This window comes from Dreissena polymorpha, chromosome 1 (genome assembly GCF_020536995.1).
Source record: "Dreissena polymorpha isolate Duluth1 chromosome 1, UMN_Dpol_1.0, whole genome shotgun sequence".
NCBI lineage: Eukaryota > Metazoa > Mollusca > Bivalvia > Myida > Dreissenidae > Dreissena > Dreissena polymorpha.
The window spans coordinates 60,453,043-60,581,808 of NC_068355.1; the positions used below are offsets into that span (position 1 = coordinate 60,453,043).

Below are 128,766 nucleotides of genomic sequence, written 5' to 3' on the forward strand. Positions count from 1 at the left end.
ATCTATAAAAATATTGGTATTTATATTGTCGGCTAAAATTTCTTTTAATGATTTAAACGCTATACATGATTAAGCTTTTTCTCGGAACTCAAAATTCGGAACTCGATTTATCCCTGGGTACACGCGTCTTTGTTCGGCTATGTTCTTGAGTAAGATGACTGTCCATATGTTTCACAAAATATTTTAAATCACTTCCGTTTCAATTAAAACATTTAATCTGTTCTTCATAAAACTTATTTGGAAACAATTGTCCATCGAATGTCGAATATCTTCTTTAAGGGAAGATTATGGTACAATTTCCGTCACGTTGTAACCCGATACGAATTTACAGGGATGAAACTCAATTACACATCAATGAAACATGTCCCTCGGGAAATAACCTGCATTGATGCATGGCAAAACACATAAACCAAAGACTTAATTAAATTTGAACTATGTTCTTAGTAATTATTTTATACTGCCTGACATATTTATTACCACTATAATTAAGCGTGGAAAAAGATGATAGATCGTAATGATATTTGTTTCTATAAGCTGTGATTTCAATTTTCCTAATTACTCAATAGATGGTGAGTTTGGTGTACATAATGAAGAAGAACTTCACATTAATATTGTTTGGAAGAAGTAACTATATTCATCCATTAGGTACAGCTTAAGTTTCAATTTATTTATACAAGTATCTTACAATTCTATAATAACAACACGAATACATATCAGTAAAAAATCTCAAAAATCAAAACCATCATTACATGAGAATACTATGCTTTCTTTGTCGACCGATTTCACAACGTTTTTAGGGCAAGTATTACAGGAAAAAAATATCATAAGTTTGTGAATATGTTCCTTATCTGTATGCACAAACATACATTTTTTAATAGACATAAACACATTATTATTCATCATACCCTGTTTTAAAAGTGATTGTGTCATATGAACTGATGTACTGACAACGTTTACATTTAAACTTTGCAACATAAAGCATATTTAAAAATTAAAAGTTATATAATATTTCAGCAAAACAAACACTTGCCACTTAAAAACGTTCGTTGTTGTTTTTTCATCATCTTTGTTTTAAATTGAGGGTAACCAGCCCGTGCAAGTGTTTAATTGTAGACTCAAATCTTAAGTTAATGCATCCGCAATGGAATTCCTTCTATTTCTTTTTATTTCACTGTTTATTGTTCGATAAAGTGGTACGCTGCAACAACTCAATCTAAGGAACAGTTAAGAAAAACGAAGATTTTTTATATAAAAAACTAAGCATTCAGACTTCTTAGTAAGTTGCGTTGATCCCAATGCACACGTTTAAGCAATATATGAGATTTTCCGTGAATTATTAAAGGTTTATTTACGTTATATCAATCTAGATTTACATAAGCGTTGTATGAATGAAAATGTTTTCGTAAATTGTATACGCAGAATATTGAGAAACAATTGATTTATATTTGGCAAAATGTTACGGAAGCAGGTGTTTAGTGCATAATTTAAGCGGCAAAAGACAAACGTCACATAAATAATCGAATTGCTCGCAAGGTTTCGAGGCATTGTAATACCAATGTGCCAACTATTGGCACGATTTGTAGATTTATTTTAATTTTCACTAGTTTGTCAACTGACACAAAAACTAAGAACTGCCTTTACTATAGTATTTTTTATTTTCATCGTTGTCCAAACGATTTCGATAAAATATTGGCATTATATTAAATTGGCTTATGAATTAATATATACGCGTTGTCTTTAGGCAATTGTTGCATAACGTTACAAGACCTAATAAGAATCGTCGCTTTGCACCGACTATCATTATCTCGGAGTTCCGTTAATACATCAGTGTTCGATAGTATATTAATTGATGAGAATCATTTAAGCATCTTACCAAACTCCAGTATGTACTGAACATTTGAGCAAAATGACTGGATGCACATCTGTATGGTGATTGATTACTGTCTAGTAAGAATATACGTGACTAAAATAGGTTCTGTATTTCAAAATTTCAAAATCAAATCCATTATAAGGTTTACATAATTCGGATATCGGATAGCTGATGTCATTTTAATGATCATGTTCGTCCCACGAGGTTTCGTCTGGTTTATGAAATAATTTGGCACAGATTTTTGGTTTTAAGGTTATATATTTTCAAAATGTGCGAATTTACCTTAGAAATACGAATTAACAGATCCACGTATCTCGAACGAGCTCAAGTAAATGCGAACAAACGCTTATATTTAAAAAATATATTTAACAGTGTACATTCTCGTGTTTGTTTTTTGTTTGTTTCACTTACAACAAATTGGAAGTTATTATTTCAAATCATGTGAATGATTTTATTGTAGAAACCAATCTATGCGGGTTGTGGGAACATATTTAATAACTAACTATGTAATTTGATAACTGATTTCATTGTCTTCGCATGCACGTTTACCGGTCATTACAGAACTGACACTTATGTGATTATTATGCATTATTGCATCGCCTTGCATCAACTGTATGCCAATAGCGTGTCTACTTAAATATGAACCTAAGCGAAAAATTGCAGCCAAATATAGTTCGAGTTAAACAGAGCTTCGCATAGATAATGAGTCGAAGCAGTTCAGCTGTTAAAGTAAAAAATACACTGTACTTCATATTGTTTATATATGTGAAAAGCATACATGATTGATAGCTAAAAATACAGATAATATATCCACTTACTAAAACTTCAATTTATTATTTAAATTATCACATTTATATGATTTAGCATATGATCGTACAATACATATCAATTTTTGATTGACTTTTACAGGGTGAAGAGTTATTTTTTTCCGACAATATAAATATCACATAAAGAAATGTTTTCCAAAGTATATGGTAAAATGGCAGTTGTAACGTTATTACGACTACTATACTGTTATCAAAATCAGTCAGCCAGATTCAGTATAATTGTGTCAATTAAGCAATACTTTTCCGTTTTGTACTACGAGCTAAAAACGCAAAAAAATACTTGCAGATTCTTAGTTCAGATGCAAGATACAAGACAAGATGCTAATATTGTCTAGTTACACATACTTCTCAAAAGAATTAATTTCCCAAAAGGTCGATCTAAACTTCTCCGATTTAATTAATCAAACTGTTATACTGCGCATCCATTAAGCGGTGTGGGAGAAGAGGTCTGGTAAAAGTGGTCAGGATGATCCATTATGGCCCAATACATATAAACAGCTCTCTGGGTAGTTGACGATGATTTATGCGGGCACTCCTAACAGGCTTATCAGGCACGACATGATCCGTCTACACTGGATTTTCTTCTAAAATAGGCTTTCTTTAAACGAAAAAGTTTGATAAAAGCGGAAAGTTTCCTCCCTTAACAGCTTGTGCATACTGCACAAGCATTGTTGGACGACACGTAAAACCCATGTATCAAGACCGTTTTTTTTTCACAGCGAGGCGCATTGGACATAAGCAGTTCATGTTTATGAGGCCAGTAATCCAGTACGTCATATGCAATTCGTGTAAATTTAACGCTTAAATAGTTTTATGTAAAGATTGTTACGGGAAGGAGGTTTTATAAATGTTCTTTAAAGTATCTGTTTTATTACATGCAAATAACTTGCATTGCCCAAACGTATGCACACGTGGAATTTTTATCCGTAATTCAGGGACTTGCATCGCACGCTAGGAAGGAGTTTTTTCGTCTTGTTATCTTTGAATTATTAAAATTCTTGAGTACTTAAGATCCAAAGCTCTTATTGCAATATTATATGTGAAAAACTGGCACTACACGACATAGACATGCATAGTTTTCTATTTTGAAGTTCAATAACAAAATATAGAATCAGGTCTAGAAATATGTTTCTAATTGCGAAATATTTTTCGAAAATTTGGTATAATGAAACGGCGAACATTCAGAGTTTGCTTTCCAATCACTTTTGTATACATTTGTTATACAACTTTTGACAATATTTGAAAAATTTAAGTCAAGGAATTCAATGAATAATAATGAATTTTTCATGTATCTGTTGATGCATGATTTCAGAAACACAATGAGAATCAGCGCACTCATCCAAGCCCTGTTGATATTCACGGCTTCCTACATATGTCTGTCGCAACCGGCCATACTTACAGACGGCGAGGATGTCGACGATTACGATGATCTAGACAGAGGTGTGGACCTCGATAAACGAATAAGCAAATTCGTCCGCATAGGAAAGGCCTTGAATTCATTCGTTCGCATCGGTAGGGATAATCCGCAGAGCGATTTGTTCAATTACTATTCCAGAAATGGTGCCTATAATGACATTTATCCAATCATCAATCCAGACGATTTTCGTGATAATCAGAAACGTATGAGCTCCTTTGTACGAATTGGCAAAAGCAAAATTCCGGAATTCGAAGACGAAGATTCTTATGGCGCCGATATTGAAAAGCGCGCAGGTGCGTTTATTCGAATGGGCAAGTTTCCCTCGTCGGCGTTCATTGAACGTCTAGAGGATCGCATGAACAGTTTCGGGCATCAGCCGTACTACACACGAACAGGACGTATTGGGCACTCGTCCTTTATCAGGATAGGAAAGCGGGATACTTCAGACGCCCTGAGGAAGGCACACACTGAACAAGATGTAGAGAAGGCAAATGAAGGACCGCATAGACTTGGCGATGGTGTTGAAGGAAAGGATATCATTCCGAGGTACCTGCGCATAGGTAAAGATCTGGACGATGTTGATGGTGACATGCAAACACAGAAGCGACTTAGTAACTTCGTTCGTATAGGGCGTGACTATGGAGGACGAAATTCTAACACGGGTATGTATTCAAGTGCATTGTATCTTATGATAAAATGTATAGTCAAGTGTTTATTAGAACGTCTGTTGAATTCGTATACACAAATCAACAATATATTACTACTATCGTTCTTTATAAGAATTCAGTATACATTTTTTCAACGGCAATTTTCAGTATGTTTCTTTATTCAAACTTCAAATAATTTAACATTTATTTATTAAATTCAAATTGTTCATAGTTTTTGTTTTGTTTCATAAACTTAAATTTGCTATCAATTGTAAAGTACGGCGCTTAGGAAAATGGTTCTTAGTGTTTGTGCCTTAAATACCGTCCCAGTTTATCCAGTGCAGTTTACTCAAGCTAATCAGGACCGACATTTTCCGCCTTTGTGAGTCTATTAAGTTAAAAAGTTAGGAATGCTGGGGAACAATACGGGTCCACACTTATTGTAGCCCTTTGATCGAATAGGACCTCAATAACTTCGAAATACACGCTTTCAAAGGAACTCTAATCTCAAAGAAAACCCAGTCTATGCGGAAAGTGTCGTCCCCGATTTTCCTACGTGAACTTCACTAAGCCCAATTTTCAAGAGCGATGCTTAAATACATGTTTTAATATTTTAGGAATCTTCAACTCCAAAAGGCCAAGCTCGTTCGTTAGAATAGGTCGACAGCCAGAGGAATTTGATAAACGCTACAGCTCCTTCGTCCGCATTGGTAGAAACTTCCCATTTATCCAGTCAGACGATGGGGCAAACCAGTTTGAAAACGTGGATAATCTTTTCAAACGAGCGAGTTCGTTTGTTCGAATCGGCAGAAACAATCTACTTGAAAATCCAGAAAAGCGATACAGCTCTTTTGTACGAATCGGTAAAAGCGATCGTGTGGAGGACCAGGAAAAAAGGGCTAGTTCCTTTGTGCGAATAGGAAAGAGTGGACAAGTTGCCCTCGATGATGACACCACCAACGACCTTGTGAAACGTGCAAGTTCGTTTGTTCGAATTGGCAGGGATGTAGATGACGGCACCGATTCTGAAGAGCAAGCTCAACCGTCCAAACGTGCGAGTTCTTTCGTCCGTATCGGGAAATCCACTGTCGATACTAAGGGAATAAACAGTGAAAGCGACCGTGCATTTAAGATGTAATTCGATTTTACTTTTAGCTTACCGTATATATTTATTGCTTTACTCCCACCGTGAGCAAATTCGCACAATACTCACAAACATAGTTTATGCAATATTAATTTTAATAAAAAGCAATTTTACTGTGAAATTTGAAATAATATATTTTCTATAAAGATCGGTTGATTAATATTGAAACACACATATGATTGTTAACTTGAATATGTTTTGTCAATAAAAGAATATCTGGAAGTGGTTGTATCTTTGAGGAAATATATAAAGTCCTAAAAGTTTTCTTGAATAGCATTTCGTGCATACTACGTTTTAAACTCAGATTTGGAGATGAATTGAACGCAACTTTTAAATGCGAAGAAAATTAAACACAGGTTAAATTGAATTATGTACTTTGATATCGCCGTGACTTTCATATCACTATTAACGGTTGCATCATTCATATTGTAACATTGTGATAAAGGTGGGGTGTCATATTTATGCTACGTATTCAGTAATGTTTGTACTTACTTTATAACAACTGAATACATAAGCAGCTCTTTAAGAACAAATAAGACAAAACAAATATGTGATAACCACCATAAAACAGATCTTTGCTCGTTTTCTTTCATACGGAGGGACTGGTTTGATACTAAGCTGTGTAAACACGCATACTTAGCGTAGTTTCGTTGGTTCTAAAACACTCTTGGTCTTCAAAACGTGCTTGAATATGAGCCGTGCTCTGTGAAAATGGGGTTTAAAATGTCTTCCCAGATTAGCCTGTGAAATCCGAACAGGCTTCTCAGGGACGACACTTTTCTTCGCTTTAATGATATTTTTCCTGTCAAGAAAGTCTCTTCTTAGCAAAAATCCAGCACAGGCTGGTCTGAAGACACCCTTTCCGCTTATGAAATTACGAAATATTGCCTGACTTATAGCGGACGGAGTATCTCTTGACCAGACATCTTGGATACACAGGCTGGCCTGGAACAACGCTGGCCGCATATTGCTTAAAAGCCATTTTCGCATGACGTGACTCACATTGTCACATATTTTTTCGGTAGTGGGTTGCTGAGGAAGACTACGAAATAAGGATATGAGCAGGTCTATATTCTGTCGTGCCTTTATTGAATTGTCGCGTACCATAAAATATACGACGCCTATGTGCAACAATATCAAGGGAAACTAACGAAATATGATTATGACGAAAGACACCATTAAAGAGCGTATACGATTATATCAAAGTAATGATTATTGGTCAAATGCCTAACTGATCAGTAATAGTCGGAAAATAATGGTCTCAAAATAAGAACATTTTAGCCTATATCAAATAAATTTGTTAATCATGTCTGGTAAAACAGTATTAAATATAGGTCTGGGTCGAAGCAATTTAAGCGTTATAAGACCACGGGGCAACTTATATGAAAAGGGAACACATACAATTGTCGCATATGAGACTTCATAATTGCATTCATATCTAGGATAGAGCAATAACCATGCACAGTTTTAAAGTTGAGGTCAATACTTACTGAAATATAACTGGCTGTTTCTGGATGCATTTCTTAACTAAATAAAATAAAGCAAGTAAACGCAGTTTATCAACCATCAAGTTGATGCCGTTAAATAAAACTTAAATTTGAATAAAAGGGGAACGTTGTTTTGATAGCATTGAAATATCATAAAAATGTCGGTATTTAGTAAAGGAACTAAACATTACCGAAGCGGAGGGTGAATAAAAATAAAGTAATGTTTTTTAATGATATCTTTAATATGTCATGCTAAACATGTGTTGCAATTATTATTAATAATTCAGTTATCGATCAATTCCCCATCTGAGAAAGATAACCTCGTAGTGAAACAAGTCTTCAACGCAAAAAATGAAAGGCGCAGTGGTTCGATCCGCACTGAGGGAGCGTTCTTTAGATTTCCCCCCCCCCCCCCCCCATAGGCACCAAATAGTGAATTGGACTCGAGAGAGTAGAAAAGTATAACTTGATTCGTCCAACAGATTGTGTGATTAAGTTTTTTATTTGGGCATTACAATTTACTGCTTTTAGACCATGAAACAGACGCTATCGAAACGTTCGTTTTCATACCAGTATTAAGCTCCAAATCACACACCTTAATGAGTATCATTAACAAATAATTTACTTGGAAAATATTAATAAAAAAAGAGTAAAAATACTTAGGAAAATATAAAAGCGAGTACACTGTTCACATTCGAAACACTGCCTGAATGTATGCTTGTGGTCTAAGGACTAAGTACGTGTATATTAATTATTCTCCTTCAATACGGTATAGCCGATTCGAAGCTCAGACCAACACCCGTTGCTGTGTCGTGACCGCAGAAACCCTCAGCGTGTATTAGAAACATTCACAACGCCTATAGACCCGTAATTAATTATCCGATTTCACGCCGTAATTACCTCGTCTAGGAACATCCTCTCTCATGCCATTTATATCCACAATAAAGTTATTAGGATTGTCAGGGAATTCACGGCAGTTATTATTCGTCCCATGTGTAAACAAAACCCGTAGTTAAGACCGTAAAGATTCGCCTCATACATGGATCATTCTGCGTTAATGTTCGCCTGCTAGCTGTTAACCTTCAGTGTCCGTTGAGTGATTAATTAAGCAAGCTCGCTTGTGTCCGGCTAGCTTCGCGAAGAATTGTTACTGGTTCCCATTATACCTCAGGATCACATCCATGACGTCGCAACAAAACACTTCATAATGTTCGATTCAAACAGTGTTTTATATATAGTTGCAATACGTACAATTCTTATTTACTTTTCATGGGTGACTACAATCGATGTATAAGATGATCAGTTTAATAAGAAATAGTATACAGCATTTATAGAAGACTGAGCTTGTATGTTTTGAATAGAATGTGAACTTTGCGTTGTGATATGTGTTGTCTTGTTTTAAGAGAAACAATTTGTATATTAAAAAGCTAAGTTTTCCCATATTTTGTTTGTGTACAATTCTAAAATTACATACATGGTTGTTTTAACTACTATAAAAGCATAAATAAAATTAGCATCGCAAGGAACTAGTTATTTTTTAATAAATCCTGAATAAAAACAATCAACCGGTAGTCAAACTAGCGTACTTGGGAACATTAAGTACGAACCTTTTCCCTGAATCTTGTTCACCGGAAGCAAGATGATGATATTGTGATTCCATGACAACAAATCATAATGGGCGTATTCACCTTTCTTAGGTTACACGATAGTGTTAAAGGAATTTTGTGACATCTTCCCTATTTAAGGAATGTTGTGACATCTGCCCTATTGATTTCGTTGCGGTATGTCGGCGCTTCTTTACCTAAAAGTGTTGGCAATGAGGAAATGTTTACGTCATATGTGCATTATAATCGTGTTTTTAAACACCACAGTAAAAACTTTCCAGCACTTAAACAAAATCGTATTGTCCATCATATTTCTTTAACATGTATATTTAGTTAAAAGGGGCCTTTTCACAGATTTTGGCATGTATTGAAGTTTTTCATTTAATGCTTTATATTGATAAATCAAAATATTGGATCTAAAAAGCTCTAGTAAAAAAACAAGAATAAAATTAAAGAAAGAAAAAAGAAACCCTCGACTGGGCTCGAACCACTGACCCATGGAGTAAATGTCTATCGCCTTAGACCAATCGGCTATCCGCGCTCAAACAACGGAGTGGTGAATTTTATACTACAAGTATATATAAGCAATTTTTGTAGTATCACAAAATATAACGACAGCAACAAAACTCCAAATTATTCAATCGTTTCGCGTTGCAACGTTTTATAATTTTCAGATTTTTAAATCGTCAAAATATGCATGTAAAGGATATTTTAGAATACGGTATATCTTCAGTATAACTGTTTCCTCACAATTATTGGCGTCGCTCTGGACATGCTGGAGAGCGGCGACTATTATGTAATGCATTTTTTTCGCTTATAGGAGGAGAAGTTATTTTACGGATCAATGCATATATTTTTGTTTTAAGAATATCTTGCATAGTGGTGATTTTTTGTGTAAATTAGTGTAAATAAGTACTGCATTTGTGCCTATTACATTATTGCCAATAATGCAAAGCTAATTGTTTTAATTAATAACTGATCCACAACTGATCACAGGGAAGATCACAGGGACTGTGAAACTTTCTGGTTTTGTATAAAAACAAAACATAATCAAAATATATTTATTTTGTGGTTTTTTCTAAATTGCTTATTTAGTGGAGAATCAATGTAGTACGATATTTGACGACCTATCGCGCAGGAAAGTTTATTGGAAGGCGTTGTGTTACGAAAACGTACAATGTATTAGTTTATTAATAGACATATAATAACGATCGCTATACACAACTTTACCAAATAGCAGTACATCAATGATGTCAGCCGGAATAGCTCAGTTAGGAGCGTTAGACTGAAGTTGTTTACGCAACAATCAACTAAAGGCCCCCGGTTCAATCCCGGGTTCCGGCACGAACGGAACAGTTCGGCGGCTGACAATTTTTTTCATTCAGCTTAATTAATATAATAAAGCTTTATTTTATGTAGACATTTTAAAATCCATTTTACTACAATTGGACATTTTTATTAAAATTAATGGATGCCGCGTGGTAACAACGTTAATTAAAATTTCTAACATCACTTAAATATCTTATAAAAAAACGTGTTTTTATATTAACAAATAAATGCAAACAACACATCTATTATCCATGTATTTTTAAGGTTGTCTATCATAGGCCCTAAGAACTATCCCTACCACATATAGAGCGCGAAGCGCGACACGTTTTATTGATTGTAACAATGAGTTGCGATAAAGGAAGCAGCCGCTTATCAAAGAGGAGCTGTGTCCCAGCAACCCGTTTGCCTAGAGTCAAGCACTCCTCGGAGTTGTTTTTTTAAGAACCACATATAGAGCGCGAAGCGCGATACGTATTACTTACTATACAGGTGGTATGGGCCCTTTAGAATTATCCGACCATTACGTCCATAGTTATCTTTCTTAGAAGTTGAGAAATTTTGAAATCGTTGTTCGAAGTCCACAATTTCATCCGATTGTTCCCAAATTTGCACAGGTTTTTGTCTCTTTGAATTTAAAAATAAAAGTGAAAAACTGCTTGGTTAGGTGATTATGTCAAAATTTTTCATCAGATTCTTTCTGAACTCAGTGTCTTCATATCAATGAGCATTTTACCTCATTTAAAATGAGAAACATCGGGACAATAAGTCCAGATTTTTTTCTATTAAATTTGACAAAATTAACAATTTCCACTTGTTTAAAAGATTTCACAACTTTCGTCTGAATCTGTCCAAACTTGTTAAGTGTTTTTATATCAGTATTACTCGAACCATATTGAAAATGATGAATATCGGAGCAATAAATCTATCATGATCTTTTACTGAATTTCAAAGTATTGTGAAATGCAGCTTCTTTATGCAATTTACAGTTTTCAATCATTTTTTTCCAAACTTTTACAGTGTTTTCATATCAATGAGTACTCAACCCCTATCGTAAATGAGCAACGTAAGAAGTTCAGAATCATCTCCCCTTGAAGTTGAGAAAAATATGAAATTACGCTTACAAGATGAATCAGGTTTTTTTAAAACCTACACAGTTCTGTTCCATTAATGAAAACTGCACACGGATGCCAGTAAAAAAAAGAAACGAATGTAAATAAAATGAACTATGAAATATTTGGGGGTTACAACACAAAATCATAGATACTGGTTATTTGGGGGTTATAACACAACGTCATAATAATGGTTATTTGGGGGTTATAACACAAAATTATAGATAATGGTTATGCCAGTATCTTTTTCTATTTTGTTTAAAATAATCGGCAAATAAATAAATATTTACAGTAGAAAAAAACCGTTCCATGTAACTTCATTGAGTGCCTTTTACACTGAAATTTCCGACGCCCTTTGATTATTTGCATTAATACTTATCTTGTCATATTTACAACGAAAATTTGCGAATCTGGAACATTTCTTTTTGTCAATTAACCAAAACGTGTAAAGACCCCTTTAATACGCTGAATATTATTATTTTAAGTTACCAGGTGTATTCGTATCATAAACTTTTTTTACCGCAGCTGTTAAAATGTCCGGCATAAGCTCCCTGAAAGACGACATATTCGCCTTCAAGAGCCGTTGATCAAGAGTATTGGATGCAATTCATTTATCAAAAGTCGTGATGTACGTTAAAACGGAAAATTCAATTGCATTCTTAATTAAACATACACGTTCGAACATTTGTTTTAACATTTAGAAAATTAAAATAATCAAAATTAATAAAAAATGATCATCAGAGAAATTCTTCGTACCAGTCTGTACTATTTTATTTTATTTTGAGTAAAATTGACATAATAGAACAAAGCAATAAATACATGACATGTCTTGGATTGAGATTGAATTATTTGAAAATTTATTGCAGTTTAAAATTTTTTTGCCCGTTTATGTCTGTGAGATTTTATTCCTGCGTTATATAATTGTTTTCTCTATAAAGGCCTCACAAATGCTATTGTCTCATTTGTTAACATAGTAAATATATTATTGAGTACAATAGCTCCCACTGATAATTGGAAAATTTTAGATTGGCAAACATCAGTTTTAATTTTGCTACACAACAACATATTGTGATACATTACAACCAAACCAAATCATGTTTACTTCATGAATAAGTAAATAGCAATAAATGTAAGATACGTCTGACAATACGATGAAGATTCTGGTGATAAGAACGGGTTTTAAAAATAACTTTTTATACAAATAATTTAGTGACAACACTACGACGATAATACTAACATTTTGGATTTTATGAACACTTTGCAATTATGTTTGTAATTTTTATGTGTTTGCAATTCCGAGCTAGTACACCCTACTGGTCGATGTTCATTTATATTGATGTTTTATATTTGCTCGTTGCATTAATCAATTTTAAAAATTTATATAATGCATCCCAAGGCAATAGCAATAATCCATACATTGTTATAGTGCGTTTAACAATCGATTATTTATGTACATTTAATCTCTTCACACAGTAAAAAGGTCAAATAAATAAGCGTATAAAATATGCGTATTAATTTACAGTGCATGTGTGTCCTAAATGTACCGAAAGCTAGCATGCAATTACAATACATTGATTTCTTTCAAAATTGGCAGTTCAAAATGTATTGCCACTTGAAGAATCCAGTTGAACGCTTTCCTCATAGTATACGACGTATTGGTTGTTTGCATCAAATGGTGTGAGCGGATAATTGATGGTTATTTCTTATGGTCTCACAGTTTGCAAAGAAATTCATGTCAATCCAATTGGAAACAGCACTTTATCATGGTTTAGTCAATTACTGACGCAAATTAAACACGTATCGCAACTGTCTCTTTACACTTTACCTGACAAATAGTTCGTCATATTTCATATTCAGGCGATAAAGGAATTTATTATCATTTATCGCGATAACCTATGAAAACAGTGACTTGTTTTTGTTTATCTTATCAGACTCTCATTTTAGCAGTGCTCTGTGAAAAGGACTCTTCGCAATCCGCACAAGCTAATCCGGGACTACACTTTCCGCCAAAACTTGATTTTTGCTAAGAAGAGACTCTTGAAACGAAACATAATCACAAAAAGCGGAAAGTGACGACCCTGCTTATCCTGTGCGGACTGCACAGGCCAATCTGGTACGACACTTTACGCACATTCATTAAACCCCCTTTCCAAAGAGCATGACTCATTTACAATTCCTACCTTCAGATCCCCTCAAGACTCGTGTACGCGTGGTTCATTGAGAGCCCCTTTAATAATATTTGAGGGTTGCTGCTATTTCTTATACAACAATAAAGTAAGGCGTGTCAAAGAAAATTCGCTTTATAAACACACCCGCACATAATAAATAAATATAGGATCTGGCAAGAGTTAAATTTCCTGGACGAGTTTGATAAAATATGGTATGATATGACAACGAGCGTCAGATCTTTTTTATCACATGCTTTTAAATGAGCAAATTAAATAAATATTTACGCAAACATAATGATAAATCCCGAATGTTTTTAACATTTCGTGACGTCATTTGACGTTGCAACGTCATTTCAGCACAATAACAAAATGCAATTGGTCAATAAACGAAAAAAAAGCAAATGAAAACGCTTAAAAATGTTGTCACTTAACCTTATGCCTAGAAAAAAAGGCATTGGCAAACAGCGGAGACCCAGATGAGACGCCGCATCACGCGACGTCTCATCAGAGTCTGCGCTGCTTGCTTAAAGGCATTTCTGTAAGAAATATTCTTAATATAGAAATAAATATACTAGATATCCATAATTTTGGAAATAAATTGATCCAATTTAGAAGGATGGGAGAGTCCACTAGGCATAAATGGGTTAACTATTTGATAATACTTTCAGGCATTCGTGCTTTCATTTTCTCATTGCTGGTATCTGTGGGCATGTGTAGAACAACATCCTTAAAAAAACACCTGTCTTTACTGACCAAGAAGGAAAACATAACGTTATACATTAATTGACACATTAATTGTCAATTAATTGAATTAAAAAAAATTGTTACAAAAACGATATTAACCTATAGATGCTATTTTATGACTTATAGTAAATTCGTGAAGTTCAGATTTCTTAATCGTAATACATTCACACTAGTCCTTCAGATATAATTTATTTATTGTCTATAATGCTGGAAACACCATCATAACAGGCTGCGAAAAGGCGTCTGAGCCCGACAAAACTACCTCGTTAATTACGCCAATATTGCATTACGGAAATCTCTCTCTTGTTTCCGATCATAGATATGCGCATAAGTGCGGTGTGTAATTTGATAACCGGACCGAAGACAATGTCCAGAGTTTTGTTAATAGAAGAGCATGGTCTTGTGACGACCTGAGACGGCTTATAATGAATTTCTGAGTGAACATGTAGCCATTATATGCATCTTTTGACGATTAAAAAACCAGAAAATTATAAAGCGTTGCAACGCGAAACGATTGAATAATTTGGAGAGTTCTGTTGTTGTCGTTATATTTTGTGAAACTACGAAGATTGCTTATAAGAAGTGTAAAATACGTCAATCATACATACTTGGCAGGACTTGGCATACTCTAGGACTCCAGGGGTCAGTGGTTCGAGCCCTGCGGAGGTTTTTTTTTTCTTCTGTTAATTTTATTATTGATTTTTTACTGGAGCTTTTCAGATCCAATGTTTACATTTATCAATATAAAGCATTTAATGACAAACTTCATAACATGCCAAAATCTGTGAAAAGGCCCCTTTAAAAGTACGTACCGTTTAAGGCAAATTGAAGCATTTAAAATGATTTTGAATATGAATTGGACGACAATTTAGTTTGCACAAACACTGTTTTATGTGAAAACTTGTTCAAAAAGATGTATTTTACATGAACGATTATAAACTGCGTCAGTTAAAATAATATATTTGTTTACATTTACAGTTTAACAGAACGTTGTCAACGGCGTATGTCTAATTATGTTTACATACATTTTTTTTAAATGTATACTTGCACGTATTTATTTCACTGTCATAAAAGCTTTAGTGCGCGGATATTAAAAAATACTTTCTTGGGTATTTACAAAGTCTTAATAATTGATTCGAACATGGCAATATGCCAAGATGAAAATATCAAATGCGATTGCCACAAGAAAACTTATCCTTTTATTTTGTGTCACAGTTTTTGTTTGGTTCCGAAATTATGTAGTTGCAAAGAACGTTCTTTTTTGTATAAGTGTGTTCAAGATTTTAACCTCTTTGTGCGCAAAGAATCATGAACGACTTTATGAATATTGAAACATAGAATATTGTATTTAAAGGGTTTTTAATTTTCCTGCATTAAAAATCTTCTGAAATAAGTGTTAAGTTTAGTATACTTCATAAGATTGTTTTCACATGCATTTCCTTAATAGTTGTTTAACTGATCCATTGTGTGCAATAACAAAATCACATAAAATACGATTTGATAGTTGGCAATCAAATGCTTGATTAATCTTTGCAGTATGTCTTTTTTGTTTATCGTCTCATATTAAATTAGATTAGACACATGGTGGGATATTCCTTGTAGTAGACAAGATATGACGTGCATTTACATTTCCTGTTGCTTTGTTGTGTACTATAGAATTAACAACTCACTCTTGATTAATTGAAGTTGAATCCGAATTCGGCATAATGCATGTTTTAACGTAACCACCAAAACTACAAATGCATCTATAATTACGATATATCGAAAACGAATTGATGCGCAACTCTGACAATTCCGTGCTATAATAAGCTAGTGTTTTGGACATCTGACATTTCATTAGCTTCCCATAATTCAAGCGAAAGGCATCAACGTTTTTTTTCTTTACAAAACGAACGATCTAAGCAGGATTAATCGAATCCCATAGCATTGAAATACTTTATAACAGAGAAGACACGTTTAGATCAAGAAACTTTAAAGGGGCCTTTTCACAGATTTTGGCATGTTTTGAAGTTTGTCATTAAATGCTTTATATCGATAAATGTAAACATTGGATATAAAAAGCTCGAGTTAAAAATCAAGAATAAAATTTAAAAATGAAAAAAAGGTAACCCTCTGCAGGGCTCGAACCACTGACCCCTGGAGTCCTAGAGTAAAATGTCTACCACTTAGACTACTCAGCCATCCTTCCGGAATCAAATGCCAGATGTATGTTATACTTTATATAACAATCCTCGTAGTTTAACAAAATATAACGACAAAAACAGAACTAATTAATTATTAATTCGTTTCGCGTTGCAACGCTTTATAATATTCGGGTTTTTTAAAACATCAAAAGATGCACATAATGGCTATTTTAGAGCAAGGTAAATGTTCAGTATTACTGTTTTCTTACAAATATCATAACTTAAACGAAAATTTGCTAATCTGAAACAACTTTTTTCAATTTTGTCAATTTACCCAAACGTGAAAAGGCCCCTTTAAGGGACAAGTTATGATAGAACCGTTAACAAGTCACGTTAAGCAGTAAACATGCATGTAGTATAAAGTTTCTAAACATTTTTAGAAAACAGCTTTCAATCATCTTCCTTATCACCATGCGCACCTGGTAAAACGATGAAGCACATATAAAATAAATACATATATGGTAGATACATTTTAGCTGCAACGTTTTATTTTCTTAAAAACTCTCGCGTATATAATTTTTAAGAACTGACACCTGTTGGGTCATCTTGATTGAGTTCAATGACTACCACTAGACCACTGTCCCCACACATTACAAATGCATTTTATCATGGCATAGTTGAAATGATTCAATACGAAAAGGAATTGATGTGAATTTTATAGCGTATCCTTGCTACTGAAAGCTGCTGTATCTAGTCTGTAATGCATATAAGCTCCTGACTGAGTCCTCTCTACAAAAGTAATGGTTTAGTCAGTGTTAATAGTGTCGTTTTTGTTTAGTTTAATTAATCGTAAAGCGATTGCATGTAACCTGATTTTTATAAACATGTTAAAAGTACATGTTCGTTTCCTAAATGCACGTATTTCTGTTTAGTAACATACCCATACTTACATACAGAGACTCACGTACATTAAGATGATAATTTTATATTTGCGTCCACAGTTCATACAACGAAATGGATTTTATCAAGAAAGATCATGTACAAAAAATCTGAATATATGTACTTTCCATGAAATACGAACTTTATTTCACTGATATTACCGTATTGTCACGAAAAAGCAAATCAATTAAAAAGAAGAAAACAAGTACCGAACAAAATGAAATTTACAACATGCGGTTGTATCCAATTGGTAATGCAACATGCATATTGTATTAAATAATGAGCATTGCGTACTCAATTGGTGTCATTATTAGTTACACTGTTAGTAGCTTCGCTCTCGTATGGTATGGAATTACTGAGGGTGTATATCCCTTACATCAGTTACTGTGTGACGATTATATCTCAACCGACTTCTCGATTATTCGGGGTGTATGGAAATAACTCGGGGTATTTGGAAAATAAAACATGGGCACGTGGCAGCTCTAAGCCAATCGGATTAGGTCATTTTTGTAGGAGGTGAGATATTGAGTATTACTCGTGCGTTATAGTCAGAAAAATACTAAAATACAGTTCTGCCCCAGTGTGTTTCAAAATATACACCTAATAGGCTACGATGGTGCGTAAACATCATAAAACAAAACAATCTAACCAATGTACCTGCTCAGAATAATAACTCATTTCATGACTCATTACAATGACCTATACAATACATAATATGTATGTTATAGATATGTGCTCATTATCAGATCCCTGTGACATGTGTAACTCTCACAAGATATGATATAGCCACTATAATTCATGCCGCATAGACGCTGCTTAAACTGACAATGCAAAGATAAAATACTCGATGTATCATTATAAATTAGTTCTACATGATTCAGATATTTTCACAATATGCTATCATAAACATACAAAATAAATTAACTTAAAAGTAGATTGGTATTAAACTCGAATTTCGAAAAAAAACGATGGTTTTGACTAGCACAGTATTGATTTCGCTGTGTTTGTAGTTCACAAAAATCAGATCTATGCAATGTGTATACATTCGTTTATTGAGGCAGTCATTTGGGCATTTTAGGTTGAGGTTGAGCGCTCTAAAACCGGTTTAAACCACTAATGCTTTGCATTGACCGTTCCATTGACCCCAGCTTAATTCTTATCTGTGTTTATGTTGTTTTGTATTGTGCTGTTTTGTACTGTTTAGGCAATTGGCCCCTTGCCTTAAATAAAGGACCAACTAATTGTATATAATGAGAATGCAATACTGCTCCAGCAACTGGAGTTTCACTTCTTTGTATTGAATTTTTTCTACACACAAACATAACAGAAATTTATATACATGTACCGGACAGGTAAATCTCGATTTCCCATGGCTATGCATTTTTTCTTCAAAGTTAAGTCGAATCCAGAAAATACAATAAGTGGGCATTTTGAAACTAAATTTGCTTTCTTTACTTTGTATATGCGTCCTTTTTAATGATTAGAATCAGATCCAAGAAACTCCATCAACATTGTTAACATATTTCGGCATGTATTCCACTCGTGATATTCGTATCCATAAAAATCCATACCTTACCTCAAGGCTATTATTTAAATTAATGAGCCGCGCTTTGTGAAAGGGGGGTTTAATGCATGTGCGTAAAGTATCGTCCCAGATTAGAGTGTGTAGTCTGCACTAAGGGTATCACGTTTACAGATTTTTCTAAACGTTTAAACGAAATGAAATAAACGAAACGTTACCGTTTAAACGGTATCTCTATGTCCGTTTAAAAAGCACCTGTAACATCGCATTTCCAAACTGAAAATAGTAATTATTCCCGGAAGTAATATTCGGTGCATATCCCATTCGCGCAATGACGTCATATTAAAACCATACAATATTATTAAACAGACCATCAGCATCACCACATGTGTATTCGTCATTCTATAAAAACAATTTAAGGAACGTCAAACAGAATGTAAAATCGATGAAAAATACTGTTTCCGAAAACGACACTTCGAAAAAATGCACGTACTTTGCACATGAAATACAATGTGCATATCGTTTGACCGCAGAAAATGAAAAACCAGTTAACTAGCAAAAACGTTGTCAATATATAATTTGGTTAAACTATTTATTTTCAACATGCTACCGCAGTGTTTTACTTTGCTAATCAATCACTTAAAATATTTCATGATGGCGGCATATGCACTAATTCGTTGCCAAGTTGTAAGATTTTCGGAAAGTAGCGGAGATTTCCCGTTAGTTTCCGTTCATGTCTGTGCCATCCGCTAACCAATAAGAAATAAATTACTGCCGAATTTGGCAATCTGAACGCATCGGACAGTGGGCTACACCACACCGTCTCTCTGATGTACGAAGGCGGCCGTCATACAATCTGAACGCATCGGACAGTGGGCTACACCACACCGTCTCTCTGATGTACGTAGGCGGCCGTCATATTGGATTTGGAACTACTTTTGAAAACAAGATGGCGGCCCGACGGTTTCAAACCTGGCGTAAAGAAGAAACATTAAAATGTGTTGTTTGTAGCTCGTCTGTTTCAAGATAACATTCCTTTAATAATATTAAGTGTAAATCTGTGAATTCCCACAACATAATTACACTTGTTTAAATGGAAAGTTTCCAGTATTGACATTGAGTACTCCTATAGTATTAATTATCAATGATGACTTCATGTAGTCAATATAAATTGCAGCAAGTCTTTTGATAATTTCTATTTTGGCAGACTCTTGGCTCAGATTTATTCTGAACGCGAATAATTTCAGCTATCCTTGATTTTCAACTGGCACCTTTAAATTGACTGTTTTCGTTATAATTTGTGACACTACAAGGATTGCTTACATAAAGTTTAAAATACATCACTCATTGTATACGCATGGAAGGCCAAGTGGTTTAAGCGGTAGACTTTTACTCCAGGGGTCAATGGTTCTAGCCAAAATGAGGGTTACTTTTTTATTTTATTAAATTTTATTCTTGTGTTTTATTGGAGCTTTTTAGATCGAATGTTTACATTTATCAATATTGCATTTAATGACACAGATAATTTGGGAGAGTTCTTTTTTTATTGTTAAGTTTGATTGTGTGATATTTCAAGGAATGCTTATACATGTATAAAGTATAAAATAAACCACTGACTATGGAAGCACTGATGGCCCATTGGTTTAAGCGCTTGACTTTTACTCCAAGGGTCAGTGGATTGAGCCCAGTTAAGGAAGACTTCCTTTCTTTTTTCAGCATAGCTGTTTAACGTCACTTTTGACCTTAGTTTACCTTTAATCATGACCAGTCAAATTCATATAAAAATTCCCGCCAGTAGGTCCCAAATGATTACATCCGAATTGTACATTAGCTAATAATACAAAAATCACTGTAAACAATGGATGCATATCATTTAAACAGAAATATGAATATATTTTAAAGAACATGTACATGTTAATTACAATAAATTAAAAACATGATTAAAAACATTCTCTAAACATTACACCGAAACGTTTTTCCTTAGTTTAAGAAGCATTATAGCATTAATCACATGTCTCTAAAATTAAAAGAAGCTATTGTTTACATGCCGTAACGCTCACACTAAACACTACAAAAACACACACACTAAGTGTAGCAAAGGTACACAAAGTCAAACACATGCTGCAAGGTCCAATAAACCCACTGTAACTCTTGGATTGCCTTCGTTATACCTTGCCTGGAATTATATTCCCCTAATAGTCTTAAATTTATTAAATAAAGGATACACTGGTTAACTTATTTGTGTTTTGATCTGACTTTACTTGTCTTTGTAGCCTTTGCTAGACTGTGTGTGTCTTTGCAGTGTTTAGTAAGACCCACTCTTACTGGTATCTAAATTTGTAAACAGCATAGTTAAACATGTCAATGTATCAAGTCAAAAAATGTAATAATTTACACTAGTGTTAGTCTATTGCAAGATTTAGTTCACTGATATATTAATTTAATGTGTTATTACTATTAATCACTTCAAGTGGCATAATAATCAATCAGTTGTGTATTGCGCATCAGACCCAAGAAAGAATCAACGCTTGCTGAAGAACTTTTTATTTCAAGATGGTGAGCATAATTAATTGTAAATTTCACCAAGCGCTTATTATATCTAGTTCTGCGGGTTTTTAAATGTACATTACATCAATAGCTTTTGCTGCCATTTTGTTTATCGGATGCAATTTAGTTCAAACACCCATATGCCAAACGATTGACTGCCCACAATGTTTACCTTATTCTTGATTATGGACATTTTATGAGCAAATTATCGCGTTATATAATTGTGTTGATACCAGTGCAGCAAGGGCCCATTTTTTTCAACAACGATATGTTAAGTCATTGAAACTTTTAAAGTGTTTTCTGTTGAGTTCAGTAACAATGTTTATATGTGAATATCTGTAATATTATATATATATTGTGAAGTGTTTTTTTTTATTAAGCTAAACTTTTCAGTACATTATACTTTCTTGAAGAAATTTTGATGAATGAATCCCAGAACTTTCCAAGCATATGTTCGGTGTACATCTTTTTTTCTTTATCTGTTTCTTTTACATTTAAAATACTAGTTGGAAACTGTGTAGAGCTATGATTGTCCCAATTTTGTACATGATCTGATGAACATGACCATTCCAAAACTCTATTTTACTGTTTGTTCATGTCTATCTACTATCTAGTCAATTAATATTTCTGTGTTTTTTGTTTAAACTATTTGGGATTATTTTGATGCATGTTACATCAATTAAAAAGTGTTATTTCTTACCGTACAAGTAATCAAACGTTTTATCTTTTTTTTTTTTTTTTTTTTGTTCAATATCATACATACAATGTAAACATGTATATGATCATACAACATAGTGATTGTACAAAGCAATAAAGTTCAGACATGTTATACAAGATATGCTAATATATATATATTTTTTAAAGAGAATAGAAAAGAACAACAGAGGAATAGTTATGAAAAATGATGAGTTGTATAAAGTCGGAAGAAAGCATACTGGACTTGTGTGTTTTGTTTTATATTCACAATGATCTTGTCAGATTGAAAAAAAATAAACAAAACTATTTTAGAAAGATAAACTAACATTAGAGTGAAATGTATAAAAGTGGACAAAACATTATGAGAATTTAATCCGATTCCATTTTTGTTCAAAGATTTGTAATGTGTCATTACTGAGGGCTATTTCTTTCTCAATCTGGATTTTAAGTTTAAGACTATGGACAAAACAATAAAAATTTGGTACTTGTTTTTTGTGCTTCATGTTTAAAAAAAATAAACAAAACTATTTTAGAAAGATAAACTAACATTAGAGTGAAATGTATAAAAGTGGACAAAACATTATGAGAATTTAATCCGATTCCATTTTTGTTCAAAGATTTGTAATGTGTCATTACTGAGGGCTATTTCTTTCTCAATCTGGATTTTTAGTTTAAGACTATGGACAAAACAATTAAAATTTGGTACTTGTTTTTTGTACTTCATGTTTAAGATAAAATATTTCATCAATATAACCATAAAATTCACAATATTATTACCGTCTAGTGATTTCAATGAGTTAATTCCGAAACTTACATTTAAGAAAGATAGTTTAACGTTTAGTTGCTGTTGTTCAAGAAATGATATTAATTGATTCCAAATAGGCTGGATGTGTTTGCACTCCCAAAAAAGATGTTCTATAGTTTCAATGTTTTCACTGCAGAAGTCACACAGATTTGAGTTAGCTAATTTGCATTTAAAGAGATATTTATTTGTAGCTATAATTCTATGGATGTATTTATATTGAAAATTTCTCAGTGTGCTTTCAATGGTTGCTTTATATGGCATGGTAAATATGTGTTTCCAATTAAGTTCATTTTCTACAAAAAGGTCTTGCCATTTATTTTGGATTTTGGAGTTTTCTGTAGGGTTTTTAATTTGTAGTGTGTAAAATATTTTATTTGTTTTGTTTTTTCTTCCAAGTATGTTTTCTACAAATGTTGTTTGAGTACATGGTGTATTATTTGTATTGATTTCAGATTTAATATGTATGGGTATGCTTTTGATTAGTGTGTAGTACTTCAGAAAATTATTTGAAGGTATTCCGTATATGTAGCATATATTATCAAAAGAGTAGAAATCCTTAATTCTGTAGTCATATAATTGGTCGACATATTTAATGCTTCGTTCAAACCAATCTTTATAGAAAAACGTCTTATTGTTTGAAGTTATGTCTTTATTGTTCCATAAAATTGTTTTACTGCTGGTTTGGGTTTCTAAGTTATGAGTGACATCACTCCACGCTGATAGAACATCAGACAGAAATATGTTTTCGTTTGCAATTTCATGTAAGATAGTATTGCTGATGTTACATTCAAAGAGTAAGGAGTCACCATATTTTTTAAGGATTTTTTGGTAGAATAATTTCCATTTACTCGTATTGGTATTATCTAGGTATCTTTTAACCCAGCTGCATTTGATTGCATTCAAGAATGAGTCAATGTTCGTTAATTGGATACCTCCATTTTCTACAGATTGAATTAACCGAGTTCTTTTTATTTTATCAGGCTTACCGTCCCATATGAAATTAAATATTGCTGATTTTATATCGTTAATTACATCGTTTGGTGGATTTGGGAGAACTGTTAATACATATATTAATTTAGGAAGTGCAAACGTTTTCAATACTGTGTTTTTTCCGATTAGTGTAAGTTTACGATGATGCCATGATTTTAAGCAGTTTTTAAAATTCTGTAATTTAGGAAGTATGTTTTTAAGAACTGTATCCTTTTCATTATTTGTGAAAGTAATGCCTAACGTTGTGGCTTCATCGGATGTCCAATAAAATTTCATTTCTTTTTTATATTGAACAGTACTTTGTTTTAATTTACCTACTCGTAGCACAGTACATTTACTTTTGTTTAGTTTAAGACCCGATGTCATTCCGTAAAGGGTTAGCGACTCTATTAGGTTATGGAAAGAATCGTAATTGTCGTTTAAAAAATAAGTTGCATCGTCAGCAAATAGGGATTGTTTGATTTCTTCGTCAGGTTCTAGTGATATGCCTTTTATGTGTTTATTTGATTGGATTTGATGTGATAGATACTCGATGCAAATAATAAATAGCGATGATGAGAGTGGACATCCTTGTCGAACCCCTCGTTCGATGTTAAAACTGTTTGAAAAGAAGCCATTGTTAATGATTATACTGTTAATATCGGTATAGAATAGTTTGACCCATTGAATGAGACTTTCACCAAAGTTCATATTTTCTAAGCAAGAGAACATAAATGAATGATCAAGCGAATCGAATGCCTTTTTAAAGTCTGCAAAGAATATTAGACCAGGATTATTTGAATTGTTGAAATAGTTTATGCATTCTTGGATAAGACGAACGTTTTCACCAATGTAACGTCCTTTTATAAAACCAGATTGAGATTTTGAAATGATTGATGGTAATATTTTTTTAATTCTGTTTGCTATACTTTTAGTTGCAATTTTATAATCATTGTTTAGTAAACTAATCGGGCGCCAGTTTGATAAGGATTCTAAGTTTTTTCCAGGTTTTGGAATAAGCGATATAATACCTTGTTTTTGTAGCGTAGTTAAGTTTTCGTTGTTAAATGAATAGTTAAGTGAATTAATTAGATGTGTTTTTATCTCATTCCAGAATATTTTATAAAACTCGATTGTGATGCCATCAGATCCTGGGCTTTTGTTATTTTGCATTTCTTTTAGGGCTAATCCACATTCATATTCATTAAGCAATCCGTCGCACAGTTGTTTTTCCTCTTGGTTTAAAGCGTGATGTGTATTTTTAAAAAGGGTGTTATTTTCAACATTTTTTCGTTTATAGAGGGTTTCGAAAAATAAACGTTGTTCTTCTAGTATTTCAGTTCTGTTTGTTATATCTTTGCCATTGACTACTAATTTGTGTACAGTTTTTTGTTCACTTCTACGTTTTTCAATGTTTGCGAAATATTTTGTATTTTTTTCATTGTGTTCAACATGCTGTGCACGCGCTCTTAGTATTATTCCATTGAGATGTGTATGATAGATTCCATCTAATATTTGTTTTTTTAATGTTATTTCATTTTCAATGTCGGTGGTATCATTTGTGTTTGTTTGATGCAATTGTTTTTCAAGTGTTTCAATGGTTTTGATGGTTTCAGTTTCAAGTTTGTGTGTTTCTTTTTGTTTAAATGATGTGTATCTAATTGTTGTGTTACGTATATTTCCTTTAATTACTTCCCATAAGGTGTTTGGGTTTGCATCTTTATTATTTTGAACTGTATTTAATATTTCCTGTTTTATTTGTGTTTGATATTGTGTATCTAATAAGATGCTATTGTTAATTTTAAAGTATCCTGGGCCTCTTTCAGGAAGTATATTGTGCAGTTTAAGTTCAACTAGAGAGTGGTCAGTCATAAATCCTGGTTTTATGTTACATGTGTCAATAATGTTGCAAAGAGATTCAGATATTAAAAAATAGTCTAATCTACAAAATATTGTTGGTTTTGTGTTTGAGTGCCAGGTGAATTTGCTTTCGTTTGGATTTATAGTACGCCAGATGTCTATCATATTGTAGTTTTCAATTATGTTATTTAAAATGTTTCTATTTTTAGGATGAGTATAAAGGTTTCCACTCTTTTTGTCTAATAATGGGTTAAGAACAGTATTAAAATCACCACCGACTATGATGTTTTTATCTTGGTTATTAATTATAAAGGATTGTAATGTTTCGTAGAATGTGGAATCATCTATGTTAGGGCCGTAAACATTAATTAATGTTAATTCTGTTTCGTGTATTTTGATATCTATACTTGCTTGTCTGCCAATTATTATTTCGTTAAAGTTATTGACTGTGATCCCTATATTATTTTTTATAAGAAAGGCAATGCCTTGTTTATTAGTATGTTTTCCACTGAGATAGATTTCTCCGTCCCATTCATCTTTTAAGGTTTGTGCTAAAGTAGGTGTCAAATGACATTCTTGTAAAAGGCATATACTATATTTTTTTTTGTCTAACCATTTGAAGATTTTTATGCGTTTGTCTTTATTGTTTAGCCCTTTTACATTCAATGTACATAATTTAATCATTTAATGGAGGGTGATGTAAATGATGATTTGTGTGTGCTTGTCCAGTTAGTTTCAAATTTAAAACATCTCCAGTTAGTTTCTATTGTAAGATAAGATATGTCTCTACATACAAACAAAATATGGAAACAAAAATGAGCAGAAAAAAAGTTATGTTTACACCCCGAAAAGCAACGGGTACCCATGATAAAAAAAACTGTTTACAATGACAAATAGGAAGAAAGGGTTCCGCCCAAAAAAAATATATATATATATTGTGTAACAAACACTATCATTACACAAGTAAAAAAATGCTTAAGAGAAAGAAAAACAGCACACAGAACAACGCAAACACAAAAAACACTGGCATGCAAAAACAACAACAATGTTTGCGTGGCGTTTGCGTATTTAAACAGTACGTGTTTTTGTTTCCTATGCCGTAATCTCAAGTAATAAATATGTTTAGTTTGTACGCCTGCTCGTTGATATAATGTGATTGTTAATAAGTATATGCGCAGGTTCGTGCATGTGTGTGTGTGTGTGTGTATGTACATTCATGCGCGCGTGTGTGTGTGTGTGTGTGTACGTTCATGCGTGTGTGTATGTGTGTGTGCGGGTGTGCGTGTGTGCGTGTGTGTGTGCGTGTGGGTGTTTGTGTGCGCGGGCGTGTGTGTGTGCGTGAGTGTGCGTGTGTTTGATTTTTGTGCGTGTGTAGGCGCGCGTATATGTCCCGGTGTTTTGTGAAAATATATAAAACATCTAAAGGGACAGAGAAAAAACAACAGAACTACATTAAACATACATTAGATACAACAACCAAACATGTTGAAAATTCTTTTGAACAAAAAGAATAAAATTGGTAATTCGTTTGTATTCGAGAGAGCGTGGTTGCTTGCATGTAGCCATGCATTGGTGTGTTTTACTGTGTGTGTGTGTGTGTAACACTGATTTTTCACCAAAAAAATAAAAAAGTGTAGTTTGTACGCCTTCTTGTTGATGAAATGAGATTGTTAACAAGTATATGCTCACTTTCGCGCATGAGTGTGTGTGCGTGCGTGCGTGCGTGCGTGCGTGCGTGTGTGTGTGTGTGTGTATGCGTGTGTGTGTGCGCGTGTGTTTTTTGTGTGCGCGTGTAAGCGTGCGTGTATGTCCCGGTATCTTGTGAAATATATAATACACAAAAAGAAACAAAGAAATAAAATATTAACAAACAGAACAACATTTAACATAGTAGAAAAAAACATAAGGTACAACAACCAAACATGTTGAAAGCTATTTAAAAAAAAGGTAATTCGTTTGTGTTCGAGATAGCGTGATTGCTTGCATGTATGCATGCATTTGTGTGTTTTACTGTGTGTGTAAAAGTGATTCATTTTACACCAAAAAGGAAATACAGCAACAAAACAGCAATGTACAAGAAAACAAAACCGAGCGTGACATATTGTTTTGAATGATATACAACATATTTTTTAAGAATAAGTTATTCCGATCAAGTGAAAATTTTAAGTTTAAGTGAAATTAACGTGTTACGTTCGTTGTTGGCATTTTCACAATTGTAACACAGAATAAGTTTGAGCAATAAATAATTAAAAGAACCATTTGGTTTTACTATCAACTATCACTAATTGTTGGACAAAAAGGAAATACAGCAACAAAACAGCAATGTACAAGAAAACAAAACCGAGCGTGACATATAGTTTTGAATGATATACAACACATTTTTTTAAGAATAAGTTTTTCCGATCAAGTGGAAAATTTTAAGTTTAAGTGAATTTAACGTGTTAAGTTCGTTGTTGGCATTTTCACAATTGTAACACAGAATAAGTTTGAGCAATAAATAAATAAAAGAACCATTTGGTTTTACTATCAACTATCACTAGTTGTTGGACAAAAGTTATTTTATCTACCAGCCATAGACGCATTATTAACGCAAATCATTTCAGAGGGTAATACAATCAAACGACTTATATAAATTTTTCAAAAAGAGTTCATTCGTCTGTCTTTTGTGTGTGTACGTGCGTAATGCATCCATCACTATACAACTGATTAATATTGTAAAAGCCGTAGTTGCCTCTACCAGCTATAGCAAGAATAAACAAGAGACACAATCACGGTACAGGCGTGCATTAGAAACGCACAATCCGTTTTTGTTGTTTTAACATAAAAGATATAACTAATTTACAACCAACAATTATTGAATCTATTTATGTAAAGAATAGATTCATCTATTTGGTTTTGTAATGTCATAGATATCGTGGGGACTTTTATTATATAAGACGATCTTTGTTAGAAAAATCTACTGTACTGTTTTATCTTGTAAAATGTTGCAACTCGGCCCTGTTTGTAAATAAAGTTCATTGAACATTATATGGATCTTAATAGTTAGTGCAGCCCAAAATGTCATATTTTGTTATTCTCATTATTTGCTACTTAATTGCTAGCATAAGAAACATACCATTGTAGTTATTTGAATATTTGTTTCGATTTAGTTGTTGCAGTTTCTTACCGCCTCACTGTCACATGTACCAACACATGTACTCACAGATGTAAATAAGCAAACACATTTTCAACAAGTTGTTGGGTTATGTGTCCAGATTTTTATGGGGATCAATAATCTATTGAAATAAAAAAGGCATTTAATTGTTTCTATAACAAAAAAGTGGTTTTAAATAATCTTTTTCTAATTTCAGGTTCAGTGCTTGTGGAAAAACATGAGTTCCTGATCCAGAGTAGCTTTAAAGGCGTGCCCTTATGATACATGTCATTATCAATGTGACAGTTGCCTTAAAAAATTGATGGAGAATAAATTGTTTTTAAAAAGCTTAAAACGTTTATTTACACATTTTGTGTCAAGACTTAATTAAACAATTAATATAGTTGACAGAAATAATTGTAACCAATATTATTGCTGTTAATTGGAACATCCTTATAGTGTAAGCAAACACACCTTTCTATATGGAGAGGAAATCCAGGTTCAAATCCTGGTGGGGATCCCATATTAGCAGCAACTTAGATTATGTTCATATTGATTATACAAACAATACTTTTTGTTGTCAAAGTGTGTTGTATTTAATATGCAAATAAAATTTTCATTGTTTTTTGATAATTTTCTCTATCTCACACACACTTACGCAGTAATTTTGTTTTGTTTTACTTCATGTTATGTATCATTCGTATTAGAGCACCATTCTTTGGTTCACAAGATATCAGATGTCAAAAACAAAGGCCCATAATTATGTCCTGGCAATTTATCATAATTATAAAACTTTTGCTTTGAAAAGAAAAGGGTTCTTCTTTGTTTCTACTACAGAATCAAATAAAAACGTTATTTTTTTGTACTATATTACAAATCAGGATATACGCCGAATATCTTTTTAGCTCCACTGGCCAAAGACCAGCAGGGCTTATGTAATGGTCCTGTGTTCGCTGTGTGTGCGTGCGTCCGTCTGTGTGTTAACTTTTCCTTTAAACATCTTTTATCTTTAACATGAAGTACAAAAAACAAGTACCAAATTTTAATTGTTTTTGTCCATAGTCTTAAACTAAAAATCCAGATTGAGAAAGAAATAGCCCTCAGTAATGACACATTACAAATCTTTGAACAAAAATGGAATCTGATAAAATTCTCATAATGTTTGTCCACTTATATACATTTTACTCTAATGTTAGTTTATCTTTCTAAAATATTTGTGTATATTTTTTTTCAATCTTATAAGATCATTGTGAACATACAACAAAACACACAAGTCCATTATGCTTTCTTCCCACTTTATACAACTCATCATTTTTCATAACTGTTCTTCTGTTGTTCTTTTCTTTTCTCTTTAAAAAAAAACAACACCTATCACAAACAACCAAAGAAAAAACATATTAACCCAGATTTTTGTTTTTGTTTTTTTCTAAATCTTAAGGAAACCCAAAAAAGTATATATATTAGCATATCTTGTATAACATGTCTGAACTTTATTGCTTTGTACAATCACTTTGTTGTATGATCATATACATGTATACATTGTATGTTCTATATTGAATAAAAAAAAATGTAAAAAAAAAATAAAATAAAAATTATTGTAAAACTTTTACTTTGAAAAGAAAAGGGGTCTTCTTTGTTTCTACTACAGAATCAAATAAAATTGTTATTTTTCGTACTATATTACAAAATCAGGATAAACGCCGAATATCTTTTAGGCTCCACTGGTCAAAGACAAGCGGGGCTTATGTCATGGTCCTGTGTTCGTCGCGCGTGCGTCCGTCCGCGCGTTAACTTTTCCTTTAAACATCTTCTCCTAAACTACTGGTCCAATTCTGATGAAATTTTTCAGGAATGTTCCTGGGGTGAACCTCTTTCAAATTTGTTCAAATTATGCCCCTGTGATCAAATTTGACCCTGCCCCAGGGGTCACAAAATTGAAAATTTGCTTATATAAGGCATATTTTGTGAAAACTTTCAAAATCTTATTGTCCATAACAATTGAGCCTAGGGCTATCAAATTTTGTATGTAGGGACATCTAATAGTCCTCTACCAAATTTGTTCAAATTATGCCCCTGGGGTCAAATTTGACTCTGCCCCGGGGGTCACAAAATTGAACAAATGCTTATATAAGGCCTATTTTGTGAAAACTTAAAAAAAATTCTTGTCCATAACCATTGGGCTTAGGGCTACCATATTTGGTATGTAGTGACATCTAAAATAAACCTCTACCAAATTTGTTCAAATAATGCCTCTGGGGTCAACTTGGACCCTGCCCCGAGGGGTCACACAATTGAATTAACGCTTTTAAAGCACCTACTTTGTGATATCTTTAAAAATCTTCTTGTCGAAAACCATTCGGACTATGGCTACCAAATTTGGTATGCAGTAGCATCTTTTAGTCCTCTACCAAGTTTGTTCAAATAATGCCCTTTGGGTCAAATTTGACCGGGTCACAAAATTGAACATTATATACGCTTATATCTTGCTTATTTTGTGAAAACTTTAAAAATATTCTCGTCCTTAGCTCTAGGACCTAGGGCTACCACATTTTGTATGTAGTGAGATATAGTAGTCCTCTACAAAGTTTGCTCAAATTATGCCCCTGGGGTTAAATGTGACCCAGCCCAGGGGGTCACAAAAGTGTACATGTGCTTAAATAATGCCTATATTTAAGTATTTGCACATGCCGAGAATATTTGTTTCAGTCTTTTTTTCAGCAGTGAAGCGATACAGGGCCATCATGGCCCTCTTGTTTAATAATTAAGACTATAAATGGTTTAAAGTTTGTGTTTGACGTCCTTGCTTCTGGAAAGCAGAACAGTTTAGGCATAAATGACTACCCTTTTTTTGTTAGAATCAACATTGATGCATTATTACTTAAGCAAAGTTGAACTCTTTAAAAACTTGATGACTGGGGGACTGAATTTTCATGTTTGTTGCTTACAATTTACTGAATATATCAATGTTTATGGCGAACAAATGCCATCTCTCTTTACAGGGAGAAGGTGTTTTTTCATAAATATCCAGGTTATTTTCTATAAATAAGACCACATAACATATTTATATAGTATAAAATGAATTCTGAGCTATACATCTATGATGATGCCATTATGTGTTTCGCTGTAAAAAAAATACAGAGAAAATAGACTACAGCTGCATGTCACAAGAGTTGTTAAAGGGCATTTTGACATTATTGCCCCGGACTTTTGCCCATTTTGAAGGATAATCTTATAAAAAAATGATTCTTGGTTTAGCGTGCATAGGGGATGGAGGAGCTTTTATTGGTGCCTTTTAAAAAAGTTGTTTCATATTGTGGAAAATTGAGTTTTAAAATGTATACAGGATGCCTTAAATTAGTCAAATTCCAACAATGTCTTTGGTTTTTCAATTAAAAACAACAGATGTGTTTGTCAGAAACACAATACCCCCTATTGCGCCGCTTTAAAGCCATATATTTGACCTTTAAGGATGACCTTGACGTTTCATCACTCAAAATGTGCAGCTACTTGAGATGCACATGCATGCCAAATATCAAGTTGCTATTTTCAATATTGCAAAAGTTAGGGCAATGTTAAAGTTTTCAGACGGAAGGACAGACAGACAGGCTGACGGACAGTTCAAAAACTATATGCCACCCTACCGGGGGCATAAAAAACTGTATTCTTAATTTTTTTATAGGTGTTATTGGTGTCTCCACAGTATTGGAATAACCAATTTACACTTAAGGCTAAAACAGGGCTGATCCATTTTATTCACCACGAGGTTCATTAAAATGCTTACTGGGTCAAACATGCGGCATGGGGATACGCGTCGGCCTCTGCCGCGCCACTTCTAGTTACAATTGTTGCCTGCACAGTTGACCATATTTAGTGTTTTGGTTGCCCAGCTAAAGAGTATCGGCCTGGCCAGAATAACAGCATTTGGAATTAAGTTGCTTAGGCTAAAATATAAAAAAATATCTGCCATACTGTATGGTTGCCATCATCAAATGCACAGAAAGAATTGTTTTTCAAATTCAATCAAGCTCTCCACTTATTCCATCCTGCGAAACCCTTTAGGTGTCTCAATACTGGTAATAGTAAACCCCACTGAGAGCCATATGGCTTTTGTCTGTATACAGTTTGTGACTGCCTTACTTGTCACTATAATGTTGTTTTTTTTTTGGGGGGGGGGATCTAAGTGGATTTTACTATTTCTTATATTACACCGAAGAGTTTTCCCTGTGCCACTGTACAGTGTTGTACGATTGTTTATGGTATAGAACCTTAACATATGGATTAAATCTCAAAGTTTGTCGCCCTTCAGAACATCTGCAATGTTGTACCGATAATTAATGCAATTTAAGAAATACTGGTTCTTTAAGTTTGAATAATGGTGTTGTTTACACTTCAAGAAACAACTAATAAGCTTTCTAAACATTTAATTAACATTTGAATATTTTGTGTGTAATGACAACTAATGTTTAACAATAACAGAAACAAATATTCTATTATATTACTCCTCAGAGATATTGGTCCTTCTATATCTATATTATCAGTTAATTTAGTGCAAATTTAATGGTTTGTAACCCGAACTATATTTTCGGTGTAATATCTTCCGCCTAGAGGCGTTAGACATATCCTTCCACCAAATACACCCGAGAGACGATCGCCGATATGGCGGAATTGTCCGAGGAATCCCGATTGGGCCGTCATATTGGATTTGGAACTACTTTTGAAAACAAGATGGTGGCCCGAAGGTTTCAAACCTGACGTAAAGAAGAAACATTAAAATGTGTTGTTTGTAGCTCGTCTGTTTCAAGATTACATTCTTTAAATAATATAAAGTGTAAATCTGTAAATTCCCACAGCATAATTACACTTGTTTAAATGGAAAGTTTCCAGTATTGACATTGAGTACTCCTATAGTATTAATTATCAATGATGACTTCATGTAGTCAATATAAATTGCCGCAATAGTCTTTTGATGATTTCTGTTTTGGCAGACTCTTGGCTCAGATTTATTCTGAACGCGAATAATTTCAGCTATCCTATAAATATGAGGTCGATACATGTATACATCGGTAGATTACGTCTAATTATTTGGACTATGACATTAAGTTAATTTTAAATTTTCACGTTTTGGTAAATTGAGAAAATTTTAAAACAATGTTTCAGATTCGCATATTTTGGTTGTAGTTATGATATTTGCAAGGAAACAGTAATACAGTAATACTGACCATTAACCATGCTCTAAAATAGCCATTACATGCATCTTTTGACGATTTAAAAGCCTGAAAATTATACAGCGTTGCAATGCGAAACGATTGAATACTTTGGAGAAATCTGTTGTTGTCCTTATATTTTCTGAAGCTATAAAGAATGCTTATATATAGTATAAAATACATCCTTTATTCAATAAGCACGGATGTTTGAGTAGTCTAAATGGTAGACTTTAAATCCAGGACTTTAGGGGTCAGTGGTTTTAGCCCTGATGAGGGCTACTTTTTTTCATTATTTTAATTCTATTCTTGATTTTTAACTGGCACCTTTAAATTGACTGTTTTCGTTATAATTTGTGACACTACAAGGATTGCTTACATAACGTATAAAGTACATCACTTATTGTATACGCATGGAAGGCCGAGTGGTCTAAGCGGTAGACTTTTACTCCAGGGGTCAATGGTTCTAGCCAAGTTGAGGGTTACTTTTTTATTTTATTTACTTTTATTCTTGTGTTTTATTGGAGCTTTTTAGATCGAATGTTTACATTTATCAATATTGCATTTAATGACACAAATAATTTGGGAGAGTTCTTTTTTTATTGTTTGATTGTGTGATATTTCAAGGAATGCTCATACATGTATAAAGTATAAAATAAACCACTGACTATGGAAGCACTGATGGCCCATTGGTTTAACCGCTTGACTTTTACTCCAAGGGTCAGTGGATTGAGCCCAGTTAAGGAAGACTTCCTTTCATTTTTTCAGCATAGCTGTTTAACGTCACTTTTGACCTTAGTTTACCTTTAATCATGACCAGTCAAATTCATATAAAAATTCCCGCCAGTAGGTCCCAAATGATTACATCAGAATTGTACATTAGCTAATATACAAAAATCACTGTAAACAATGGATGCATATCATTTGAACAGAAATATGAATATATTTTAAAGAACATGTACATGTTAATTACAATAAATTAAAAACATGATTAAAAACATTCTCTAAACATTACACCGAAACGTTTTTCCTTAGTTTAAGAAGCATTATAGCATTAATCACATGTCTCTAAAATTAAAAGAAGTTATTGTTAACATGCCGTAACGCTCACACTAAACACTACAAAAACACACACACAAAGTGTAGCAAAGGTACATAAAGTCAAACACATGCTGCAAGGTCCAATAAACCCACTGTAACTCTTGGATTGCCTTTGTTATACCTTGCCTGGAATTATATCAAAACTACTGTAGACCAAATAAAAACAGTTATTTAAGTTAAAATCTTTGTTTCTCCTAAATATATTCCCCTAATAGTCTTAAATTTATTAAATAAAGGATACACTGGTTAACTTATTTGTGTTTTGATCTGACTTTACTTGTCTTTGTAGCCTTTGCTAGACTGTGTGTGTCTTTGCAGTGTTTAGTGAGACCCACTCTTATATAAATTTGTAAACAGCATAGTTAAACATGTCAATGTATCAAGTCAAAAAATGTAATAATTTACACAAGTGTTAGTTTATTGCAAGATTTAGTTCACTGATATATTAATTAAATGTGTTATTACTATTAATCACTTCAAGTGGCATAATAATCAGTTGTGTATTGCGCATCAGACCCAAGAAAGAATCGACGCTTGCTGAAGAACTTTTTATTTCAAGATGGTGAGCATAATTAATTGTAGATTTCACCAAGCGCTTGTTATATCTAGTTCTGCGGGTTTTTAAATGTACATAACATCAATAGCTTTTGCTGCCATTTTGTTTATTGGATGCAATTTAGTTCAAACACCCATATGCCAAACGATTGACTGCCCACAATGTTTACCTAATTCTTGATTATGGACATTTTATGAGCAAATTATCGCGTTATATAATTGTGTTGTTACCGGTGCAGCAAGCGCCCCTTTTTTTCAACAACGATATGTTAAGTCATTGAAACTTTTAAAGTGTTTTCTGTTGAGTTCAGTAACAATGTTTATATGTGAATATCTGTAATATTATATATATATTGTTAAGTGTTTTCTTTTATTAAGCTAAACTTTTCAGTACATTATACTTTCTTGAAGAAATTTTGATGAAATAATCCCAGAACTTCCCAAGCATATGTTCTGTGTTCATCTTTTTTTCTTTATCTGTTTCTTTTACATTTAAAATACTAGTTGGAAACTGTGTAGAGCTATGATTGTCCCAATTTTGTACATGATCTGATGAACATGACCATTCCAAAACTCTATTTTACTGTCTGTTCATGTCAATCTACTATCTAGTCAATTAATAATTCTGTGTTTTTTGTTTAAACTATTTGGGATTTTTTTTATGCATGTTACATCAATTAAAAAGTGTTATTTCTTTTTTTCTTTTTTTTTTATTCAATATCATACATACAATGTAAACATGTATATGATCATACAACATGTGTTATTTCTTACAGTACAAGTAATCAAACGTTTTATCTTGTTAAATGTTGCAACTCTGCCCTGTTTGTATATTAAGTTCATTGAACATTATATAGATCTTAATAGTTAGACTAACTTAGTGCAGCCCAAAATGTCATATTTAGTTATTCTCATTATTTGCTACTTAATTGCTAGCATAAGAAACAAACCATTGTAGTTATTTGAATATTTGTTTCGATTTAGTTGTTGCAGTTTCTTACCGCCTCACTGTCACATGTACCAACACATGTACTCACAGATGTAAATAAGCAAACACATTTTCAACAAGTTGTTGGGTTATGTGTCCAGATTTTTATGGTGATCAATAATCTATTGAAATAAAAAAGGCATTTAATTGTTTCTATAACAAAAAAAGTGGTTTTAAATAATCTTTTTCTGATTTCAGGTTCAGTGCTTGTGGAAAAACATGAGTTCCTGATCCAGAGTAGCTTTAAAGGCGAGCCCTTATGATACATGCCATTATCAATGTGACAGTTGCCTTAAAAAAATTGATGGAGAATAAATTGTTTTTAAAAACCTTTAAACGTTTATTTACACATTTTGTGTCAAGACTTAATTAAACAATTAATATAGTTGACAGAAATAATTGTAACCAATATTATTGCTGTTAATTGGAACATCCTTATAGTGTAAGCAAACACACCTTTCTATATGGAGAGGAAATCCAGGTTCAAATCCTGGTGGGGATCCCATATTAGCAGCAACTTAGATTATGTTCATATTGATTATACAAACAATACTTTTTGTTGTCAAAGTGTGTTGTATTTAATATGCAAATAAAATTTTCATTGTTTTTTGATAATTTCTCTATCTCACACACACGCAGTAATTTTGTTTTGTTTTACTTCATGTTATGTATCATTCGTATTAGGGCACCAGCATTATTAGGTTCACAAGATATCAGATGTTAAAAACAAAGGCCCATAATTATGTTCTTGCAATTTATAATAATTATAAAACTTTTACTTTGAAAAGAAAAGGGTTCTTCTTTGTTTCTACTACAGAATCAAATAAAAACGTTATTTTTCGTACTATATTACAAAATCAGGATATACGCCGAATATCTTTTTAGCTCCACTGGCCAGAGACCAGCAGGGCTTATGTCATGATCCTGTGTTCGCTGTGTGTGCGTGCGTCCGTCTGCGCGTTAACTTTTCCTTTAAACATCTTTTATCTTTAACATGAAGTACAAAAAACAAGTACCAAATTTTAATTGTGTTTGTCCAAAGTCTTAAACTAAAAATCCAGATTGAGAAAGAAATAGCCCTCAGTAATGACACATTACAAATCTTTGAATGGAAATGGAATCGGATAAAATTCTCATAATGTTTGTCCACTTATATACATTTTACTCTAATGATAGTTTATCTTTCTTAAATATTTGTGTATATTTTTTTCAATCTTATAAGATCATTGTGAATAAACAACAAAACACACAAGTCCATTCTGCTTTCTTCCCACTTTTAACAACTCATCATTTTTCATAACTGTTTTTCTGTTGTTCTTTTCTTTTCTCTTTTAAAAAAAACAACACCTATCACAAACAACCAATGAAAAAACATATTAACCCATTTTTTTTTTGTTTCTTAATCTTAAGGAAACCAAAAAAAGTATATATATTAGCATATCTTGTATAACATGTCTGAGCTTTATTGCGTTGTACAATCACTTTGTTGTATGATCATATACATGTATACATTGTATTTACTATATTGAATAAAAGAAAAAATGTAAAAAATAAAATAAAATAAAAATAATTATAAAACTTTTACTTTGAAAAGAAAAGGGGTCTTCTTTGTTTCTACTACAGAATCAAATAAAATTGTTATTTTTCATACTATATTACAAAATCAGGATATACGCCGTATATCTTTTAGGCTCCACTGGTCAAAGACAAGCAGGGCTTATGTCATGATCCTGTGTTCGTCGCGCGTGCGTCTGTCCGCGTGTTTACTTTTCCTTTAAACATCTTCTCCTAAACTTCTGGTACAATTCTGATGAAATTTGTCAGGAATGTTCCTTGGGTGAACCTCTTTCAAATTTGTTCAAATTATGCCCCTGGGGTCAAATCTGACCCTGCCCCAGGGATCACAAAATTGAAAATTTGCTTATATAAGGCCTATTTTGTGAAAACTTTCAAAATCTTATTGTCCATAACCATTGAGCCTACGGCTATCAAATTTTGTATGTAGAGACATCTAATAGTCCTCTACCAAATTTGTTCTAATTATGCCCCTGGGGTCAAATTTGACTCTGCCCCGGGGGTCACAAAATTGAACATATGCTTATATAAGGCCTATTTTGTGAAAACTTCAAAAATTCTTGTCCATAACCATTGGGCTTAGGGCTACCAAATTTGGTATGTAGTGACATCTAAAATAAACCTCTACCAAATTTGTTCAAATAATGCCTCTGGGGTCAACTTGGACCCTGCCCAGAGGGGTCACAAAATTGAATTAACGCTTATAAAGCACCTATTTTGTGATATCTTTAAAAATCTTCTTGTCGAAAACCATTCGGACTATGGCTACCAAATTTGGTATGCAGTAGCATCTTATAGTCCTCTACTAAGTTTGTTCAAATATTGCCCTTTGGGTCAAATTTGACCCTGACCACCGGGTCACAAAATTGAACATTATATACGCTTATATATTGCTTATTTTGTGAAAACTTTTAAAATATTCTTGTCCTTAACTCTAGGACCTAGGACTACCACATTTTGTATGTAGTGAGATATAGTAGTCCTCTACAAAGTTTGCTCAAATTATGCCCCTGGGGTTAAATGTGACCCAGCACAGGGGGTCACAAAAGTGTACATGTGCCTAAATAGGACCTATATTTAAGTTTTTGCACATGCCGAGAATATTTGTTTCAGCTTTTTTTCAGCAGTGGAGCGATACAGGGCCATCATGGCCCTATTGTTTAATAATTAAGACTATAAATGGTTTAAAGTTTGTGTTTGACGTCCTTGCTTCTGGAAAGCAAAACTGTTTAGGCATAAATGACTACCCTTTTTTTGTTAGAATCAACATTGATGCATTATTACTTTAGCAAAGTTGAACTCTTTAAAAACTCAATGACTGGGGGACTGAATTTTTTATGTTTGTTGCTTACAATTTACTGAATATATAAATGTTTATGGCGAACAAATGCCATCTCTCTTTACAGGGAGATGGTGTTTTTTCATAAATATCCAGGTTATTTTGTATAAATAAGACCACATAACATATTTATATAGTATAAAATGAATTCTGAGCTATACATATATGATGATGCCATTATGTGTTTCGCTGTAAAAAAAATACAGAGAAAATAGACTACAGCTGCATGTCACAAGAGTTGTTAAAGGGAATTTTGACAGTATTGCCCCTGACTTTTGCCCATTTTGAAGGATAATCTTATAAAAAACTGATTCTTGGTTTAGCGTGCATAGGGATTGGAGGAGCTTTTATTGGTGCCTTTTAAAAAAGTTGTTTCATATTGTGGAAAATTGAGTTTTAAAATGTTTACACGATGCCTTAAATAAGTCAAATTAAACAATGTCTTTGTTTTTTCAATTAAAAACAAGAGATAAGTTTGTCAGAAACACAAAGCCCCCTATTGCGCCGCTTTAAAGCCATATATTTGACCTTTAAGGATGACCTTGACCTTTCACCACTCAAAATGTGCAGCTACTTGAGATGCACATGCATGCCAAATATCAAGTTGCTATCTTCAATATTGCAAAAGTTAGGGCAATGTTAAAGTTTTCAGACGGAAGGACAGACAGACTGACGGACAGTTCAAAAACTATATGCCACCCTACCAGGGGCATAAAAAACTGTATTCTTAATTTGTTTATAGGTGTTATTGGTGTCTCCACAGTATTGGAATAACCAATTGACACTTAAGGCTAAAACAGGGCTGATCCATTATATTCACCACGAGGTTCATTAAAATGCTTACTGGGTCAAACATGCGGCATGGGGATACGCGTGGGCCTCTGCCGCGCCACTTCTAGTTACAACTGTTGCCTGCACAGTTGACCATATTTAGTGTTTTGGTTGCCCAGCTAAAGAGTATTGGCCTGGCCAGAATAACAGCATCTGGAATTAAGTTGCCTAGGCTTAAATATAAAAAATATCTGCCAGAAGTACTGTATGGTTGCCATCATCAAATGCACAGAAAGAATTGTTTTTCAAATTCAATCAAGCTCTCCACTTATTCCATCCTGCGAAACCCTTTAGGTGTCTCAATACTGGTAATAGTTAACCCCACTGAGAGCCATATGGCTTTTGTCTGTATACAGTTTGTGACTGCCTGGCTGGTCACTATAATGTTGCTTTTTTTTTGGGGGGGGGGGGATCTAAGTGGATTTTACTATTTCTTATATTACACCGAAGAGTTTTCCCTGCACCACTGTACAGTGTTGAACGATTGTTAATGGTATAGAACCTAAACATATGGATTAAATCTTAAAGTTTGTCGCCCTGCAGAACATCCGCAATGTTGTACCGATAATTAATGCAGTTTAAGAAATACTGGCTCTTTAAGTTTGAATAATGGTGTTGTTTACACTTCAAGAAACAACTAATTGGCTTTCTAAACATTTAATTAACATTTGAATAGTTTGTATGTAATGACAACTAATGTTTAACAATAACAGAAACAAATATTCTATTATATTACTCCTCAGAGATATTGGTCCTTCTATTATCAGTTAATTTAGTGCAAATTTAATGGTGTGTAACCCGAACTATATTTTCGGTGTAATATCTTCCGCCTAGAGGCGTTAGACATATCCTTCCACCAAATACACCCGAGAGACGATCGCCGTTATGGCGGAATTGTCCGAGGAGTCCCGATTGCCGAATTTGGTAGCCCGGATTTACCGCAAGTACCCGGATTTCGCAGTTCGTCATCGATCTACTTCGTACGGCTAGTCCAATATTTAATATAGTGATATTGACTGTCGTTTAAACGTTTACTGTTTTGGTAAACGTTTTTGAGCAAAACACGAAACGCGACCGTTTAAACGTTTAAACGTGATACCTTAGTCTGCACAGGCTAATCAGGGACGACACTTTCTGCTTTTATGATTATTTCGTTTGAAGCAAGTCTCTTCTAAGAAAATATCCAGTTTAGGCGGAAAATGTCGTCTCATTTTTAACAGAGCAAAGTCCAAATGTTTTATTGTCTCCTACGATTTACCTAAAGTAAACTCAGATGTTTACGGTCTTCGAATAAAATGTTATGTGCCTAATTATTTGAACTACAGACACAATGTATATGTGTGCTACAATAAAAAAAAATGTTGTAAAAAAGGAAGTTGTTCTTGACTCCTCATGATCAACGTATTTTTATAATTTATTGGAATTAATGAAGTATATGTAAATAAAAAAGTACTTTTAATTCCCGTTTGCAATGCGCTATGTTAGTTCTCGTTAAATCAAATATTCGATGCAGAGAAATAAGTATCAGATAAGTTACTGAAATTAAAAATAGGTCATTGTGTTGTGTTAAGATTGACGAGGTTCTTGTGATGAGACATTCTCTGGAAAATACCTTAAACAGTAACTTTTTTAGAATATTGTTCAACATTCAATTTTGGCGCACATACTGGCACAAAGCGACAAAAACACGTGTCGTGGTTATATTGCGTTTTGCAAGAACAAAAGCATTTATGTCTTTCTATCTGTGAAAGGAAATTACAACATATCGTGGGCACAGTGCATGTGGTTGTTTATACTTGTTTATTATTTGCTCGACGTCATTACATTTGATCAAATGTATTTTTGTAAATGAGTATTCATAACAGGTAATACAAAAAAAAACTATCGAAGAATACACGTAAAGACATGACAATTCTTAACAGAATTGAACAGTGTTTATTCATTAGTTACTACAAAAGACTATAGCTATGTCAACCTACACACAAATAAACACATAAAGATACGACGACCTTCAATTATAATATACATACATACGTACGTACGTACGAACGTACGTACATACATGCATACATACATACATACATACATACATACATACATACATACATACATACATACATACATACATACATACATACATACATACATACATACGTACGTACGTACGTACGTACGTACGTACGTACGTACGTACGTACGTACGTACGTACATACGTACATACGTACATACGTACATACGTGCGTACGTGCGTACGTGCATACGTGCGTACGTGCATACGTGCCTGCCTGCCTACCTGCCTGCCTGCCTACCTGCCTGCCTGCCTACCTGCTGCCCGCCCGCCCGCCCGAGCGAACGCCCGAACGCCCCGCCCACCCACCGACCCACCTACCTACCTACCTACATTCAGCATTCATACTAACTTTAGCTCGATATATAAGTGATTCATAAGTTTCAATACCCAACTGAATATATAGGAACTTACACAACACATTTTGTTTCCGTCTTGAAACATTTTATGCTTATAAGTAAAACAGTCACAATTAAAGTATGTGGTTTATTTCGTTAAGACGACGTGTTTATTATAAATATTGAAAAAAAAAACAGAAATAGCGTCCTCAGTGTTATAAGGTCGTCGATACGTTTACAATGTATGTGCTCAATAGTTTGACAGTTGCAATTGCTTTGCAGTATTTAATAAATTGTGGTAGCAATAATACGTTTATCTTGACTATGTATTTATAAGTGGTGCGCATTTACATGGAAACAGACGAAGAATATACGTCTTATAACAACACTTGATTTGATTTGTTTCCTTTGATGTTTCACTGCTTTGAACAGCATTTCGGATATAAATTAAAATCTGTATAATAACATACAAAGTACGAGAGTAAATGTAATCAGTGAGCAAGGGTACGTGATATAAGCCGGTGTTTCAGTTTGTGTTCCTGTACGCAAAATCAGCTTTGTAAATGGCTTTACGCAGTGTGCAAATGATACCTTATGTTATTATGTTCTGTAGTGTAAATATTTATGCATAACATTACAAATATAGAAGCGTGTTTTCTTCAAGAATAGAAATTAAATAAATCCCAGACAAATACAACATTAATAACGAACCTAATAATTACAAAGTTGACTCATAAAATAACAGTAAGTAATATTTATTATATACGTTTAGTATTTGAAGATGGTATTTTATGCGGCCTCATTAAGATATATTGGCAATTGCCCGACGAGCTAACATCGGACAAATCAACCATTAATGTAACAAATAAAATGTATTTACATAAGAAGCAATCTTCAATAGCAACACTATGCTAATTCTTCACTATGCATGCTCGTCTTATAACAAAAATCTTTTGATAAAATAAAATTATATAGAGAATAACAAGAACTGCCTGATCTTTTTGTAATATATCTGGCAAGGCTTAGAATAATATAACGATGAGGCATGCCGAGCCGATATTGTATTCGTGCCGAGCCTGATATATTAGTTGATCTAACCTGTTTTTCTGTTTATCATACCTCTACCTCCCCGATTTTAATGAACTAATGAAAACATCGCTAAAACGTTGCAATTTTAGCGGGAAAGAATAAGATTTTTTGTCGTTTGACGTGTTAATAATGACGTCACGAGCACTTACGCTTAATATTAGTAAAACATGTCTTTGCTGTTCGTGTTGACGTAACGTCAAAAGGTGATGTACATTCGAAAAAATGCATACTTGTTTCTGGCATTTTACCCGTCACATTTTTATTATTTGTGTCAGAAAAAATATGATTATATCTATGAAATCATCGTTAAATTCCGCATTTAACACTAGTCTATATTTTCATTAAATCCTACTTTTTTCACCAAAAAAATGAAAATGAGATGTAGGTCTAACACAAAATGTTCACGGTTAAACAAAATACAGCTACCGCGGTAAAACTGATTTGGCGCGAAATTACGTCTGTCAAGAGAACAGACGTCATCAACAAACTGACGTTATTTTAGTGCATTTTCCGATTGAATTCAAACGGGATGGAGCGAAAGAAAAACAAAGGTAAGATTCTTGAGATTTATATAATTTAACTTTATTTTTTTAAATATTTTTTTGCGTTTAGGTGTAAATTATATTGGCATTTTCATATGCGTGTTAAATCAAATTGCATACAAAAACTACGTTTTTGTCATATATTTTCATAAACAAAATCATTTGAATTGAGCGATATTGTACGACTTTTTTTTAAAATCAAAACAATGTCTTTAAAATGTCCAGTTTAACGTTTACATTTTTATATTTGAAAGAGATCAATATTGAAGTTATTATTGCTATAGCTATTATTTAATTTGCGACAACATAAAAATATATCTGAAAAACGGGTTTTTCATAGAGAATGTAATGCATCTTTTATTGCGTTCGACCCAAAAATAAGAAAATTGTGCATTTTTATTATGTCTTAAAAATGTCCAGCAGCGTCAAATTTAAACGTCATATGTTTTTGACGTCAAACGTTTCTGATGTTATTTTACATGTTACGTGATAATTTTAATAATGGAAATAAAAATATTTATCATTTTAAATATATGTTTTAGGATCGCAGTCTCACAAAGAATAAAAAATGACACATCCGTTCGGCCGTTATAAACAACTGAAGAGGGAAAAACAACCGCAAAGAAAAAGGGAAATAAACAAAAATATTATGAAAAAGCCAAAGGAAATGAAATAATTTCGAATAGCTCTATTGCAGTCTTGAAACGCAATCAAAGGCAGCGAAATAAGTTAAAACAGAACAAATTGAATGAACAGAAAGCTAGACACAGGGAATACCAACGATGTTATGAAACAAAGAAAAAGGAGAAACAACAACATGATTTAATTACAATACCTGATTACAGCAATAGAATGACACGGTCGCGCGCAATTTAGCGTTTTAGGAAATTATTACCGTCAGAGAACACAGTTTATGGCTTCGTTTTTGAAAACAAAATCGCCCACAGTAAAATAATCTTAAAGATGTTTTTCAGGTCAACAGCGACGAATCTATATCAATCAGTGGGCTTGCTGATATAAAATCAGCATTAAACAAAACAAAAACAAAACGCAGATCCGATGATAACATTCAAAGTAAATGTTATTTTTTTCTGCAATGAGTCTTCAGCAATTTAGCTTAGATTTTTGATTCAGGACCGCAGAATGCGGCGGGCGGTTTCATCACGAGGTAACTTGACAAGACAATTCTACGCGGCAGAGCTAACATTCAGACGGCAAAGGATGTGTACGAATTGCCTAGGAAAACCTGTCTGAAACCGGACCATCTTCGAACTATTCCAGACGGCTTTTCGTGTATGCAGACGATATTGACAGGTCTAGAGACAGATACTTCAAACTAGTCAAGGAGAAGTTGAGAACAGAAGTTTACACCTAATCCTTCTTCTCTATCTTGTTACAGTTGTGAACATTGCATCAACTCAAACTTTGACAGTTATTTTAATGCACAAAAGAAGACATGCAGGGATGTTGTTTTGAAAAATTGTGGTAGTCGTACTGATGATAGTGACACGAATGAAGATATTGTTTCTGAACCTTTTTCAGTAAGACTCTGTGAGAAATGGAAGCCTCGTTGTGGTTTTCATAAACGAAGTAAATGAAGACTATTACCAGAGACGTAAATAACAGTAGTAGTTATCTAAGTCTCTGCTATTATCTTTTCAGAGCTAACCAAGCCGCAGTTACGTTGGAGAAAAATGAGCAGGACGATTGGGGAAGTGTATTCCCAAGATCTGCCGAAGTTATCACGGGCCATGACTATAAAAAATGCGGGCCCTTAAAGTTCAGTCTGCTATTGTTATTGTCAACTCAATTGTTTGTTTGCTAGAAACTGTAAAAGCAAATGTTAATGACGCTATTTCTGAAAATGATCACGAACGTGGTTTGTCATGGATAGAAGAGTACCATAAGAATTATGTTACACAGTAATTCCTCTTGGCTATGCTTAATAGCATATAATTATACTCATGACTGAATTTAGTGTACAGTTAATGATAACTAAACAAAATGTAAAAATAAAGTATTTTCTTAATACACTTTAGAAGACTTTTCAGTGTAAATGTTTATACTAGTTGCGTAAATTAAACATATATATAATATATTATATATGTTTTAATCAAAATTAATTGTACGCCCCGTTTGTATGTATATTTTAATTGAAATGTATGAAATATTGTTCTTATTTTTGTTCAAACAAAAAAAACATGAATACCAGTATATAGAGGATTTTTGTTGGATTCGATGGAATATCGATTTTATTTCACGAGTGATCATATAAAATAATATTTTCACCGTTTATTTACATTGTAAACGAGGTTAACTGGATAATTTCGCTGGATTTATTACGTCATTTCATCGAAAAAAATGACGTCATTTCACAGTAAAACAGTGAAAAAAATCTATATTTTTTCATTGTTATTTTTCACTGTTTAAAACAGTGAAATACCAGTTTTATTTCACTGATATGTTTCTATAATCCACCAAAGCATAAAATAAAATTGTTTTATCATCCTTTTTTAAATATAGAATATCAATTGTTTATTAACTTAACTTACTTTTCAAATGATGGTTTGTTTCTAGATGGGTAATTTAATAATCTTATTAAACGAGTGAATGCTTGAAGTTGTTATTCGTCATAATCGTATTGTGAACATGCTGTTTGTTCACCTTAAATGTTAAATACAATTTAATAATTCTATTATATCAAAGAGAATATAATTATGGTAATATGTAATAAAGATTCACATAGTTCGTCATTCTTGCTGCATTCTTTATATATACAAAGAACGAAATGAAGACGTAATATTCTTACGTATTCGTAAAAAAATATTTAAAAAACGACGTCGTTTAAGCGTTACGTTTGTGTACCTCACCTTTTGACGTTACGTCGTTGCATTTTGTGTTTAAAATGTATTACATCTTGGTATCAACTTGTTCATTTTGTTGAATCTGACTCGATTTTACTAAAAATGATTACTTTAGAGTTGATTCTGCGTAATTTGACCTACCTCCTATCATCGACTCATATAAAAACTTCCTGTTGAGCTGATATAAAAATATATCATGCAACGTTATATCAGGCAGATATCAATGCAGCGGTATGATAAATGCTACACTTATGTATGCTACAATGTTAAAATATTTAGCTAAGAGCATTTGGTTCTATATAGGAATCGAATAACGCACTATAAGAAGACTACCAGTTGACGGAGCCCAATACTATGCAAGCTTTTGGTACTGTAAAACAGGTAGCGTGTAAGGTTTAAAAATTCTTGCCGTAACAACCTTTTGTTGCATTTAATACAACTACGTACGGATTCTTTGTGAAATGAGAGTTGTGTTATATATTGGTCTCGCGATCTTGTCGAATACGCAGGCATTTGTCTGGTCTGGAAATTAATGAATCGAGTACAGCGAGTAATTAAGTTGTTATTCAGATAAATTACAATACCCTGTATAGCTTGAGCTTGCAAATTTCATCAGCAATACTATAAGCATAATATATATTTACATGTACATGTTGTGTGATATGCGATCGTCTTTGTGTTGAACTATTTAAATACTAAAGTGTTGACTGGTCTAGGGCACCAAATACTGTTCATTCTCTGTTATACGGCGATGACCGAGATTGACTCATGTTATATGCTTAGTTTGTTGTTGTACGGTACTGCCATTTATTGTACAGACCATTAGTCACTTGCATTAAATATGAATGAATAATGAATCATGAATAATGAACATGTACTAAATAATAATATAGTCCGTGTTTATTGAAAAATATTTTTTTGCATGCGGATTTTCTTTTATTTTTGGTTTCTCTTGTATGGTGCAAATGTCTCATCGTCTTATCATACGTACGTCATTGAGAAAAATGATAATAAAAATACAGGTAAGGCATGATTGAACCTTGCAAAAGGACTTACTGTCAGGCTTGATAGTTTACATACATCATACACCGATATGGTGTGTGAAACTTTTATTTGATATTCAAAATTCTGAAGATAGGTTTAAGCATTTCACTAATAATTGAAACACCATACTGATTATGGGACCACATATTTTAATAACGCTGTAACAATTTGCATTAAAATGGCATTCCTCGCGCTATGACACCAACTGTCGGTCCTGATGTTAAATGCCATTGCAATTAGTGCAACTAACCAATCATATTATACCCAAAGGACATTAACAATCTGTTGGATTTAATAAATGCCAATAACGTACCCATACACAATACTTGCCATATTATGGCAGATCTATACGTTTTCTTGTTGATGTATTATCGTTCTAGACAATACGTGCAATATGACGTACACTGATTTTCTCGTTTTTAAATTATTTAAATCTACTTTTCACAGATTGTCATAATAATGATTAAAAAATGGTATAAATTTAACAAATGAATGCATTGCAATTATTAAAGTGAACTTACACTCAAAAGAGCCAATTAAAAATATAGATAACACTGTTCATGGATGATAATCGAATGAAATAGATAAAGTATTGAAGCGTGCGTTTTACCTCTTTTCGTCGAGATTTTGTAAAATACGCGTTTTTCAAACACGGCTTTATAATATATAATGAATTTTAAGCTTTGTAAGACACGATTTAAGAGTGAAAGCTTCGCTTTTAAGATTAGCGAAAACGCCGCTGGTTATATCATATTATCCCATTGTATAAACAAAAGGAACATTTTTACATAATATGCTCAAGTTAAGTCAAGACAATTTATTGGGAAATACATTAAAACAAAGCCAAACAACATAATGTAACGGCGATGTAAATTAATGCGTATTCAAAATGTTAATGAAAAGTATGGTATATATAATGCACATGAAATAATTATTACTGGTTGTGTGAATGTTCAACACAATAACATGTGCAAACTAAAAACAACTCGTTAACAACACGAACTAAATCAATGTTGGTGACATTAATTTCTGAAATACTACAAAAACAACACAGCAACAAACAACATACATATGTATTTAATTGATAATTATTGTGACTAGATCTTAGATCGAAGGCCATTCTAGTAAATGTAGCCAGTTTAATTAATGTCTTTCTATTCGAAGTAGACATCAGTTGCTTAAATTTTGTAAAAGAAGGCCAACGTGGATAATATTAAGGAAACACCAGTTTTTGTATCTCTTTATAATGGGCAACTGGTATGGTATTCATTCTCTAAACACCCTATTACACCTTGTACATACTCGTCCGCTCCTTTGAATATTTCTATATATTCATCATTCAATGAATAGTGAGTGTGCAGAACAGCGAATTATATCCCTGGCATTTACAAAAATATCCAAATAGCTCTCAAAATCCAACTATCAATATTGGGCAAGTTATCAATATGATACAATGTTCTAAACGCATTTTCCTTATACATTGACAGATACAATTAACACCACTATTGGTGGTCTCAGATGTATAATACACAAAGACGGTCCTAATTCCTGGAGCAATATCTTGGGCTTAGGACTCGATCAAGTAATATGCCAATTAACGTCATCTGAATCTAGCAACAATTTATTAAGTAAGGAATCTGGATTCTGCTTTATTTGGAACCAAAAATGAATGATACGCCTTTTTCTAACTTACTCTAAAGAAAAATGACCCAGCTCGCCCTATACTGCCGCGGACGTAGTTTGTGATCGAAAAGACAGTGTCTGTTTTAGAAATGTTAAATTGACTTTCTCAAGGCTTGAATGGAATCCCAAATCTCAGTACCGTAGGCCAAAATTGGCAAAATTAAATCAAAAAGACGTATATTAAGTTCATTTAGAGAAAACATTGTTCTAGACGTTTGTTTCGATAAAGAACTTGAATAAATTGCCGTTCGAGAACAATGTCACACCGAGATATGTAAACTTATTTACTACCTCGAGCTCAATACCATTATATTTAACATAGATACTGGTCACATGTTCACACACATCTCATGACGTTCGGTGTTTCTTAATTGACGTCGATTAAATACACGCTTTAATGCCAACATCCATTTGTTTGAAATGTGTGTTTGTGACAAGAAACACACAACCCCGTTTTCAATTCTATAATTGTATTGTATCTGTATAAAATATTCATACGCACATTGAGATTATGCTTATAATATGCTTATAATAAACGTATCATAGACCGCGAATGTTTACCGAGGGTCAACACTGGTGTTTGCCAATCTCAGATGTTCGAAGTATCAGTAGGCGGGTCACATGAGAACAAACAAATCTAACTAGTTATTAATTCATTATCTAAACAAATAATGTCAGCATAATGAACTATTATTCCCATTTTTAATCTATGACATAAAACCCCGTGGAATATTTGAGCAGACAAACTAATTATTCGGATTGTATCATACAAATACATATCAATAGATATTTGTTTTGATAATACCTTTCTTATATAACAAATGTAACTATATCATCGGCTATACACACCTTATTGTGTCAATGTATGGGTTAATAAATCAGTTTAATAATCAGGCAGAAATATCAATCATTTATTTAAAGACAATAAGTCAAAAAAAGAAATTATTATAGTAAAGAACTCAACATAAAGGAAGAGATAATAAACTTAATTAAGACCGTCAGTAGATTCACAACGCGTCACATAAACCAGTTTGATTACTATGATTATTGCAAGTTTTAAACAAAGTTGAAGTCGCTGCGCATCCACACGCTTCACTTTTTTACCTTAATTTATGTTGTTAACGGTATCCAGAGAACATTTTAAAACTAACCATTTTTATCACAACATTTATAGTCTGTAAAACAAGCTTTCAACTAGGCTAAGAAGGGTTCCCAATGGAGAGAAAGTGCAAGTTTCAACTGTCACCGCGATGGTCTAGGACCACTTCATGCCCGGTAATAACTTTCTGGAGAATGAAATCTGAATCGGGATCAGAAAAACTTCTGCCTCAAATATTTAAGATTTATATTTTACAAATTAACTGATTGCTTCTGAGACGATACGGAATGTTAGATGGATAATCTCAAGTATTTCGCCATGATCTGGACGCCATCACAACTCATTCCTTAAATTTCGTAGCGTGTATACATACACTAGTGCACTTGCAAGTTGTTATTCGCGTTGTTTTGTATGTAGCCCATGATGGGTTTAGAACATTCACTTCACCGATCAATGTTGATTTGTGAACATAGATTCGTGACAAATTAAACAAGAAACCGTCTGAGACGGGTGATGCTCCCCAAAGTTTTCTTGTCACAATATTGCACTATATATTCAGATAAAAGGAAACGTCTTGAGGGGCATAACTTTGGACAAAATAATACGATGGATGGTTTAACAACTTAAAAATTTCAAAGGGCCATAACTCTCTAAATAAATCATCTAACCAGAACCCACAAATAACATGCGCATCTCCTCAATGTCGTTAAGCTTCCCATAAAGCTTCATTGAATTCCAGTCATTAGTTGCTGAGAAATAGCCCGGACAAGAATTGCACTATATGTACAGTTAAAGGGATCTTTTCACGCTTTGGTAAATTGACAAAATTGAAAAAAGTTGTCTCAGATTCGCAAATTTTCGTTTTAGTTATGATATTTGTGAGGAAACAGTAATACTGAACATTTACCATGGTCTAATATAGCCATTATATGCATCTTTTGACGATTTTAAAACCTAAAAATTATAAAGCGTTGCAACGCGAAACGATTGAATAATTTGGAGAGTTCTGTTTTTGTCGTTAAATTTTGTGAAACTACGAAGATTGCTTATATAAGGTATAAAATACGTCAACTATGTGTACTCGGCGTAATAGCTCAGTAGGCTAAAGCGTTTTTACTTCAGGACTCTGGCAGGACTCCAGGGGTCACTGGTTCGAAACCTGCTCCGGGCGATGTTCTTTTCCTTTTTTTAATTTTATTCTTGATTTTTTACTGAAGCTTTTACGATCCAATGTTTACATTTATCAATATAAAGCATTTAATGAATAAGTTAAAAAAATGCCAAAATCTGTGAAAAGGCCCCTTTAATAGAAAAGTTCAAAGGATCATAACTCTGTGAAAAATCATCTGACTAGAACCCACTGATAATATGCACATGTCCTCTTGGTAGTGAAGTTTCCCATACAGTTTCATTGAATTCCGGACGGACACACGCACGGACAGACGAAGCGGCGACTATATGCCCCCCCCCCAAAAAAAAAAATATTTTGGGGGGGGGGGGAACATAAATACAACAACACGTAAACATAAATGCCTATGAAAACCCATGTTATTTTAATTCAATACCACTTCAATACCAGCCTTCTGGCAAGGTTCAATGTGGTGCTATCGGCCAACAATCATCATGATCAACAATAACTATCAATTCAATTAGCAGAGATATTAGTGGTTTATTTGAACAGGCCACAATGATGAATCTTTGTGTTGCTAAAATAGCTATGAATGAATGCATCAGTATATAGCTTTAGGTTACTGATCCATACTTTTTGTTGACATTGCATGGAATAATTTACTAATCTTTGCAAATTGTAAGTACGGATTCAGATAATCAGTCAAAAGCAGCTACGCTGCATACAATATGTAGTAAACATATAATTTATTATATTTGCTCATTTAAGTATTTGTTCGCATAGCATATGACTTGATTTAGATGATACTATACTAATTGCACATGGTCGACTAGGGAACGCATGTCATTTCAATAAAAAATGAAGTGCTCATTTGCTTTATAGGCGTGTGAATGTAAAACCATGATTTGACTTATACATTACAAGTCACCCCACCATCAAAAAAGAAAAACACTCGATAAGGAGCTTAGTAAAAAAAGTTGGTTTATTGTAAGCAATTGGACTATATAATACTGACTTCTTTTTAATACATAAACTACAATGAGGAACATTACAAAGAACGCAATCAAAACATGCTTATTTATCAGTCCTGAATAATGACCATATTCAAATCATTGGCGCTGAATAAATGAGTAAATTTAACCAATACAACATTTATTGTTCTAGCAAATGCAGATCCTTTGTTCCCGAGATTTGACAGGAACAGCCTACCGGACGTACGGAAGAACGGACATAACCGGTGCATCGAGTAAGACGGTTAAAATTATGGAAGACAAACATGTTACATGTCTGCACAATTATTGTAATAACAATGGGAATTCTGACAAAGCGGCGTTTATATACTGTCCCCTTTCGTGCAGCTTAATAGAAACCTCTAATAATCGATATTATTTATATTGAATAAAACTGTCAACGGGGCGCGTAGTTTTAAAATGTTCTTTAAATATTCGCAAAGCTCTTAAAATATGTATGCTATTACTGTTGATTTTATTATACTCGAACCTTATGAAATCTCTATGAAGTCAAAAAGATTATACATATTTACTTATTAATTGCAATAAATTAATCTGAATTCACGATTTTTTTTAGTACGGCAAATATATTGTCCAATGTCTGCTTTCATAGAAGAACAAGAGTACCCCGATGATCATTGGACGTTCACCTGAGAAACTGTAGCCCAGATGTACCCTGGTTTGTGCTGCGCACTCGGGAAGGAACGGATTTTTCGAGCGCCCGCAGATGATCATGCCCTCGAAAACGTGTATTATCCCTATATTATTGCATAAACTCTATCTATAATGCCCTGTGGCGGGGTGCAGAAACTTGAACGGGAGAAATCGTGTATTAACAATGCGATTCACGTGCCGTTCAAGCCCTGTTATGTGTTTTTCATATCCATAACCTGGTCCACTCGCAGTTACTTCCCTTCTCAGGCCTTCGACGACTTTCCAAGCATAAATGGGGAACTGAATAAGCACCAGTTTTTTTCATGCATGCAGGAATATTGACTATTTCAATCCACTTTTCAAGTTATACCATCTGCGTTCTCTTGACAACAGCTTTATTTATTGACAACGTCATTGAAGTTAAGGTTATTTACTCAACACTTTCCAGTGTTTTTATGGCAATTTCGGGGTCGATATTCGGCCCCATTCCCATCCAAAAATAGTATATATTTTCCCCAATTTTTTTGAAAAAATCCCATCCAAAAGTAAAAAAAAAATTTTTTTTTTTTTTTTAGAAACAACTGCCTCATGCCTGATGTATCTATATTGTGTCAATATTTTTTGATAAAAACATTCCAATTAGGCCAATTTCATTGATAAAAAATGCTATAATTTGCCATTTTATTGATTAAACAAATTCCCAATTAGACTCTAATTAGCTTGGAAAACTGATACTGTGCATGACGGCTGAACTGACTGAAACTAATGTTGAACAAATCATTGATATATATATAAGAAAAAGAACAGAGACATTCAGCTGTGAATATAACATTCATACATACATGTGTATTTATATAATAAATATCATTACATATAAAAGAATGACTTCTTAATTTTTCCCTTTTCCTAAAAAACGACGCGTTTTTCCCCTTTGGACGGGCCCCGCCACCATTCCCCTAAAACTGAAAAAAACACTGCTTTCAAAAGACTATGCTGTAAATGTAAGTGTTTATGTACCTTCAACGTTCCTGCTGTAAATACCAAAATAATTCCTCATTTCTTACTTTGCGCGGCTGCATTTCAACTTTGCATTAATCCACATTTAAAATCAAATACTGCCTATCCGAAAGTAAAGCCTCGTCATTTCGGATGATGACCGAGTGAGGCATATGTAAAACACAATCTTGAACTGTATTGAAATAATCGAATTATTTTGTCGATGTCGAATGAACAAAACATATTGTTTCCAATGTTATTTAAAATTATGTTGGTATGTGTGATTTGTTTATGCAATAATAGCGAAAAAACGCATTTTCTCGGACATGATCATCTGCGGGCGCTCTCAAAATCCGTTCCTGGATTTTTCGAGCGCCGCAGATGATCATGCCCTCGAAAAAGTGTATAATCCCTATAATGAAAAACAGGGGCATAATGTTAACAACCTCTTGCTGTGGAAGTCTAATTATAACAAATCAAACCACCATATGACCCTGATTGAGGCGCGATTTGAATACACTAAGTAGATGACGATATAACAATTACAGTGTTTCACCTTTAGGTTTTTCAGCATAAACTTTTTAATTGCGTTGCTTATAAAGTTTACATAACAAATGTAAAATCTATGGCGTGGTCAACTTTGACACAAGGTGCAAAATTTGATCATATTCGATCTAAATTCTTAGAAAAAATGCTATATGATGCTACATACCAAATATGAAAGCAATTTACTTTGCGGTTTCAGGGGATTTTTTAAGCCTTTTCCAACAAAGTCAATATAAATCATGCTGACCCCCAGAGATAGGTCCATTTTGACCTCATGTATGAGTGAGAAGTGTTGGTTTTATCAACTCGTTCAGATATGTTGCGCACCTGGGACGATTATTTACTCCGCGTGGCCTTTACACGTTGCTATGAGAAACCAGTTTGTAGGTACTTAATTGAACGTTAAACTGTATGTTAAACAGTTTTAAATGTACTGTTTGAGGATGGTTGAACAGTTAAGGAGAAAGGCAACTTGAGCACTTTATCTACAATCAAACGTCTATTACTTCAGTGTTGGTGACCGTACCTGGCTCACACTTTTATACTGCTGTAATTGTGAATGTATAGCAACACACACACGGTGAATACAAGCAAGGAGTTTGGACATTTTGCACATGGGACTTACGCAATAGTAATATAGCAATACTACCCAGGAGGAAGTCATAAATTTATTAAATAAGAAATAAATAAACGTAAAAAAATATTTTACATAGTCTATTAAAAATGGATTCATAATATCGAACAATTGAAATAAAACATAACACTGTTCAATAACACAAAAATCTACATGAATACAATGCAAGGTGCTTGTATACATCAACCATAATTTTTATGTCAGCTTTTAAAACACTACAACATATAACTTACAGTTGCTAGAGTATTTTCTTCAACTTAACTAACAAAACGAGCAAAACATTGGTTATAGACATTTGCACACTATTACATCGACTGCAAAAATAAAATGTATACAATGTCCATGTACAAAAATGTGCCACACATTTGTGCATGAAATAAGTTTAACAATTTAACTTTGACAATAGTTTAATAAGAAATTATTAAATAAAAGCGCTGAATAAAATTATGCGCATACAGATAGATACATCACATATGCCATAAAGATGAACGTAACATACAACTAGTGCAACAACTTGATTAATTATTAACAAGTTTCATTTTCAACATGCATTATGCAAAAAAAAACAGCAGACAAGAAATTTCTTGCAAACATAACAATATATATGTGCCGATTTCAACACAGTTGCTGCGTTGCTTATAGTGACAGAAACTTAACAATCATATTTCTATTGTATACTACTTAGTAATTGCAAATCAATATCAACACATTTTATCATCAGGGACTACTCTTTTAGCCTAAAGTTGACTTTTCAGAAGAGACTCATTTAAACAAAAAAAGTCCATTAAAGCGGACAACATAGTCCAATCTGGGATTACACTTTGCGAAAATGCATTAAGAACTGTTTTCCCAAAATTGGGCTGAATTTTTAAGACATATGTTAAGTTCTATAATCAGAACATTTCATAATTTTCAGTTTTGAGTAGTTTCCTGAATTTTAAGCAATCGTCCAACCAATCTGTGGATACAACAACAGCTTTCAGATCTTCGTCCATATCGAGTGATGTCTGCAATAAAACAAACCACATAAAACACATCAATACATAGCATTTATGATGATATTATCACTTTACAATATTTGAGTTAGTGGAAGTTTGTCTATTTCCGGAGTTTATTTCATTGCAACTTTGCATTTCTAACTGGCATCGCAAGACAAGCAAAACTTATGCAACCACAAAACCTGCAAATATTGTCAGCCCACAGGTAAATTATGTGTTTTCTTGTTTTCGTGAATTTCTACCTATCATTTCGTGAATTTCTACCAATCATGAAATTCTTATGTAACGCATACATTGAAATCGAAGAGAAAAAATGGTAGCACTAATTTAAACTACTGATGTGATATACATGAACATGTGCATTTGACTAGCACGATAAAAAAAATAACGTTCATACAAGAGAAGTCTTTAGTAAGGTATCCGTTTTAAATCAAAGAATTGATTTTATGCAAATCTTATTATCCCCACGCTTTTTTAAAAGCATGGGGATACGGTGGTTATTTCCGCCGTCTGTCCGGTTGTTCGTCCGTCCTGGCCACTATCTCCTCCTACACTATTAGCACTAGAACCTTGAAACTTACCCACATTGTAGCTATGCGCATATGTGCGACCCTGCACTATTTGGAATTTTGATCTGACCTCTGTGTCAAAAGTTATGGGGTTGGGGCCAGAGATTTTCACTCATTTTTTAGGTTATTTTATATTAACTTCTTCATTTCTACACCGATTTACTTCAAATTGATACTGAACCTCTCTTATGACAATAAGGTCAATCACAACTATGCATGGCCCCATTACCAACCCTGGGGCGCCCTGCCCACATAGACCACACCCACCCAAAATTGCCTTTTACTATAATTTCTTCCTTTCTACACCGATTCACTTCTATTTGATACTAAACTTCTATAATGACAATACGGTCAATCTCAATTATGCATGGCCCCATTACCAACCCTGGGGCGCCCCTGGGTCATTCATGCGGCGTGGGGATACGCGTCGGCCTCTGCCGCGCCATTTCTAGTTTGAGAATTATTCCGACAAATGAATTAGACACAAAAAACACTTATAATAGCAATAATATTTAATATTAATAATTTCAGAACATTCGCCAAATAATGATAATTTAAACTTCCACTTCTATGTTTAAACCGTACCAAATCAATGAAACGAGCTTATTTGAATGTATATAGCGAAAATGTGTCTTATGCCATATGCGGCTCCTGACCAGACTTTGGCAACGTACAGGCTTGTCACAAGCATTTCTGGCAGCATATGGAATAGGGCCCATTTGCGCATGACCCGGCTTATACGCTGTCTGCATCAGGCGTATCCCTATCCTATTAACTGTAGAATCAAAATATATGAAGCCAAGTTAGTGATATATAGTGTCTTAGAGTATGTATACACATTTTTATATTCAATGTGTTGGGAAATTTCTCTCTTAAAACAAATGTATCAAAAATGGATTTTAAACGGAAAACACCAGAAACAGAAAACGACATATTTTGCTCCAGTCTAACTTATTTGTGTGATTGCGTGTCCCACCCACCGGCTGGAAGTGCATCAACCTCACCTTCATAACGCTAGTTTGCGAGACAACCACGTGCGTTGTCTCCTTGGTGACACTAGCCGTAATATCGCCGTCAAATGTGGGTAGCGTTAAGGAATCATCAAGTACAAAGAATAAAACAGCTAGACAAAAAACAACAGACTAAACACAATATTGGAATTCAGACGTGATGCAGGTAATTTAAGTGTATACATACGCTCTTACATCTGTAAATAACTTAAAAATTTCATTGTGAAAAATAGCAAAATAATAATTATTCAAAAATAAGACTTGTATCGCATACCTTATCTCTAATAAGCAAATCTTCAAGAAAAAACGTACTTAATTTTGTGAAATTTCTGTTTCACCAAGTTTTTCCGGTGGCCGTTTACTAAAAAACAGCTAGAAAAAAACAACAGACTAAACAAAATACTAGAAATCGGGAGTGACCCGGGATATTAAAGTGTGTAAATACAATCTTACATTTTCAAACAGATAAAACGCTGATAAATAACGAGAATAAAATATCAGAAAATGTAAAAAGAGAGGCACAGTGATACGAAATATTCAGTGAAAATTTGTTCATACTATACATACACTCACAATGTACTTTTTGGTTCCACAAAATATGGGCTTATGACTACTCGTTATGAATTTGACAGAAGTTAACACTATTTGATGTGTGGTACCAATAACTGTATACCAATATACAAACAAAATAACACTCCTGACCCATTAAACTATTAAAAATATGTTTGCATAAAGATTATGATTTATTAAAATCGTGGATCTTATCAAGCCTCTGTTGTGCTTTTAGGAAAAAACATGTATCATCGACTTAGGGTTGTAACTAAATTACATATTCAAAAGTTTGCATCATGCAGCAGTATTAAATATGCATTTGATTTTAAATGTGCGGGGTTGTTCTTTTAATCCTTGTTACTTGTATCATAAAAAATAATTTCTAATATTACAGCTTTGTTAGTAAACTGATTTAATAATGTAAAATCGTATAAGCACACTTGAATAAACTTCAGAAATCTAAAGCATTCAACAGTATATTGTACTATGGCATATACTTTAAGAATATAAATTATTACATTTCATGATCTGTATTGTCAGAGTGCGTTCAAACACCATGGTGTTTCAGAAACAATTGGTCAATTATGGCATTTAAGCACTCTACTTAACAGACCGACATTAATTGAGTCGCCTTCTGAGAAAACTGGGCTTAATGCATGTGCGTAAAGTGTCATCCCAGATTAGCCTGTGCAGTCCACACAGGCTAATCAGGGACTACACTTTCCGCTTTTATGGTATTTTTCGTTTAAAGTCTCTTCTTCACGAAAATCCAGTTAAGGTGGAAAGAGTCGTCCCTGATTAGCCTCTGTCTGTCGGTGCGGACTGTACGGGCTAATCTGGGACGACACTTAACGCACATGCATTATGCCTAGTTTTCTCAGAACACAACTCAATTGTTGAAAAAATTGACCAGGGTATCTAGGTTACAAACCCACTTGACTAAGATTCATACATGGCGTTCATACTGTCAAGATGGACATTCTCCTAAAGTATAAAACAAAAAAAACGTCAGAGACGGGTGATGCTCCCAAAAGTTTTTTTTGTCACAATATTGCACTATATATTCAGATAAATGGAAACATCTTGAGGGCACAGTAGTTGGGGGGGACAAGAATTTTTTATATAAAATTTCAAAGGGCCATAACTCTGTGAAAAATCATCCGACCATAATTGGCTGATAATATGCACATCTCCTCTTGGTAGTGAAGCTTCCCATAAAGTTTCATTGAATTCAGGTCATTAGTTGCTGAGAAATAGCCTGGACAAAAGTTGTGCACGGACGGACAGACAGACAGACGCACACACGGACAGATTCAACTGGGCATAAATATTGCCAAGACAAACAGATCTATTATGACTTAGTTTCATACACATTAAGTCTAAAATGTGGCCTCTAGAATGGTTAAAAGATTCTTTTAAGATATGACATTGCTACCTAGTTTTCAAACACATATGACTTAGATTCAAATTCAAGTCAATACCTGTATACATGTATGTTTTTACTTCTTTTCCACACAGTGTCCTCCCAAGTTAACAAGCAATATTCATGACTATTTACTTTCATCTCATCATTTGTCAATATCAGTACATCAATTAATTAATTCTCTATTCAAATGAGGAGAGAAAGTATATTGCGATGGCTTATACACACAATCTGATTAAAGTTACTGCCACAGCATGCTATATTTGCATTGTAATTAGCAAAGCTGACTTTATCTGTTAGGTGATAAGACGAGTTCAAAACCATGAAATGTATTTGCCATACGGGGAAAAAGTCCTAGTGACTTAATTAGTACTTGATTGGCATGCTATTTCATTTATAGCACTTCATGACCATCTATTAAATTGTCAATTTTTTGCAACAAATTGCATTCAGTTTTATAGCCTCCTGCACCTGGATACCACGTAACATACAATATATGTTTTATATAATGCTGTTCTAATCATATATACTCATAATTAGCTTTCAGGTTCAGATTATACATAATGAAGAAATCCAAATGATAATACATATAGATGTTCATCATAAAATTAACTATGACCTTGTGTGTGTACATGCATTTTGGAATTTGCGAGGTTCTTTCGCGCATGAGTCATTTTATGTTTTCTTCTTATACTATACTACATACAAGTATACAAATACTAGTAAGGAATGGATTGTTGAACAAAGAACACACATAAACAAAGGCTTACCTATCAGATATTTTCAAAATAGTGACGAATACCTCCTTCCAAAGAATCATTTAGTAATAGTGACGAATACCTTCTCCCAAAGAAGCATTCAGTAATTAATACCTCCTCCCAAAGAAGCATTCAGTAATTAATACCTCCTCCCAAAGGAGCATTCAGTAAGAATACCTCCTCCCAAAGGAGCATTCAGTAAGAATACCTCCTCCCAAAGGAGCATTCAGTAATTAATACCTCCTCCCAAAGGAGCATTCAGTAAGAATACCTCCTCCCAAAGAAGCATTCAGTAAGAATACCTCCTCCCAAAGGAGCATTCAGTAAGAATACCTCCTCCCAAAGGAGCATTCAGTAATTAATACCTCCTCCCAAAGGAGCATTCAGTAAGAATACCTCCTCCCAAAGGAGCATTCAGTAAGAATACCTCCTCAAAAGAAGCATTCAGTAAGAATACCTCCTCCCAAAGGAGCATTCAGTAATTAATACCTCCTCCCAAAGGAGCATTCAGTAAGAATACCTCCTCCCAAAGGAGCATTCAGTAATTTGAAGCAAGTTGTAATTATCATGTTGTTACATGCAAATCTAAAGGCTGTATATTGAAAAGTGATTTTTTTTTTGTCAGACTGACAGACAGACAACTCTGGTGAATCAAGAGTTATCGTTCTTATTTATTTGAGGAGTACAAATACTAAATCACAACTCAGATAAAAGGATATGCAACAACATAGCGTCTGTAATGTTTGTACTGGTCCTCTAAGAGTGAATCCTTATGAATATAAACCACACATCCCGTGAAGATATTCAGTAGCCCAGAATCGTCCTTACTGGGTTTGCTAGAACAACCACTCGAAGAAGGTCTGATATCATCGCTGTTATTTGACAGGCGGCTTACTGTGAGACACAACAAAGATAAACTATTCCAAGTTTACAGAAACTTTACATGTACCTGTAAAAAAATACTAGCTAGCTGTATTATTCTGATAAAGAAATCCATTTTCATATTAAACGCTTTCTACTGTCAAATATTAATCAAATCATTTGTAAGGACATAGATTCAAATTACAAACAAGTGATTAGTCCATGAGGGATACCCCTATATAGCACATATCAGATTAAACACAAGATCATATAATGAATGTCATTTTTGCCAAAGATTGTATATAGAAATCCTTGTAAAATAGTTAGTCACTTTTACAATAATATTACAATAACGTTAACTCTTTCAGTGCTGGAACCAAATTTTGAAGGCCTTTGCAAACAGTTTGGATCCAGATGAGACGCCACGTAAATTTCCCAGCATGCAAAGGGTTAAAGAATCTTTGAAACACAAAAAAATGCCTGATTTGCCTCATTTTTCCATGTAACAAAAATAGGCAAGCTGTACCGCTTACCTTTTACTTTTGAAGCATTTCCATCACCGTTTTCTTTGCGCTTAAGGTGTTTCCGTGGGTAGTAGTATCAATCATAAGTGAAGAAAGCAATCATAATATAAAACTTGAAAATCGCTTTTGTACATAATACATGTTATTTAACTTTTGGTATTTCAAGTAAATGTGCCAGACAACACGCCATGAAGCATTTGACAAAAAAAATATTCATATTCAACATTAAAAGTAAAGTGAAAGATAGTCATGTAAAAAGACATGTAAAACACAGGGGTGAACTTAATGAGGAGCACTTAGATATAAGCGAGAATTAAATGTTTTTGGGGCAAATATAATCACATTTTTGAAAAAACAAACAGATGAGACAAAGAAATTACAAATTTTCAATACAATGAGTCAAAACAAGGCGTTCAGTCATTACTATTCTATTAAATACATGTAATTCTGTTGCACGAGTATCATTTTTCATACACCCCTTGAAAACAAAGGCAGGGTATAATGTACAAAGGATACATATAGGTCGGTATTCCCTTTGATGCAAGGTGTTTCTTGATCAGCTTCTCCGTCCCGTACCAGTTGAAGGCGGGAGTATCGTGGCCAATTCGAGGCAGATGGACAGACGCTGGAAACATTGATCAACAATTTGCTCCTAGTGAACATACAACTATCAAATAAAAATAAAAAATAGTTGTGGTATGTCAGGACTATACCATAATTCCTTTTTGAAAACATTTAATCAATTCTAAAATCATGTTTTTAATGTAATTTGCATTTGCAATAACAATATTATATTGTATATATGTATAAGCATTTCTGTAGAAAATGCCCTGTTGTTGAATAATGCTCTGCCATTTTACAAACAGTTATATTATGGCCTAGATCATAAATAATATTGAATGAAACTCCATTTGCTGGTCACTGGCAATTTACAAATTATGCTTTTATTGCTTTAATCGTACAAATCTTAAAACTGCTGCATGCTTATCAAAGAATTGGATTTGGCAGCGACATAATTATGAACATAAAGCATTCATTTAAAAAACAAGAGCTGTCTCCATAGGATGACAAATTCTCCCAATAAACGCTTTGATAGAAGTTATTAGCATTTTCCGAAACCTAAACGCATATTTCAAAACCTAAACGCGGACCCTTAGTTCAAGGTCAAGGCCAAAGGGGTAAAAATTTGTGTTCGTATTGAAAGGCCTTGTCCATATACACATGCATACCAAATATGAAGGTTACATCTGAAGCCACATAGAAGTTATGAGCATTTTTTGAAACCTAAACGCAAAGTGTGACAGACAGACAGTGCGATCAATATATGCCCTCCTTTCGGGGGCATAAAAAACAAGCATCCGTAAGCAAACATATTGTCTATGATCAATGTTCTTGAAACTAAACCAGAGAGGAAACTGAAGCCATTCCATCAATTAATGAAACATAATTCAAGAACAAACAGAAACATAAACACTCAATTAACACTCATGATCAAATGTTTTATAAATAATTCAAAATATTAACAAGAAATATAATCATTGTTAATTACTTGCAATACTTTTAGCAGCGTCAACAGTAACATAATTTTAAGATTTAAATATATTATGAGACAAACTTTAACTATGTGAAAATTGTGTGAAAAACAGTTTGAAATATGAAGCAGAGAAAGGGATTTTTTGGAAACACATTTTGTAGAGTCATCTGTAAAAAATTGTTAAACTCGTTTGTTTGTATTAAATGATTGCTGAATTATAGATGATGCTATAAATAAGATGTGTGAAAAGTTTGGTTTTTTTAACACCTGAGAGTTCAAGGAACTAAACTGTTCTCAACATGTAGAGTCCAAAAAGTCTTACAAGTAAAACAGCCACGACATTTGACAGCCTTTTTTTAACAAACCACAATCATTTTCGAATTCAACAAAAAACTTATTTATGTTATGGGCAAGTTTCATGTTGAGAGGGTCAAAATGTGACTCCAAGTGTGTTCAAATAGTTTATTAAAGCCACAACTGAAAACTTCCTTGCTTATAGCAGGGATGTTGTAATGGACCAGAAACATATACTAGCAGAGAAATCATGAAAACAAAGGTTCTGACCAAGTCTGGGCTTACATTGCCCTTTGCAAAATTAGCGAATTTTAGAAAGTAGATGGGACAAAGTCGTGAATTTTTACAAAGTAGCCAATCAGGCAAAATACATTGTCTTCAATAAAACTCAATTGAACAGTTAAAAATATAACAATTTCTATATTCTACAGTAAATTTGTCAAAAGAAAAAAAATGACATGACCAGTCCTTCAAGTTCCATAAAGATTTTGTTAGCAAATAGGACTTCTTGAGTGTTAAACAGGCTTTTTCCTTAATTTGACCAAGTGACCTTGTTTTTGACCCCATATGATCTTATTTATCACTCTGCTGATATATCATTGGGACAAATTATCAGACCAAGTCTCATGAAGATTGAGCAATAAATGTGAACATTAGAGCTCACAAGATTTTCTTTCAATTAAAGCCTTTTATTTTTGATCTTGTGACTTACTTTTTTCATTGGAACGAATGTAAAGACAGTATTTCATACAAATTGGGCTATAAATGGGGCCTTTACTAAGTACACAAGCTTATTTAATTTGATTACATGGATGAGTTTTTGATCCCATGTGACCCAGTTATGTACTTGGCCAAGATATCATTGGGATAAATGTTCTGACCAAGGTTCAGAAGGTAAGGCACCACATTTGGCTTCTAGAGTGTCAACAAGGTTTTTCCAAGTGTTAAACCCAGGTTAACCCATTTTAAACTCAACTGAGATACTATAGGGACAAATGTTCAAACCAAAGTGCATAAAGATTAGGCTATAAACGTGGCCTCATGAGTGTTCACAAGGCAAATGTTGTCGTGATGAATGACAAACAAAAGACAATCACAAAAGCTCACCAGAAGCATGCTGTGCTCAGGTGAACTAAAAAGTTCTATAAAGACATTTTTCACTTTAAAAGCTGTAGAAGTAGAAGGAAATTACTATTAATTAAATGCAAATAAAGAGCCATGGACAAACATCGGTATAATTGATTCACAGTGCACAGTGTATTGTATATCCTCTTTTAATGAACAATGGAAAATGCAATTGTTTGAATGTTGTTTAGAATTAGGGAAAATACTGTCAAAAAGCTATTTTTAAGTCAAATTAGAAGATTTACAATGCTGAAACGACAGAACTTTATTATAAGACAGAACTGTAAAACCAGTTTGATAAAAATGTTGTGGCATTATACATTCAATACGAAATATGATTCCATTAGAAACACCATTACTGGTAACAAGATTGTCGTGAGATTATGTTTTTTCTGCTTACATATGCAACATTGATGTCTTGACAAAACTGAAAATAGACGCTTAGTTGGATTGAGCAAAAATTATGTATTCCTATTAGAATAATTGTTGTGCTTCTTACTAATGCAGAAAGTCATGTAGGTGTAAAAGTGTCACACTGCTAAGTAGTTGATTGAAATTAAGTGCAAGAGTTTTATTGCATTTTAGTTTATTCATTAAAGGCCAGATTAATTATCAGCAAATACTAAATTAAGCTGATATTCCTAGGTATTTCCAAGGCAACGATTTGCATGGGGATACTTCTGACTTCATTTCATTTTGTTTGTGTGATTTTTTTTTTGCTGTTTTCAACACAATTTTCATACTTTGAAGGTAGGCTGGTTTTCCAAAACTAAGTACCCCTGGCCCCCTACCTATGCCAGTTACTTACAACTGCCCTATTTGAATAATAGGAATGGGGACAATGGCTGTACAGAGGATATTTTAATTTATCCTGTCACATGCCTTTAATTCAGCCCGATAACCAGGTAACCTAATATCCCAAAAGATATTAGGCTAAATGACCATGTGACCTTGAATATCCGTCAGTTGCTGTCCACTCATGCGCACGCCTGTACTATTTTCTATTTAAAAAATATACTTGTTTTCAATTTAAAAAATTACAACATACGTGTAAAGTACTGTTTGTTTAAAAATTTATTATTTTAACAGCATAATTTTGTCTTCGTGTATTGAATTAATAACTATTGACTCGATTTCTGTGTTGTTTAACAAGACGGAAGCTAGCCTTAGCATTTTGCATGACGTGACGTCACAATGTTTTTGCTGCGGCGTGTTTTTTTCCCATATAAATATTTAAACACAAAATACTGGAAAACTATATATTTTAGAAACATTTCAACGAATGTTGTAAATGTGACAGGATAAATAGAATAATAGGTTGGTGACGTGGATTCAGCTCACCCGATAACTTCCTCCGACTTGCCAAATAACCATTCTCCATCAAAGTCACCAACCTATTATTCTCTATATAATCTCACTTTAAATGCTTGTTCTAGATGATGAGATATCTATTTGAACATCCATGGTTTCATAAATAATATATGTGATTGCATGTATACTCCCCCAATGCTTTTGCTTTCTATGCTTCATGGAAGTGGCCCTACACCTGCTGTCTGTTAGTTTTATGTTTCTCTGAATATGATAGAGTCTATATAGTGCTTTCAGCAATGTTGGCATAATTATAGGAGTAATAAAATTCCAGAGTTAATATCAGATGAGAAATTCTTGTTATCTTCCAAAAGTCTTTTATGTAACGCATGTAAAGAATTGTCAATTCAATACAGAACAATACAGACCACTCAAAAAATAAGCCTAAAAATGATGGTCAATTCCTAGGAAAGGTCAATGCAAACCTGTGCAGTTAATATTAAACTAGTTAATATACCATAGATATATGACTTTGGTCTGCTTCTGAGACTTCCCAACAGCTGTTACAAAGTAATGCTTCATTTTTTCAATGAAATTTGTAGCGCAAAACAATGAAATTCCAAGTGCTAACTATATCAGGCTAGCACTGGATAAATGGATTTTTATGCATGTGTGTTATTTGTCATACCAGATTAGCCAGTGAAGTCTGCACAGACTAATCAGGGAAACACGTTCTGTCTTTATGATATTTTTTGTTAAAGGAAGTCTGTTAGCAAAAAATTCAGTCTAGGCGGAAAGTGTCTTCCCTGATTAGCCAGTGTGGCCTGTACAGGCTTATCTGTAATGATGTGTTAGGCACATGCATTAAGCCCTGTTTTCATCGACTGTTGCTAATTTATGGAATTCTTTCCTCAAAACTTTAAGATTCAAGGTCTTCAAACCAAAACACACGCTCATTTGAAGTAATTCTCCACTTCAGTAGTTTTACCTTGAACTACATGAGTTAGTACCTTTCAACTCCTGTGCCTTTCTGTGGACCTTCTCTAAGCCCTCCCTGAGTGCTGGCAGCTTGATACCTGACAGGCGGCCATGCTTATCACGGTGCTGAGCGATGATCAACGCTACCTGAGAGAAATAGATGTATACAGTATAAAGAGATATTAATAAGCATCAAAAACAGTAGTTTGTACAAATCCATGAGTTTGGCCATCAAGAAAGGTTTTAATTTTTTATTAAGTAATTTAATAATTATTTTTTTCGATCCCAAGCAAGGTCAACATGAAAGCTCCCAAAATGCAAAATTTCAGAACAATACCCCAAGCTATTGAGCGGAAAGTTATTTCTATTTAAGAAAGAGTGCTCCTCAGTTTCTGATCCCAAATAGAATCAGATGATAGGTATATATTAAGCTACACCTGTGAAGATTTCTGGCGAACATAACGATAGTAAAAAAAATAAAAAGGATTGTCAAATTCGTTGAAAACCTGGTAAATAAAGATATCTCTCTTCCTGCTCAAACTGAAGTTTCATTTGTTTATATTTGGTACTTAAGGATGAAATCTAATGACAGGGTGTCACATCTCTAACAGTGCAAAAAGAATTAACAATACAAACAAGAGTTCCGCCATCAGAGACATATGCCCCCCCCCCCCCCCCCAAACAGGGCTTTGAACAAGTGACCCAAATTTCAATAGGGGTCATCTACCGTCGTAGGCCAATGCACATGTGAAGTATCAAGCTAATTGTTCAATTCGTTGACGAGTTATTGATCAGAAACAATTTTCACACCTATTGTGACAGTATCAAGCCAATCGGTCAATTTGTTGACGATTTATTGATCGGAAACAAACTGGTCTACTGACAGACCGACCATTATCCAACATAACAATATACCCCCTCTTCTTTGAAGGGGGGCATAAAAAATGAATACATGGGACCCACTCTGTGAGAACCAGGCTGAATTCATGTACGGAAATGGTTGTCTTAGAGACATCTTTTCAACAGCAAAAAATGCATAAAATATTTTTTTAAATAAGAAAGTATCATTTGCCTATAAGGTCTACTCAGGCTATTCAGGGATGTTAATTAACGAACATGCAATAAGCTGAGTTGTTACAGAGTGCAGCTTATATATTTGTCACAGCCAAAAATCTGTTAGATTGAAGATTCTACATTCAAAAGTCCAAAGAATACTGCAAATGACCTACCCAGCTATGTTCTGCAGAGCTTCCTTCTTTATCCAACGAAATCACATGACAATCACCCAGGGCCAGGTCTGAAAATGAACATTAATTGACAGCTTCAATGAAATTAACAACATCTACAATTTCACAAAACCATTAACAGACAGACAGATTGATAAAATCTTAAGTTTAACTAGTTATCTTTAACACAACAGAATAATAAAAAATATGCTTACGGTTTTTATTGCTTACCTTTCACAAAAAAGTAATACTTTGATTGATTTAAAAAAGATCTAGTACTTCTCAAAATAGTGACAAATACACGCTGATGCAGTATGTAATCAGCAAATTGTAACAAACACAAAGTGGGCCCAAAAGCATGGCCAGTTTTGACCCCAAGGGTTTTTATTTGAACACATATTTTAGAGAACCACAATTTAATATTAAAAACCTTAAATTAAATTGTTTAGCCATGTGGTTTCAAAGGCAAAAATATTTTTCTATAAAATTATGCAATCTTTTTGACCCCATGGGTGTGGAAAGTTTTGATCCAAGCACCACAATTCCATGAAACTAAGTAGAAGGAAATTATGCATGATTAAATGGATTAAGAAACAGACAGACAGAAATGGTGGTTCCAGTGTACCCACCTTTATTTCGTATCTTGCAGTATATATGGTTATGATAAAAATTGAACATACATTATTATAATAAACAAATGGAAAATAGACCATTTCATATTTAAAACAAGCAAATTTGTTGAATTGATATTCCCCGCAAATATGCTTCTGGACACAAAAGTTATATTTGACACTCAAAAAAATCATTTTTTCAAGATACAAAGGGCGATAACTCCGTTATTAACAGATGGTGTACAATGCCATTTGGCGTGCATCATCCTCTTATTGATATACATACCTATACCAAGTTTCAATAAAATCCGCCAAAGCACTTCCAAGATATGGCTCCGGAAACACACTAAAAGCATTTTTTCAAGATACAAAGGGCCATAACTCCGTTATTAACGGATGGTGTACTATGCCATTTGGCGTGCATCATTCTCTTATCCATATATATACTCATACCAAGTTTCAATGAAATCCGCCAAAGCACTTCCAAGATATGGCTCCGGACGGATGGACGGAAAGACAACGCCAAAACAATATCCCTCCGCCTATGGCGAGGGATAATGAGTAAAAACACAACTGACAGCCTCAGTACCCTTCATCTGCCCGGCCAGTTCATACTGCTCCTCAGGTATTGTACTTCGAGATGAAATGGCAGTAAATATGCCACCCTTCCCCCACCCACCAGAATCATCTGAAACAAAATTATGTTTACAATAATTCAACATCAAGGGCATTAACAGCTAGTTTGCTTGTAAAACGATTAATTTTAGAAAAATTTAACATCACAGAAATCCTTTGTTTTCAGACCATCAGAAAAAAACATAATTATTGTTTAGTTTCTGTGCACGAAATATTAAGTGTCGCCTCGAGAATATATCAAGTAAATAAATATCATTGAAACAGAGCATCGCTAGTGTACACTGGTATTCTCATGGCATCCTCACTAATAGTTATGTAGTGACTATAAATATTAAGTCAATTTGAGACTGCTTGCTGAAGCATTTGAGTCGTTATATTACCCATCAATAATTGATTGAGGTTTATTTGATTAACTCAATTGATACCGGTATATGGCAAAAGCATAAAAAATAATATCAAAATTTATAAGATTAAAATCTATCTTCAATTTTACTTGGCAGAGTGCTATTTCTTCTTGAGAGAAAGTTTGTGGTAAGGTAAATTAAAATAATTTTAAGGGGCCTTTTCACGTTTTGGTAAATTGACAAAATTAAAAGTGTTGTTTAAAATTCGCAAATTTTCGTTTTAGTAATGATATTTGTGAGGAAATAGTAATACTGAACATTTACCATTCTCTAAAATATCCATTATATGCATCTTTTAACGAAGTAAAAAACTGAAAATTATTACGCGTTGCAACACGAAATGATGGAATAATTTGGAAAAGTTCTGTTGTTGACGTTATATTTTGTGATACTACGAGGATTGCTTATATAAAGTAAACAAGAAACCGTCGGAGACAGGTGATGCACCCCAAAGGTTTTTTTTGTCACAATATTGCACTATATATTCAGATAAAAGGAAATGTCTTGATGGGCATAACTTTGGACAAAATAATACGATGGATGGTTTAGCAACTTAAAAATTTCAAAGGGCCATAACTCTCTAAATAAATCATCTAACCAGAACCCACAAATAACATGCCCATCTCCTCAAGGTAGTTAAGCTTCCCATAAAGCTTCATTGAATTCCAGTCAGTAGTTGGGGAGAAATAGGGTCCGTGTACATACCGTCTTTTCGTTTTTCGTTTTGCATTCGACAACACGAAAATAAACGCATTTTAGTTCATATTCCGATTTTCTTATAACCGAAACAAATACAAAAAACAAAGAACAAATTGACTTATTTATATCGTTTTTCGTTTTACTAGTTACAAAACAAAACACGAAACGTGTATGTCTATTTCTATTTCGTTTCAATTTAAATTACAAAAAATTCAATATTTGAAAATTGAAACAAGGCGCCTGCTCTCATTTATCATTCTTGATTTGATAAAACGATACACGGAAAACGGAAAACGAGGGGCGTTGCGCAGCTTTATTTGGATGATAACTCATGATTAATCTTAATGCGCAGTTTCCTCCCTTTGAAACTATTATTTTGAATAATAAAATGTTCACTATGTATTATAGAGAAAGAATAGACGAGTCTTGGCACAGCTCTTTTTGGCAAGTCTAATGGAATACTGAATAGATCAACAGTAAAGTTATATAACGATACCAATATAAATGCCTGCTTTTGTTTCAAGTCATTGGATTTGATTTAATGTATAAAATGCATTACAATAAGCATTGCACAATAAAATTTTTTTGTTCGGCGTAGCCTTTCTCTTCAAGTAATAAACAACAATCGAATTATTTACTACACTGTATTCATATCTGTTTAAGAAATGAAATAAAAATCCACATTATTGCTAAACATATACACATGTACATTCAATAAGTATGGTGAATTATTCCTTAAAGCATGCACGGCCTCATAAAGCCCTGTTATGGCACGTCGTGTGCCGTCCTGGCTCATACACTTCGGGTTACTGGCTGGCGGTGGGCTCTCATACCAGGTGTCCATGCAGTTCTTGCATTGAACCAGTAATTTGCAACAAGTTGCAAATGTAGGGTGCGACACTGGTCCTGAATGTAACAATTTATGTTGTTATAAAGCTATCGGTTCACGCACTGAGTTCTTTTTAAATTTTATCAGCATGATTATATTTGGTGCTCCCGTTTTAGAATAAAGAAAATTTGCTTATAACAATTATAAAATTATTTGAAACTCTTTGCGAGATCACATCATTCAAATAACAGAAAAATCAACCCTAAGTATAGAACATTATGTCAATGGATTTGATTTTATAAGTTACAACTTTGACGTTGCTACAAATTTATTTATTTATTTTTAATAACGTTTTTGTTTGGTGTACAGATTTGTCCAATTTGTGAAGGACTGTTAAAATGAACTGGATGAGTATAAAACGAATAAAATAATACAGTTTTCGACTAATTAATGTACTTTAACAGATCATGCTAGCGAACGCTTGATGGCGCGCTCCTCATATATATCATTGATTCAGCAAAGCATACACGTATTTTTACAAATGAAAACACTTTTCTATAATGGCATTCGAGTTTCATTTAAGGAGACAACCGAGGTCATAAACAGAACATATTAACGAGTGCAAGTAGATTCTATAGGCGTGACGCATGCTATTCGCCTTCTTTAAGTAATGTAACGTTTAAAGGAAAAAAGATTAAGCGGCGTTATAATATCATTGGAATGTACATATCTTGTTAGCAATAACTTAATATATGGCGCTCTTTCAGGAACATTAAATATGTTGCTTAATAAGTTATTAAATTGGTACATTTATTAATTATATTTAAGTTAATTTCATTTTCTTCAAGCGCAAAGCTGTTTCATATAAGGTGTTTGGTTATAACTCTTGTTTTAGAGCTACAATCACTAGACATATCACAATGCAGTTGTTAAATGCACTATGTATTTGTTATTAATCGAACGAATTGGAAATTATATATTAGACACTTTACCGTTCCATAAGATTAAAACATATTTTATATATTTATTCTCCTTTCGTCCTGTTCTTTCTTTCAAAAGTGGCTGTACTAAAACAACTTTGACATTTTATTATGTAAGGTGACGTTAAAAGTAAAACATAGGGACATTTTAGCAGCCGCCGCCGATCTAACAGGTAATAAAAATAGGAATACGGGACTCAGGGGACGGGGTATTGCAGCTCTTAAAATGAAAGGAACACCCCCATGATAATAGGATTAAAACAAGTTTGTTTTTTTGTAAAATAAGAACTGAATTTACATAGCATAGGGGCAAAGAACAAGAAGTGTCATAAGAGGCTAATTATAGCCCTATCTAATCGGCTGGATCGGCATGAAATACCGGTACGTTGGAAAACCGTTCGATGTCAAGATTATGATCATTTCAAATAGGAAAAAAACACTACCTTGAAAAACAACTGAAAATATCCACGTCTCTGTCCCTTACGGGCGTGTCTTTACCTCCACGAAAAAAAGCACGTAGGAAGCCATACTTATGGAAATAAGTGATAAAGTATTATGTAAGGGAGAAAAATACGCGCAAAAAGCCACAATGAATTACCTCCCCAAGACAGCGGTACATCCCGCAAACGCCACTCGTTTTTTGTTTTTCGTATACCGTTCTTTCAAACTAAGAACGGTAAACGGGATCAAACAATCTGTTCCAATTTTCAAACATTTATTTTTGTTATATGATTTGAAACGAAATATGAACAGGGGAATCAATTTCGTTTTTTTGTTTTATAATAAGTACAACGAAAAACGATATAAAGAAGTTAATTTTGTTTTCGTATTTTGTTTAAGTTTCGGTTATTAGAAAATCGGAATATGAACTTATATGCATTGATTTTCGTATTTCGTTGTTTCGAATGTTAAACAAAATAGGAAAAGATGATATATACACGGACCAAATAGCCTGGACAAGAATTGAACTATATGTACAGTTTATAGAAAATTTCAAAGGGCCATTACTCTGTGAAAAATCATCCGACCATAATTGGCTGATAATATGCACATCTCCTCTTGGTAGTGAAGCTCCCCATTAAGTTTCATTGAATTCGGGTCATTAGTTGCTAAGAAATAGCCTGGACAAGAATTGCACTATATGTTCAATGGAAAATTTTAAAGGGCCATAACTCTGTGAAAAATCATACGACGAGAACCGGCTGTTAATATTCACATCTCCTCTTGGTTGTGAAGCTTCCCATAAAGTTTCATTGAATTCCGGTCATTAGTTGCTGAGAAATAGCCCGGACAAGAATGGCACTATATGTACAGTTAATGGAAAATTTCAAAGGGCCATAACTCTGTGAAAAATCATCCGACCAGAACCCGCTGATAATATGCACATCTTCTCTTGGTAGTGAAACTTCCCATAAAGTTTCATTGAATTCCAGTCATTAGTTGCTGAGAAATAGCCCGGACAAAAATATTGCATGGACGGACGGACACACGGAAACATGGACGCATGCACGTACAGATGAAGCGGCGAATATATACTCCCCCCCAAATTTTTTGGGGGGAGCATAAAAATACATCCCCTCATAGCATGAGCATGGATGGCGGAGTGGTCTAAGCAGGAGACTTTTTACTCCAGGACTCCATGAGGGGTCAGTGGTTCGAGCCCTGTTGAGGGTTACTTTTTTTGTTTTTCTTAACTGTATTTTTTTTTTACTGGAGATTTTTAGGTCCAATGTTTTAATGTATCAGTATAGCATTTAATGACAAACTTCAATACATGTCAAAATATGTGAAGAGGCCCCTATAAGGTTTGTTTCTGAACATCTGGGCAAAATAATCTAAATTATGACACCAAATATTAATATTGCATTTTTATTACTTCGATGCGTCTTGTCAACATTAAAAAAATCCCAATTTTTCATCCCTATACCAGTATAATTCATGCCCTTTCAGCAATGTGTCTTTTCCATGGGTTAAAACAGCAATGCTTATAGTCTGAGAATTTTCCTTGTTAGGCTTATGTGTTGAAATGGGAATCGAAACTGTTTACCCCCTAGAGTCACAACTACTTGGATACACATTGGATATTTTCAAACATAACTTTCATAGAACATTTGAATTAATGGGTAAAGGCAAAATTACTTTTATATCTACCTACGAAACTTCAATTCAAAACCTCTCATAATTATAAAAATATGCTCCAGACAAAAATTAAGCACAATAATTACCAAAGGGCAATAATTATAAATATATGGAAATGAGGAGCTATGGTTCTTGGGCACCTTTTTTCCCCATAACCCTCTACTTTGGAAGTTTTATATTAATACCTCATACACTTGTCAAGATATGTCCCAAACAAAAGAGCTGGACAGTCTCACAAACAACCTGATTCAAGTTAAACCCCACCTTCTTCAATAATATGAGTCGTGTTCTGTGAAAATTTGGCAAAATGCAAGTGCGTAAAGTGTTGTCCCAGATAAGCCTGTGCAGTCTGCACAGGCTAATCAAGGACAACACTTTCCGCTGTAATGGTATTTTTCCTTTAAAGGAAGTCTCTTTTTACCGAAAATCTAGTTTAAGCGGAAAGTGTCGTCCCTGATTAGCCTGTGCAGACTTCACAGGCTAATATGGGATGACACTTTATGCACATGCATTAAACCCAGTTTTCTCAGTACAAGGCTCATATTGTGATATGGTATTAACTTAAATACCCTACCTGCACAGTGCACAATTATGTTGTTATGACAGTTTGTTGGTTTTGGTTGAGTCACGTCTCCACTGACATACAATATGTCTTTTCTGCTATTTCCATCATCATCAGCATCATCATCAAATGCATCCATATCTTCTTCATCTTCTTCGTCTTCACTTTCTTCCAACTCAACATTGCACGATTTATAGCCATTTGTTTTCCATAATTCATCTCTGTAAAACAGTGATTGAACTCTGTTCTGGGTACATATGCCAGTTGCCTTCTGATATTTGCTTATTAACAAGACAGTCCTATGAAGACTGGTTAAGTCAGGGGGTAGAAACTTAACATAGCAGAATAATATTGAAAGACAATGCAGAAACAAGAAGACTCACTTTTGGGGCATGTAAAAGAATGAATATATTATATTTAAACAAGCAAAATAAACTCATGATTACCGGTAAGAAAAAAGTATAAAATATCTCGTTGTTTATTGACAAACATCAATAACAAGAGCTGTCACCATAGGATGACTTATGCCCCGTATAAATGCTTGATAGAAGTTATGAGCTTTTTTCGAAACCTAAACGCAGATTTTGAAACCTAAGATCAAGATCAAGGTCAAGATCACAGGGGTCAAAATTTAAGTGCGTATGGAAAGGCCTTGTCCATATACACATGCATACCAAATTAGAAATTGCTATCTGAAGCGACATAGAAGTTATGAGCATTTTTCGAAACCTAAACGCAAAGTGTGACGGACAGACAGACAGACAGACGGACGGACGGTCCGATCACTATATGCCCTCCTTCAGGGCATTAAAATCAGTAAAATTATAGTGTTTGTCACACTCCTCATCAATAATTTGAAAAAATTTCTACTAATAAAGTCAAAAGCATGAATGGTTCAATGGTAAGGACTTGAGCTTGCCTCCAGATGCTCCTGACTCAAATCCCTGGGACAGAAATATGTTATATCCAGCTACTTCTCTTGCTAAAATACTTATTTAAAGCTTTCATAAATGTTATATATTTGTTTAAAAAAATAAAATTAATATTTTTTTATAAAATATAAAAATATGTGAACAAGTCCCTTTAAAGCATGAACAAGTCCCTGAACGGCATGTTAGTACAAAAATGAACAGTTCAAATTAAAGGGTCATACATGGGAATTTGAATATAGCACTTGCAAATAAAGAAAACAAACAGGTCAATTTTATAGGTTAAAATGTGTTTGAACCATATATTGAGGCATATGAGTCTTCAATGTACTTTTGACATGACCATATAATGAGCTGCACATACTTTTTGGAGTGTACTGTAATTACTCTAGGTTTTAGGACACTTAAAAATAATTGTTGTTCGTATCAGAAAATTAAGATACAAAAAATATTCAAAAATTACGAAAGTGTACGAAAATTTAGAGATATATATGTAATATTTATTTGTAAATTATTACATTGAAATAAAACCAATTTATAAATATGCAATAAAGTTATTGTGTTGTACTTTCCTTTCTCTTCTTAAAATAAAATGCAACTTCATTTATTTGCAATCTCTTACCTGAAATGGTATATGAAAACGTTATAAAAAACAACCATACTGCTTCCTGAATACAATATCATTTAAATGCTGTTGTTTGAAACAATTGTTTATTACCAGTTTACATGATAATCAAACCAATAACGCAAATATAATGGTCCATCACCCTCAGGGCATTATATGCCAGGTTTTATTACCTTAATCTGGCTGTAAACCTCCAAAGGGTCCCAGACAAGCGAAAACACGGCAGAAATCTAGTAAAATAGCGCTGTAAAATATACTGTCCGAAAAATTTGATTCATTAATTATGGACAAAAACCCTTATGTCCAAAAATATAGTCACTACAAATAATTATTTTGGCTACAAAAGGGGTGTCCAAAAACTTAGAGTGTTCGAAAAATAAGAGTAATTACGATATATGCTCAAATAACTATACTTTTTCTTTAAATCAATGATAATGAGCTTGTTAGTGTGACCGTGACTTTTGAGCTAGGGAGAGTTGTGTGTTGCATATAGCATGGAGATTGATCAAGTACCAGTCCAGACACATGTGTGAAGTTTTGAAAACTGCATGATTATTAACCCAGTTCTAGTCCCAACAAAATGTGCATAAACTTGGTTATTAAGGCATTGACGTAAACCTTGGTCAAAAGCAACAACCTGACTCCTGTCATTACTATTCAACCATTTCAGACTCACTCTTGGAAAACTGGGCTTAGTTCATGTGCACAAAGTGTCATCCCAGATTAGCCTGTGCAGTCTACACAGGCTAATCATGGACAACACTTTCTGCCAAAATTTTATTTTAAAAGACACTCCCATTTTAACCTAAAATTCCATTAAAGCAGAAAGAGCAGACTGCAAGGCTAATCTAGGTGACACTTTTCACCCATGCATTAAGTCCAGTTTTCCTAGAGCGATGTTCATAGGTCTACTGACCGTTTCTTCCTCATGGCCTGTGCTCTCCTCATTTCCTGCTCCTCTACCTCCTTAGCCCTACGTTTAGTGGCCTCTTCGCGCTACAAGCATACAAGCACATTTAAGTAAAGAATACTGGACAACATCTCAACAGAGACGCTATCATTCTAGAGGTGGGGGTTGATCCCTAGCCCAACTGATCAGTTTTTACGGATAATTTAGAACCCTATAAGATCTTGATCTTTTGTTCTAATCCTTTTTTGGAACAATGTGACTCAGTTGTTATTGTACATGCTATGCACATGTGCACCATGTTTGTTAGTGAAATAAAATATGTTTAAACTAAGTAACTAATTATTTACTACCACTGACAAAATTTCTGCTAGACATATGCTAAAATGGAAAATTTGACAGTGGATGGAGAAAGCTCACCTTCCATTTTAGTACCAAGAACAAAAGTTCATTTAGATATTAGGTCACATTTCAAATTTGGCAGGGTATGGACCAAAGCTCACCTGTTTTAAAAATGAGGACAAAAGTTCAGCTAGACATACAATGTATGCTCAAATGTCAAATTTGACAGGGGCTGGACAGATGCTCAGACCGCAATCTTACTTTCCAGGACAGAAGCATGCCTGTATATAATCAAAGTCCCATTCCACAAAAGCTAACCCACCTATTTTGGGTTCTGGGCAATATCTTTCTCAGACATGAGCTAACACCTGAAATATTTTATCACAATAAAGAAGCTGTGTTAGCAAGTGATTTATGGACAGAGTTTATACATGTAGTGGAGATTGTAATTTTATTAATGCAGAAAGCTTTTTCCGAGCGTTTTTGTTTGTTATTTTTCCTGATAGTTAAGAAATAAAGATGGCTTAACAATTAGGATCTTATGACCTGTTTCAAAGACTGAAGCCTTTAAAAGCTTGAATTATCCTCTACACTGTACATGTAACTTGTAAGGTGCACTGGGGGCTGACGAGGTCAAAGCGTAGTCCGTTTCGCTACGACGTCGGGTATATGTTTTACTACGAAAACATGGTGTAAATACACTACTTAATCAGGCGAGTTCCATATTTTCTGGTGTTTATGGATTAGAGAACGGAACATCCAGTAATGGTAGGTACTTATTTTCAATAACAAACTAATAACAAATGCGCATAGTTGCAACCTTTAAGTTTATTTTGAGCTAAAATCGAAATATTTTGATTTGAAGCAATGCATAAGGTGGTTATTCTGTTAAAATAGCCAATTACGGTAACTTAAATTAAATAAAACTACATTTTACTTCGATTCAGTGTACATTACACATTTTAAAGTACAAAACAGGTTACGAACATATATTTTAATTATGCAAATTCTTTGTTTCGAAGGAAATTACAAGTCGTTTTATGTAAAGGTTTCGCACAGAGTATGTATTGGTTGCGCAACGAAGTACAAATATAATGTATAGGTTGCTCAACGAAGTTTCTGTATCCATTTCTGGACATATCACATGCAGTTTTCAGTTACTGCAGACTGCCATTTCCCAGTGCAAAAGATGCCGTGCTTCACTGTGCGCATGAACATCCAAACGAAAAGGTTGAACCCGGTGAAAGCCTGCAGAGTCCCGGCAGAGCCCCGGTATACCGTCACTACGCCGGCACTCACCGGGGTTATACCGGCATCAGACCCCGGCAGAGCTGCGGCAATGCCCCGGTTTAACCGGGGACAACCGGGGCTCCACCGGGAAAGTATTCAAATGTTTAATACCTCCGGGATGAACCAGGAGTTACCGGGAAGGACCGGCAATAACCGGCTTGGCACTGGAAACAACCGGGACTGCATCGGGAACAACCGGGACGGTACCGTCAGAGCACCGATTTACTTATGTAACGTAGCTATAAAGGGACTCTGCGGGCATTCACCGGGGCGTTGCCGTAGCTCTGCCGGGGTGGTTTTGGGCCCCGGTGGAGCTAAGGTGCCGTCCCGGTTGTTCCCGGTACAGTCCCAGTTGTTCCAGGTGCCACGCAGGTCGTTGCCGGTCCTACCCGGTGACTCCCGGTTCATCCCGGAGGTATTAAACATTTTAATACTTTCCCGGTGGAGCACCGGTTGTCCCCGGTCGTCCACGGTTTATCCCGGTGGAGCACTGGTTCATCCCGGTAGGGCCCCGGTTCATCCCGGTAGATGCCTGATTACGCACTGGGGCTCCGCCGGCATCATAGTGAGACTGGGCCTTAACCGCATTGTAACACGAAGTAAATTTACCGGCCGTCATGTACGCAGTTAACAATAACCTGTGACAGAAACCCACTGCCACAACTTTACAACAATATATTGATTATGCAATTGCGGATTTGTGCCATTGGGGTCCTACTTTCCACACCTTACGGCTGTTACAGGTGTGGATTTTACAGGTACAATCATGTATACGAACATGAACTTCACCTCAAAATTAGTTGACGATTACCGATTTTCAAGAAAATCGCTTTGATATATACAATGTAAAAATCAAAATCCGTATGAGATAAATAATGATCGAAGTTGGAACATGGGATTTACTTTGACATAAGCAGTGTTTCGAGATAAGCGAGTTGGGAATAACGAGAATCGAATGTCATTTGATAAAGAGTACCGTATGCTGAAAACCTATCGTCGGTCTCTATCAAAATGAACGTATAAGGGATTGTCAAAAGGTGAAGATGCGTCATTTTTATTGAGACCGACGACATTAGGTTCTCGACTCTCAACTGTCATCTTATATATGGATTTTCGATTTTAATCGTTTCCTTTGGCCTAGTCGTGAATGTAATTATATCATAATAATGTGCATTACCATGTCGACTGTGCGCTTCGGATCATGTTGTGCCGTTGTTACTACCTCTGTCTCAAAGGAAACATCCAGCCACTCCATGACTCTGTATTAATTTTTTTTCTTCTTTATTTTGCCTTTGAGAGATAACCAATACGTCTTCTGTGAGAAACGCATGCACGCTAAAGCGTTGTCGTAGCGAGGCATATACGTATGCTGTCAGAGACATGATCATGCCTTATAATAATATGTAGCCTTTATTTCTGATAACTGGGTCACCCTACACATTTCTAAACACCCCAGTGGCTTAACAATACATAGATCAATATGGAAATTGTAAAATTGTGTCAATTAAACACAGTTGTAAACCTTAATTGCATTTTTTTAAAGTGAAACTTGACTTCGGTTTGATAAATCAGCGGTCTATTTCATGTTTAACCGCATAAACCAGACACATCTTGGATTATAATTTGATGTAACAGACCTATGAAATGACATTGTGCTTAAATTCAGAGTTTTGTTATTACAAAATCATAATCTTACATGTTTTAAACACAATTTTCGACTTATCCGTTCTCGATGTCATGTGTATTTAAACAATGTTTTCGTAGTAAAACATATACTCGACGTCGTAGCGAAACGGACTACGCTTTGACCTCGTCAGCCCCCAGTGGGTGTTTTAAATGTCCATGAAAGAGTGAAAATGTGGTCGACAAACCAATTCCACAAGCCTAGGATAGTTAATTTTAGTCAGTTTGAAAATTGAATACCTGAAACTATCAAATAAGTTCCTTTCTAAAAGACAGTATTACACATGTAGGTATTTATCTGAATCAATATTGAGATTTACCCCTCCTTCAAAATCTTCCAGATAGTACATGCATTACCATATACACACAAACATACTGATTTGCATTAACAATCACCATACATTAACATTAACTCAGCCTACAATCTAGCCTAAACATTAACCCACTACACTTAGAGTACTGAAACACTGAACATACTCAAACTCCTCGAATACCTTTTTCTTCCTTTCAGCAAGCTCTTCTGGTGTCAGTTTCCTGCGTGGCTGCCTGGAAACTTCTGGCAGTCCCCCCATGAACACAGAGGGCTGACGTTTGTTCCTGGATGGGCGGTCTTCCAGAAGGTTGCTTTGTAACTCCTCTTTACCTGCTGCCGAGTTCAAAGATCAAAATTCAATTTAATTATTTTCAATTATGTACCCATTTCTAAAAAGTAAGACTGCATCAGAAAGGCTCTAACAGATGAGTCCATATTGTTGCTATAACAAGTACTTTGCATACAAAAAATACAAAAGATTTTGAGAAAGTAGGGATTTTTGCTGTGACCTCTTGGTAACAAGGCAAACACCTTATTCATGTCATCATTACAAATGTTTAGAGAAACTCATTTTTTATGTATTGCATTTCAGATACTAACTTATAATATAACTGGTTGCTGATTTGCTTAATGGAAAACAACTGAGTCGGAAATAATGACCTATAATCATTTTTTTCATACTTAACCCTCCATCTAACCTTCTATATGTTTTAACCATCATCAAACAAAATATAGAAAAATATACACTTTAATGGACACTTACTTTCAATAAGCCTCTCAAAAGCATCCTTATCAGCGTCTGAAGGTTCCTGGATTTTGTAGTCGGTTCCCTCAAACACGTACATGCTCTGGGGTGCATCCTCTAGTATTCCCTCATCCTACATAACAAACAGAACATTGTACTACATAAGAATTTTTCAGCAAAAATTCTTCTAAAATGCATTTTCCTCAATGAAAAAGACAGTCAGACAATGGGTCCAACTCACATTTACTCCTGCCTCAAAACCTCCCCTATTTTGACTCCCCCACCCACATAGAGACCTCATACTACTACATAATACATCAACATAGAATTTCTCATCAGTATGTCTCAATATTAGAGCATTGTTCTGGCTAAAGGGCTCAAGGCATGTGCATAAAGATCGAGTCATCCAATATAAGCCTGTGCAGACGACACTCCGTGTCATTATGGAATTGTTTATTTAAAGGAAGTCTCTTCTTTACAAACATCCAGTTTAGACTGAGATGCATGCATAAGGCCCAGTTTTTCCAGAACGAGTCTCAATTCCTCATTCACACCCTCTACTCACCTCCTCCTCCTGTGAGGTGGGTCCCTCCTCTCAATTCCTCATTCACACCCTCTACTCACCTCCTCCTCCTGTGAGGTGGGTCCCTCCTCTCAATTCCTCATTCACACCCTCTACTCACCTCCTCCTCCTCCTCCTGTGAGGTGGGTCCCTCCTCTCAATTCCTCATTCTCACCCTCTACTCACCTCCTCCTCCTGTGATGTGGGTCCCTCCTCTCAATTCCTCATTCACACCCTCTACTCACCTCCTCCTCCTCCTGTGAGGTGGGTCCCTCCTCTGGCTGCCACTCCCCTGAGGACGTGGGACCAAGGATCGCCTTCAAGTCTAACTTGACCTCTTCATTACCCCCTTCACCAAACAGCTCATCAACACCATACTTCAGGATATCCAGCAACTGGGGCAAAAGGAGCAGCAAATACATAAGCAAAGTTTTATTGAACGATATTCAATGAATTGTATACATGTTAACATGATAACTATATCAAAATATGCAACATTACTCATTCCAAGATTATCACCTTTTCTCAAGGACTTGCTCGATGTTTGTTGTAAACATTTTGAGCCTTATTTCAAGAGGGTATGCACGATTTGTAAATGTTAAATTGTAATATATTGATAAAAAAAAATATGTAACAATAACACAAAATAGGCAAGAACAATTATACACTTTATATTGAAGAAGAATTTCATTAAATGCAGCAAAGACAAATAAGCGCCCCGAGCCGATTGGGACGAAGATATTTCGTACATATTTTCCAACAATAACCGAAGCATTGGTCTTTTTATTAGGAACAAAGTAAGTGTTCGTGTGGCATATGAGTAGATATCGTTGCAGGAAATTAAAATATGTAAAACTAAATTTAGATTCACATCGTACATGCATGATATACATGCTGGCGAATTCGATTGAACATACTTTTTTGATTTCAGAATTAAATATCTGGCTTATTTCGCATTTTTCGACACATGTTCTTCTTAACTTTAATTTTAATTCATAATGAAATATAATAAGTTTGTTACACATTTTATATAAATTCATAAATATTTGACAAAATTGTGCATACTCTCTTTAAAGCATGCTCTCATTTTTTAACAAGCTTCTTCATACCATTGTTTGACCTTGGACCTCTTAGTGTGACTTTGAAATTTGTGCAAGGGGAATAGGACTTAAACACGACCCTTATAACCCACACTGTGAACATGTGTGATTAATTATTTAAACCTTGTAAAGTGAATAATGCCCAGACAAGCTGTATTAAACCATAATAAGCCATACCTACAAGTGTGACCTGGAACTTTTAGTTACAGAAGTATCTTAAAGGTGGAATGCCATAGCCACAAGGTGAATATGTGTGGTAAAAAAATAAAAAATGCATGTTTTACCTTGGCCTCAATTTGTGACCATGACCTTTGAGCTAGGTAAACTGATTGTTCAGCAAAACGCCATCTCAACATGTTGATTATGTTTGCCAAGTCATCGTTAAATTGCATCATCAATAATAAACAAATAATTTGGTGTGACCTTGACATTCGAAAAATAAACATGGGTCTTAAACGCATTAAACATTTGGCCTATTAGTGTGCTCTCGACCTATTAGATGAGGAGTGAGGTATTACACAGACAGCTGGCAGCTTGCTAAATTTAAATAATGAATGATGAAGATGCAATCTGGACAAGCTGCATAATTACCACTTTAGACATTTGACCTCTAAGGAAGACTTTAACCTGTGAGGAAATGAAATTGGCATTACACACTCCGTATTATCTCCTCTTGGTGGTAATATGTGGTAATTAAGTTAGCTTTGACACACAAAATAACAGAAACATGCTATATCAAGCTTTCTACACAAAGGCTACACAATAAAAAAAGTGTTATTACATTTAGTAAAAGTCATTTATACTTGAATACTGAAAATCACACAAAACAAAACCACCATCATGTTGATAGGTTAAAACATCAACCTTCACTTTATCATAAGTGAAGAGTACCCGTTTACCCTATCTTTAGGGTATCATCAATAAAGTGTGCCAGTTTACTTTACCTTCATTCTATCATCAATGTGCCTGTTTGCCTTACCTTCACTTCATCATCAGTGTAATGTTCCTGTTTGCCTTAACTTTACTTTATCATCAGTGAAGTGTGCCTGTTTTCCTTATCTCCACTTTATCATCAGTAAGTGTATCACGTTTAAACAGTCGCGTTTCGTGTTAAAAAACGTTTACCAAAACAATAAACGTTTAAACGACAGTCAATATCAATATAATAAATATTGGGGTGCAAATAACGTAGCCGACTAGCCGTACGAAGTATATCGATGACGAACTGCAAAATTCGGGTACTTGCGGTAAATCCAGGCTACCGAATTCGGCAGTAATTTATTTCTGATTGGTTAGCAGATGGCACAGACATGAATGGAAACTAACGGAAAATCTTAATATATTGATTACGTTTTTGGTAGTTAACTAGTTTTTCATTTTCTGCTGTCAAATGATATGCACATTGTATTTCATGTGCAAAGTACATACATTTTTTTCGGAGTGTCCCTTTCAAATAAAGTATTTTTCATCGATTTTACATTATTTTAAATTATTTTCAACGTTCTTTAAATTGTTTTTATAGAATGACGAATACACATGTGGTGATATGGACGGTCTGGTTTATAATATTTTATGGTTTTAATATGACGTCATTGCGCGAATGGGATATGCACTAAATATTACTTCCGGAAATAATTACTATTTTCAGTTTGGAAATGCCATGGTACTGATGCTTTTTAAACAGACATAGGGATACCGTTTAAACGGTAACGTTTCGTTTATTTCATTTCTTTTAAACGTTTAGAAATATCTGTAAACGTGATACCCTTAATCATCAGTGAAGAGTGCTTGTTTGCCTTACCTTCACTTTATCATCAGTGAAGTGTGCCTGTTTGCCTTATCTTCACTTTATCATCAGTGAAGTGTGCCTGTTTGCCTTACCTTTACTTTATCATCATTGAAGTGTGCCTGTTTGCCTTACCTTTACTTTATCATCAGTGAAATGTGCTTGTTTGCCTAACCGTCACTTTATCATAAGTGAAGTGTGCCTGTTTGCCTTATCTTCACTTTATCATCAGTGAAGAGTGCCTGTTTGCCTTATCTTCACTTTATCATCAGTGAAGTGTGCCTGTTTGCCTTATCTTCACTTTATCATCAGTGAAGAGTGCCTGTTTGCCTTAACTTCACTTTATCATCAGTGAATTGTGCCTGTTTGCTTTACCTTTACTTTAATATCAGTGAAGTGTGCCTGTTTGCCTTACCTTTACTTTATCATCAGTGAAGAGTGCCTGTTTGCCTTATCTTTACTTTATCATCAGTGAAGTGTGCCTGTTTGCCTTACCTTAACTTTATCATCATTGAAGTGTGCCTATTTGCCTTACCTTTACTTTATCATCAGTGAAATGTGCCTGTTTGCCTTACCTTTACTTTATCATCAGTGAAGAGTGCCTGTTTGCCTTATCTTCACTTTATCATCAGTGAAGAGTGCCTGTTTGCCTTATCTTCACTTTATCATCAGTGAAGTGTGCCTGTTTGCCTTATCTTCACTTTATCATCAGTGAAGAGTGCCTGTTTGCCTTACCTTCACTTTATCATCAGTGAGGTGTGCCTGTTTGCTTTACCTTTACTTTATTATCAGTGAAGTGTGCCTGTTTGCCTTACCTTTACTTTATCATCAGTGAAAAGTGCCTGTTTGCCTTATCTTCACTTTATCATCAGTGAAGTGTGCCTGTTTGCCTTACCTTTACTTTATCATCATTGAAGTGTGCCTATTTGCCTTACCTTTACTTTATCATCAGTGAAATGTGCTTGTTTGCATTACCGTCACTTTATCATCAGTGAAGTGTGCCTGTTTGCTGTTCCTTCACATTGGCAACTGTGAAGTGTGCCTGTTTGCCTTAACGTCACTTTATCATCAGTGAAGAGTGCCTGTTTGCCTTACCTTCACTTCATCAAACGTGAAGTTTGCCTGTTGGCAGTTCCTTCACTTTGTAATCTGTGAAGAGTGCCTGTTTGCCTTACCTTCACTTTATTGTCAGTGAAGAGTGCCTGTTTTCCCGCCCCCAGTGAGAACTCCCCCTCCTTGATAACAGTACTTGTCAGTTTCAGTTTCTCCTCTGCTCTATTCAGTATTATCTCCTCAACTGTGTTCTTGCTCACTAGGCGAATGATCTTCACAGGCCTGAACATTCAAGGCATGTAACTCAATGCATAACAAGCAAATTGGTTGAATTGATATCCCCCGCCAATATGCTTCTGGATCCAAAAGTGTTATATTTGACACTCAGCTAAAAAAGCACTTTTTTAAGATACATAGAGGATATTTGTTGGATTTGATGGATTATCAATTTTAATTCACGAGGGATCATAGAAAATAATATTTTCACAAGTGGCGCAGCCACGAGTGAAAATGTATATTTTCTATGATCACCAGTGAATTAAAATTGATATTCCATCGAATCCAATATATTTTCTTTTTATTTTATGCCTTTATGACAGTTTATATACATTGTTAAAGAGTTTAACTAAAGAATTTCGCTGAGATAATGACGTCATTTTGTCAAAAAATGACGTCATTTTATAGTAAACAGTTAAAATTATTGATAATTTTCACTGTTAATTTTTACTGTTTGAAACAGTGAAATTATCAGTTTTAATTCACTGATATTTCTCTATAAACCACCGAAAAGCATAGAATAAAAAGGGCCATAACTCCGTTATTAACAGAGTGTACAATGCCATTTGGCATGCATCATCCTTTTATCCATATATATACTCATACCAAGTTTCAATGAAATCCACCAAATTACTTCCAAGATATGGCTCCGAACACAAAAGTGCCGGACGGACGGACAGAAAGACAGACGGACAACGCCAAAACAATATCCCTCCGTCTATGGCGGGGGATAATAAAAAGTTCTTTTTTAATGGAAATCATTTATGATCATTTTACTATTTCATAAAAAATATTTTTCTGCTGGTAATGAACAATGACTACTTAATGGAAAAATATTGTTTTACTTCAAATAATAAACGACTTTAAATAATAGACTCTCAGTTCACTTAAAATGATTACTTCTTAAACGCAATTCAGTTAATAATGTCTATTTTTTTAAACATATTAAAGAATGTCTTGTATCAAGAGACTTAAGAAGCTATAGAATACTGAAATTGTATAATTTTTACACATTAGAAGTATCAGTTTAATCATTGCAATGTCCATAAGTGTAACTCTGAAGTTAGACACAGATTGCAAAAAACAATCTTCACTTGTCTGAATTTCTCAAAAAATATGTGACATGTCTATTTACAAATGCTACTCCAATATATAAAGTGCTGACCCACTCCATAAACATACACTATAGTAGGATTAATTGAGAGTGAACTGTTCTTTCTACCAAACATTCTCACTGCAGATATAACATTATCCCACTCAACCCCGGTCTTGATAAAACCTTGTCTGTCCTATCCGATGGGCTCGTGCAGCTGCCTGCAGGTCGTTTTGTGGGTTAAAATCGCTGTCCACAAAGATGACCGTGTCAGCGCTGGTCAGGTTGATACCCTGACCGCCTAAGGGGAAAGAATAGAAGCTCTCAAAACAAGCCATCATGACCCCCTGAGGGGAAAGAATAGAAGCTCTCAAAACAAGCCATCATGACCGCCTAAGGGGAAAGAATAGAAGCTTTCAGAACAAGCTAGCAATATGAGCCTTGTGCTGGGAAAACTAGACTTAATGTTGATTCATTAAGTGTGTGCAGTCTGCACAGGCTAATCAGGGACTACTCTTTATGCATGAACTGGATATATGTTTAGACAAGTCTTCTTTTAAACCTAAAATTATATCATAGCAGAAAGTGACAATTCTGATTAGCCTGTTTGGACCACACTTTATGCACATTAATGTAGGAAAAACACAATCAAAGCAGGAATATGATGTTTTGTTAATGTTTTTCAGTGACATAAAGATTTGCATTGGTGAAATTAATAAAGGTCAATTACACTTCAACACCGTTATTTCGAAGTCGTTGGGACCATTAAAAAAAACTTCGGATTAACGATAATTCAAAATAAACATTTTACAGAAGACTTCTTTGATTCTGTAAAAATAAAACGTGGAATTCGCATGGTTCGGTTACACACTACTATTAATAACGTTTTTACTTAAAAACGTAAACTAGTCAGATAGCAATATATTTCTACTTGTAACAATCGGAGGAATAAAACTATTCTTTTTAATTTTTTTATTATTTTTTTCTAATTACAGAACATATAAAATATAATGAATAGCACAAATAATCAGAACATACAAATATAACGAATAGCATAAATTATCATACATGTAAATACATATGAATACATTTTCAGAAATGAATTAACTTTTTTTTAAATAAGACGCGATGCCTCTCTGAACACCGACGTTAGCAGCACTCAACTGGATGCTTGTAACATATTTCTTCAATTTTTCAAGGACATTGAAGAACTCACTTCGGCCCGTGTTTTGCTTCAGAACTGCCTTACGTCGTTGATGCATGTGGTCAAACATTGATTGGATACCATGTTCATTCTTGTGTTGTTGGCCTCGTAGTTGTCGATGGGTTCATCTTCTACTGCATCCACTGATCGCTGGCAAATTAAGTCGTTAAGATCGCTGGCCGATTAAGTCGTTAATGATGTCGTTCTCATCTATTTTTACGCGCAGAAGACAAAGGTGTAATTATTAGCTTTTGATGCGCCACGCTCAGACGACAAAGGTGTGAAATTCGCTCAGTGTTTTGCATTTTTTACTTCGGATTAAAGATTGATAATTAGGTGCGAATTATAGTGTTGGGACCGACAGAATCACTTGAAATTAACAATTTCTTCGGTTTAACGAAGTTCGGATTTACAATAAAATTTTCCATTAAACAAAGGAGAACCAAAATCGGGACCTGAAAAATACTTCTAAATAACAGTGAGTTCGGATTATTGGTGTTCTAAATAACGGTGTTGAAATGTACATAAAAAATGTATGTTTTTTTTGCAGTGAGAAAAACGTATGAACAAAACCACACCATTGTTCCCTCAATTATGTTCTAACAGTGTTGTTTACTTTTCCTCACAAATGTAAATGAGTGTATAATTGTTTTGGGTACAATAAATTAATGAAAACAATCAACAAACAATCATTTTCCCACCATGCTCATTCAAGGAGTTAATTAGTGCATATTTTGATTTTGTCTACATATACTTTGCTTTTTTTCATTGAACAAACAAATTTAAAACGGTAAACAGAAACACATTTTCTTTGTTTATATTTGAAAAGAAAAAATGAGGAGAACTTCGCTGGAATAATGACACCTTCACCTCATAATTAAACAATGTAATTTTAAAGTAAAACAGTGAAAACTATCAATAATTTTCAACGTCATTTTTGACTGCTTTTGTTTTTAACTCACTGAGATGCCCCTATATACCACAGAAAGGCACTAAATAAGATGTGTTGCTTTTGGTGAATAATTAAACATCTTTTTTCAGCAGTGTGTATAAATTAAGTATATTGTCATAAGTGGCTTTCTATAATCACTGGTAAAATAAAATTTGATCACACAGTGAAATTAACAAATATCCTAGATTTCATGACAGCTAAACTAGCAACTAAAATGCCAAATTGATTTTTTTATTCCAGGGATATGCATATATCATATGTAATTTTTAAGACAGATGAAATGAAACAGTATACATTTAGAAAAAGAAAAGAAAAGGCAATCTATCTCTTTTGAAAGTACAGTCGAAACCCGATGGCTCAAAATCGTCGGGACCGGTAACAAAAGTTTGAGCCATCCGGAATTCGAGTCATCCGATTTATAATAAACTTTTGTTTAGGAACAACTCTGCAGTACATTTTCACCTCCAGTTGAAGAGTACGCATATTGATTTAACTCCATTCTACTTCGTACAACTATCTGTTTTGAATTAATAAGAACCGAATATATACTTAATACTTTTATTTACCAATGTTTTAAACAGTTTCAAATACAATAAAAATATCATATAGTAATTTATATCAGCAAGTTTTAACATAGCAAATTTTCTGGTAACACAGAGCACTAAGAAACTAAATATGCATCAGCACTATATACACATCATTAACATATGAGACAGTTTTATATTTTATTTTTTTTTATTTTTTTTTTAAGAATAACATTTTGTTAGTCTGTATTGCTTTCCTTAGATGTAATCGAGAAACATAATTATTACATCCAGTTGAGATTGAACATGCTGTGAGTTTCTGCACTCCGCGAGATAATTTCTGATTACATATATACAAAACGTCATCTTTAACTCAAATCAATTAACAATTAAGTCAATGACATGTTTGCAACTGGTGTTATATAAATTATTGAATGCCTTTAATGAAGCAGTCCTAATCGATTAACAGTTTATGGGAACCGAAGCAAGTTCGAGCCATCCAAACAAAAGAACATGTGAAAATTATCACCAGGACTGTGAAAACAGTTTGAGCCATCCGATAATTCGAGCCCCGCAAATTCGAGCCATCCAACACAATTTTATATGAATATATTGCGATATAAAATTGGGGCTTTGATGAGAGTCCCAGTCAACCTGAAATTTGAGCCAAGCGAGTTTGAGCCATCAGGTTTCGACTATATACGAATGAGGAAACAAACATTCTTACCTTGACCAGCTATAGAACTCAACTAACCTGCCTTAGTGCTGAGGAGGAACACAAAGGTGTCCTCGTTGGTGTTAAAACTCTGTACAGCCAGGTACCTCTCTTCACCCCTGACTGACCCGTCCAGCCGCTCATAGGAGTAACCTGTGGCAGTGAGACATACTTCAATTATGAAGATAGCTATAACAATATCATATTTTATGCTTTCCGATGGTCTATAGACAAATATCAGTGAATTAAAACTGATATTTCACTGTTTTAAACAGTGAAAAATAACAGTGAAAATTATCGATAATTTTCATTGTTTTACCGGAACTATTTTTAGATATCTTTGGTTTCCCCATCGTGACACTCCTAATTGTACCAAGGGTGACTACTCTGCATTGAATGTTTATAAAACCATACTGATTACATGCATTAGTTACATTTTGGGGCGCCCAATGACGAATTATACTGCCTGCAGTGGCAAAAATACCAAAATAATCATTTATAAGCATAAAATAAAAAGAATTTTTTTAATTTGGTGGAATATCAATTTTTATTCACTCATGATCATATAAAAATATATTTTTATTGGTGGCTGTGCCACTCATGAAAATATCATTTTCTATGATCAGTCGTGAATTAAAATAGATATTGCACCGAACACAATAAAACAAATATCCTCTATATATGATTGGAAATTGTCAAACAAAGAGGACATTATACAAGAAGCCTAAAAAGTATTTTTGTTTACAGATTGCAATGTCAATATGAACAGGTAGTAATCAACCCATGCGAAAGACATTGGACCTCAGACATATCTGATAAAATTTGCTGTATGCCGATAATATAGAGGATATTTAATGGATTCGGTGGATTATCGATTTTAATTCACGAGTGATCATAGAAAATAATATTTTCACGAGAGGCGCACGAGTGAATTAAAATTGATATTCCACCAAATCCAACAAATTTTCTTTTTATTTTATGCCTTTTTCACCGTTTATACACACTGTTAAAGAGTTTTGCTAAGGAATTTCACTGGGATAATGATGTCATTTCGTCAAAAAAATCACGTCATTTCACAGTAAACAGTGAAAATTATCGATAATTTTCACTGATAATTTTGATATTTCTCTATAAACCACAGGAAAGCTTCAAATAAATTTTGGAATTTGTCGTACCTTGTTTCCGATAAAAACCAACAATATGTAATACTTTGGTTTAAAATGAAAACAAAGTTAGGAATATGTAAAAACATAATACAGACTGGTTTATGTTTATTGTACTTCGATAGACAATTTGAATAAAATGGATTTTACCGACAATTCAAACTGGCTATCTTTGTTGGTGACGTAACAATCTGCAAGCCCGATTCTTAAAAGCAGTCAAATATTGCACATTGTTTTGTGACACAAAAAGTTATTGAGTGGTTGAATTATATTTTACTGGTTTTAATCCTTGTGATGATCATTAATTGAAAGCGGGGAAACAACACGATCATTGTCTGTTGCGGGTCAAGATTTGATGCGAAAGTCAGCAGAAGAAGCGACTGTTTCAACGCTCTATATCACCACTTTTTTCTATATAAATTTCTTAAGTGGGATCACAAAATTACAGCTCCCGCTAAGAACATTCGTAGCAAGTAAAGTCACTTATCACTTTCTTACTGATATCATATCAGATATGGCTGGAAAGTGAGCTGCATTTAAAATGTAAACAAAAGTTATAAAGGAAATAAAACTGCGAAAAATACCAGTTTCGGCACAGACGTCCACATCATCACGTGATAGCTCCCTCTGAGATGACTTGTGTTTAAGAATCGCAAAGCTTTCTCCACATTTAATTGAACGTTTTCATAGAACAGGGTTTAATTAAGTGGTTATTTTATAATGTTAATTGTTTAACAATGTGAACGTTATAATAATAAAAATTAACTCTATAGTGGTATTCTTTATTGTTTGGTTACTAAAGAACAACGAGAACCGGTAAAATCTGGTGAGGTCCGGTAACTTTTAAAAGTCATCAGACCTCATGTCCGGTAAGATTTTTTTGTCTTTCGCATGGGTTGTAGTAATCTTACTGACTCAAGCAGATTATTAGAAATAACAGGCACAAGCCCAGTTCCCCTACAAACAAAACTGTCAAATGGACTAGTACCGGTAGTTTCTCCTTCCCTAACCCACTTACCTCGATATCCCAGATAGTCCTGCAGTATGTCCAGCATGCGGACCATCTGGGAGAACATGAGCACCTTGTGTCCTGTAGCCTTCAGGTGCTTCAGCAGCTTGTCTATCACCACCAGCTTCTCACTTGCCTCTACCAGGTGCTCTCCAAGGGCAAATGGCTCCGGCTCAACACCTGCGGTTGTCATGGAGGCAGGAGTATTTCATGTTTTTATGTTTAACTAAATAAGCATCTCTCTGGGAAATTGGGCTTAATGCATGTGTGTAAATTGTTGTCACAGATTAGCCAGTGCAGTACACACAGGCTTATCAGAGATGACACTTTCCACTTTCATGTTTTTTTGTGTTTAAAGAAAGTATCTTATTAGCAAACAAACACGTTTGGGGGATAAGTGTCATGGCTAATTAGACTATACTGATTGTGCGGTACCTATTTTTGAGGGTACTGTGTGTGCTTTTCCTTGTTATTGCAGTTCTGTAATAGGTTTCATATTTACAGTGCATCATATGCACACATTTTTATTTTATTTTTATTTGAACCTCAATGGAAATCACATGTGTAATGTTGGAAGTGACTCTAACTAATTGTTCACATCTGCTATGGTAATTCATTTTCAAAGCTTTTATAAGAACTTGGCTATACTTGACACAGCACACTTCGTTTTACTGAACTAAAACAGTAGGTCTTTTAATCAATCCTTCACTTAGATTGTAATACCATTTGAACCAAAATCAATGCAACACTAAGGTGGAAATAATATTTGCACCAAAATCATTCCAACACTACGACGTACCATCAAAGAGGTATGGGTGATTAACACACTTCCTCAGCTGCATCAGAATATTCATAAGGCTGGTGGTTTGTCTGCCTGGAGCCGTGCTGCTCTCAAACACTCCTGGAACACATTGTACCACATTCATCAAGAGATTTATGACAATTTATGTGTCAGTTTCATGGAAGGCTGTGGTTTGTCTGCCTAAAGTATTTCTGCTCTCAAACGTTGCTGAAACATATTGCACAACAAGTAGAGATTTACAACACATAAGAATTTTTTTTGTAAGTTTCAAACTTTGAAAATTACTAATACATGGTTTTCATAAAAAATACTGAATTTTCACTGCACTGTTTGGAAGACAATTTACAAAACACTGGCATCAGTGCAAATACTGCAACTACTGCAAAGACTGAAAAATGTTACTCCTGCAATTTCATAGTGTAAGTAAATTATAGCCTTACAAAGGTATATACCGGTATTACAAAAATCTGTGCGAAGAAATAGAGAAATCTTCAACATTTGTAAATACAAGACAGGTAAGTTTGTGACACAACACTTCAAAACTATTGTACAACAAGAGTTCAGTGATAGGAGACATATGCAACCACCCCCCCACACAGGGCTTTAAATTAGTAACCCCAATTTCATTAGGGGTCATCTGCTGTCCAAGGCCGATGCACATGCGAAGTATCAAGCCAATCTGTCAATTTGTTGACGAGTTATTGATTGGAAACGATTTTCACACTTATTGTGACAGTGAACTGGACCTTTGACCTAGTGACCCCAATTTCAATATGGGTTATCTAATGTACAAGGCCAAGGCACATGGGAAGTATCAAGCCAATCGGTCCATTTATTGACGAGTTATTGATCGGAACCAATGTTCACACTTATTGTGACAGTGACCTTAACCTTTGACCTAGTGACTCCAATTTCAATAGGGGTCATCTACTGTCCAAGGCCAATGCACAAGTATCAAGCAAATCAGTCAATTCATTGACAAGTTATCGATCGGAAATGAAATTCACACTTATTATGACAGTGACTTTGACCGTTGACTTAGTGACCCTAATTTCATCTACTGTCAAATGCAATGCACATGTGAAGTATCAAGCCAATCCGGCAATTTCTTGACAAGTTATTGACAAGCCAATCAGGCAATAATTTGACAAGTAATGGATTGGATTGAAACAATTTTCACACTTATTGTGATAGTGACCTTGACCTTTTACCTAGTGACCCCAATTTATGTAGGGGTCATCTACTTCCAAGGCAAATGTACATGTACATGTGAAGTATCAAGCCAATCGGTCAATTCGTTGATGAGTTATTGATTGGAAACAATTTTCATTACTATTGTGACAGTGACCTTGACCTTTGACCTAGTGACCCAAATTTCATTAGGGGTCATCCACTATCCAAGGCCAATGCACATGTGAAGTATCAAGCCAATCGGTCCCTTTGTCACAAGTTATTGATCGGAAATGAACTGGTCTACCGACAAACCGATCGACATCCAGCAAAACAATATACCCCCTCTTCTTCGAAAGGGGGCATAATAAAAGCTCATTTATCACCAATCATGAAAACATATGCTTTAAAAACAAATCAAACATTCATGTTTTCAACTATTACAAATGGGTGTTCACAATACAAATAAAGTTTAACCTATATCTTGGTAGCCGTACAGAAGAACACAAAATTATACTGATATTGAATGCATACAACACATTCTTTAAGAAAAATGTTACATTACAAAAGCTTTTGCTTTTATATTTTTGCTGGTTATTGCAGTTATGTTAAGTAAATAGGTTTTATATTTTCAGTACACCATATGCACACCTTTTTTTATTTATGTTAATTTGGACCTCAATGGAAGTCATATACACAAAAATACCTAACAACATCATTAGTACGACCATGTAAACTTTGACCAGCTATTGGAGAAATTTATGTTGATAAACTTCTGATATCAAACTAGGTACCCTTTTCCCCTAAAAGGTGCCCAAAATATTAACACAACACAACCAAGCCTCCGCATTCACTTTATCCCACATTTCAGAATATCCACCTACCGACATCCTTGGTGAGAATCGCTTTGTAGAGTTTGACCTGGAGCTTGGAGATCCCATGGGTAAGAACAACCTGGGATTTGTTAGGCAGGTCCTTTAGCACCTCGTTCTTGCGACGCAGCAGTAGGTACGGCTTCAGAAGCTTGTGTAACACAGATGCTGGAAGTAGATTGCATGCATCTGGAATCAGATATCAAGGAAGTACATTGCATGCAGCTGGAATCAAATATCAAGGAAGTAGATTGCATGCTGCTGGAATAAGATATCAAGGATGTAGATTGCATGCTGCTGGAATAAGATATCAAGGAAGTGGATTACATGCTGCCGGAATCAGATATCAAGGAAGTAGATTGCATTCTGCTGGAATCAGATATCAAGGACGTAAATTATGGCGCACCAACGAGGTCGAAACTTTAACTTCTGCTGCAGCTTAAAAAAATGCTGCTCGACCAGCAAAATTCCTGCCCGAGCAGAATTTTTTTCTGCTGCAGCAGAAAAATCCTGCACGACCAGCATTTATTTTTAGAATAAGCCCTTGAACCCGTCAGCCAATCAAATTTGAGCTTACCAACGGACGACTTAAGCTACCTCTACAGAAATAGACCTGATAAAAACTTTAGAACAAGAGGGCCATCAGGCTCTAAGACGCTCACCTGAAAGCCAAAGGAACTAGACTATTCTGAAAAAAATGCAAGCTGATTCATGAAGATTATTTTGGACCAAAAAAGTGACTTTTAATATGTTTTTTTTTTATATTTGACCTTGTGACCAAATTTTTGAGCTCATATGACCCAGCTTTAATCTCTGGCAAAATTTCATTGGGACAAACGTTCTGACCAAGTTTCATGAAGATTGGCCAATAAATGTGGCTAATATAGTGTCAACAAGTTTTCACTAAAGCCATATAAGGACAACTGCCCCCCCCCCCCCCCTGGCGGCCATGTTTTTCAACAAACCATAACCATTTTCAAACTCACTCAAGCTATTGTTAGAAAAAAATGTTCAGATCAAGTTTCATAAAGATTGGATAATAAATGTGACTTCTAGAGTGTTAACAAGGTTTTGTAGTAAATAGCCATTTAAGGAAAAATGCCACGCCCCCTTGCGGCCATGTTTTTTAACTGATCTCAACCATTTTTGAACTTAGCCCAGATATTATTAATTCAAATATTCTGACCAAGTTTCATGAGCATTGGACCACAAATGTGACTTCTAGAGTGTTAACAAGGTTTTACCATACATTAAAACCATATAAGGAAAACTGCCCCGCCCCATGGCGGCCATGTTTTTCATTCAACTGGAACCATTTTCGAACTCGTCCAAGATATTATTGGGACACATGTTTTGACCAAGTTTCATGAAGATTGGACTAAAAATGTGACTTCTAGAGTGTTAACAAGGTTTTACTATAGCCATATTAGGAAAACTGCCACGCCCCCTGGTGGCCATGTTTTTTAACCAACCGGAATCATTTTCGAACTCGTCCAAGATATTATTGGCACACATGTTCTGACAAAGTTTCATGAAGATTGGACTAAAAATGTGACTTCTAGAGTGTTAACAAGGTTTTACTACAGCCATATAAGGAAAACTGCCACGCCCCCTTGCAACCATGTTTTTCAACCAACTGGAACCATTTTCGAACTCGTCCAAGATATTATTGGGACACATGTTCTGACAAAGTTTCATGAAGATCGGACAATAAATGTGACTTCTAGAGTGTTAACAAGGTTTTACTATAGCAAACTGCCACGCCCCCTGGCGGCCATGTTTTTCAATCAACCGGAACCATTTTCTAACTCGTCCAAGATATTGTTGGGACACATGTTCTGAGTAAGTTTCATGAAGATTGGACAATAAATGTGGCCTCTAGAGTGTTAACAAGGTAAATGTTGACGATGCAAGACGCACAACGGACAAAAGGCGATCACAATAGCTCACCATGAGCACGTTGTGCTCAGGTGAGCTAAAAACTGCAACAAACTCATAATCTGTGTTTTAATCAATTATTATTAAATTATCATCCTTAATTCGTACTTGTTCATAAAATAATAATTAAGCTTTAAAATCTACAAGTTATGTAGGAACATGCAAATTTGGTTTATCAATTGCTCAAACGTTACATGATTTATGCCTATGTGTAATCTGATTCTGATTTGCTGAAGCCATAATCTAAAAATAAATGCTGGTCGAGCAGGATGTTTCTGTTGCAGCAGAAAAAATGCTGCTCGAGCAGCAATTTCCTGCTCAAGCAGCATTTAAATGCTGCTCGAGCAGAATTCTTTTTCTGCTGCAGCAGAAGTTAAAGTTTCGACCCCTTTGGTGCGCCATAGTAGATTGCATGCTGCTGGAATCAGATATCAAGGATGTAGATTGCATGCTGCTGTAATCAGATATCAAGGAAGTAGATTGCATGCTTCTGGAATCGGATATCAAGGAAGTAGATTGCATGCTGCTTGAATCAGATATCAAGAAAGTAGATTGCATGCTGCTGGAATCATATATCAAGGAAGTAGATTGCATGCTGCTGGAATCAGATGGAATCATATATCAAGGAAGTAGATTGCATGCTGCTGGTATCAGATATCAAGGAAGTAGATTGCATGCTGCTGGAATCAGATATCAAGGAAGTAGATTGCATGCTGCTGGAATCAGATGGAATCATATATCAAGGAAGTAGATTGCATGCTGCTGGTATCAGATATCAAGGAAGTAGATTGCATGCTGCTGGAATCAGATATCAAGGAAGTAGATTGCATGCTGCTGGAATCAGATGGAATCATATATCAAGGAAGTAGATTGCATGCTGCTGGTATCAGATATCAAGGAAGTAGATTGCATGCTGCTGGAATCAGATATCAAGGAAGTAGATTGCATGCTGCTGGAATCAGATGGAATCATATATCAAGGAAGTAGATTGCATGCTGCTGGTATCAAATATCAAGGAAGTAGATTGCATGCTGCTGGAATCAGATATCAAGGAAGTAGATTGCATGCTGCTGGAATCAGATGGAATCATATATCAAGGAAGTAGATTGCATGCTGCTGGTATCAGATATCAAGGAAGTAGATTGCATGCTGCTGGAATCAGATATCAAGGAAGTAGATTGCATGCTGCTGGAATCAGATATCAAGGAAGAAGATTGCATGCTGCTGGAATCAGATATTAAGGAAGAAGATTGCATGCTGCTGGAATCAGATATCAAGGAATAACATCAGCCTCGTTCTGGGAAAACTGAGCTTAGTACGTGTTTGTAAAGTGTCATCCCAGATAAATGGGAGCAGTGGTCTAATGGTAGGAAGCTGGCTTAGAGATCGAGAGGTCCCTTGTTCCAATCCCGCCCTGACCACAGGAATTTCCCTGAGCAAAAATTTATCCCACATTTGCTCCTCTCCACCCAGGTGTATAAATGGGTACCTGTGAGGGCAATAAGCCAATGTGCCGTGGCTGCATACTGCGCCAAATATGTTAACGGACGACTTATGGCCCAGTGACCAGTGGAAAAAAGTGAAGCGCCTCTTAACGCACATACAGTATGAAAAGGGCGCTACATGTGTATTAATGTGGAAAAAAAAAGAAAAAAAAAAGACAGACTGTACAGTTTACAGGCTTAACAGGTAAAAGACTTTCAGCTTTTAGTGAATTGTTCATTTAAAGGATGTCTCTATTAAATGATAGTCCTGTGTAAGTGGAAAATGTTGTCCTTGATAAGCCAGTGAAGACTCCACAGACTAATTTTGGATTGCCCTTTACAAACATGCATTAAGACCAGTCTTACAGAGCAAGGCTCAATAAGAGAAACAATACTTCCTGTGTACATCAAACACTTCCTGTGTACATCAAACACTTCCTGTGTACATCAAACAATACTTTCTGTGTACATCAAACAATACTTCCTGTGTACATCAAACAATGCTTCCTGTGTACATCAAACAATACTTCCTGTGTACATCAAACAATACTTCCTGTGTACATGAAACAATACTTCCTGTGCACATCAAACAATACTTCCTGTGTACATCAAACAATACTTCCTGTGTACATCAAACAATATTTCCTGTGTACATCAAACAATACTTCCTGTATACATCAAACAATACTTCCTGTGTACATCAAACAATACTTCCTGTGTACATCAAACAATACTTCCTGTGTACATGAAACAATACTTCCTGTTTACATCAAACAATACTCCCTGTGTACATCAAACAATACTTCCTGTGTACATCAAACAATACTTCCTGTTTACATCAAACAATACTTCCTGTGTACATCAAACAATACTTCCTGTGTACATCAAACAATACTTCCTGTGTACATCAAACAATACTTCCTGTGTACATCAAACACTTCCTGTGTACATCAGACACTTCCTGTGTACATCAAACAATACTTCCTGTGTACATCAAACTTGCAATTCAATACTTCATCGTTAAAAATTCTTGGCTGGAATAAGATTTCAAGGAATATTTAACCAGAGAAAGACTACCTACAGTAATTCATTCTTGGGATTTAGAACTATGTATGGCTTCACTTTCTTGTGTAGCATCAAAGCTTCAAAAGGATATCAACAACTATCTTATAGAAGAAATAAGGTACCACAAAATGTCATTCAATTTGGAATTTTTATAAAGGAGCATACTAGACCACACAGTGATCCAAATCATCAATCTGTTGCATAACGTAAAAATAAAGATGTTCCTAACATTAACTTCAACAACATAGTAAAATTGATGTTCACTTTTCATATAGATCTATACAAGTTCAACAACTCAAAGTTCAACTCTAATCTTATTTCTATGTCAACCATATCTCCATGTCAATCTAAACATGCATGTCAATCTTAACTCTGTGTCAATCTTTACTCTACATCTAAACATGCATGTCAATTTTAACTCTACATCTAAACATGCATGTCAATCTTCACTCTACATCTAAACATGCATGTCCATTTTAACTCTGTGTCAATCTTCACTCTACATCTAAACATGCATGTCAATCTCAACTCTGTGTCAATCTTCACTCTACATCTAAACATGCATGTCAATTTTAACTCTGTGTCAATCTTCACTCTACATCTAAACATGCATGTCAATCTTAACTCTACGTCAATCTTCACTCTACATCTAAACATGCATGTCAATTTTAACTCTACGTCAATCTTCACTCTACGTCTAAACATGCATGTCAATTTTAACTCTACGTCAAGCAAAACATGTACACACATGTATGTCAATCTTAACTCAATGTCAATCTCCACTCTACGTCAATCTTATGTCTACGTCAACCTAAACTCTTTAATGTCAATCTGAACTGAATGTCAATTTGAACTACATGTAAATCTCCAATCTACATTTAATCTTATTTCTACGTCGACCTAAACTCTATAATGTCAATCTAAACTGAACGTCAATTTGAACTATATGTCAATCTCCAGTCTTCATCCATTTTATTTCTACTTCAACCTAAACTCTTTGATGTCAATCTAAACTCCATCACTCTAAGAAAGCATCGGTCATTTCTGACACCTATCTTACCAGATTTTTCAACTTTTGAAAACCGATCCTCAAAATCCTCGTGGTCAGAGGGCGGGAATTTCTTGGGCGCTATGAAGCTGAGCAGTGCATAGAGTTCACGGAGATTGTTCTGCACCGGGGTCCCAGTGAGCAGGACACTCGTGGTGAAGTCCCACTGAGGAAGAAACAGAGATTCAGCCTCGTTCTCAAAAAACTGGGTTAAATGCATGTGCGTAAAGCGTCTACCAAGATAAGCCTATGCAGTCCGCACAGACAAATCAGGGACAATACTTTCCACCTGAATGTTGGTGATGCAGTGAGGAATTGCTATCACTCGTTTTGATTTTCTTTAGCAGGCAGGGTTGGTTTTTTTTGCTGATTTTATAGCTGTAATTTGGTCATATGACCAATGATAAATTTTTTTTCTCAAACCCAGTCCCAAACTTCCTAATTGATGGTTTCAATCTCAGATGTTTGTCAAATAGAGCTAAATAATATAACAATAAAAACTTTCAAGTTGTAATATCCATTTAACTGATATATTTATGTATAGTATTTTCTGTTATATATAAGTTGTGTCAATAATTATTCAAAAAGTATAAATCAAGCAATAGAAGTTTTAACCATTTTTAGGTAAAATGACCCTATAATAAATGCACTATTTCACAAGAACAGGTCTTATTACAAAAATGGTAAGAAAAAGCCATGGCGGGGGGGACAAATAAAGGAAGCTTTAATGGCATGAACCAACAAGGGAGGCAACTTGTGATGTCACAAATTGGCAGTGTACAAAAAGTGGTACTTTATTATCTCGCTTAACATGGGTCTTAATTTAAAAGCTCTTTTCTGATTGGATGAAACAGTCCAAAATCATCCAATAAATAAAGTCAAGATATTTATCTTGCGGAACATTCAATGCCATGCAGCATGCAAGCTATTTAGAAAGTAAAAATTGTAAACCAAAAAGTTGAGTAAGTTTTTTTTTGCGGTAATAGACAGTGTTCCTGGCTGAAAACAATGCAATATTACTTTTAAATCATTCATGTATTAGTATTAAGCAAGAAAGTTGTAAAATATTTGTGTAAAAAATAATTTTTTTAATTTAAACTTGTATCTGCTACAATTTAACAAGTCGTTACGGAAATTACCGATTGTACAGATGTATCGCCAGACATATGCCAAACAACAGAGAAGCTTGCATATTTTTAGTTTAAACCTATTTATTTTAGCTCGATTGCATCGAAAGCCTAAGGCTTATATAAACGCTCTCAAGTCCGTTTCCTGGGCCTAGAACCAGTACTTGGTGTCTTTGGGGGAGATCTAAAGAACGCTCCCACAGTGGGGATCTAACCCGTGACCTCCCGGTCGCTAGGCGGACACCATATCCATTACACCACGGCGACCTTGCATATTTCAAGTTTATTAGCCATGAAATCACCATTTTATCAAATGAGAATCATAATCATTAATTTATCAACCAGTTATGGTCAGAAACACCAATATCTTTGGGCGCAACCATTGTATTTTGCTGAAACCGCGACACATTGTTTTTCGGAAACCGACGATCGGTAATTTCCATAACCATATTGAAAATTTCAGCTGACAAGTTTTCGTTTCTAATGTTTTTCTCAAATATTCTACCACGAAATTATTGTATACCATTACACAAATGAATAAAAAGTAATAATTCCTGGATTTTGGTGAGGAACACTGTCTATAAATGCTTATAAATACGCCTTAAGGCTCAGCTTTAGTCATAAAATATTGAAAAATGAATAAAAAAAAGTAAAAAAGGCTTTATGCTTGTTGAAAAAAAAAGTAAACATCATTATATATGAATTTTCTGATCAAAAGTTGTATTTTTAGTGAATATAATTCGTAATGTTTTGGTGAAGTGCATGTCATCCAGAATCATCATAGCACCAGTTTGGTCTAAAAAAACAATAACATTTTTTAAAGTTCATAACCCCTTGTTGCAAACAACATCATGCAAAATAGAATTTTCAGAGTAACCTATTAAAACAAACATAAAATGCTTTATTAGACCCTAGATATTATCTCTGCACTCAGTTGTCATCAATTAATTATGTTTTAAACAATTATTTTTTCATGCTATACATGGTACCAGTTTTTTGTTAGAAAATTATTTACATTATTTTAAAGTGCCTAACCCCTTGTTGCCGAACAATTCTATTATTTTTTTTTTTAAATCCATAAAACAAAAAGAAAATGCATTCTTAAACCTTAAATATTATTCCTGCAAGCATTTTATATCAATTAGTTATGTTTGAAAAAATCATTGGTTCATGCTAGCTTTAACTAGGCCTTAAAGTTATAGTCTGTACAACTTAAGGGTCACAAATGCAATGAATGAAACACAGAATTCAAAAGAATTCCCAAATGTTTAATTATAAATACCAGTAGTTGTAATTGTCTACACAAATTATTTTGGACACAACCATTATGCCCCTTCCCCACAGTTGCCCCTTTATGTCGCCACTTCTGGTGATACAGTGAGAATAGATTGAGTGAATATACCAGCACACCTCTGAGAGAGTCTTGTACAGTAGAGAGTTAAGGTTCTTGAGCCTGTGGGCTTCGTCTACCACCAAAACGTTCCATTCAAGAGAGTGGAGAAATGTAGAATCCTTCAGGCAGATCTGCAAAATAATTCACAAACTCATTCATACATAAAATGATGAAGGTTAAAATAAATAAAAATATTTTTCTTACATGTAAATCCCTGCCTTGAATGCATGGAAACAAAATCATGCATTTTACATCTATTGATGAATAAATATTATTGCATAAACTCTATCTATAATGCCCTCTGGCGGGGTGCAGAAACTTGGCAAAAGGAGGGCTTTAATGGGAGAAATCGTGTATCAACAATGCAATTCACGTGCCGTTCAAGTCCTGTTGTGTGTTTTTCATATCCATAATCTGGTTCACGAGCAGTTACTTACCTTCTCCAGCCTTCGATGACTTTCCAAGCATAAATGGGGAACTGAATAAGCACCAGTTTCCTCATGCATGCAGGGATAATGACTATTTCAATCCACTTTTCAAGTTATACTATCTGCACTCTCTTGACAACAGCTTTATTTTATTGGCAACGTCAATGAAGTTAAGGTTATTAACTCAACATTTTCAAAAGACTATGCTGGAAATGTAAGTGTTTATGTACCTTCAATGTTCCTGCTGTAAATTCCAAATTAATTCCTCATTTCTAACTTTGCGCGGCTGTATTTCAACTTTGCATTAATCCACTGTTTAAACACATTTTAAATCAAAAACTGCCTATCCGAAGGTAAGGGCTCGTCATTTCGGATGATGACAGAGTGAGGCATATGTAAAACACAACCTTTAACTGTATTGAAATAATCAAATTACTTTGTCGATGTTGAATGAACAAAACATATTGATTTCACTGTTATTTAAAACTATTTTGGTATGTGTGATTTGTTTATGCAATAATAGCGAAAATACACATTTTCTCGGACATGATCATCTGCAGGCGCTCTCAAAATCCGTTCCTGGAACAGATTTTTCGAGCGCCTGCAGATGATCATGCCCTTGAAAACGTGTATTATCCCTATATCAATGAACAAGAAAAATAGCAACAGAATACAGTAGTTTTTGTTAATGGAAAAAAAAATATACTACTTGTGCAAACACATGTTTTGAAACAGAAAAACCCAATTTATTACCTACAATCTGTGGACAAAAAGACAAAGACAAAGAAACATAATTCACTTTTTTCTGGAAAATAAGCCAAGCAGTAGACTGTCCTTTTTATTTACCTTTAAATTACACTGCAATGAAAAACCATGAAAGTTACAGAAACACCAATAAATATTCACTATTACCAATATTTTTCTCCATTTAACCTTTTTCCTCTTACATAGAGTGGAAAAGCAAAGAGAAAATGGTAATACAGCTACATGCAACCAGCATTAAAAACCAGAACAACGTGCGAGTAACTCGCAGTCTGTTCAGGTTTTTATGTGCTTTGCTGCTCCTCAGTATCATAAGGCATAAAATTAAGCCTTTAAAACATGAATCTAGTAAGACTGGTCATTCATTTATTTTGGTTTTCTAAGGGATGACAATTAATGCATCACAGTGCGTATCTAAGTGATAAAAGGTTAACTATCTAACCTTAAATTAACCTCTCTAGCTACCTCATATGTGGTGATGAGTACATCAAACTCAATGTGACCCTTGCGTCTTTCTTTCGTGATTTTTGCTGCAAGTTCCTGGCGTTGCTCCTTCTCTCCAATAAATATCTGAGTTTTCAAGCCAGGGGCAAACCTGTACATTTCAAAAAGAGTGGTTTTAAGGTCACTACCATCTTTCAGAAATTTCAATAAAAGTATAATATATGCACTTGCTAACATAGGTTAAAAAAGTTGGAATGTTAATTAAATCTATGACATGCAATTCTATAAATAACACCACTGTCATCAGGCCTTTTCCTGGCACTTTTTTGGAAAAATGGAAATTATGGGATTGTGCTTTTTTCAAGCCGAAATTCCACTGATTTGGGTTTAACTACGGTGATTTAATACAACTCTTTTTAATAATCCAAATTATAAATAATCCAAATTATAAGAGCAAAATTAAGTGAATTAAAGTAATAGTTATGGCCAGGACAAGCTCATTTATGGCCATTTTTGACCTTTGAACTCAAAGTGTGACCTTGACCTTGGAGATATCGACGTAATTATTTCGCGCGACACACCGTCCAATGATGGTGAACAAATGTGCCAAATGATTTTAAAATCTGACGATGAACGACATAGTTATGGCTCGGACAAGCTCATTTATGGCCATTTTTGACCTTTGAACTCAAAGTGTGACCTTGACCTTGGAGATATCGACGTAATTATTTCGCGCGACACACCGTCCAATGATGGTGAACAAATGTGCCAAATGATTTTAAAATCTGACAATGAACGACATAGTTATGGCCCGGACAAGCTTATTCCGCCAGCCCGCCAGCCAGCCAGCCAGCCCGCCAGCCCGCCCGCATTCGCCAATCTAATAACCAGTTTTTTTCCTTCGGAAAACCTGGTTAAAAAATGTAATTGAAATAAAATTGAGATATAATAATCATAATGCACTTTTTTCCAAATTGTATTTGTTTTCTTTAATTGGAATTTGTTTAAACATTTTGTTTTGTGAAAGGTTCCGTTTAACGGACCTGTAGACATGTCAGGAAAAGGCCTAGAAATAAAGTAGCATCCTTCTAACGAAGATGTGCCATATTTCAACTGTGTATGTCTTGTGGCTACAAGGATGCAAATGGACATAATACTAAGCCAAATTAAAAAAAGTTTCTGAGTTTAGAAAATTGATTTTAATATAAACCATGTAAACAGCTTGCACAGAAAAATAAATGGTGGTACATGTACATTCTTTCCTTCAAAAAGCTGAGACAAATATAAACAAGAAACCGTCGGAGACGGGTGATGCTCCCCAAAGTTTTTCTTGTCACAATATTGCAATAAATATTCAGATAAAAGAAAACGTCTTGAGGGGCATAACTTTGTACAAAATAATACGATGGATGGTTTAGCAACTTAAATATTTCAAAGGGCCATAACTTTCTAAATAAATCATCTAACCAGAACCCACAAATAACATGCGCATCTCCTCAAGGTAGTTAAGGCTCCCATAAAGCTTCATTGAATTCCAGTCAGTAGTTAGGGGACAATAATTGCACCATATGTACAGTTTATAAAAAATTTCAAAGGGCCATAACTCTGTGAAAAATCATCTGACCAGAACCGGTTGATAATATGCACATCTTCTCTTGGTAGTGAAGCTTCCCATAAAGTTTAATTGAATTTCGATCATTAATTGCTGAGAAATAGCCCGGACAAAATTGTGCACGGACGGACACACGCAAGGACAAACGAAGCGGCAACTATTATGCTCCCCCCAAAAATTTTGGGCGACTATTATGGTCCAACGAAAATTTTTGAGGGAGCATAACAAATCAAAATTCGAGTTGCATCAGCAGGATATCAATCATATCAGCACTTGTTATGAGCAAGGTTAAAGTTAAAGGGACGCAGAGTCCAAATTTTTGACACTCTTAAATATTAAGCTACTTTTTATATGGGTAATATTTGGAGCGTACAAAGGGGGAAAGACCAAATTAATGGTGGGAATTTTTTGTTCTTTGTCTTTATTGTTGCGCAAGGATTTTGTGCGCAACATTCAAGCCCCGATATAAGACACTTAATATCAACCGATTGCAATAATATTAACATACCTGTGTAGATAATTCATTTCTCGATAATGTTCCGTAGAAATTATGTAATGACACTTTGAATTTTGCACGCCTGATCAATTAAATTCCAACCAATTTTCAATTTTTCAATATCTCTCGATTCGCTCGCTGTGTAGATATAAATCGATAACACGACCTCGATGTAAAGCATCTGGTTTAAAGTGGGAGAATAAACAGCGTTAAATACAGTTTGCGTTCGTCTGTTGTGGTGCAGAGCGTTACATAGTAAACCGATGTTATACTTTTCTGGATTAATTTAGCATTATTTTTTTTTCTAAATTGACATTTAAAAAGTTCTGAAATAAATTACATCTTTTATTTTTATACTGTACACAAATAATTTTGATACAGATCGTACAGTATACCGTCCTCCTATGTAACGTAGGATGTAAGTAAATAAAACAACACAGACAGAGGTGCGAAAAAGACATGCATAAAAACTTGCTGAAACTTAGAACAGTGAATAGAAATGCACCATATCTGTTTTGAACATATGCTTATTAAATCGACAAAGATTAGCATACTAGATCTAGTTAGGTAAAAGTCGGTGTTACAAGATGTGTTTGTGAAACACAATGTCCCCCTATATGATGTTTGACCTTGAAGGATGACCTTGACCCCTATATGATGTTTGACCTTGAAGGATGACCTTGACCTTGACCCTTCACCACTCAAAATGTGCAGCTCCATGAGATACACATGCATTTCAAATATAAAATTGCTAGCTTCAATATTGCAGAACTGACATTACATGAGCAATTTTGACCCATATATTTGACCTTGAAGGATGACCTTGACCTTGACCTTTCACCACTCAAAATGTGCAGCTCCATGAGATACACATGCATGCCAAATATCAAGTTGCTATCTTCAATATTGCAAAAGTATTCATAAAATAAGCGATTTGGGCCACATATATTTGACCTCTGACCTTGAAGGATGACATTGACCTTGACCTTTCACCACTCAAAATGTGCAGCTCCATGAGACACACATGCATGCCAAATATCAAGTTGCTATCTTCAATATTGCAAAAGTACTCATACAATGAGCGATTTTGGCCACATATATTTGACATCTGACCTTGAAGGATGACCTTGACCTTGACCTTTCACCACTCAAAATGTGCAGCTCCATGAGATACACATGCATGCCAAATATCAAGTTGCTATCTTAAATATTGAAATACTGCAAAAGTGTACATTAAATGAGCGATTTTGACCCATATATTTGACCTTTGACCTTGAAGGATGACCTTGACCTTGACCTTTTACCACTCAAAATGTGCAGCTCCATGAGATACATATGCATACCAAATATCAAGTTGCTATCTTCAATATTGCAAAAGTTATTGCAAATGTTAAAGTTGGCGCAAACCAACCAACCAACCAACCAACAGACCAACCAACAGACAGGGCAAAAACAATATGTCCCCCACTACTATAGTGGGAGACATAAAAAGCTCATGTTAAATAAAATTATGCGTACACGTTACACCGTAATGCCTTCATCTGATTGGTTCATATTCAAATCAGTTTCATGACATGGCTACAGGTCAGTGATTGGATTGCGATTTAAGCAGAAGTTTAACTGAAGAATGTATGCCTTTCCAACTTCAATTCGACGATATTTGAGGTAAAAATGGACTTCTGAACTAAAACTGAATGAGTTGGTAATGTAATTTTGCAATTATATGCAAATCGATGAAAATTTAAACTTTCTGGTTTCCAACATATTTTTGACTTTTCCCCGATAAGACGTTCCAAAGAATTAAGCCCATATAAATAGTATCTCTAAATTCTTTGCGCGTCTTATAAATAAGACCAAAGGGACGCACACAATGAATGAATGAATGAATGACAGACAGACAGACAGGCAAAAAACAACATACCCCTGATCATTCGAACCAGGGGCATAAAAACAGGACAAAAACAAACCCCTATGAATAAAACTGTGGTCAAAGCCTTGAAATGGTCACTACAAGGAAAAGCATAAGTGGCTTTGGGGCTTTAAACCCAATTTAAGATTTGGCAAATGTCAATGAGAAAACACAGAGTACATTAAAATATTTAATTTCAAAAAGTATAATTATACTTATTGAAATAATTTAGAACACAACCTTTCCACATATTTTTTTGAAAACAGGGCTTTGTTTTTATTTCTGCATTTTTAGAAAGAAGATAAATTAATTTATGAAGTTCAAATGAATGTCTTTGAAAATGAAGTACATTTAGCCCTGTAACTATTGGGCCAAATTAACAATTACAACCATCAATTCTGCTATGAGTGTGCATTAACCCTCTATATAGAGATTATCTTGAGCACTGGTTACCTTTTGAATTCTTGCTGCCAGTTTTCCAGTACTGATCTAGGGCAGACAACAAGATGAGGGTGTCGTGATGCAGACTTTCCATGAATGTAAGTCAGAACAGCAATCGTCTGTAAAGAACAAAATGTCCCTTCTTAATGTATATTAATATCTCTTAAACCAGTGAAAAAACAAGAATAATCAGTGGGGAACAATACCAAAAGATATGTGCAACTAAAAAGGAGTTAGATTGAAAAGTCATGCCAGTCTAGTGAATGTTTCAATAAATTTCTTTAATTTAACAAGAGCACCGCATAATGGGTGCCAACGCTCATCTGCGTTTTGAATAAATGAAAGCTTGTCAGATTTTTTGTTTTTAGAGGTCACAGTGACTTTGACCTAGTGACCAAAAAAAATAAGTGTGGCATGTAGAACTCATCAAGGTGCATCTACATATGAAGTTTCAATGCTGTAGGTGGAAGCACTTTGATTTTAGAGCCAATGTTAAGGTTTTAGCACGACGCCTACGGGGGACGACATGACACGACAAGCAGGCTATAACAATACCTCGAGTTTTCTCCGAAAACAGCTGAGCTAAAAATGAAAGTATGGTTAAGACTTTCACTTGTAAATAAGGTTTTAAGGAATGGTGTATTATTCATATTAAAATTCGAAACAAGATTAAAGTAAAAGAGATTTTTACACAACAACAACAACAACAATAATAGATGGCTAATTCACTCTCTATGTTTTCCAAGAAACAAAATCGGCCATGCAAAACCTAACCCTGCCTATTTAGCTCTGGTTATTTCCATATGTAAGCATATACCTGGCATGTCTTTCCCAGGCCCATTTCATCCCCAAGAATGCAGCCTTGTCCATTGCTGACTCTGTCAATAATCCAGTTGACCCCAGCTACTTGATAGGCTCTAAGTGACATATCTGTTGTCAGAACAAACATCCTTTAAAACAGTAAATGGTGACTGTCTAGTGATACAGGCAAATAAACAACAATACTGGTAAATCTGCAACAGAGATACAAATGGAAAATATAGAAAAAAACGTGAATCACCTGCAAAATTGCAAAATGCGATTGTCAATTTGTTGTATTACATGGTTGAAAAATTATTCATTATTATATTGTTGCATGTAATTAAAGTCTTGAATTCTTTAAATTTGATACTGTTTACTTAGCTGATTTAAATTATTGTATTCCAAAACGGTGCTCCAGCTAGGATTTAAAAAGGGCAGGGGGGCTTTTTTGACAAAAGGGCACTTTCGACGTGCAGTGTTTTGTCAAAAGGGCACTTTCAATTAATTAATCAATTAATTAACCACGCTGGCTTTTCTGGAATGCTTCCTGTTGCATATTAATTTATGTTATTATAATTGTTAGAATATATTATTCCCATTATTATTAAACCATTAAAATATAATGTTAACAACAAAGAATACATTAATAACTTGTAATATAATAAGAGATTAATTAATTATCATATGTAACACAATTTTTTTTTTTTAAGGGCAGGGGGGGAACTAAAAAGGGCAGGGCGACAGTTCGGGAGGGCAGGGCGGGGCACCCTTCAATTTAGGCCTAGCTGGAGCACTGCCAAAATGAGACATTCAATTATGGGTATCAGGCAAGGACCAAAGTTAGTTTTTTATTACTTCTGTTAGACTAAGAGGGAACATATTTGTTTTCTTTAAAAATCTTCAAGTCAACCAACAATTTTAGGGGAAATAAAATGGGGAAAAGGTATCAACAATACATTTTCTACATAAATGGTATTTTTAAGTTTCCATAAATGGCAATAACCTCGAATAAAAACACAACTTATTAAGGGCAACTCAAATTACCCAAATCTACCAGAATCTATTAAAAAATGATAATTTTTACATCATGTTTGTGTGACAGGCACTATTGTTTTTAATACTTCATCTTTATTCATGACAATATATCATTACCCAATGAAAATAATTCAATAATAGGTAAGGCACCACCTACTAATTGATTTTTTTCTGGCTACTCTAGTTTCCAATACATGTTGGTCATAAATGTTATGGTAGTAGTATATGTAAAAAAAATTGTCCTTTAGATCAAGCGTTTTTTACATTATTATGTTTATTTGTTTGTTGCCATACTCAACAGTTTTAACAATTAACTTGAACTACCTGCCTATTCAACAGGTAGGTAGTGCTTCAATGGCATGACAGAATTTCAGGGACGATCTTTATTTTAATGAGCTTGTCAAACCTTTCCCTAGAAAAAGGCATACTACAACAAAGACTCGCTAATTGCACTTTTTTGCTAAAAAATTCTGAAAATAATATGAAACATTGCATGCCCAAAATAAACTCAATCATCTTTCATTGAAAAAACAAAAAACAATTACTATACATGTACAAACATGTGATAAATGTATATAATAAAAATACAATTTACTCAATATATTATAAGTGCATGTATTGGTATATCTGCAGTTCTGAAATTTTAAATATTACACAGATATGTAATTAAGACAATTGTTTAATAACATGCTGCATTTCTAAAAAGTTGTAATTGTTTAGTTACCAAAAGTACCGTATTCATGTTATGAAAATAATAAATAAATTAAATGTTTGAATGCGTTATTTTATTGGTTGTCACTCTTACGCACAATAATAAAAAGTCAATCATTCACATGCATTGAATGAGATAATTAACACATTCAAAAACCTAGCCCAATCACACACAGTATCCCTTTAATTCGTTAGTCCAAATAATTAGACGTAAGCTACCCCGCTTACGTCTAAACGGCTACCGTCGTTTTCCTATAGCAAATTGAGTTCAACTAAAACTTCAGTTTTTCTCGATAAATCTTTGCTAATGCATAAAATTATCATTAATTAGACATATATGTGAGCGATTACCTCTTAAATGTGTAAAAATTGTGCTTTTAAACCACTTATGTACATTTTTTAAAATAAACATACACAACACACTTCGTGTGTTTGTCGTTTATAGAATTACATTGAATTATCTTGAACGAAATTATTTTTTGAATAGGTTACACATAACCAATTGTTGTTGTACAACAAACCACATCACTTTTTAGCTTTCTGTACTCTTTAATTAAATGGAACCTATATGTGTGTGTTAAAACTACCAGTTGTATCACGGAGTGTATATTGTTAGGAGATGAATCGAGTATTTGACCCTTACTGTAGTAAATTCAATCTTAAATTCAATTCATCCGATTTTATTGGTTTATACATTATCTTGTTGCTTATTAATTCCTCTTTCAAAAATATACGTTTTAGTATATTCCCGTTGTTATTAATGGATTTATAGCGAGATAAACACAAGAAATACACATTTTATGTTTTACCTCCGCGCGTTTTGCCGTATTGTGGCTATCGATTTTGTACAATTAGCGTACAGCGTAGCGCCGAGGTTATACATTTTGATGTACCCACTCACGTCTTTTGTTGAATTATAGTTTCATTTCTCGGCCGATTTTGACAAATTATATATCATTAGAAAGCTTACGTTACGTAGTAAACAGATATATAAATATATATTAAGTTTTTTTTTCTGATTTCGACAGCCCGGCGAATGATAACTTTAACTTTTTAAAATATCATACCGTTTTGGAGTTTTAGAATCTAGATTTACGGTTGACATGTTCGTACTTAATACCAATTTGTAGCGTTCTTCTGATTTCGACAGCCCGGCGAGTTATAACTTTAACTTTTGCAAATATCATACCGTTTTGGAGTTTTAGAATCTAGATTTACGGTTGACATGTTCGTACTTAATACCAATTTGTAGCGTTCTTCTGATTTCGACAGCCCGGTGAGTTATAACTTTAACTTTTGCAAATATCATACCGTTTTGGAGTTTTAGAATCTAGATTTACGGTTGACATGTTCGTACTTAATACCAATTTGTAGCGTTTATATTTGGAGTTCAGTTTTAAAAATTACATCTTGCTTAGGAGAATAGAATTATGTATACGATAGAAAAAAAATTGTTTAAAAACGAAAGTAATTAAGGAATGAAGGCGGAAGAAAGTAGCGCGCGTTCCTAACGCACTGAACTGATGCTACGGTCTTGGCGATTATGCTTTTGTTTAGAAACCGGCCATTGAATTTCCTTTGCCATGATTATTATATTTTTTATGATATATTGTAGTATTTTGTTCACGAAACATATCAATAAAGCTTATTATAAATAAATCTTAATAAATTAACTATTTCAGCTCTTGTTTATAACACAGAAAGGGTGTTAAATTTATGATGAAACAGCGTATATAGCGGACCCTCTCGATTTTATTCGGCTTTGCATGCATACTTGAAATAAAATGGGTGTCAAAACATTCACCGTTTGCTGTTAATTATCAACGAGGGAATTATGTATAATTATATGAAATGTTATTTACCTTAAATTATCAATTTATTAAAGATTCTTGAAAATCACGGTCGGTGTTACGCGGGTCATTTCGTATTTTGACATTAGGGCATCATGTTCAACTATTCAAAATCAGATTATTTTTCACTGGGACGATGACGGCTTTGATTTAGACAGGCAGACAGATAGTTTATTCAGACTTATACAACAGTACATCGTCTTCAACTCAAATATATAAATTATTTTTAGACGAACTGTTAGGTGATTACACATATAGCAGTGATGATTCTGAGAATGTTGCCATGTTTCTTATCCGTGTAATCTAGAGTCCGTGGTTTGAGCATTTTTATCGCGGTGTTCAATAAAAGATATCTCAATAATCTTGTTTATTGATAGATCTGTGGTTTTATTGCCCCTGTGTTCAGCACAAACCAATTGTCTCGTTATGATCAGATACTGTGCCGACCAATACTAAATAACACTATGGTGTCATACGCCACAGCAGGGACCTATACTTGTGATCATGGAGTCTAAGTGCAAGACTTAAAAAAGTATGTTGTTTCGCTTGCGGTTGTTAAAGCCAAAACGGGGCTTCCAGCTGGCACAGCTGCTGATATTCAGATCTGAATACTTAAACTTATTTAGACCTTATTCTTAACCGTTGCGCGTTTTACGATATCGGATTTTAGGCGGGAATAAAACTCAGTGAAACTATTCAATTTCTTACACAACATTAAGCATATTAACAGTTATTGAAATTAACAATATCAGCGACATCTTTTTAAAGACTAAACACCTTTTCAAGTATCGAATTTAACATGTCAATAAAATATATTACTACCAAAAAAGGTTTCATTTAATATTGTTCACATTAAACCTTTAAATGAAAGTGTCGCTTTAACTATTTTCCGTGTCTTATTAAGCCGCGAATCGTTTGCTAAAAACAGTTAACAAAAAAGGCTACACGTTCTAATTCTTAATGAAATACAAAAATAAGTATAACATAATTAATAACGTCCATAAACACACACAGCAAGATCAAAGTTTTAATGGAAAACTAATATGACATTCCACGTAAATTATTATTTTCGTCTAAATCGAATACTATATATAGAGAAACAATGTATTTATAACCGACCAATGAGGTAACATTATGCAACTTTCAATTTACAAAGTGCTATATGGCAACAATATGGAATTTGAACAGTGGTAGTGTTTTAAGGTCTGGACTATCATTACTTGTAAGTTTGTATAAACATTTTTCTAATGCAATTAGTAAAATAATGTTTATATTTTATGTTTAATAATTTATTGCATGATTATTCTGTGCTGTTATATGAATTTGATACCGTTAAAGCTTCCGACATGAATTCATGTCGGAACGATGCTATTGCAAAATAACGTTAAACGATATGAGGTCGATGTAAATCGACCTCATATTTATAGGAGTAGCTAATTCGTGTAGCGGACTTATTTAAAGAATTAAACAAAAGGCCATTCATTGAGTGTTCATTTAAAAGTTTATTTACAGGTCTTCTCATAGTAGTCACGATTACCTTTAATGCTGACCTCGCGTAAATGGAATACAAACTTATTTGCACATAAATGCAAGAAATTCGACAACTGTCCGAAAACTAAATTGCAGCATCCGAATTAACAAAACTGTGATAATTTTACCTCCCCATCCATACTTGACAAGCTCTGTTGTCTTTGAAAAATATTTATTTATGTCCTCCTCTTCATTTCTTCCAGCTTTAGAGGACATTTTTATTCTAATAGATCTAGCTTACTCGGGCATTAAATTCGATTTCGCTCCATTTCACAACAGTATCATATGTAAATAAAAGGGGGAGAACTGTGAATTATCACAAACGCAGCCCTACTGCCGATTGCAAAACGGGCCAGGAAATATGGTTTTCGTCACCTAGAAGTAAAGAGAAAAATCTTCATTTAATATTGTGTACAATGTGTCAAAGTCCTACACACACCAAGTCCCTTATTTTATTAAAAATTAAGAAAATGTTAACATGGGTAATCATTTATAAAGGCCCAGACGATCTTACTGAGCAAGTTTTATTTGTGCGACTCTTCACATGCGAGCATGTAGACTTTGGGACGATTGAACTGCGTACCGGTAAAGTTCAATCTAGCCTAGACTTTTAACAAAAAGTAACAAAAATTATACCAGTACACTCTTGGCTGAATGTTTCTTAATGGTAAAACATATCCGCAGCATGTCTCCATCTGGATGAATACGTCGAAGAGACCACTTCTGGCCTTTACTCTAAGGTGTATAGTAGTGCGCGATGTTACAGTATCGATGTTTTGATGCATTGTCTTTCTATTGTTACAAAGTTCACAATGCCGTCACTAAGTTTGTTCAAATCAATCACGGTTTTAAAAAAACAATGCATATTAAAAGATGACAGAGTTTGGTGGAATTGTTTTGAAGTACTTGGAATTATTGTTCACAAGGTTACACATTGCGTTTTAATGGATATAGTCCGCGTATTGCATAAAAGGCATAATGTAGTGTTCAATGTAAATGGCCGGTACTTGCCCTTTCACTACATTGTACAAGAGCGTAAACATGTGGGCACGCCGTCTGTCTTGGAGTGATGGGAGTTCCAACTTGTGTAGCATTTCTGTGACATAACCAGACTGTCGGTAGCCGCAGTGTCTGATGATGAACCTGGCAACGTATTGCTGGACACCGTCTAGGCGGTTAAAGTCTGTTTGGGGAATTGGGTCCCATAAAACACTGCAATATTCTAACTTTAAATTGACTACAATTTTGTCAATTTACCAAACCGTGAACAAGTTCCTTTAAATCGTTTGTTCATACTTTAAAGAAATTTACGTGCGGTGGCTTGGTTTTAATAAACGATATTTTCTGTTTAATGCCAGGACAAAGAAATCCAAAATGTGCCCATTGACTTATCGACTGACTTCAACCTTACACAATTCTACGGAAACCCCACCAGGGAGAACACACTCATTGACCTTATTTTAAAAAAATATCCCCACGATTCCACATCGAATTCTCCTGAGAGGACCATGGCATAGTTGTTGCTGACTCAAACACCAAACCGTTCTACACAAAGATGTTGTTACATTTTTTCTAAAGCATACTGGGATCTCTTAAATGTGAAAGCTGTCGAAATATCAGGAATCATCGCCACCATGTTCAACAACAACTCTTCTGTCCACGAACTTTGGGAGTCTTTCAAAGAAGATTTTACTGCTTCCATCAACGCAAACATCCCTTTAAAAATGAAATCAACTCAAACTCAACACCATTAATCACGAGAAAAGTAAAATAAGTAATTAAGAAAAAAGCACGCCACTATATAAAAAAGAGCTAGAACCTCGAAGTTTTGGAAAAACTATAGAAAATTCCAAAAGGAAAATAATCCGACAGGCAGAGTAGGGACATCTTAACATAATTTCTCGTTGACAAAGTAGACCATCATTTATAATTATCAATGCAGGTCTACATTGTCAACGACTCCAATGGCAACGCTTAGATCTTAGTAAACCAGTTTCAATCAGTTGTCATCAAGGATGATTGCTTTCAACAGACACCAGTACTCTCAGGCAATGTAACAGAAAACATCCCTACACGTGATCGGTCAAGAAGGCCTAAAAACTCCACGCAGAACGTAGTTGTTTTGTTAGAGATAGCAATAATACTGAACAAACCCAGGATCTAAAATATCCACTATATGCATCGTTTTACGATTTAAAAACCTGAATATAATTATAAAGCGTTACAAACGCTAAACGATTGAATAATTTGGAGAGTTCTTTTGTTATCATTACATTTTGTGTCGCTATCTAGAATCCGTATGAAAAGTATAGAATTCCATATAATCTGTATTAGCATTTATCACATGCTATACCCTGTTTCCAATGTAATACAACCATTACATATTTTTTTATATTACACATGTGTAATACAGCATTTGTAAGCGTTTTCATTGGCTTAGTTTTCGTTTATTGGCCAATCGCATTTTGTTATGTTGCTTTTTAAAATCCGAGGCATTCCAAATGACGCCAGGAAATGTAAACGATACTCGAGATTTATCATTATGTTTGCGTAAATATTTATTTAATTAGCTCATTTAAAAGCATGTGATAAAACAGATCTGACACTCGTTGTCATATCATACCGTATTTTATTAAACTCGCCCAGGAAATTCGTTAGTAAGCGAGCCAAAATTCCTATACTCGTTTAATAAAATATGGTATGATATGACAACTCGTGCCAGATCCTATGTATATGACCTAGTAGTTTAAGCGTTAGAATTTACTCAAAGGGTCAGTGGTTCGAGCAGAGGTTTGGATGACATTTTTCTTTCTTTATTGTTTCTTGCTTTATTCGTGGAGTTGTTAATTCCGATATTTGCATTTATTAATTTAAAGCTTCTAATAAAAAAATGCCAAAATCTGTAAAAAAAAGTCCCTTTAATAGCCTGGATATCGTGAACAATGAATAAATGTTAATGCTAAATTGTGTAGAACGCAATACGTGTAATGTATAAAGAACATGAGTGCCAAACTGTCACAAGATACGCCCGTTCGAAGGTTTTGGACAACTTGAACTTGACCTATATATATCATCTAGACAAAAGGTGAAGATCGGATGAAAACTAATTTCAATTAGAGAGCGGACACGGTGCTAAATGCTTAAAATGCACAAAGTGACCCCGTGACCTAGTTTTTGACCCAGCATGACCCATATTCGAACTTGACCTCGATATTGACAACTTCTGACCAAGTTTGGTGGAGATCGGATGAAAACTAATTCAATTAGAGAGCGGACACCATGCTTTATCCTTGAAATGCACTAAGTGACCCCGTGACCTAGTTTTTGACCCGGCATGACCCATATTCGAACTTGACCTCGATATTGTCTAGATACAACTTCTGACCAAGTTTGGTGAAGATCGCATGAACACTACTTCAATAAGAGAGCGGACACCATGCTTAATCCTTGAAATGTACTAAGTGACCCCGTGACCTAGTTTTTGACCCGGCATTACCCATATTCAAACTTTACTAGATATTGTCTAGATACAACTTCTGACCAAGTTAAGTGAAGATCGGTTGAAAACTACTTCAATTAGAGAGCGGACACCATGCTCAATCCTTGAAATGCCCTAAGTGACCCCGTGACCTAGTTTTTGGCCCGGCATGACCCATATTCGAACTTGACCTAGATATTGTCTAGACACAACTTCTGACCAAGTTTGGTGAAGATCGGATGAAAACTATTTGAATTAGAGAGCGGACACTGCTGTGGACGCCGCCCGCCGCCCGCCCACCGCCCGCGCGCCCGCCGCCCGCCCGCCGCTCGCCTGCCGCCCGCAAAGGGTGAAACTATAATACGTCCCGTTTTTAAAAACGGGCGTATAAAAATTATGGTTTTGTGATTTTTTTCTTTGCTAAGTGGGACTTTTTTTAATGCCTTTAACCCCGTTTGACCTAATCTGTAATCTGTGTTTTATTTTTAATGCCGTATTAAATTATTGACTGGCGGATGATAAATACTTTGCTGATGATGTTTCTGCAGTGATATTGCACACACGGCAGTAATTTTGTTATTTTAAAAATACTATAATGTTGTTTTATATTAAAACATAACTACATATCTAAACTTTGAAATTGGGCATTTTACACCCTGCATCAAAACATTAGATGCACCATAATTATCTTAAGTTTTTACGATATTTCCGTATCACTTACAATTGTTTCGTTGTTTTCACTTCAATCAGATCATTAAAATAACAATATAAGAAATCGAAACGATGCAGTGAAAGCAAAACTTTTTGTATTGTTAATAATTTAAAGGAAGTTGTTAAATTTTCAAACTTGACTATTGGAATGTTGTTTACCACGTATAAATATTTTGTGTTGTACTCCACAAATAGCCTCATTATTTCGAACAGTTTTTAGTGATAATAACAGCATTAAAATGTTAACTAAAATTCGCCCTTCCCGGGATTTGAACCAAAATTAAAAAGCAAAATCTATCACGCATATTCATATCCGTGGCATATTCAGATTTCGATTGATTGATTGTCTATAAATGAATAAATATTCTCAATATAAGCGTTTATTTTTTAAACTATGATTTTTTAATTTTTTTTTTTTCTCAACTGTGAATTACTCCTTTTTAAAAGCCAAAATTTAGAAAAACACTTTACAAGTATGAAATTTTATCAACAAGATGGAACTTAGCCGATATTTGCTTTAATTGAATTTCATTGTGCCTTAGAAAGTTGTTATGCTGTTGCTTTTGTAAATATTTAATGATTTAGTGATGTAATTTTAATTTTAATTAAAGTGCTATGAAGTTTATGTTAGTTCAAGGGTTGTGTTTCGTTTTATGATTAATGTTTGCTGAACGTGAGGTTCGTAACACCCATAAACCGCCCTAACATAACTTGTATATTGGTCGCTTGCCTTTATTAAAGAACTAGCGATATAAACAATAACTTCTCTATTTAATGTTTCTGTAGCAAGTATTATTATTATGCTTTATTTGTTCACGGATGTTCGAACTATTTAAAACATAAAATGATTTTTTTTCTCAACTTTAAACATTTTATATGAATAAAAATATAACATAAAAAGGAGTTAAATAAAACAACTTCATCGGAATTCGAACACGTTACCATTGGAAACTTAATGTTAGGCGTTCCCACTTAGCATTTGGGGCAGTTGAATTTAAGAGCGTATGGAAGCGCTATGAGGGATGCAGGGACTAGTATCGAAAAACAAGTGGTACAATTAAACTCTTAGTTATGGTTCGATATCAGTCCATGATATAATATGAACCAAGCGATATTTGTATGATTATTTTAGGCGTCGAAGACTGTATCTATTGTTAAAATATCACGTTAATTTTTATCGTCAAAGCAATACCTTTATAAAAACTATCTTTTGAAAACGGATAGCCCTTTAAATATTTGCTATACTGGCCCCGCTCTATTTCAATTGATTTTGCCCAAAACAAAACAATATAAGGAAGTGAAAATCCAGTTGCTGGAGCAGTATATCATTCGTATTGTATACTTCTAAGAATAATAAAACTAACAATACCGCTACCAGCCTCTGAAGGCTGAAAATATAACAACATCGAAGATGTGTACGGGGATACACGCTACTGCATCCACGCAGCACACATCAAACTGTTGTGCTATTCAATATAAAGAAGAGAAACTCCAACTGCTGGAGCAGTATTGCATTCTTATTGTATACTTCTTAAAATAAAAATAACAATACCGCTACCAGCCTCTGAAGGTTGTAAAGATAACAACATCGAAGATGTGTACGGGGATAGGCGATGACATCCCTAGTCTGTACAGTAGTGTTATTTCGGTTGCTTAACAATAGTGTATGCCTCCGAGCTTTCCTTTTGAGATCATGTTAATCTTTAAAATTAACTATATGTTATTTCAATGTAGTACATAAGTACAATTATAATTTAATCGCTATCAAACTTCTGTTGTTTTTCCACCCAATTAGGCGTTAATCGACCAATTAAGTACGGTTGGAATTATACTTTACTAGTTTTACCCATCCAAAAGGTCCTCGGATGTTTCGCCCCCAAGACGTTTCCGCCCTGGTCTTTTCGCACCTGGTCGTTTCGCCCCCATATTAGGTGCGAAACGACCAGGGACTAGGTGTTGAGTAGTTTAATTGGTGACCATTATATAATCATCAAAGAAAGTACCCTGAATCAATAATGTAAGTATATTAATGGAACACTAGGTGTTGAGTAGTTAAATTGGTGACCATTATATTCAATAATGTAAGTATATCACGCATTTATCCGACAAAGGGTAGGTGATAAAAGCAATTAGCCGACCTACGTATATATATTAATGTAAAATGAATGCAGATATTTTTTTAATTGACTTGATAATCACAATCCAATCAATTTGATATGAGTATCTTTTATAAGCGGGTTATATAGATATATATATTTATATATAAGAGGCAATTGACCGTAAATTTAAATAGCATGAGTCTTAAATTAACAATGTATTTCATTCCCTCATTATGTAATTGTGATAAAACAGGTGTTAGTTATGGTAGCTATAGCGCTTACCATTTGTAGAAAACGAAATGTGAAAACATTTGGAGATCTGTATTAAAAGAATAACAGTGCTGCTATATATTGTAATGTAAATAATTACGACTCTTTCAGTTTATAAATGTGCTTTGCTGTAATTTATTATTGTGTGCTATGTATACTCGAATAAACTATGTGTTCTGTTCTATTATATTCCAAAAAATATTCATGTAGTGCAATTTCATATTTAATACAATACAATGTATGGAAATAAAACAGTTGGTTTCTTGTATGCGTGATATTCTATTAGTATTACTATTTATTAAATTCAATTAAAAATGACTTTGTAAATGGAAATAATAATAAGAAAGTGATGACATGTGTAAATAAGTAGTAGTGTTTCTTATTTTATCTAAATAGCAGCGATAGTATATTTATTATCTCTGTTATATAATGTACTTGTGTATAGTAAGAAATTCTAGTCATAAGTTGATGGTATATTGAATATATTTTGTGTATAGAATCTATTATATAGGAAAAATACAGAAAGCCACTGTTATCCAGTTCACTTAGGTCGTCGCTCTTTTACATCATTTTCACTATGCGCATTAGTACCCAGTTTTACAAACACCAGTGTTGTATCAACTTCAATATTTTATAACAGGTGTTTAACATAAGGTTAACAGGGGCAAATCTGTAAGATTGTCCATGCAATTTGTAAATTGTGTTATTTTATGTATTATTATATTGTACATGTCATGGACGAGACAATAAACCTTGAAAATGTTAAAGTCGTAAGACATAATTAAACATTTTAATTGCGATAAGTTCCATTGATTAACTTGACAGCTTACGCACCAAGTGGTGCTTAGGCAACAATCAATTACTGACACCCGCCTTCGATTGTCAATAAATAAACAAATCAGTTTTCTTTTAAATGGATATTTGATTAACAGTATGAACAGGTGTTATAAACATGCCATTCAATGCGGACAGCTTATTTTAACATTGCCACTAATCCGATGTTGTTGCGTAATGTTATTTTAACTATCAGATAAAGATCGTCGTGTATTCGCTTCACAGTAAAAAGGATTTTAAAAAAATGTTTTTTTAGGGTTATTATTATTATTTATTTATAATGAAATGATAAATCAACTTGTTCATCTATGTACTTGATTTACTAATAAAACGATATACATTTACTTATAATAAAAAAGTTATTATATAATCCATCGATATATTTTATGTAATTAATTAAATAACATGGCTATAGTCTAAGTAGTTTTGTATGTAGTTGACAAAAAGACAGTAATTCATCAGTACTTAATCAATAAAATTATATATCTTAAATTGTAACATTAAATTACATGGCAGTAGTTTTGTATGTATTTTTTCGTATTAATTTATAATAGTGAAAAGTCTATGTAGAGCTCTATTTTCGCGTTCTGCTAGTGTTTGGGCTGTTATACCTAAGTATTTAAAGGATGTCACTATTTCTAATAATTCTCCGTAAAGGTAGAAGTTGTAATTTGTATGGCGATTACTTTTTTCTTAGATCGAGACCTTTGTTTTAGATGTATTTATTTTAAGAGACGCTATGCAGTAATTAAACAATAATTCCTTCGTTTCACAGGTATTTCTCTTGAGGAATACAAAGCCGCTGTGACGTCAGGATGCGAGCTTGACTTCGTCTGCAGTCCTTGTTCTAAAAAAGAACAGACACATAGATCAGAGGCCGATATTGATGTCGTGACTTTGCTGCAAATTGGGAAATGGGATTCGACATAAGCGATGGTCATCAATTAAACTACTCAACAACTATTGTTCCGCTAGTATGGGGGCGAAACGACCAGGTGCGAAACGACCAGGGCGGAAACGTCTTTTTTTTTTTTTTATTCAATATAATACATACAATGTATACATGAATATATACAACATAGTGATTGTACAAAGCAATAAAGTTCAGACATGTTATACAAGATATGCTAATATGTATTTTTTTTAAAGAGAAAAGAAAAAAAAATAATAGAAGAATTGTTATGAAAAATGATGAGTTGTATAAAGTCGGAAGAAAGCATACTGGACTTGTGTGTTTCGTTGTATATTCAAAATGATCTTATAAGATTGAAAAAAAAACATACAAAAATATTTTAGAAAGATAAACTTACATTAGAGTGAAATGTATATACGTGGACAAACATCATGAGAATTTAATCCGATTCCATTTTTGTTCAAAGTTTTGTAATGTGTCATTACTGAGGGCTATTTCTTTCTCAATCTGGACTTTAAGTTTAAGACTATGGATAAAACAATTAAAATTTGGTACTTGTTTTTTGAACTTCATGTGAAAGATGAACAATTTCATCATAATAAGAATAAAAATCACAATATTATTACAATCTTTTGATTTCAATGAGTATATTCCGAAACTTACATTTAAGAAAGATAGTTTAACGTTTAGTTGCTGTTGTTCAAGAAAAGATGTTAATTGATTCCAAATAGGCTGGATGTGTTTGCACTCCCAAAACAGGTGTTCTATAGTTTCGATGTTTTCACTGCAGAAGTCACACAGATTTGAGTTAGATAATTTGCATTTAAAGAGATATTTATTTGTAGCTATAATTCTATGGATGTATTTATATTGAAAATTTCTCAGAGTGCTTTCAATAGTTGCTTTATATGGCATGGTAAATATGTGTTTCCAATTAAGTTCATGTACTCCGAAAAGGACTTGCCATTTATTTTGGGTTTTTGAGTTTTCTGTAGGGTTTTTAATTTGTAGTGTGTAAAATATTTTATTTGTTTTGTTTTTTTCTTCCAAGTATATTTTCTACGAATGTTGTTTGAGTACATGGTGTATTATTTGTATTGATTTCAGATTTAATATGTATGGGTATGCTTTTGATTAATGTGTAGTACTTCAGAAAATTATTTGAAGGTATTCCGTATATGTAGCATATATCGTTAAAAGAGTAGAAATCCTTAATTCTGTAGTCATATAATTGGTCGACATATTTAATGCTTCGTTCAAACCAATCTTTATAGAAAAACGTCTTATTGTTTGAAGTTATGTCTTTATTGTTCCATAGAATAGTTTTACTGCTTGTTTGGGTTTCTAGGTTTTGAGTGACATCACTCCATGCTGATAGAACATCAGACAGAAATATGTTTTTGTTTGCAATTTCATGTAAGATAGTATTGCTGATGTTACATTCAAAGAGTAAGGAGTCACCATATTTTTTTAGAATTTTCTGATAGAATAATTTCCATTTACTTGTATTGGCATTATCTAGGTATCTTTTAACCCAGCTGCATTTGATTGCATTCAAGAATGAGTCAATGTTCGTTAATTGGATACCTCCATTTTCTACAGATTGAATTAACTGAGTTCGTTTTATTTTATCAGGCTTACCGTCCCATATGAAATTAAATATTGCTGATTTTATATCGTTAATAATATCATTTGGTGGATTTGGGAGGACTGTTAATACATAAATTAATTTAGGAAGTGCAAACGTTTTCAATACTGTGTTTTTTCCGATAAGTGTAAGTTTACGGTGATGCCATGATTTTAAGCAGTTTTTAAAATTCTGTAATTTAGGTAGTATGTTTTTAAGAACTGTATCTTTTTCATTATTTGTGAAAGTAATTCCTAACGTTGTGGCTTCATCGGATGTCCAATTAAATTTCATTTCTTTTTTATATTGGACATTATTTTGTTTTAATTTACCTACTCGTAGCACAGTACATTTACTTTTGTTTAGTTTCAGACCCGATGTCATTCCGTAAAGGGTTAGCGATTCTATTAGGTTATGGAAAGAATCGTAATTGTCGTTTAAAAAATAAGTTGCATCGTCAGCAAATAGGGACTGTTTGATTTCTTCGTCAGGTTCTAGTGATATGCCTTTTATGTGTTTATTTGATTGGATGTGATGTGATAGATACTCGATGCAGATAATAAACAGCGATGATGAGAGTGGACATCCTTGTCGAACCCCTCGTTCGATGTTAAAACTGTTTGAAAAGAAGCCATTGTTAATGATTAAACTGTTAATATCGGTATAGAATTGTTTGACCCATTGAATGAGACTTTCACCAAAGTTCATATTTTCTAAGCAAGAGAACATAAATGAATGATCAAGCGAATCGAATGCCTTTTCGAAGTCTGCAAAGAATATTAGACCAGGATTATTTGAATTGTTGAAATAGTTTATGCATTCTTGGATAAGACGAACGTTTTCACCAATGTAACGTCCTTTTATGAAACCAGATTGAGATCTTGAAATGATTGCTGGTAATATTTTTTTATTCTGTTTGCTATACTTTTAGTTGCAATTTTATAATCATTGTTTAGTTAACTAATCGGGCGCCAGTTTGATAAGGATTCTAAGTTTTTTCCAGGTTTTGGAATAAGTGATATAATACCTTGTTTTTGTAGCGTAGTTAAGTTTTCGTTGTTAAATGAATAGTTTAGTGAATTAATTAGATGTGTTTTTATATCATTCCAGAATATTTTATAAAATTCGATTGTGATGCCATCAGATCCTGGGCTTTTGTTATTTTGCATATCTTTTAGGGCTAATCCACATTCATATTCATTAAGCAATCCGTCGCACAGTTGTTTTTCCTCTTCGTTTAAAGCGTGATGTGTATTTTTAAAAGGGTGTTATTTTCAACATTTTTTCGTTTATAGAGAGTTTCGCAAAATAAACGTTGTTCTTCTAGTATTTGAGTCATGTTTGTTATATCTTTGCCATTGACTACTAATTTGTGTACAGTTTTTTGTTCACTTCTAC

The 128,766-nt window shown here is 34.2% G+C and overlaps 2 protein-coding genes and 1 long non-coding RNA gene across 4 annotated transcripts; 2 read left to right on the top strand and 1 right to left on the bottom strand.

Moving 5' to 3' along the window:
• The first annotated feature begins 4,014 nt into the window (after window positions 1-4,014).
• LOC127830954 (FMRFamide-related neuropeptides-like) lies at window positions 4,015-6,127 on the top strand. The gene is made up of 2 exons (XM_052355905.1): window positions 4,015-4,776; window positions 5,379-6,127. The coding sequence occupies exons 1-2, from the start codon at window positions 4,017-4,019 to the stop codon at window positions 5,897-5,899; spliced, it is 1,281 nt and encodes a 426-aa protein (XP_052211865.1). The 5' UTR covers window positions 4,015-4,016; the 3' UTR covers window positions 5,900-6,127.
• A 38,371-nt stretch (window positions 6,128-44,498) lies between these two features.
• Window positions 44,499-45,402, top strand: LOC127831241 (uncharacterized). Its single transcript, XR_008026386.1, has 2 exons — window positions 44,499-44,577; window positions 45,111-45,402. It is a non-coding gene; the product is annotated as an uncharacterized LOC127831241 (long non-coding RNA).
• Window positions 45,403-56,246: 10,844 nt separating this feature from the next.
• Window positions 56,247-117,728, bottom strand: LOC127882330 (chromodomain-helicase-DNA-binding protein 1-like). Of its 2 annotated transcripts, XM_052430902.1 has the most exons (25): window positions 117,565-117,728; window positions 112,327-112,439; window positions 111,522-111,628; window positions 107,073-107,202; window positions 105,435-105,548; window positions 102,910-103,063; window positions 97,375-97,530; window positions 95,318-95,419; window positions 94,528-94,698; window positions 92,386-92,499; window positions 89,138-89,252; window positions 87,705-87,864; window positions 83,889-84,038; window positions 83,100-83,214; window positions 82,518-82,669; window positions 78,718-78,797; window positions 76,260-76,468; window positions 70,588-70,686; window positions 69,387-69,458; window positions 68,194-68,304; window positions 63,439-63,547; window positions 62,932-62,999; window positions 62,255-62,431; window positions 58,799-58,872; window positions 56,247-57,234 (listed from the first exon to the last, which is right to left on the bottom strand). In XM_052430902.1, the coding sequence occupies exons 1-25, from the start codon at window positions 117,650-117,652 to the stop codon at window positions 57,121-57,123; spliced, it is 3,054 nt and encodes a 1,017-aa protein (XP_052286862.1). In that variant the 5' UTR covers window positions 117,653-117,728; the 3' UTR covers window positions 56,247-57,120. The 2 variants fall into 2 exon arrangements, 1 of the variants encoding a protein (XP_052286862.1); XR_008050509.1 differs by lacking the exons at window positions 56,247-57,234; window positions 58,799-58,872; window positions 62,255-62,431; window positions 62,932-62,999 and having other exon boundaries at window positions 63,510-63,547; window positions 69,391-69,458.
• Between the last annotated feature and the right edge of the window lie 11,038 nt (window positions 117,729-128,766).

Excerpts from the sequence above, each read along its gene's own strand:
- LOC127830954 (XM_052355905.1), top strand. The coding sequence starts at position 4,017 with ATGAGAATCAGCGCACTCATCCAAGCCCTGTTGATATTCACGGCTTCC. Across the intron at positions 4,777-5,378 it reads AGGACGAAATTCTAACACGG|GAATCTTCAACTCCAAAAGG; the intron begins GTATGTATTCAA and ends TTAATATTTTAG.
- LOC127882330 (XM_052430902.1), bottom strand. The coding sequence starts at position 117,652 with ATGTCCTCTAAAGCTGGAAGAAATGAAGAGGAGGACATAAATAAATAT. Across the intron at positions 82,670-83,099 it reads TTTTGAGAGGCTTATTGAAA|CAGGTAAAGAGGAGTTACAA; the intron begins GTAAGTGTCCAT and ends TGAACTCGGCAG. Across the intron at positions 57,235-58,798 it reads CGCAAACTAGCGTTATGAAG|ACATCACTCGATATGGACGA; the intron begins GTGAGGTTGATG and ends GTTTTATTGCAG.